Here is a 143,618-nt window from a genome sequence, read left to right on the forward strand (position 1 = left end):
AGTAGAACTGCCCTACAGGGTTTCGAAGGAGCGGCTGGTGGATTTGAACTGCTGATCTTTTGGTTAGCAGTCGCGCTATTAACCACTACGCCACCCCCCCAAAAAAAACAAAAACAAAAACCCATTGCCATTGAGTCGATTCCTACTAATAGCGACCCTATAGGACAGAGCAGAAGTGCCCCATAGAGTTTCCAAGGAGCGTCTTATGGATTCAAACTGCCGACCTTTTGGTTAGCAGCCATAGCATTTAACCACTGCGCCACCAGGATTTCCAGCCACAGCTCCTTAACAAAACAAAACAAAAAAATGGTAGTTGAGCACAAACTGTTTGTGCCACCTAGGGACCTACAGTGAACAAGAGGCACAAATCCCAGCTTCATGGACATTCTGGTATGAGAAAGTGACAATCAAGAATAAACACAACAACACAGTAGGCCTGTAGGATGGTGATCAGGGCTTCGTGTAGGGAAGTGCGATAGGGTGTGATCGGGTAGGAAAAAAGGCTGTGACTTGAAGTGGGGAGGTTTGGGAGATCTCATGAGAATCTGACACCTGAGTGATGACTTCTAGGAGATGAGGGAACTAGCCCAAGCGGAGGGAACAGCCCGTGTGTGGGACTCAGTAAGTGAGTGCAAGAGAGGAAGAGGGGAAAACAGGGAGGAGGGGATGGGTAGGTCGCTCAGGGCCTTATGGGCCGTGGGGAGGACTCGGGCTTTTACCCAAGGGAGGTGGGAGCCATGGAGGGTTGTGGGCAGGAGAGAGAGGTGCCCTAGCTCAAATGTTCACAGGTGCCCTCTGACAGCTGTGACAAGGACAGACTTTGGGGGGCGAGGGCGGGACCTGGGGGACCAGGGCGGAGGCGACTGCACTGGTCCAGGCGGGTAATGATGGGGTTGGACCAGGGTGGAGGCAGCAGAGTGCGTGAGAAGTGGGCAGATTTGGGGTGTATTTCAGAGGTGGCGCTGCTCATTTTGCCAGCGGCTTGGACGTGCAGGAGGGCAGCAGGCCTCAGTTTATTCAGCCTGCCTCCACTGGCCCCAGGTGCCCGGTTGGTGGGAAAGGAGAGACTAGACCCCATGTCCAAGGGGCAGGGCCAGGCTGGGCCGTAGGTGCTCCCCCACCCCACGCTCCTCCTCCTCCACCCCCTCCTCTGCGGCTGTTACAGGCAGAGAAGAGGAAGTGGTAGGACTAGCTGTTGCTTCCAGGGCGGGCGGGCTGGCGGGCGGGCAGGCGGGTGGCGGACGCCGCGAGGGTGTGCAGGCCGGCGGCAGCCATGGAGCTCTGGCGACAGTGCAGTCACTGGCTGATCCAGTGCAGGGTGCTGCCGCCCAGCCACCGTGTGACCTGGGACGGGGCCCAGGTGTGTGAGCTGGCGCAGGCCCTCCGGGATGGGGTCCTGCTCTGCCAACTGCTCAACAATCTGTCGCCCCATGCCATCAACCTGCGTGAGGTCAACCTGCGCCCCCAGATGTCCCAGGTGAGCTTGCTGCTGGCTGTCCTACAGAAGGGTGGGGATGGAGGGTACTCCAGACTGGTCAGTGCACTCTGTCTCGGGGTGGCAGAGTCAAGGGGAGTACTCCTGACCAGACAGAGTACCACTCAGAGATTGGAGCTGGCTCCCTCAGAATTCACAGGCCCCGTAAAGGGTAATAGGCTCTGGGTGGCATGAATGGTTCAACACTCGACTACTAGCCGAAAGGTCGGCAGTTCAAATCCACTCAGAGGTGCCTGGAAAGACAGGCCTGGCGATCTGCTTCTTAAGGGTCACAGACTTGGAAACTCTATGGGGCAGTTCTACTCTTCATATGTGGGGTGGGCTTGCTGTGAATTGGAATTGACTGAAAGGCAACTAACAACAAGCTGAGAACTGGCCAAGCAGGGGTTAACTCTCCCAAACCCTGGGCTGATTCCAGTGGGGTTCGAGTCCCCAGATGGGACCATGTGAGTGTTCTGGGGGGCTCCTAGGGACCCTCTGGGTGGCCCACAGGGGGCTTGAGCTGTTGGACTCCTATGACCCCAGATTCCGCCTTTGGGGGAGGGGCCTCCACCTCCTTCTTCCCCACATGTGTCTCCTCCCCGGGCCCTGGGCCCCTTCCTTCCCCTCGCATCTTCCTTCCCCTTAGCTTCCTGCTGAGGCAGCGTGGGGTGGTGGGGGGGCTGCAGCCCTGAGCCCTGGACTTCCTGTCTCCATGCCTCCAGGGGGGAAACTGAGGCAGAGTCTTGGCCTGGCCAGAGAGTGGGCCCTGGGGTTCTTAGGTCTAGAAATAGCTCCTTATTCTCTGCAGGGGCTTCTTCAGGGGCCCAGGGTCCAGGGGCCAGTGGAACTGACTGTGGCTACCCCTGGCTCAGGAAATATATTCAAATCCCTATTTGAATGTGGTTGGGGTGGGGGAGGTGGCAGACTGGCTCCTCTCTCTAGATCCTTTTCTGGTTGCCCATCAGCAGCCAGGGGGCTCAATGGACATGGTGGGAGTTGTTAGGTGAGGACAGAGGATGGGGCAGGGCTGGTGGTGCCAGGCCCTAGACCTGGGGGTCTGAGGGAACACTGCCCTGCCCTGGGAGTCTGAGGGAACATGGTCCTGCCCTGGGGGTCTGAGGGGACACAACCCTGCCCTGGGGGTCTGAGGGGACATGGCTCTGGCCTGGGGGCCTAAGGGGACACGGTTCTGCCCTGGGTGTCTGAGGGGACACAGCCCTGCCCTAGGAGTCTGAGGGGATATGGTTCTGTCCTGGGAGTCTCAGGGGGATACACTTCTATTCTGGGGGTCTAAGGGGGACACTCTCTGTCCTGGGAATCTGAGGGAGCACCCTCTGTCCTGGGGGTCTGAGGAGACATGGTTCTCTCCTGGGGGTGTGAGGGAGACACCACTCTGTTTTGGGGGCTTTAGGGGGATATAGGTCTGTCCTATAGGTCTGAAGGGAACACCATTCTGCCCTGGATGTCTAAGAAGACGTGGCCCTACCTCAGGGGTCTGAGGGCACACTCAGTGGCCCGCTGTCCAGCCCTCAGGCTCTCTCTCCAGGAATGATACCTTGCTTAGAGGAGGACCTGGGAGTTGGTGGGGAGCCTCAGGGGTTGGTGGGCAGGGGTGGCTGGGGCAGTGACCTCTCTGGCCCGAATGCAAGGCGCCATCTGCTCTGGGAGAAGGGGAAGTCGCTGCCGTGGGAGTGGGGCCTGCTGGGGGTCCTGGAGGGGGTTCCCAGAAAGTAAGGCTGTCTGTGGGGAAGATGGGGGACCATTTGTTCCTCCTCGTTTTCTTCACCCAGGGGCTTACTCCCTCCCCAGCCCGGGCAGGGTTTCCTGAAAGGAAGAGGGTAGCCCAGGCCTCCCCCTCCACCTATCCCCGTCCAGCCAGCTGGCCACAATCAGATTTGCCTACATTTGCTTGGCCTCCTTGTGGCTTGCAGGGCATGAGGAAGTAGCCATCGGACCTGCCAGGCCCCACACTTGGCAGGGGGCTGGGAGACAGGGATCTGAGTCTCCTGCGATGCTTTAGCAGCAGCCATTAAAGGGAAAGTGGGTAGACTTAAGGGTGAACTTCCACCCCTGTGTGTCTTGCCTAAAGCCCATTCTCTGATGGAGGACAAGGGGATGTGGAATTCACTTCTAGGAAGACACCTGCACTCCACAGATGGGTCCTGATTCCTGTGCTGGGCAGCTCTGGGGACCTTGGCCCTCAAGGGTAGACAGAACCAGACAACCCCAACCCTGTGTAGTCATGTCTGGGGCAGCAGGAAGAACTTCTGTGTTGGAGGCTCCAGTGTGAGGGCAGGGCGTTGCCTGGTGGAGTCCAGCATTAGGCAAGAAGGGGCATTAATGCTGACTATTAAAGAGTAGGAGCCAGCACAGGAACCATGCTTTTGTCAGGGAGCTTTGCGTCTTCCTGCCTCTGTCCATTTTATCTCCTTCCGAGTTCAGCTGTGTGCTCTGTACACAGTAGGTATGTGTGTGGAAAGCTCAAAGTTAGTCACAATCAGCAGAAGAATGACCTCTCTGGGTGTCTGTGTCCCCAGCATTTAAGAAGGACCTTCAATGGTCCTGCGGTGTGGAGCAGCAGAGAGAGGAAGAGGGGGTGCTCCTGATGGGGAGAAAGGCACAAATAAAAGCAGGGATTTAGAATGCTTCCCAGCGTCTCTCATGTTCTCTTCATAGACTTTCTCCTGCTTAGTTGCTTCCAAGGAAGAGTGTGGAAAGAGTATTTTCATCCATCCGTTCATCCACCCACCCACCCATCCACCCATCCACCCATCCACCCAGCCACCCACCCACCCACCCACCCACCCACCCACCCATCCATCCATCCATCCATCCATCCATCCATCCATCCATCCATCCATCCATCCATCCATCCATCCATCCATCCATCCATCCATCCATCCATCCATCCATCCATCCATCCATCCATCCATCCATCCATCCATCCATCCATCCATCCATCCATCCATCCATCCATCCATCCATCCATAATTCAGCCATTCATTCATCCAACAAGTGTAATGTATGCCAGGCCCTGTTCTTGGTGCTGGGGGCAGTGGGAATGAGACACACACAAAACCCTGTTGTTGAGGAGCCTGAATTCTAGTGGAGGAGACTGACAGTGAGCAAATAAAGAAATGCCTAAAACGTTAGGAGATGGTTTGTGCTCTGGAGAAAACAAAGCAGGAAAGGGGAGTTGGGACTGTAGGGGGCTGCACTTTTAAATTTTGGGGGCCAGAGAGCTTCACTGATAAGGTGACATTTGAACAGAGGCCTGGGAAAAGTGAGGGGATGAGTGGTGTGGGTCTGGGAAGGGGGATTGCCAGTGCAAAGGCCCTGAGGTAGGTGCCTATACGTTGAAGTGGCTGCAGGCAGTGACTGTCCTGGCTGGTGTGAATAATTCATTGTGGGAGGTCAGATTGGAGTGAGTCTTCAAGATGGACAGTCCCTCTGAGATCTGAGGCCCCGAGAGAGGATGGCGAGGCCCCTGGCAGCCACAGGGAGCACCTAGATTCTCCAACTCTCCTCTGGTTCATCCTGGGAGCCCAAATTCTGGGCTGTGGAGGAGATGGAACTTAGGGCCATGGGAGTGGAGGGGAAGGGATGAACCTGAGTTATTATGGGGAAGACCTGCGAGGACGTGGGGGCTGATTAGATGTGGGGTGGGGACATGCACTGAGGTCAAGACTATGTCATGGTTCCCAGCCCCACTGAGCAGAGTCAGGGAAGGGCAAGGGCAGGACAGACTAGAGGGGTAGGCTGGAGGGCAGTGGCTTGGAGGAGCGAGCCCCTTGCGTTGAGCTGATTCTGACTCATGGCGACCCCACGTGCTACAGAGTAGAACTGATCCCTAGGGTTTTCTTAGCTGTTATCTTTACAGATGGAGCCCTGGTGGTGCAATGGTTAAGCTCTTGGCTGCTAACTGGAAGGTTGGTGGTTCGAACCCACCAATGGCACCTCGGGAGAAAGATGTAGCAGTCCGCTTCCATAAAGTTGACAGCCTTGAAACCCTAAGGGGCTGTTCTACTTTGTCCTATAGGGTTACTATGAGTCAAAATTGACTTGACAGCAGCGAGTTTGGTTTTTTAATCTTTACGGAATAGTCAGGGCTTTCTTCCGTGGTGCTGTTGACTGGGTTCAAACTGCCAGCCTTTAAGTTAGTAACCAAGAACAAACCCTTTGGGCCACTCAGGGACTTTGAAGGACTTGGGTTCATATTCTGACACCACTATTTCCTGGCTTCATCTTTCTGAGCCTCAGTTTCCCCATCTGTGAAACATGGATGGAAAAGGCACCCTCCTTGGAAAATTGTTATCTCAGTACTGCTCAGCAGTGTCTGGCACCTGAGAAGCCCTCACCAAAAAATGTTCAGGAAAGATGGGGGGTGGTGGGATGGTGGGCATCGCAGGTTGGTGTTTAGGCTGAGACAGGGGTTTCAACCTCTCCCCCTCACTCGCTCTACTCCAGCCACACTGGCTTCCTTGCTGTTCTTAGAACCCACCAGGCACAGTCCGACCTTAGGGCCTTTGCATGTGCTGTTTCTTCTCCATGGATGGCTCTTCCTTCCCAGATGAGGAGCCCTGGTGGCGCAGTGATTAAGAGCTCGGCTGTTAACTGAAAGGTCAACAGTTTCTCTACATGGGAGAAAGATGGGCCAGTCTACTTCTGTAAAGATTACAGCTTCGGAAACCCTACAGGACAACCCTACAGTCCTATAGGGTTGCTGTGAGTTGGAATTGACTTGAGGGCAGTGGGCTTGGTTTGGTTTTTTGGTTGTCTTGCCTCCCCTGAAATGTTTGAAGACATTTGTGGTTGTCACACCTCAGGGGGCTGTGCTACTGACATCGAGCAGGTAGAGACCCGGGAAGCTGCTGAACATGCTATGATTCACAGGACGGCTCCCACCACAGAGAATGGTCCATCCCTAAATATCAACAGTGCCAAGGTTGGGAAATCCTGGGCTGGGAGTCAGAGAGCCTGGTAGAATCTTTCAGGTATTTAATCATCCGGTAAATAATATGTTTGCATGATTCAAATGTTAAAACTACAAAAGTGTTCAGGGAAAATCTTAACCCTATCCTGCCCCTTAGCTACCTAGTTTCCACCTAACCACACAGGTAACTCCTTTCTGAAAAAAAAAAAAAAAAAAAAAAAAAAAAAAAATTTCCTGTATATCCTTCCGGTTTCTTTATGCAAACATAAGCAAATAGGAATATAAGTTCTCCTTTATTCCTCCTCGTTCCTTTAACACAAAAGATAACATACACTACCCAGCTTTTCTCACTTAATAATCATATTGGGACTCTTTCCAATTCAGTACGTAGAAACCACCTCCATTCTTAAAAAAAAATAGCTTCATGATATTCCATTCATTTATCAAACACTTAAATTATGCCTTCTATGTGTCAGGCATTAGTCTAACCCATGGGCCAGAAAACTGCAGCCTGAGGGCCAAATCTGGCCCTCTGCCTGTTTTTATAAATAAAGTTTTATTGGAACACAGCCATGCCCATTCATTTACATATTGCCTATGGCAGCTTGTACCATTCAACTGCAGACCTGAGTAGTTGTGACATAGACACATCTGGCCTGTGAAACTGAAAATTATTTATCATCTGGGCCTTTGTAGAAAAATTTTGCTGGTCACCGTACATACTTTCTATACATTAACTCATTTAATTCCTATAACAACCTGTGAGATAGATGATAGTATAATTACACCCATTTTTCACAAGGGTAAACTGGGGCACAGAGAAGTTAAATAACTTGCTACAGGTAACCCAGCTCAAAAGTGGCAGAGTTGGGATTTGAACTTAGGCAGCCCGGTCTCAGGGTGTGTACTCTTAGCAATTACTCTAAACTGCCTCCATTCCATTGTATGACTGAGCCATCATTTATTTTGCTGTTGTTAGGTGCCGATTTTTGACTCACAGGGACTCCATGTGGCAAAGTAGAACCATAACATAGGGTTTCCTAGGCTACAGTCTTTACCAGAATCGAATCGTCAGATATTTCTCCCATGGAACCACTGCGTGGGTTGGAACCATCAACCTTTTGGTTAGTAGCCGAGTGCTTAACTATTGTGCCACCAGGGCTCCTTATCACTTAATTTACTATCTCCTATATTGATGGACACAGAAACCCTGGTGGTGTAGTGGTTAAGTGCTACGGCTGCTGCCCAAGAGGTCGGCAGTTCGAATCCGCCAGGCGCTCCTGGGGAACTCTATTGTGCAGTTCTACTCTGTCCTATAGGGTCGCTATGAGTCGGAATCGACTTGACGGCACTGGATTTGGTTTTTGGTATTGATGGACACTTCAAGCTATTGTTAAAATAAGTTTGCTGCAATCAATAACCTTGCTCATGAATAATTTTTTGACTCCTCTACTGTGTGATCTTGGGTATGTTACTTAACATCTCCGTGCTTCAGTTTCCTCATCAGTAAAATGGGGATACTAAATCACTCTCTCAAAGCATTGTTGTGAGGGATACATTAGTTCTTTTAAAGAACCTGGGACAATGGCTGGCTATAAACAAGTGTTATTATTGCTACTCTGATGGCACAGTGGTTAAGGGATCAGCTGCTAACCAAAAGGTTGGAGGTTCAAACCCACCCAGTGGCTCCATGGGAAAGAGATGTGGAAATCTACCCCCTTAAAGATTACAGCCTAGGAAACCCTATGGGGAAGTTCCACTGTGTCACATGGGGTTGCTATGAGTTGGAATTGACTCGATGGCACTCAACGATTTTGGCTACCATAATTATTATTATTTTACACATGAGCAAGTATATCTGTAGGATAATCCTTAGAAGTGGGATTTTTGGGTCAAAGTGTATATGTGTTTGTGTTTTTGATAAACATTGCCAAATTGTCTCCATGTGGAATTGCTGTCATATGTTTTGTTCCAATTATACTACTGCCAGCAATACATGAAGACTCTTGTTTCTTCACTGCTTTGCCAACAGACTGTTCTCTTGTCAAACTTTTGGAGTTTTGCCCACTGGATGAGTGATAAGTACAGCTCACTCTGGCTTAATTTACATTTCTCTTATTCCGATCGAGATTGAGTCTCTTCTCATATGTTTAAGAGCTTCTTTTATCTTCTGTCTGTGAAATAATCTCTGTTCATATCATTTATTTTTCCTCTAGGATCATTGGCCTTTTTCTTATTGATTTTTAGGAGCTTTTTATGTATTAGACTGATTTGAATTTCAAGTCAGGTACTCACTACCTTTGTGATCTTGGAGAGAAAAAAAATAACTAATCCATCTGAGTCCTAGGTGTCTGATCTATAAAAGAGGGATGTTAATAGCAACTTTATCTTAGGATCGTGTGAGAGCTAAAACCTGTTGCTGTTGAGTTGATTCCGACTCATAGCGACCCTATAGGACAGAGTAGAACTGCCCCATAGAGTTTCTAAGGAGCACCTGGTGGATTCGAACTGCTGACCCTTTGGTTAGCAGCCATAGCACTTAACCACTATGCCACCAGGGTTTCCTTGCCAGAGTTAAACATGTTTAAATGAGTTACATTAATCCCACAGTATTGACATATTTTTGTCGTTGGTAGCTGTCATTGAGCTGGCCCCCTACTCATGGCGACCCCATGCACAATGGGATTGGACAGCTACGATTCACAGGGTTTTCAGTGGATGATTTCTCAGAAGTGGGTCATCCAGCCTTTCTCCCTAGTCTGTCTTAGTGTGGAAGCTCCGCTGAAACACGTTCAGCATCATAGCAATGCATGAGCCTCCACCGACAGACAAGGCGGAGCACTGACTGGGCATCAAATCCAGGTCTCCTGCATGCAAGATGAGAATCCTACCATTGAACCACCAGTGCCTCCGATTGACAAAAGCAGATGCTAAACTAATAGGAGTCATTTTTCATTTTCATTTTTTACAATTTCTACGTGTCTAATTCAATGACATTGATTGCATCCTTCAAGCTGTACAACCGTTCTCCGTATCCTTGTCCAAATCATTCAACCACCATTAACATAAACTCAATGCCCCCTTAGCAAAAACTCCCTCTTGGCCCCTCCCTCCCACCCCTGGCAACCACTAACAATCTTTGGTTTCTATATATTTGCTTATTTCATATAAGTGAGATCGTACAGTATTTGTCCTTTTGTGACCGGCCGATTTCATTCAGCATGAAGTTTTCAAGGTTCCTTCAGGGTGTGGCGTGCATCGGGACTTCATTTCTCCTTCTGGCTGCATAATATTCCACTGTGTGTATAGACCAACCACGCTGTGTTTATCCATTCGTCTGTTGATGGACGTTTCAGTTGTTTCTACCTTTTCGCTGTTGTGAAAAGTGCTGTGAGGAATGTAGGTACACAAGTTTCTGTTTGTGTCCCTGCTTTCACTTCTGAGTATACACCTAGGATTGGGATTGCTGGGCCATATGGTAGTTCTATGTTCAACTTTTGAGGAAAGGAATCATTGCATCCAAGTGGCCTATTGTTGGGTGACATCGAGTCAACTTTTGACTCATAGTAACACCATGCCATGTGACAGAGTAGAACTGCCCATAGGGTTTTCTAGGCTGTAATCATTATGGGAATAGATCATCATCGGGTCTTTTTCCTGCAGAGCCATTGGGTGGGTTCGAACCACCACCCTTTTGGTTAGCAGCCAAGTGCTTAATCATTGAATCACCACAGCTCCTTAGGACATGGTATCAGTCAGTGGGTGTAATGTAAGCTGCTATAACAAAGTGAGTCATGTCAATGGCAAAAACACAATAAGATTTGACTTCTCACTCACACCACAGTCCAGGTTGGGTCAATTAGGAGGTGGAGTGTGTGGGTCTGCTTTTCAAAGCCCCCCCCAGGACCCAGTCTCCTTTGCACCTCATGGCCTTGCCCTCCTCAAGGATGTAGGATTGCCATGAGGGATTTCATGGGTTAGGCCTGGAAGTAGCACCATCAAATCCATTCCCATCCCATTGACCAGAACTCAGTCACATGACCCATCCAACTGCAAGGGAGGCTGGGAGTGTATTTTCACTGGTATCTCAGTTGGGCTCTCTAGAGGAACAAAACCAGTGAGATGTATGTATACATAAATATTTACTTCAAGGAAATGGCTCACTCACTTGTGGGGCTGGCAAGTCACCAAGCAAGCCATAGGTCAGACAGCAGGATGGAGGCATCTGCTGACTCAAGGGATTGCTACAGTTGGTGAATCCAAAATCTGCGGGTCAAGCAGCAGGCGAAAGACTTCTGCAGGCTTACGTCCGGGAACTGGAGGTCAGGGGACAAGAAGAGTGCAGGGTCGAGAGAGCGAGCTTTGCCAGAATATCCATTTACATACTAGAGGCAGGCCACCCCCTCCAAGGAAACATCCCTTTCAACTGACTGGTTGCTTACATCATGGAAAGTGATTACGTTATATTATATTACGGAACAGCGACCAGTCCAGTGTCTGCCAAACCACTGAGACTCATCACCAGCCTTGTTGACACATAACATTAACCATCACTGCTGGGATTTTGAGAGGAAAAGAAAATCAGTTGATTGGACACAGAGAAACCTCTTCCACAAACTCCCAGGGCAATGCCTATAAAACAAAAAAAGAAAAAAACAAACCAGTGGCCATTGAGTTGACTCCAACTCATGGCGACCCCATGCGTGTCAGAGTAGAACTGCGCCCCATGGGGTTTTCGATGGCTGATTTATTTGAAGTCGATAATCAGGCCTTTCTTCTGAGGCACCTCTGGGTGGACTGGAACCTCCAACCTTTTTGTTAGCAGTGAGTACATTAACTATTTGCATCACCCAGGAAGTCCAGGCCAATGCCTAGCTGGCTTCATATACGCAGGTCTGGAGGGGGCTTGCTTGGAGGAAAACCTCAGTGGCTGGGGGACCTTGGATGAAGCCATGGGGGAGGGATTGACTTGGGAACAGAGGCCGGGGTGGGAACAAATCTTGCTAAGTGGGTTGGGGTTGGCTAGAAGACCTCATGTCAATGTGCCCACTAATGTTTGTTAGGTGCCGTCGAGTCGGTTCCGACTCATAGCGACCCTATGCACAACAGAACGAAACACTGCCTGGTCCTGCGCCATCCTTACAATCATTGTTATGCCTGAGCTCATTGTTGCAGCCACTGTGTCAGTCTACCTCGTTGAGGGTCTTCCTCTTTTCCGCTGACCCTGTACTTTGCCAAGCATGATGTCTTTCTCCAGGGACTGATCCCTTCTGAGAACATGTCCAAAGTGTGTAAGACCCAGTCTTGCCATCCTTGCTTCTAAGGAACATTCTGACTGTACTTCTTTCAAGATAGATTTGTTTGTTCTTTTAGCCGTCCATGATATATTCAATATTCTTCACCAACACCACAATTCAAAGGCCTCAATCCTTCTTCGGTCTTCCTTATTCATTGTCCAGCTTTCACATGCATATGATGCGATTGAAAATACCATGGCTTGGGTCAGCCGTACCTTAGTCTACAAGGTGACATCTTTGCTTTTCAATGACCACTAATGAGCAAAGGCCAACAAGGATGGAAGCCTGGGAGGGTCAACATTTGGCATTGTGCCTTTTTTTCCATTCCATTTTGTTCTGTTCACTGACCCCCTCTCTGAGCCCAGTGCTGGGCAATGTCACTCTTCAGGGCATTCACAGAGGATTCTGAGAAGCCTTGTCTCTCCCCTGCTCAAAGCCCTCCCCTGGCTCCCACCGCAAAATCAAACACCCACACTTACCGCTCCCTCCTGCTTTATTTTTCTCCACAGCTCTTATCATTCTCTGACCTAAGATCACTACCACAACCACTGCCATCGAGTCGGTTCTGACTCATAGTGACCCTATAGGACAGAGTAGAACTTCCCACAGGCTTTCCAAGGAGCACCTGGAGGATTCAAACTGCTGACCTCTTGGTTAGCAGACATAACACTTAACCAGTATGCCACCAGGGTTTCCCTGACCTAAGATAGATGTTACTAATTTGAGTATTATCTGCCTCCCCCACTGGAACATCAAGGCAGAGAATCTTCTGTTTTATTCCCAGTGCCTAGAACGGTGTCTGGCACTGTTGCTGTTAGTTGTTGTTGAGTTGGCTCTGACTCCTGGTGACCCTGTGTACAACAGAAGGAAACGCTGCCCAGTCCTGTGTCATCCTCACAATTGCCAGCGTGTTTGCCTTAGTTATCCAGTTCTGCTATAACAAGTGGATGGCTTTAACAGAGATTTATTCTCTCACAGTCTAGGAGGCTAGAAGTCCAAATTCAGGGCACCAGCTCCATGGGAAGTCTTTCTCTCTCTGTTGGCTCTGGGGGGAGGTCCTTGTTATCAATCTTCCTCTGGTCTAGGAGCTTCTCTGGTGCAGGGTCCCCAGGTCCAAATGACACGCTCTGCTCCTGGCGCTGTTTCTTGGTGGTAGGAGGTCCCCATGTCTCGCTGCTCATTTCTTTCTTTTATATCCCAAAAGAGATTGCTTTAAAACACAATCTAATCTTGTAGATTGAGTCCTGTCTCATTAACATAACTGCCGCTAATCCCATCTCATTAACGTCATAGAGGTAGGATTTACAACACATAGGAATACAACACATCAGATGACAGAATGGAGGACGACCACACAATACTGAGAATCATGGCCCAGCCAAGCTGACACATATTTTGAGGGGACACAATTTCAATCCATGACAATGTTCAAGTCCATCATTGCGGCTATTGTCCCAATCCATCTCGCTGAGGGTCTCCCTCACCCTCGAGGGCCCTCTGCTTCACCAAATGTGATGTGCTTCTCCAGTGACTGATCCCTCTTGATGACGTGTCCAAAGCAAGTGAGTTGGACAATGTTCTGTTGTGCTCCATAGAGTTTTCACTGGCTAATTTTTGGGAGTAGCCAGATCCTTTTTCCTAGTCCATCCTAGTTTGAAAGCGCCGCTGAAATCTGCCCACTGTGGGTGACCCTGATAGTATTTGAAATACCAGCGGCATAGCTTCCAGCATCACAGCAACATACAAGCCACCACGGTACGACCAACTGATAGACAGGTGGTGGTCTGGCATACAGAAGGCGTTTAATAAATACTTATTCAATGAATAAATGAACTTATTCACTGCATTCACTCATTCCTTGAACAAGGGGTCAGAAAACTGTAACTTGTGAGCTGGCCACCTCTTTCTGTAAACAAAATTTTATTGGAACACAGCCATGCTTTTTCATTTATGTATATGATCTATGGCTGCTTTCAGGAGTCCCTGGGAGGCAGAAACTGTTAAGCTATTGGCTATTAATTGAAAGGTTGGTGTCTCAAATCCACCCAGAGGTGCCTTGAAAACCCTGTGGAGCACAGTTCTACTCTGACATACATGGGGTGGCCATGCGTCTCAATCGACTCAACGACAACTGGATATTTTTTATTTTTTATGGCTGTTTTCACGCTACAACTGCAGAGCTGATTAGTGACGACACAGATCATATGATCTGCAAAGCCAAAAGTATTTACTATCTGGCCCTTTACAGAAAAAGTCTGCTGATTCCTGATTTAACAGATATTTGTTGAGTGCTCACTCACTATTGGTTAGTGGCAGCTGGTTCGTGGTGGCAGGAGATAGATTACCTGGGTTCATTTTTTAAAATTTTATTTTAATTTTGGTGATTATATACATAGCAGAACATACACCCATTCATCAGTTTCTATACGCAGAATTCAATAACACTGGTTACAGCCTTCATGGTGTGTCACTATTCTCCATATCTCTCCCACCATTGACTTAGACTCACTGCACCCTAAACTTCTCATTTACGCTTTAGAGTCACTGTTGACAATTTGATCTCATGTAGATAATTCTGTAAAAGAGTGCAATGCTCGTGATGAATGTTCTTTACTAATTTAGCTAAAGAGTTGTTTAGTGTAAAGCTGGCTTCAGGGGATAATTTTGGTTCATGGTTTGAAGGTTTTATCAGAGTGATAGATTCAGGGGTTCCTCCAGTCTCAATAGGTTCAGTAAATCTGGATTCCGCAAGAATTTGAACTTCTCTTTCACATATTTTCCCCTTTTGTTCAGGATTTTTCTGTAGAATCTTTGATCGAAATGTTCAGTAGTGGTAGCTGGGCACCATCTAGTTTTTCTGGTCTCATGGCAAAGGAGGCAATATTTCATGGAGGCCATTAGACCTGCAGTCTAGTTCCTCCTCCAATTCCTGAGTCTCCTTCTTCCTCTGCTGCTCCAGGAGAACAGAGACCAGTTGTATCTTGGATAGCTGCTGTGTTAGTTATCTAGTTCTGCTTTAACAGAAATACCACAAGTGGATGGCTTTAACAAAAAGAAATTTATTTCTTCACAGCAAAGTAGGCTAAAAGTCCAAATTCAGCATCAGCTCCAGGGGAAGGCTTTCTCTCTCTGTTGGACTTCTCATCAATCTTCTCCCGGACTAGGAGCTTCTCTCAGGCACCCCGTGTCCAAAGGACGTGCTCTGCTCCCGGCACGGCTTTCTTGGTGGTATGAGGTCCCCTTCTTTGCTCCCTTCCCTTTCCTTTTTATCTCTTGAGAGATAAAAGGTGGTGCAGACCACACCCCAGGGAAACTCCCTTTACCTTGGATCAGGGATGTGACCTGGGTAAAGTTGTTACAATCCCACCCTAATCCTCTTTAACATAAAATTACAATCACAAAATGGAGGACAACCACATAACACTGGGAATCATGGTCTAACCAAATTGACACATATTTTTAGGGGATACAATTCAATCCATGACAGCCACTCACAAGCTTTTAAGGTGGCCCAAATTCGATTCTGCCTCTGCTAAGTCCTAGTTATGTGATTTTGGTCACGTGTCCAGCTGCTCTAAACCTCGGTTTCCTCATCTGTAAAATGGGAATAATGTGATGATGATGATACTGTCCATCCCATAGGTATTTCTATGCATCAGGCCCATGCTCTGGATAATGGAGATTACACAGTGAATGAATGACACACAGGCCCTCTTGCAGCTTGTAGAAACAGATGAGGAGCTAGGCAGTTATAACACAGTGTAACTCACTCAATGACAGGTGGTCAGAGTCCAGGGCATTGTGGGATCAGAGAGGAAGGAACCCTAGAGGCAATCAGGGGAGGCTTCCTGAAGGAGGTGAGATGGCACTTGAGTATGGGAGGTCCAGGCATATTTGAGGGATTGAGAAGAGCTCTCTTTGTCTCTTTTGCTAATGCAAATAGTGCCAGGAAGTGGGCAGGACTCATGAGTGTGTTACGTGGGCATGGCTGGTCTTAGAAAGATCTCACCACATTGTAGAGATGGACAGTCCCCCTTTGAGATCAGGATAGTGTTCTGAGCCCTAGGCTTTAAGAGGAACTCGGAAGTCGGGTCTCTTGGGGAACAGTAGAAGAAACTAAGACTGTCCAGCTGGAGAGGTTTAAGGTTTGAGGAAATTCTGAGCTCGAAATTCTGAGCTCAGTCTGCAGAAGTTTCAATCAAGAAGCTTGGATCTTGTGACTGAAAATCCAACCGAAACTACTTAGACAGAAATAATATTTATTAGCTCATATAACTGAAAAGATTAGAGAAAATGCCTTCAGGTCTGGCTAGACCCAGGGGCTCAGATGATCTCTTAGGATCCCCGCCTTGCTCCATCTCTCCCTTTTTTAAAATGTATATACAGTCCTGCGTCGCTTAATGTCCGTGATACAGTCTGTGGAATAGGATGGTATGTGATCTGGACGTTGCGTGAACACCATATGACTTAGCAAAATATATATGCTTCCTCAACGTCTGTCCCCTTCTCCAGTCCCCTCAATTCAGTGGCTTCTCCAGGGGACCTCTCCAATCCCTCTTCTCTGACCCCAGATCCCCCACTCCCTCTCCATGCCCTTTCCTAAGCCCTCTCGTAGCCCCTGCCTTCCTGGGCTCCCCAGCTGCACTAACGTGATTTGGAAGAGAGCACAGGCTCGCAGCTCACCATGAGCTGCAGATTCCACTGAGCTCAGCACAGCCCAGCCACTCACCTTGGCCTGTTGAGGTTCACGGACCTCCAGTGACTTGTTCCCGCAACTGCACTTGACTCCCTGCCCCCCCTCCCTTCCTCCTCCCTCTGCCCCTTTTTCCTGGGTCCAGACAAGTGTGTATACTTAGCCGTATAGACTTAGCAAAGCTGTATGGGACCACGGATGTGTATGCGGCCAGAGGTTGCCCGAAGCGACTTTATGTGCTGCATGACTGTATTTTTAATTTTATCGTGGTGAGAGTACATATAACAAAACGTACACCGTCTCAACGATTTCAACCTGTGCAATTCAGTGACCTTGATTATATTCTTCAGGTCGTGCAATCATTCTTGCTATTCTCTTCCGCATCATTCTGTCACCATTAACGTAGACTCGATGTCCCCCGCCTTAGTTATCTACTGCTGCTGTAACAGGAATATCACAAGTGGATGGCCTTAACAAACCGAAGTTTGTTCTCTCACAGTCTAGGAAGTGAGAAGTCCAAATTCAGGGGGCCAGCTCCAAGGCAAGGCTTTCTCTCTGTCAGCTCTGGGAGAAGGTCCTTGTCATCAATCTTCCCCTGGACTGGGAGCTTCTTAGTGCAGGGACCCTGGGTCCAAAGGACCCGCTCTTCTCCTGGTACTACTTTCTTGGTGGTAGGAGGTCCCCCTGTCTCTCTGCTTGCTTCTCTCTTTTATATCTCAAAAGAGATTGGCTTAAGGCACAACCTAATTGAGCCCATTGTTGAGTAAGGAAGACCGAAGAAAAATTGTCGCCTTTGTATTGTGGTGTTGGAGAAGAACATTGAATATACCATGGACTGCCAAAAGAACAAATAAATCTGTCTTGGAAGAAGTACAACCAGAATGCTCCTTAGAAGCAAAGATGGCAAGACTATGTCTCACATACTTTGGGCATTTTATCAAGAAGGATCAGTCCCTGGAGAAGGACACCATGCTTGGTAAAGTAGAGGATCATTGAAAAACAGGAAGACCCTCAGCGAGATGAATTAACACAGTGGTTGCAACAATGGCCTCAAGCATAGCAACGATTGTGAGGATGGAGCAGGACTGGGCAGTGTTTCGTTCTGTTGTGCATAGGGTCGCTATGAGTCAGAAGTGACTCGACGGCACCTCACAACAACAACAATCAATTATCAGAACTAGGTTGCCAGGCCTTTCTTCCTGTTCTTAGCTCCACTGAAACGGGTACACCATGAGTGACCCTTCTGGTGTTTGAAATACCGGTGGCATAGCTGCCAGCATCACAGCAACGTGCAAGCCACAACAGTACGACAGACTGACAGATGGGGGGTGGCATCAGGCACTAAATCCGGGCCATGGTCTCTCTCCCTCAGCGCTACAGACATTTGGGGGTGGGTCATTCTTTGTGGCGGTGGCCGACCTGTGCACGTAGGGCATTTACCTCATCCCTGGCCTCCACCCATTCGATACCAGTAGTATGGCACACCCCCTTTTCCTGACAACCACAAATGTTTCCAAACCAGAACCAAACCCATTGCTGTTGAGTTGATTCCAGCTCACAGTGACCCAGTAGGACGGAGTAGAACTGCCTCATAGAGTTTCCAAGAAGTGACTGGTGAATTCAGACTGATGACATTTTGGTTAGCAGCTGAGCTCTTAACCACTATGCCACCAGGGTTCCACAGATGTCTCCAGACATGGCCAAATGTCCCCCCCCCGGGGAGGGCAGTATGGCCCAGGTGAGAACCCGTGTTGTGGAGGGTATGCGCTTCCTACCTGGGGAGCCGGGAGGGGCAGAAGGATCCAAAGAGAGCTGGCTGGAGATGGTGAAGAGGAGGTGGAAGGTCTCTCTCAGTCAGAATACTCATTTATTTTATTATCAGTGACAGGTCTTGTGCTGGTGTCTGGGTTCCAGGAAAGGGCACAGCAGATGTGGTCCCTGCCCTCTGAGGTCACAGCCTTGCGGGGGACGCGGGCGGTGTGTGAATGTTGGGGGGTGGCTGTAGCAAACAAGTACTTGGTGCCTTCAAACAACAGACACGTATTGCCTCACGGTTTAGGAGGGACCAGAAATCCAAAATCAAGGTGTTGTCAGGGCTGTTGCGCCCTCCAGAGGCTCTGGGGGATATTTTCATTATTTAATTTTTGGTGAAAATATACACAACAAAACACACACCCCTTCAATAATTTCTCCAGGACCAGTGCGTTGACAGTGGTTACATTCTTCACGTAGTGTCCTCATCCTCCCTGTCTCTGCTCCCTTGTTTCATTACTGTTAGCTTAGACTCTGCCCCTTACAGTTCTCGTATGTGCTTTAGAGTTACTGTTGTCCATTTAAAGAGCCCTGGTGCTGCCGTGGAAACCCTGATGGCGTTGTGGTTAACTGCTACGGCTGCTAACCAAAAGGTCGGCAGTTTGAATCTGCCAGGCGCTCCTTGGAAACTCTATGGGGCAGTTCTACTCTGTTCTATAGGGTCGCTATGAGTTGGAATTGACTCGATGGCAGTGGGTTTGGTTTGGTTTTGGTTGGTGGTGCAGTGGTTAAAGCACTTGGCTGCTAACTGAAAGGTTGGTGGTCCAAACCCAACAGCCGCTCTGCGGGAGAAAGATGTGGAAGTCTGCTTCTGTTAAGATTTACAGACTTGAAAACTCTATGGGGCAGTTCTACTCTGTCCTACAGGGTCACTATGAGTCAGAATTGACTGGACGGCAACGGGCTGCCCATTTAACCTCATGTAGATATTTCTTCAAAAGAGTGCAATGGTCAAGGGGAACATTCTTTATTAAATGAATTACAATGTTTTACGCAAATAACGCACACGTTATACTTTTTTGCCAACCGTGCAACCCCCTCGCGTATCATTTTCCTAGGTGTGCCACTCCCGTTATATGTGTGGGCACCTTATTTATGTGGGTGCGTTATATGAGAAAATACGGTACATTGTGGTTTCTTTTAAAGGTGACTTCACGGGATGGTTTCGGTTCAAGACTTAAAAGTTGTTTTTAGGTAATAAATGTGGGGGTTCCTCCGGTCTCAATGTATCATCTAGGGGAGGTTTCATCCTTTGCTTCTTCCAGCTTCTGGTGGCTGCTGGCATACCTTGGCTTGTGGCTGCATCACTCCAATCGGCGCCTCTGTCTTCACGTGGCCTTCTCGTCTGTCTGTGTGTCTCTCCTCTGTCTGTGTGTCTCTCCTCTGTGTGTCTCTTGTAAGGACACTTGTCATCGGATGGAGTCCCTGGGTGGTGCAAACTCTTAAGCCCTCAGCTACTAATCAAAAGGTTGGTGGTTTGAACCCACCTGGAGGTGCCTTGGAAGAAAGGCCTGGTGATCTACTTCTGTAAAACCAGCCACCGAAAACCCTATAGAGCACAGTTCTGCTCTGACACACCTGGGGTCGTCATTGGATTTAGGTCCCACTTGGATAGTCCAAACTGATCCTCTTATCTCAAGATACTTCACTTAATTACATTTGCTGCTGTTGTTCTCGGGTGCTGTCGAGTCGATTTTCAACTCAGCGATCCCATGTGATGGAGTAGAACTGCCCTGCAGGGTTTTCTAAGCTGTAATCTTTACTGGAGCAGATCACCAAGTCTTTCTCCCATGGAGCTGCTGGGTGTGTTTGAACCACCAACCTTTGGGCTAGCAGCCGAGCGCTTCACCATTGTGCCATCAGGGCTCCTAATTACATCTGCAAAGATCCTTTTTCCAAATAAGGAAACACTGACAGGTTTTGGGGATCTGACGTGGACATATCTTTTGAGGGGTCACCATTCACCCCATTATAGATAGTGAACAAGTAACCAGGTGAATAAGCGAAACATGGGTGCATTGTAATAAACCCCGCAGATGAAGCAAACCAGGGGTCAAGACAGAGGAGAGCAGAAGTGGCGGACTTTCTGGAGGGGAGTCAGCTGAAGGATAAGGCGAGTGCCATGGGAAGAATGGAGTCCCTGGGTGGTGTAACGTTGAACATGCTCGGCTGCCAACCAAAAAGCTCGTGGTTGCGGTACAAGTCCACCCAGAGGCACCCCAGAAAAAAGGCCTGGTGATCTACTGAAAAGTCAGCTATTGAAAACCCTATGGAGCACAGTTCGATTCTGACACACGTGGGGTTGCCAGGAATCGGCAGCTAGCTTGTTTCTTCCGCTCTGGTATAACCTCGTACTAACTTAACTGAGAACGTTTAAATAATATTTATTAAGAGCTCGCTATGTGCTTGTAGGAGTCTCTGGTGATGTTCATGGTGAATGCACTCAGCTGCTAACTGAAAGGTTGGTGGTTCGAGTCTACCCAGAAGTGCCTCAGAACAAAGACCTGGCAATCTACTTCTGAAAAACCAGCCATTGAAAACTCTATGGATAGCAGTTCTGTTCTGAGACATGTAGGTCACTAGGAGTCAGGACTGGCTCAACAGGCAGTTGGTTTGCTTTTCTACTCTGGTATGACCTTGTAAAAATGGGGTTGGGGTGGCATTTGACCTCCTCGAACTTCACGAGGGGAAGGAGAATCAAGACCAACAGCCCAAGGAAGATTCCCATGAGGCGGAGGTCAGACAGGCCTCCTCTCCCTGCCATCTTTACCGATGCCAATATCAACCATCCCTCCCATGGCACTCTCTACTTCTCTGCTGGCTTTGATAATTCATTGCAGTGGCCACACAGAGCTCGCAGGCAATAATCACAATTACGGGGTTTATTAGGGAAGTGTTACAGTTTAGGTTCAGGAATGCCCAGGATACAATTCTTCCATTAGGACAGCCCCTTTTGAGCTGTGCTCGAAGGCACACCTCTCCTTGACCCCTCGGCGTCTGCCCTGCTTGGGCAAGTGTTACAAAGCTCTTTTAGTTCTGCTGATAAGTGCCCCCGAGGTACCCTACTCTACCAGCAAGCCTCGACCCAAAAGCACTCAGCTCTAGCTCTGTGGGTCAGCAAACCTAGTTCCACAAGTGTCCGGAGGCATCCTACTCTGCCAGAGGCCTCCTGCCCAAAGGCACTCAGCTTTCTCGCTCTGTGGGCCGGGAAGCCCACTTCACCTTCTCTCGCCGGTCTCTCCTGCCATCGTTTCTCGGCCACTGCTTCTTGCCATCTTCAGTGTTACAGCTCTCTCTGTCTCTTGGCTTCGGAGCTTCTCAGCGCAGGGATCCTGGGTACAAAGGATGTGCTTGGCCCCTGGCTGTTCTTCCTCGGTGGTGGTGTGATCCTCTTTCCTGCCTCTGGGATGGCTGGGTTCAAGTCCAGAGGGGTGGCAAAACTGACCAGTCCCCTTAGTGGGCCACAATTACCCTATTCGCATAGTCCCACCCAATCACTTGAGTGGGAGTTACAAGGCCATGGCAAGAAAGTCCCCCCAAAAACGATCCATTGTGCTGCAGACCTCGTGTTGACTTAACAGAGAACATCTTCCCAGAATTCCTATTCATTCATTCATTCAACTAATATTTATTAAGAACCCACTACAGGGTCGCTACGAATGGAAATCGACTTGATGGCAAGGGGTTTGGTTTGGATTTTATGTGTTAGTAGGAGCTCTGGTGGCGTAGTGGTTAAGTGTTCAGCTGCTAACCAAAAGGTCAGCAACTGGAATCCACCAGGCGCTCCTTGGAAACCCTATGGGACAGTTCTACTCTGTCCTATGGAGTCACTATGAGTCAGAATCGACTTGACGGCATCGGGTTTGGTTTATGGTTATGTGCTAGTAAGGAGCCCTGGTAGCACAACAGTTAAGTGTTCAGCTTCTAACTAAAAGGTTAGTGACTTGAACTTACCCAGGAGTTCCAAGGGAGAAAGACCTGGCAATCTGTTCTTGTAACGATTACAGCCTAGAAAACTTTATGGAGCAGTTCTACTCTGTCACATGGGGTCACCGTGAGTTGGAATCAACTCGACGGCACCCTGCAACAACACACGCTAGCAGGAGACCCTGTGTAATTCAAACACTTAATGAGCTCAGCTGCTAACCAAAAGGTCGGAGGCTCGAGTCCACCTGGAGGTGCTTGGAAGAAAGGCCTGGAGATCTACTTCTGAAAAATCAGCCACTGAAAACTCTATGGGGCACAGTACTACTTTGACACACATGGGGTCGCCGTGAGTTGCAATCGACTTGAGGGCAACTGGTTTTGAGGCTCAGTTTATACCCATGGAAAATGAGCCCTACCTCATTGCAGGGTTGTTTTGAGGGCCAAATGAACCAATTGAAATAAATGCCTAAGGACTGCCTTGCCCAGTGCCGGGCACACAGTGAAATCTCAGTTCATTGGAGCTGCTGTTATCACCCTTTGTCTGAGAATTGACAACACGCAACGGTTTATCCGTCTCCTGTGCAGGACTCCCCTAGCTCTGATGGCCTGGCTGGCTTTGCATTTCATCCCACCCTTAGATCAAGCCCAAATCTGCTTTCCTATGACTTTCCCTGCTGATGGCCACGAGCACACAGCTGATCGGCCTTCCTCCTGATGGCAGGTCAGAGATCTTTCGGCTATGAGTGTATTTTCAGCGACGTACACGTCACCTTTAACCAGTTGCCATGGAGTAAATTCTGACTCATGGTGACCACATGTGTATCAGAGTAGAACTGTGCTCCATAGGGTTTTTTTTTTTTTTTTTTTTGCATTTCTTTTATATTTTGTTGTTGTTGCTGAGAACATACACAGCAGAACATACACCAACTCAACTATTTCTACATGTACAATTGGGCGACGTTGATTACATTCTTCAAATTGTGCAACCATCCTCACCCTCCTTTTCTGAGTTTTCCCTCCCTCATTAACATAAACTCCCTGCCCCTTAAGGTTGCTGTTGTCAATTTGACCCCATATAGATAGTTCTTAAAAGAGTACAATGCTCAAGGCAGGCATTCTTTACTAATTAAGCTAAACTATTGTTTGGTTTAAAGAATTCAGGGAATATTTTTGGTTTAAGGTTTAAAGACTATCTCAGGGCAATAGTTTCAGCAGTTTATACAGCATCCATGGCTTCAGAAAGTCTGGATTCCATAGAATTCCAAATTCTGTTCTACATTCTTCCCCCTTTTGATCAGCATTCTTCTATAGAATCTTGGTAGCAGCTAATTCTTCTGGTCGCATGGCAAAGGGAGCAGTTGTTCACGGTAGCAATTAGCCACACATTCCATTTCCTCCTCCCATTCCTCATTCCCCTTCTTTCTCTGTTGCTCCAGGTGAATAGAGACCAATTGCTGTACTTTAGATGGTGATTGCAGGCTTTTAAGACTCTAGGCACTACACAATGATAGTAGAAGGTAGAACAGAAGCACTAAACATGGTATGAGGCCAATTCACTCCATAACGTTTTCATTGGCTGATTTTTTAGGAGGAGATCGCCAGGCTTTTCTTCTAAGGTATCTCTGGGTGGACTTGAACCTCCAAACTTTTGGTTAGCAGCCAAATGCGTTAACCATTTGCACTGCCCAAGGGTGGCTGCATATTAATTACTATCATTTAAGTACACCATATATTTTACTTATTTATTTCATTTAAAGTGTCTTGCCTGTCTCTCATACCAGGGTGTCAGCTCCACAGGGGGTCTTGGTCTGTTTTGTTCCTTGCTGACCCCAAGCATTTGAGCAGTGCCTGACACATAATAACCAAACCAAACCCGTTGCCCTTGAGTTGATTCTGACTCATAGCGACCCTATAGGACAAGGTAGAACTGCCCTGTAGAGTTTCCAAGGAGCAGCTGGTGGATTTGAACTGCCGACCTTTTGGTTAGCAGCCAGAGCTCTTAACGACTGAGCTACCAGCGCTCCTGACACACGGTAGGGACTCAATAAAAACACCTTGCAAAACTATTTACTGGTTGCCACGGAGTCAACTGCAACTCGTGGTGACCCCGTGTGTGTCAGAGTAGAACTGTGCTCCAAAGGGTCTTTACTGGCTGATTTTTCAGATCACCAGGCCTTTCTTGCAAGGTGCCTCTGAGTGGACTCAAACCTGTAACCTTTTAATTAGCAGCCCGGTGTGTTAACTGTTTGCACCATCCAGGAACTCCTGACATACAATAAACGGCACATATTTGAAGCGCACAACTTGACACATTTTGACATGTGTATGTTATTGTCATTGCTAGGTGCCCTTGAGTCACTTTGGACTCATAGCGACGCTGTGTACAACAGAACGAAACACTACCCGGTCCTGCGGCACCCTCACAATCGTTGTTACGCTTGAACCCATTATTGCAGCCATGGTGTCAATCCATCTTGTTGAGGATCTCCCTCTTTTTCACTGACCCCTCTACTTTACAAAGCGTATGTCCTTCTCCAGGGACTGGTCCTTCCTGATAATGTGTCCAAAGTATGTGAGACACCTGTGAAAATAGCCCCACAATCAAGAGAGTAAACACATTTGTCACCCCCAAAAGTTGCCTCCCACCCCTTTATCATATCTCCCTTTTACCTCCCCGCCCTCCTTCTTCCATCTCCAGGCCATGGCTGATCTACTTTTGGTCACTATAAGTACGCTGGCATTTTTGAGAGCTTTATATACATGGAATTATACAGAACGTACTCTGGTTTTGTCTGGCTTCTTTCTGTCAGTGTAATTCTTTTGAGATTCCTTTAGGTTGTGATGGGTGTCACTACTCCTTTTCTTGCTGCAGTTGAGCAGTGTTCCACAACTGGCGGGACCACATTCTCTTGAACCATTGCCTGTTGATGGATATTTGGGGTGTCCCTACTTTTCGTAGCTGCTGTGAATATGCGTGTAACAAGGCTTCATCTGAACAGTCTGCTTTCATTTCTCTTGGGTAAATGCCTGGGAGGGGATGATACGGTGTGTGTTTAATGTTTTAAGGGAGTCCATGAGTGGCGCAAATAGCTAACTGCCTGACTACTAACCCAGAGGTTGGCGGTTGGAACATATCCAGAGGCACCTCGGAAGAAAGGCCTGGCAATCTACTTCTGAAAAATCAGCCAATGGGGTGATTACACCCTGTGGGGTGTAATTCTATGCTGACACACATGGGGTCACCCTGAGTGAGAATCGATTTGACAGCAACTGTTAGTTTTATTATTATTATTGACTGAGGTCCGTGGTTTACATGAGGGTTCTCTCTCTGTGTTGTCCAGTCCTATCTATGGGTGTTGACAAAGGCATAGTGTCATGTGTCCACCATGACAGTCTCACAAGGAATGGTTTCACTGTCCTAAAAATGCCCTGCGCCTCCCTGCCCCCCATTCATGCCTCCCCTGAGCCCCTGCAAACACTGGTCTTTTCACTGCTTCTGTAGTGTCACCTTTTACAGAGCGGACTCAGACAGAAAGTAGCTCTCTCAGATGGGTTTCTTTCACTTGGAAATACCCACTTCGGGTTCCTCGATGCCTCTTTGCAGCTTGGGTCCTCATTTTTTTTGTTGTTGTCGTTTGGTGCCATCGAGTTGATTTTGATTCATAGCAACCCCATATGACAGAGTAGAACTGCCCCATGGTGCTCTCTTGGCTGTAAACTTTTCACAAGTGGATTGCCAGCCTTTTCTTCCACGGAGCCCCTGGATGGGTTCAAACTGCCAACCTTTTGGTTAGCAGCTTAGTGCTTAACTGTTGTGCCGCCAGGGCTCCATCATTTCTTTTTATTGTTGGACAATGCCCCAGTGTATGGATATACCTCATTTGGCGTTTTCTTTTAAAATTAGTTAATTAATTAATTTTATTGTACGTTAGATGATTTACAGAACGAACTAGTTTCTCATTAAAGTTAGTCCACATGTTGTTTTTCTGACATTGGTTAACAACCCCACGACATGTCAACACTCTCCCTTCTCAACGTCGAGTTCCCTATTACCAGCTTTCCTGTTACCCCCTTGCCCCTGGGCGGGTGTGCCCGTTAGCTCATTTGGCATTTACATTCCCAATGTTCAGATGAGTAAATTGAAGGTCCAGAAGGTGAAGCGAGTCTCTCAGCTGAGCAGTGGCTGGGCAGGGAGTCGGGGCCAGGTCCGTGTGACTGTTGAGACATTGAGTGTGAGTTGGGGTGGGAGGTAAGGCGGGAGAGGAGAGAGAGGCTGCTAGAGGACGGCTTCGAAGGCCGAGCTGAGGGGTTTATACTCTGCACCTCTGCTTGGAGGTTTTGAGATGGGTCCATAGCACGCCCACCCTCTCTGTGCAACATGTGGGTCCCCCCAGGGAGGCTGGGGCCCCAAGATGAAGGGGCTGAGGGCGGAGGGCCCCATTTTCTCTGTCTCCCCCGACCAAGCCCTGGCAACAGGCATTTCCTGTTTCCTGCCTGCTCCCTGGGGCTGCGGTGGGGGTTGGGGAGCTGAGGGCAGCTGCTGTCCTCTTCTCTGGGTCCTCTTCTCCTGCTCCCCGCCCCCAACCAGGAATGGGGACCTCCGTCCATCACGCTGTGCCCCCGAAGGAGGGTGGTGGATGAACTGGCCTTTGCAGTTCTCTGTCTGTCCTGTGTTGATGGGGACAGGCAGACAGAGGGGAAGAGGGAGCCTCAGAGTTAACCACAGTGCCCGGGTGCTGATTTGCATATGGGCAAGATGCTACCCCAGCCCCGTGACCCTCTCGGGGATCCTGGAGGAAGGAGGAGGGTTGCTGAGTGGGTGGCCCGAAACAGCTAGGAAAGAATCTCATATGCCACCCTCCTGTCCTTTTCTACCTTCTCCCCTGATTCAGGCCACCTGGAAGTTCTTCCGGTAGTCTAACTTCAGCCACTCTTGCTGTCTGAGGGAGGCTCTTTCTTTGGCCGTTCCCACCCCAGCCGGGAGGGGTGATGAGTCATCTGCCCCTTCCCCATCCCCCACGCTGAGGTGTCACATGACTGGGGGGGGTTCCTTCTCAAGGTTCAGCAGATCTCCCTGATGTCAGGAGGGAAATTCCTCCCTCAGGCCAGAAGAAGCCAGCTGTTCTGTTGCCCCTGGCAACCTGCAAGCCCTGCCTGGGGTCAGCAGCAAGGGCTACTGGGATTGACCTAACCGAGGCTGGGGGGCGGAGCATGTGGTGTCCATCACGTACTCAAATCCTCATTGTGCCGCTTCCTACTGCCAACAGGAAGCAGCTTGGAGTGGTTCAAAGACGCTGGGTGGTACAGTGGTTAGGGGCGTGCCCTCTGCTTTCGGAGAGTTGGTATCTGGCTCCCTAGTCCTACCTGTGTGACCTAAGGTAGGCGCCTCTCTGAGCCTCAGCTGTCCCATCCGTCAAGTGAGCATGCATTCATTCACCAATTTTTATTGAGTGGCGCAAAACGTTTGCTAACCAAAGGTTGGTATTTTGATGGCCCAGCTAGAGGAGCAGTGGAAGGAAGACCTGGCGATCTGCTCCCATAAAGATTGCTGTGGATTTGATCCCAACTCATAGCGGCCTCATGTGTGCAGAGTGGAACTGCTCTGTAGAGTTTTCCAGACCGTGACCTTTTGGAGGAGCCCTGGTGGTGTAGTGGTTAAGAGCTCAGCTGCTAATCAAAAGGTCGGCAGTTTGAACCCATCGGTTGCTCTTTGGAAACTCTGTGGGGACAGTTCTTCTCTGCCTTATAGGGTCGCTATGAGTTGGAATTGACTCGACAGCAACATGTTTAGGTTTGGTGGACTTTTTGGAAGATGGCCAGCCCTTTCTTTCAGGGTACTTCTGGGTGTGTTCAAACTGCCAACCTTTCAGCTGGTACTTCAGCGCTTAACTGTTTGAGGCACCTCGAGACTTAGGAACTTAAAAACACATTTATTAGCTCACACAGTTTCTATTTGTCACACAGGTCCAGTCTTGATTGAACATGGGAGAGTCTTACAAATGGGGTGAATACAGGGAGCCAGACACCATTGGAATGCCATCTTGGGTGTTGGCTACTAAAACTCAAAACCCCATTGCCATCGAGTTGATTCTGATGCATAGCAATGCTACGTGACACAGTAGAACTGCCCATAGGGTTTTCTAGGCTATAATCTTTACCGAAACAGATTGCCACATCTTCCTCCCTAAGAGTGGCTGGTGGGTTTGAAATGCTGACCTTTCGCTTAGCAGCCAAGCACTTAACCATTTTGGCGCCAGGGCTCCTTGCTACTAAAAACCACGTAGTCTTAATTATTGTAGCTTCAAGATAAATTTTGATATCTAGTAGGGCACGTCCCCCGCCTTATTTCTCTTCTGTAGGACTCTCATGGTGATCTGTGACCCAATGTTTTCCATATAAATTTTAGGATTGGTGTGTCAAGTTCCATGAAAAACCATTTTGAGAGTTTAATTGAAATTGCATTGAATCTGTAGATCAGGTTTGGAGAAGATTAAGATTTTTAGAACATTGAGTCTTCCTAGTCAAGAACTGGTATTTATTTCACTCTGTTTATTTAGACACTCTTTCACGTGTATTATAATTTCCTCCATAACAGATTTGTACTTCTTTTCGTTAGATTGGCTAAGTATTTCCAGATTTTTAAAAAATGTTTTTTAGGATGTGGTAAAAATGGTATCCTTTTAAAATCAGAGTACGGTTTTCAGACGGTAAAACGCTCAATTCTTTTTTATTTTCATTTTTTTATTGTGATGAAAATATGCATAACAAAAACATATGCCATCTCAGCGATTTCTGCACGTACAGCTTAGTACCATTGGCTTCCTTCTTCAAGTTGTACAACCAGTCTTGCTACCCTTTTCCAAATCATTCCACCACCATTAACATAAACTCAATGCCCCCCTAAGCAAAAGCTCCCCCGCCCCCTCCCTGCCACCGATGGGAACCACTAATGATCTTTGGTTCCTACGTATTTGTTTGTTTCCTATAAGTGAGATTCGACAATATTTGTCCTTTTGTGACTGGCTTATCTCACTCAGTATGATGTTTTCAAGGTTCATCTATGTTGTGGCATATATTCGGGCTTTCATTTCTCTTGATGGCTGAGTAGTATCCCACTGTATGGACCGCATTTTGTCTATCCATTCATCTATTGATGGATATCGGGGCTGTTTGCACCTTTTGGCTGTTGTTAAAAGTGCTGCAGTGATGAACATTGGTGTACAGTTTTCTGTTGGCATTCCTGCCTTTTCTTCGGGGTATATTCCTAGGATCTGGATTGCTGGGTCATATGGTAGTTCTATGTTTAGCATTTTGAGGCATCGCCAAACTATTTTCCACAATGGCTGTACCATTTTACACACCCACCAGCAATGGGTGAGGGTGACATATTGAACTCTTTTTTTTTTTAAATTATACTTTAGATGAAGGTTTACAGAACAAACTAGTTTGTCATTAAACACTCAGTATACATATTGTTTTATGACATTGGTTAACAACCCCACGACATGTCAACACTCCCCCTTCTCAACCTTGGGTTCCTTCTTACCAGCTTCCCTATTCCCTCCTGCCTTCTAGTCCTTGCCCCAGGGCTGGTGTGCCCCTTTGGTCTTGTTTTGTTTTATGGGCCTGTCCAATTTTTGGCTGAAGGGTAAACCTCGGGAGTGGCTTTATTACTGAGCTTAAAGGGTGTCGGGTGGTCATAATCTCAGGGTTTCTCCAGTGTCTGCCAGGCCAGCAAATCTGGTCTTTCTTTGTGAGTCAAAATTCTACCTTTTTCTCCGGCTCTGTCCTGGACCCTCTATTGTGATCCCTGTCAGAGCAGTCAGTGGTGGTAGCCGGGCACCATCTAGTTATGCTGGACTCAGTCTGGTGGAGGCTGTGGTAGATGTGGTCCATTAGTCCTTTGGACCAATCTTTTCGTTGTATCTTTAGTTTTCTTCAGTCTTCCTTGCTCCCGAAGAGGTGAGACCAGTGGAGTATCCCAGATAGCCGCTCACAGGCTTTTAGAACCCCAGACGCTACTCACCAAGGTAGAACATAGAACATTTTGTTTATAAACTATGGTATGCCAATTGAGCTAGATGTTCCCCAAGACCATGGTCCCCACAGCCCAGCAATCCGGTCCCTCAGAGAGTTTGGCTGTGTCTCTGGGGCTTCCGTGGCCTTGCCTTGTACGAGTTGTGCTGGCTCCCCCAGTACTGTGTAATATCTTCCCTGTCACCAGAGTTACCACTCACCTGTTGTCTATTTAGTGTTTTTCCAACCCCACCCCTCCCCTCCCTCGTAACCATCAAAGATTGTTTCTTTTTGTGTGTAAGCCTTTTCATGAGTTTTTCTAGTAGTGGTCTCATAAAATATTTGTCTTTTTGTGATTGATTGACTTATTTAACTCGGCATAATGCCCTCCAGATTCATCCACGTTATGTGATGCTTCACAGATTCATCGTTGTTCTTGATCATGGTGTAATATTCCGTTGTGTGTGTGCACCACAGTTTGTTTCATCTGTTGATGGGCATCTAGGTTGTTTCCATCTTTTTACTATTGTGAACAATGCTGCAGCGAACATGCGTGTGCATATGTCTATTCGTGTGATGACTCTTATTTCTCTGGGATATATTCCTAGGAGTGGGGTGATTCGATCATATGGTATGTCTATTTCTAGCTTTCTAAGGAAGCACCACGTCCTTTTCCAAAATGGTTGTATCATTTTGCATTCCCACCAACAGTGCAGAAGAGTTCCGATTTCCCCATAGCCTCTCCGACATTTGTTATTTCCTGTTATTTATTTATTTTTTTTAAAATTTGTACCAGTAATGCCAGGGGTTGAGATGGTTTTGATTTGCATTTCTCTAATGGGTAGTGATTGCGAGCACTTCCTCATGTGTCTGTTGGCCACTTGAATGTCTTCTTTGGTGAAGTGTCTGTTTACTTCCTTCACCCAGGTTTCAATTGGATTATTTGTCTTTTTGTTGTAGAGGTGTTAGATTTTCCTGTAGATTTTAGAGATTAGACCTTTGTCTGATTTGTAATAGCCAATTTTTTTTTCCAGTCCGTAGGTTTTCTTTTTCACTCTTTTGGTGAAGTCTTCTGATGAGTGTAAGTGTTTAGATTTTAGAAGATTCCAGTTATCTAGGTTATCTTCTGGAGTTTGTGTGTTGTTGGTTGTGGTTTGTATCCCATTAATGTGGTGTATTAGGGCCTCTAACGTCGATCCTATTTTTTCTTCTGTGAACTTCACAGTTTTTGGCTTTGTATTTAGGTCCTTGATCCATTTTGAATTAGTTTTTGTATATGGTGTGAGGTATGGGTCCTGGTTCACTTTTTTTGCAGATGGACTTCCAGTTTTGCCAGCACCATTTGTTAAAAAGACTGTCTTTTCCCCATTTGATGGACTTTGGGCCCTTGTTGAAGATCAGGTGACCTTGGGGGATGGATTTACGTCTGGGTTCTCAATTCCGTTCCATTGGTCAATGTATCTGCTGTTGTACCAGTACCAGGCTGTTTTGACTACCATAGCTGTATAGTAGGTTCTGAGGTCAGGTAGTGCAAGTCCTCCTACTTTATTCTTCTTCAGTAGTGCTTTACTTATCCGGAGCTTTTTCTCTTTCCGTATAAAGTTAATGATAAGTTTTCCATCTCTTTAAAGAATTTTGTTGGTATTTGGATTGGGATTGCATTGTATTTGTAAATCACTTTGGGTAGAATTGCCATTTTCGTAATTTTGAGTCTACCTAACCATTAGCATGGTATGTTTTTCCATCTATGTAGATATTTTTGGTTTCTTGCAGTAGTGTTTTCTAGTTTTCTTTGCATAGGTCTTTTACATTGCTAATTAGATTTATTCCTAAGTATTTTATTTTTTTAGAGACTATTATCAATGGTATTGTTTTCCTGATTTTCTTTTCATTGTTTCTTTATCAGTGTATAGGAATTCAACTGATTTTTGTTTATGTTCATCTTGTATCTTGCTTTCTCTGAGTTCCAGTAGTTTTCTCGTGAAGTCTTTTGGGTGTCTTATGTATAGTAACCTATCATTGCAAATAGGGACAGTTTTACTTCTTTGTTACCAATTTGGATGCCTTTTATTTCTTTTTCTTGCCTTGCTGCTCTAGCTAGGACTTTCAGCGCAGTGTTAAATAGGAGTGGTGATAAAGGGCATCCTTGTCTTGTTATGGTTTTCATGGGGAATGTTTTCAGCCTCCCTCCATTAAAAATGGTGTTGGCCATTGTTTTGGCAGAAATGTCCTTTATTATGTTGAGAAATTTCCCTTCTATACCTATTTTATTGAGAGTTTTCATCAGAAATGGGTGTTGGACTTTGTTGAATGTCTCTTCTGCGTCGATTGAGATGATCATGTGATTCTTTTCTTTCCTTCTACTTATGTAGTGGATTACGTTGATTGATTTTCTAATGTTGAACCATCCTTTTACACCTGATATGAATTCTACTTGGTTGAGGTGTGTTATTTTTTGATATGTTGCTGAATTCTATTGGCTAGAATTTTGTTGAGAATTTTTGCATCTATGTTCATGAGAGATATTGGTCTGTAATTTTCTTTTTTTGTGGTGTCTTTGCCTGATTTTGGTATCAAGGTTATGCTGGCTTCATAGAATGAATTCAGAAGTATTGCTTCCTTTTCTATGTTCTGAAATAGTTTGAGTAGAACTGGTGTAAGCTCTTCTCTGCATGTTTGCGAGAATTCTCCGGTGATGCCATCTGGGCCAGGGGTTTTTTTTTTGAGTTTTTTTTTTTTTAATTACCTTTTCAATCTCTTCTCTTGTTATGCGTCTGTTCAGATTTTCAACACCATTTTGTGTTAGTTTGGGTAGGCAGTGTGTTTCAAGAAGTTTGTCCATTTCCTCTAGGTGTTGAAGTATAGTTTTTCATAATACTCTGTTATTATTCTTTTGATTTCAGTTGGGTCTGTTGTAATGTCCCTCATTTCATTTCTTATTTGGGTCATTTGCGTCCTCTTCTGTTTTTCTTTTGTGACATTGGCCAGTGGTTTGTCAATTTTGTTGATCCTTTCAAAGAACCAACTTTTGGTTTTGTTGATTCTTTCTATTGTTTTCCTGTTCTCCATTTCATTTATATCTGCTCTAATCTTTATTATATCCTTTCTTCTGGTGGCTGTGGGCTTCTTTTGCCGTTCTCTTTCTATTTGTTCAAGTTGCATAGCTAATGTTTTGATTTTTTCCATTTCTTATTTTTTGATGTGCACATCTATTGCTATAAATTGACCTCTGAGGACTGCCTTTGATGTGTTCCCAATGCATGATGTGTTTTCATTCTTGTTTGATTCTAGAAATTTTTTGATTCCACCTCTGATTTCTTTTATTACCCAGTGGTTTAAAAAAAAAAAAGAAAAGTTTAAGCAGGGTGTTATTCAGTTTCCATGTAATTGATTTTTTTTTTCCTTGCTCTTCCTGTTGTTATTTTCTACCTTGATGGCATTGTGGTCAGAGAAGATACTTTGTATTATTTCAGTGTTTTGGATTTTGTTGAGGGTTGCTCTGTGGCCTAAGATGTGGTCTATTCTGGAGAATATTCCATGTGTGTTGGAAGAGAATGTGGACTTTGGAGCTGTTGAGTGGAGTGTTCTATATATGTCTATGAGGTCAAGTTGGCTGATTGTGCCTTTTAGCTCTTCTGTATTTTGTTGAGTTTCTTTCCAGGTGTTCTGTCCTTTACTGGGAGTGGTGTGTTGAAGTCTCCCACTATTATTGCGGAACTGTCGATTTCTCTTTTCAGTGCTGTCAGAGATTGTTTTATGTATTTTGGAGCCCTGTCATTGAGTGCGTAGGTGTTTATTATGGTTAAGTCTTCATAATGGATCATCCCTTTAATCGTTATATAGTGCCCTTCCTTGTGTTTTATGGTGGATTTTGTATCAAAGCCTATATTGTCTGAGATTAGTATTGCCACTCCTGCTCTTTTTTGGTAGTTATTTGCTTGGTATATATTTTTCCATCCTTTGATTCTTAATAAATTTATGTCTTTGTTTCTAAGGTGTGTCTCTTGTAGACAATATATTGATGGCTCCTGTTTTTAAAATCCATTCTGTTACTGTCTGTCTCTTTATGGGTGCATTTATGCCGTTTACATTCAGTATAATTATTGATAGGTGTGAGTTTATTGCTGTCATTTTGTAGTGCTTTTTTTGTGGGGCTGACATTTTCTTTGTTCCTCATACTCTCTTGTGCTGAATTCTTTTTGTTTGTGGATTTCTTTTGTTTTTATTGAGACTTTATGTTTTTCTTCTTTATTTTGATGAGTAGGTTTGTTAACTTTCTTTGTGGTTACCTTGAAATTTACCCTTATCTTCCTAGGTTTGAGCCAGTTTATTATTACTTGGTATCGCCTTGCCTTCCTCTCCATTAGAAAGTTCTATACCTACATTGTTTATTCCCTCTTTTATTGTTCTGACATTGTTGTCATTTACAGATTAACCTCTCTGGCTGCCTGTTGTAATTCTTTTGGCTTTGGATAGTCCTTAAGAGTTCATTTCCTAGGTTGCTATCTAGCTGGTACAGTCTTGCATCCTAGATTCAGGCTGTGGTCTGATGTTGTTTGTTCTCTGAGTGAAGGGCTCCCTTTAATAATTCTTGTAAGTTTGGTTTGGTTTTTACCCATTCCCATAATTTCTGCTTATCTGGAAATGTCCTAATTTCACCATCATATTTGACTGGGAGTTTTGCAGGATATATTATTCTTGGTTGACAATTTTTTTCTTTCAAGGTTTTATATATGTCATCCCATTGCCTTCTTGCCTGCATGATTTCTGCTGAATAATCAGAGTTTAGTCTTATTGTTTCTCTTCTCTGTGTGACTTTTTGTTTTTCTCAAGCTGCTTTCAGGTTTTTTCTTTGTCTTTGGTTTTAGCAAGTGTGATTATGATATGCCTTGGTGATTTTCTTTTGGAGTCTATCAGTGGGGTTCATTGAGCTTCTTGGATGATCAGCTTTTCATCTTTCATGATATTAGGGAAGTTTTCTGTCAGCAATTCTTCAACGATCCTCTCTGTGTTTTCCTTTTTCTTCCCCTGTTCTGGAACTCCAATCACTCACAAATTTTTGCATTTGATTGTATCCCACATAATTATCAGGGTTTCTTCATTTTTTTTTCTGATTTTTCCTCAAACGGAGTTGTAGCCAAGTGTTTGTTTTCAATTTCACTGATTGTGTCTTCCATCATTTCAAACCTGCTCCTCAGCCCTTCTATGACATTGTCCATTTCTGAAATCTTGTTGTTTGTCTTTTGGATTTCTAACTGTTGTTTTTGTATGATTTCTAGTTGGGAATTTATTTTGGCATTTTGTTCCTGTATTATTTTCCTGAACTCTTCCATTTTTTTGTCTGTATTTTCCATGAATTTGTCTACCTTTTCCGTGAATTTGTCTAGTTTTTCCTCTTTTTTGTGTGCTTTTTGCTTGAACTCTTGGATAGCTCTGAACATTAGAGATTTGAATTCCCTGCCAGGTAGTTCTAGTTCCTTTTCTTCTACTGGAAAGTCATCTGGTGTGTCAATTTGGAAGCCTACGAACCACTCTGTCCTTTTTTTTTTTCTTAATATTTTGGTATTGTCTGCTGTTTTTAGGACATCCAGTATTTATTTCTTCATTTATTGATTGTAGATCTGTTTGTTTCATCCTGCTTTTGTTGTTTTATCTGGTTATGTCTGAGAAGGAGGGCTGTGCATTCTTTGTTGTTTGCTCATCTGTGGTCACAATGCTTTTCACCACCTTGTCCAATGGGCAGGGCCAGTTGCTCAGCTATGGTGCAACAGGGCAAGTCCAGCTGAAGGGGAGTGGCTGGGATGGGTTGTTTGTGGCACATACTAGGGCTGACAGGGCAGGCTGGGAATCAGTGCTGGGCAGGTTCCGGTAGGCCGAGCTTGTGCACAAGCTGTTTGGAGATGTGATGTTCAGTGCATGGTGCAGGTATACAGGAAGGAGGGGGGAGGTTGTGATGTGTGGAGCTAATACGGGTATGGGAAAGAGGAGAGAGAGGGAGAGAAATAGGAACCAAAACAAAAAAAAGAGTGCTAAGGGAGCTTGCCATTGGAATGGAGAGATGAGAAACTGAGAAATGGAGAAAAACAAAAAGGAAAAAAAAGAAGAGAAAAGAAACTAGATAAAAATTTGGGGAAAAAAAGAAAGACAAGAAAAGCCCCCAGCAGTCCCACTGGTGCAGCTGCAAAGACCATAGAAGTGGCTCCCAGGCTGCACAGTATAGCCTGGCTAGAGGGCGTATAGATGTCACACCGTGACAGGTATTCAGGAGACAGGAAAACGAGGTAAGTATAGAGAGATGAGAGCTAAGAGATGAAGAAAGACAGAAAGGAAAAAAGAAAAAGAAAGAAAAAAGAAATGCCCCCAGGGATCCCACTAACGTGGTTGTGCAGGCTGGGTAAGTGGCTCCGAAGCTGTACAGTGCAGCCCAGCTCTAAGGGGCTCCCAAGCCACAAAAAGAAAAAGAAAACAAACAAAACAAAACAGAAAAAAACGAAACAAAATAAAACAAAAAAAGCCTTGGGTATGCTACCAGCATGGTGGGAGTGGGCTGAGGGAGTGATTCCCCAGTCGAGTAGTGCTTCACAGCAAAGATGGCACACAGAGCAAGGTGTTCGAGAGAAAGGAGGGGGAGGTGGTGGGAGGGACGGAAAACCCAAAAGAAGTGGAAAAAAACAACATCACCAACAGATAAATGGTACTCAGGGAACCGGCCAGGGTGGGTGGGACAAATCTAAGTGGACTGGGCCCAAAGCAGTTGCCTCCTAGCCAAGAGACTGTGGCTGGTGGGAAGCAGAAGAGGACAAGTGGGGGCATGAAGGAGGGTGGGTGTTAGGAAAGCATATATCTCTGGTTACTAGGTGCTCTGTCTGCTGTTAGGAACTTTGTAAAGCTGCTTTCCCGTACTCCCTGTCCACCAATCTCTGATATAGGTGGGGAAAGTCCAGGTGGCATGGACGCTGCAATTCCGGGCCAGCTGACATTGGTGCCAGCCAGGAAGCATGGAGGTAGAGAAGCGGGGAGAGAGTGGGGAATGGGAAAGCGTGTATCACTGGTTACCAGGTGCTCTGTCTCCTGCTGGGAGCTCCGTGAAGCTGCTTTCCTGTATTCCCTGTCCTCTGATCTCTGACAGGAGTCCAAGACGGTGAATCTGTGCTGCGTTAGCTGATAGGGGACCTTTGCACACATCTCCCTTCACTCTGTTCTCTGTCAGTTTCTTATTCCATTCGGTGTTTGGCTGAGTGGTCTATCTCTTCATTTGACACTTTGGGTTCCAGGATTGACAGTTGTCTCTGTTTTACTTAGTTTTTTGGGTCTTTGCTGTGGAGGGACGGTGTGGTGTTTCCGTCTATGGCACCCTGCTGGACAGAAGTCAAAATGTCCAACTCTTAAGTTTGTTGTTCAATCGGTTCTGACGAAGGCATGCATTTAGGAAACCTACCCCTTATCAAGACACAGAATATTGCTATCACTGTCACCTTTCTGAGTCAATCTTTACCTCCCCACCCCAGAAGTAACCACTGATCTGATTTTTATCACCATAGGTTAGTTTTGCTTATTCTCTGATTTCACCAATGTTATCTTTTTTTTTTTAAAGTAACATTTTTCTGATTGATTTTTTTTTCTTATATACTAATATGCAGTGGGCTTTGTATATTAGTTTTGTATTCAGCAACATTGCTGTCTTGGTTCTCTAGTCCTGCTATAACTAGAATACCACAAGTGGATGGCTTCAACAAACAGAAGTTTATTCTCTCACAGTTTAGGAGGCAAGAAGTCCAAATTCAGTGTGCCAGCTCTAGAGGAAGGCTTTCTCTCCCTGTTGGCTCTGGAGAAATGTCCTTGTTATCAATCTTCCCCTGGACTAGGAGCTTCTTAGTGCAGGCACCCTGGGTCCAAAGGGTGTGCTCTACTCCTTGCACTACTTTCTTGATGGTGTGAGGTCCCCATGTCTCTCTGCTCACTTCTCTATTTTATATTTCAAAAGAGATTAAATTCGTTTAAGACACAACATAATCTTGTAGATTGAGTCTGCTGCATCCACATAACTGCCTCTAATCCTGCCTCATTAACATCATAGAGGCAGGATCCACAAAACAGGAAACTCACATCAGATGACAAGATGGTGGACAATCACTCAATACTGGGAATCCTGGTCCAGCCAAGTTGACACATACTTTGGGGGGACACAATTCAATCCATGACAATTGTTAAATTATTTTCTCTAGTACTTTTTCTGTGTATTCTTTTTTTTTAATTTTCTATGTCTTCTGCAAAAAAGGAACATTGTATTTCTTTCTTTGCTTTCTTCCAGTTTTCTTTTTTTTTTTTGTCTCATCTTGATACGCAGGCTGAGACCTTCAATACGATGTTGCGTTGTTGTTATTAGCTGCTGTGGAGTCAGTCCCTGAATCGTGATAACCCTGTGCTTAAAGAATAAAACACTGCCTGGTCCTGTGCTGTCCCCTTGATCAGTTGCAAACTGGACAATTGTGATCCACAGGGTTTTTACTGGCTGATTTTTGAACACAGATCACCAGGCCTTTCTTCCTAGTCTGTCTTAGTCTGGTAGCTCTGCTGAAACCTGTTAGCATCCTAGCAACGCACAAGCCTCCGCTGACAGATGGTGGTGGTTGCTCATGATATGCATCGGCTGAGAATTGAACCCAGGTCTCCCGCATGGAAGGTGAGAATTCTACCACTGAGCCACCACTGCACCCATTTTATGAGTGTACCAACCAACGGGAAGAGATCTATATTTATGCCTACTCCCAGGAAAGGTGATCCAACTGAATATGGAAATTATCGAACAATGTCATTAATATCACATGCAAGTAAAATTTTGCTGAAGATCATTCAAGAGCGGCTGCAGCAGTGTATCGACAGGGAACTGCCAGAAATTCAAGCCAGATTCGGAAGAGGACATGGAACCAGGGATATCATTGTTGATGTCAGGTGGATCCTGGCTGAAAGCAGAAAATACCAAAAAGATGTTTACCTGTGTTTTATTGACTATGCAAAGGCATTCGATTTTGTGAATCATAACAAATTATGGATAACATCGTGAAGAATGGGAATTCCAGAACACTTAATTGTGCTTATGAGGAACCTGTACATAGATCAAGAGATAGTCATTCGAACAGAACAAGGGGATACTGTGTGGCTTAAAGTCAGGAAAGGTGTGCATCAGGGTTGTATCCTTTCACCGTACCTATTCAATCTGTATGCTGAGCAAATAATCGGAGAAGCTGGACTATATGAAGAAGAACAGGGCATCAGGATTGGAGGAAGACTCATTAACAACTCGCGTTATGCTGATGAAAACAACCTTGCTTGCTGAAAGTGAAGAGGACTTGAAACACTTACTGATGAAGATCAAAGACCACAGCTTTCAGTGTGGATTACACCTCAACATAAAGAAAAAAAGTCCTCACGACTGGACCAATGAGCAACATCATGATAAAACAGAGACAAGATTGAAGTTGTCAAGGATTTAATTTTACTTGGATCCACAATCAACACCCATGGCAGCAGCAGTCAAGAAATCAAATAACCCATTGCATTGGGCAAATCTGCTGCAAAAGATCTCTTTAAAGTTTTAAAAAGCAAAGATGTCACTTTGAGGACTAAGGTGTGCCTGCCCCAAGCCGTGGTGTTTTCAATGTTTCCAAATGCTTGCAAAGGCTGGACAATGACTAAGGAAGACCGAAGAAGAATTGACGCCTTTGAGTTGTGGTGTTGGTGAAGAATATTGAATATGCCACGGAGTGCCAAAAGAACGAACAGATCTGCCTTGGAAGAAGTACAGCTAGAGTGCTCCTTATAAATAAGGATGACGAGACTCCGTCTCACACACTTTGCACATGTTATCAGGAGGGACCAGTCCCTGGAGAAGGACATCATGCTTGGTAAAGTAGAGGGTCATCAAAAAAGAGGAAGAACTTCAATGAGATGGATTGACACAGTGGCTGCAACAATGGGCTCAAGCATAACAATGATTGTGAGGATGGTGCAGGACTGGGCAATGTTTCATTCTGTTGTACACATGGTCGCTATGAGTCGAAACCGACTGGACGGCACCTAACAACAACAACAACAACAGTTTGTTTTTCTATTCACCCTTTGAAGAACGCTTGAGTAGAGTAATATTCCATTGTATGGATTTGCCTATTCTGGACATTTTCTATGAATGGGATCATATAGTAGATGGCTCTGGAAGATGCATTTTAACCAAGGAAGACCCTCAACGGGAAGGACTGACACCGTGGGTGCAACAGTGGGCTCAAACATAGCCAACGATTGTTGAGGACGGTGCTGGACCGGACAGTGTTTCATTCTGTTACACATGAGGCCGCTGTGAGTCCGAGCTGGCTCGATGGCACCTAACGAGAACAATCTGATGAGTCCACATCCAGAATCTGGGTCCCTGCTGACTTCATCAAAAGCATTAGGGCCACTGGAGAGGCTGATTGTTGTCGTGGGGGAGGCCGTTGGACGAGAGGTGGTTAGAATTCTTTAGGTCAACCTTAGTGAGGGCTGAGCCCATTGGGATATGGTTATGTTTATTATTGTTGTAAACCTTGGCTGAGGGGTGAAATATGTGAGCTTTTGTGTCTGACTTCCTTCACTGAACATGATTTTTTTAGATGAAAATCATTTTATTCAAAACACACTAATATAGTAAATCAGAGATTAGAATAAACTAAATATTTTAATAACATAATATTGAAATATTTTCATTTTTGTGATAAATATATATATGCGATACACTAAGTATTTTAATAGGTTAATATTTAAATATTTTCTTTTTTGGAAAAAAAATATATATATAGTGACCCTATAGGACAGAGTGGAGCCCTGTCAGCACAATGGTTAAGCATTTCGCTCTTAACCAAAAGGTTGGCAGTTCGAATTCACCAGCTGCTCCTTGGAAACCCTATGGGGCTGTTCTACTTTGTCCTATGTTGTTGTTACGTGCTGTTAAGTTGGTTCCGAAGCACAGTGACCTCATGTATAACAGAAAGAAACGTTGACTGGTCCGGTGCCATCCTCACAATCGTTACTGCCCCATAGGGTTTCCCAGGAGCACAGGTGGATTTGAAGTGCAGACCTTTTGGTTGGCAGCCATAGCTCTTAACCACTGTGCCACCAGGGCTCCAATATATGTGTAAATATACACACACACACACACACACACACACACACACACACACATATATATAAAACAAAACATTTTGCTGTTTCAACATTTTTCACATGTACAATTCAGTGACATTAATTACTGTCATCATCTTGTGCACCCATCACCGCTATCCGTCCCAAATGTTTCTATCACCCTTAAACAGAAGCTCCATGTCCCCCATGCAATGACTTCCCCTTTCCCCCCCTCACCTGGCCCTGGTAACCACTAATAAACATTGGTCTTTATACATTTGCCAATTCTAGATTATTTCATATAATCACACAATATTTGGGCTCCTACAGTACTTGTCCTTTTGTGACTAATTTCACTCAGCACAATGCTTTCAAGGTTCAGCTATGTTGTAGGATGTATCAGAGACCCTTTTCTTCTGCAAAGTATGCTTTACAATAATACTGCATTGTGTAGGGGGACCGCATTTTGAGGGACAAAGGCAAGTCCATAGACACACAAAGCAGATCAGTTGTTGCTGGGGGTGGGGGGTGGGGAGAATGGGGAGCGCCTGCTAACAAGTCTGGGCTTTTTTTTAAGGTGGTGAAAATATCTTAAAACTAGACAGAAGCGATGGCTGCACAACATTGTGAAAGTACTAAATACCACCAAATTGTACACTTTAATATGGTTAACATCCCTAAACCTAACCAGTTGCTGTCAAGCCTGTCCTGACCCATAGTGACCCAATGTGTGTCGGAATAGAACTCAGCTCCATAGGGTTTTCAATGGCTGATTTTTCAGAAGTAGATCACCAAGCCTTTCTTCTGAGGTGCTCTGGGTGGACTCTAACCTTTCAGTTAGCAGCTGAGCACTTTCATCATTTGTACCACCTAGGGACTCCTAACTAGTTGCCATCGAGTCCATTCTGACTCACAGTGACCCTCTAGGACAGAGTAGAACTGCCCCACAGGGTTTCCTAGGCTGTAACCTTTACAGGAGCAGATCACTAGGTCTTTTTCCTTTGGAGCCGCTGGGTGGGTTCGAACCTCTGACGTTTCAGATAATAGCTGAGTGCTTAACTGTTTGCGCCATCCAGGGATCCTTTTAAAATGGTCAGCAGTTAAGTTTATGGTATGTGAATTTTATCTCAATAATTAAAAAAAAAATTCAGGGTAGAGACAGATTCAGGTACAGCTTGATCTTTACCAGAAGAGGGTGTGGTTTCCTGGGAGGAGGGTTGAGGCTTCTGTTTCCCCTTCTAAGCCAGGCTTAGAGTCTGTTCTCCCATGCCCCTTCACTCCCCACTCCCAGCCTCCTGTCTCTCTCTTCATAGTTCCTGTGTCTCAAGAATATCCGGACCTTCTTGTCTACCTGCTGCGAGAAGTTTGGCCTCAAGCGGAGCGAGCTCTTCGAGGCCTTTGACCTCTTTGATGTGCAGGATTTTGGGAAGGTGGGCCCCCCATGAGCTAGGCGCAGAAAGCCCAAACCACTGGATTTCAATTCATTTCCATTAACATCTGCACTGGGTAGCTAAGGGCTCTGTGTGTGTGTGTGTGTGTGTGTGTGTGTGTGTGTGTGTGTGTGTGTTGGGGGGGCAGGGAGGAGAGAGGAGCCAGATCAGGATTGAGTCTCTGCTCCTGCACTGGCTGTGTGACCTCGGCCATGTGGTTGTGCCTCTCTGAGCCCTAAGTCCCTCAGCCTCCCTCTCCCCGCCCCCTCCAGTTGCTGTGAGGAGTCAATGGAACAGTGGGAGCAAGTGATGGGGCTTAGTTAAAGGAGGGCTGACATGGGGGATGAGAAAGAGGAGAAAATCCCCAATCAGGCTCTGGGAGGCCTGAGATCTACCTCAGGGGCTGTGTTCTGTCACCATCATAGGTCATCTACACCCTGTCCGCTCTGTCATGGACCCCGATTGCCCAGAACAAGGGCATCATGTGAGTAGCCATCTAAGCCAATCCTGCCCCCCACCCCCACCCTGTGAAGTCCCGGTCCCACCCGGCCCCCTGGCTGCTGGCTAACCCCATGCTGGCCCCCCAGGCCCTTCCCCACCGATGAGGAGAGTGTGGGTGATGAAGATATCTACAGTGGCCTGTCCGACCAGATCGAGTGAGTGGTGGAGCTGGCGGGAACAGTGCCTGAGAAGCACCTGTCCTGTGGGTCTGAGGGGGGAGACAGCCCCTGCCCTGTGGGTCTGAGGGGGACTTGACCCTGCTCCAGGGGTCTGAGGGGTAATGGCCTGTCCTGGGGGCCTGAGGGGACATCACCCTGCCCTGGGAGTCTGAGGGGGGAGACAGGGTCCTGCCCAGGATGCCTGAGGGAGACTTGACCCTGCTCCGGGGTTCTGAGGGCACATGACCCTGCCCTGGGAGTCTGAGGGCACATGACCCTGCCCTGGGGGTCTGGGATGACCCTGCCCTGGGGGCCTGAGGGGACATGACCCTGCCTTGGGGGTTGAGGGGACATGACCCTGCCCTGGGGGTCTGAGGGGACACAACCTTGATCTTGGGGGCTCTGAGGGGGCCCTGGCTGGGGGTCCGCGGTCCCGCCTGACTCGGCTTCCCGCAGCGACACGGTGGAGGAGGATGAGGACCTGTACGACTGTGTGGAGAACGAGGAGGCCGAGGGTGACGAGATCTACGAGGACCTCATGCGCACAGAGCCGGTGGCCATGCCGGTGCGGGGTCGGCGGCCCTGGTGGGCGGGTGTGGGGCAGGGGGCGGCCCAGGACCCCCATCACAGGCTTCTCCTCCTGCCCTCAGCCCAGGATGACAGAGTACGACAAGCGCTGCTGCTGCCTGCGCGAGATCCAGCAGACAGAGGAGAAGTACACGGACACGCTGGTCTCCATCCAGAAGGTGGGGGACCCACCGGCCTCATCGCGCATGCGTGGGAGCAGTCTCGCTGCCTGTCTGCGTTGGTCACACTGAGGGGTCCCGCCTGTCCCAAGGCGGCCGGGGGCTCTGTCTGTCTCCATTGCTTTGTGTCTCTGGGTCTCTCTGTCTTTTGCCCTGTGACTTTTTTTCTCTCTCCTTGTCTGTCTTTTTACCTCTGTCTGCCTTCCCTTGGGTCTCTCCCTGTTTCTTCCTCTTTCTCTCCCTCTGTATCTCTTTATCCCTGTGTCTCTCTTTTCCTGTATGCTCACCTCTGTCCTTCTGTCTGTCTCTCTATTATTGTCTCCTCTGTCTTTACTCTCTCCCTGTATTTAACAGCTTTGTTGTTGTGGTTGTTAGGTGCCATCGAGTTGATTCTGACTCAGAGCGACCCCATGTGACCTAGTAGAACTGACCCATAGGGTTTTCTAGGCTGTAATCTTTATGAGAAGGAGCCGTGGTAGTGCCCAGGTTAAGTGCTTGGTTGCTAACTGAAAGGTCGACAGTTCGAATCCACTAGCCGCTCTGTGGGAGAAAAGACCTGATGATCTGCTCCCCTAAAAATTTCAGCCTAGGAAACCCTGTGGGGCAGTTCTACTGGGGTGCTATGAGTTGGAATTGACTCTATGGCACACAACAACAGCAATCTTTTGTTTTAAGTAATTAATTTATTGTGCTGTAGATGAAAATTTAAAAATCAAGTCAGTCTCTCATACAAAAAGTTATACACACCCTGTATTTCCCATGTCCATTCGGTCAGCTCCTGTCCCCCTCTTCCTTCTCATCTCACCACCAGACAGGAGCTGCCCACATAGTCTTAAGTATCTACTTGAGCCGAGAAGCTCACTCCTCACCAGTATCGTTGTCTATCTTATAGTCCAGTCCAATCCCTGTCTGTAGAGTTGGCATCAGGAATGGTTCCAATCTTGGGCTAACAGAGGGTCCGGGGACCATGACCGTCAGGGTCCCTCTAGTCTCAGTCAGACCATCCAGTCTGGTCTTTTGAGAATTTGAGGTCTGCATCCCACCGTTCTTGTGCTCCATCAGGGATTCTCTGTTGTGTTCCCTGTCAGGGCAGTGAGCGGTGGTAGCTGGGCACCCTCTAGCTCTTCTGGTCTCAGGCTGAGGAATGTCTGGTTTATGTGGCCCTTTCTGTCTCTTGCACTCACCTTTACCATGTGTCTTTGGTATCCTTCATTCTCCTTTGCTCCAGGTAGGTTGAGACCAATCGATGCATCTTAGATGGCTGCTTGCCTAGTGTTTAAGGCCCCAGATACCTCTCACCAAAGTGGGATGCAGAACATTTTCTTAATATATTTTGTTATGCCAACTGACCTAGATGTACCTTGAAACCATGGGCCCCAGACCCCTGTCCCTGCTACTCTGGCCTTCAAGGGTTTGGTTGTGTTCAGGAAACTTCCTTGCTTTTGGTTTAGTCCAGTTGTACTGAGTTCCTTTGTGTTGTGTGTTGCCCTTCCCTTCACCTAAAATAATATTTGTTTTACTATCTAGTTAGTGAATATTCCTCTCCTTCCCTCCCTACCCTTTAATCCTCAAAGAATATTTTTTTTAACAACAACAATCTTTACAGGAACAGATCGTCAGGTCTTTCCCCCTAGAGCTGCTGGGTGGGTTTGAATGTCCAACCTTTCGGTTAGCAGTGGAGCGCTTAACCACTTGCATTACTAGGGCAGCTTTTCAACAGCTTTATTGAAATATAATTCACGTATCATACAACTCACCTACTTAAAAAAAAAAAAAAAAAGAGAAACCAAACCTGTTGCTGTTGAGTTGATTCCGACTCATAGCAACCCTATAGGACAGAGTAGAACTGCCCCATAGGGTTTCCAAGGAGCACCTGGTGGATTCAAACTGCTGACCTTTTCGTTAGCAGCCATAGCTCTTAACCACTACGCCACCAGTGTTTCTACCTACTTAAAGGGTATGATTCAATTTTTTTTTTTTGTATATCCACAAGGTCATTCACAATGTCATGGGGGAACCATCACCGCTATCTAATTCCAGAATATTATCATCATCCCTAAAAGAAACCCTGTACCCATTAGCAGCAACTCTCTTTCCCCTTCCTCCCAACCCCTAGGCAACCACTAATCTACTTCCTGTCTCTATGGATTTGCCTGTTCTGGACATTTCCTATAAATGGAATCATACAATATTTATGCCTTTTTGTCTGATTTCTTTCACTTAGTGTAATGTTTTCACAGTTCATCCATGTCATAGCATGTATCAGGGCTTCATTCCCCCCTTTTTGTTATGGATAAGTAATATTCTGTTGTTTGTATGTACCACATTTTGTTTATCCATTCATCTGCTGGTGGACCGTTAAGTTGTTTACCCTTTCTGGTTATTGTGAATAGTGCTGCAAAGAACATTCGTGTATACGTTTTTGCATGGACATTCTCTATCTTTCTTTATTTCTATGTCTTTTTCTCTGTCTTTGTTTCCTTATCTCTGTCTTTTGCTTTCTCTCTCCACACTGTCTCTCTCTATCTCATTTCTGTTTCCTTGTCCCTGTCCCCTGGGCTGGAGGGAGTGGGTCTCCCCTTCCCTCATCCTTTTCCCACTCCCTGCAGCACTTCATGAAGCCCCTGCAGAGGTTTCTCAAAAGTCAAGACATCGAGATCATCTTCATCAACATCGAGGTGAGCTAGCCACTCCCCAACCCTCTTGGGTCTCGGCCACTATCTATGTCCAGAGGGCACCTTCTGCCAGCCCTGCCTGGCCCAGGGGTGTGTGGGTTGGGAGTTGAGCAACATAAGGTGGTGTCTCAGTTTCTTACCGCTGCTGTAACAGAAGTACTGGAGTCCCTGGGTGGTACAAACCATTAAGCCCTTGACTACTAGCTGAAAGGTTGGTGGTTCGAGCCCACCCAGAGGTGCCTCAGAAGACAGGCCTGGCAACCTGCTTCTGAAAGGTCACAGCCTTGAAAACCCACGGAGCACAGTTCTAGTCTACACACATGGGGTCACCATGAGTTGGAATTGACTTGATGGCTACCAGCAACAACAGAAATAACACAAATGGGTGGTTTTAAAGAACAGAAATTTATTTTCTCACAGTTTAGAAGGCTAGAAGTCCAAATTCAGGGTGCTGGCTCATGGGGAAAGCTCCTTTCTCAGCTTGTGTAACCAGGTGTTCCCCGGTTCCTTGGTGATCCTCGCAGGTGCTGTCTTCCCCAGCCCGCTGGTGTCTGTGCCTCATCTGCTTTTTTTATATCTCAAAAGTGATTAGGTTTAAGACGCACCCTACACTGATATGGCCTCACTGACATAGTAAAGAAAACCCTTTTCCCAAATGGGATTACATCCACAGGCATACTGGTACCAGTACCAATTGCCGTTGAGTTGATTCCAACTCATGGTGACCCAATGTGTGTCAGAGTAGAACTTCATTCTGTAGGGTTTCTGGAAGCAGGTTGCCAGGACTTTCTTCCAAGGGGCCTCTGGTTGAGTTCAAACCTCCAGCCTTGTGGTTAATAGTCGAGTAGTTAACCATTTGTGCTGCCCAGGATTCCCTTCACAGGTACAGGGGTTAGGTTTCTAACATGTATTTTGGGGCTGGGGACATATGTCAGTCCACAACGGTAGGCAATGACCCCTACCCCATCAAGCCTGCTGGGTCCCAGCCCTTCCCCGCCCCAGCTCCAGCCCTCACCCTTTCCTCCAAATAGGATCTGCTTGTTGTGCACACCCTCTTTCTGAAGGAGATGAAGGAAACCCTGGCTACCCCCAGCGCTCCCAACCTCTACCAGGTCTTTATCAAGTACAAGGAGAGGTGAGACCCCTACCCCTGCCTGGGCTGGGTGTTCCAGAGACCCTGCCCTCCGGGACCATCAGCCAGGGAGGGTGACTGTGTGCTGTGTGCTCATGGGCTTGTGGGGAAGGAGCTGCCCATCTCTGGCTCAGTTCCCAGCTCCACCACTTGTGAGCTGTGTGTCACTGGAATGTTACTTAACCTCTCTGAGCTTCTGCTTCCTCATCTGCAAAATCAACGTGGTACACACCTCCTGGGACTAGCTTTCTCATTTTGGTCATGGTCTTGAGGGACAATCCAGTCAACTGGCATAATACTGTTTTTTTTTTTTTTTCCTTCATTTTTCACAATTTCATTTTGCTTTATTGGAAGGTCAAGTTAAGCACTCAGCTTTGGCCACACGGTATCACTTGACACTTTATTCTTCACTATTTATAGAAGCAGTATGGAGCTCTGGTGGTGAAGTGGTTAAGAGCTGTGGCTGCTAACCAAAAGGTTGGCAGTTCAAATCCACCAGCCACTCCTTGGAAATATGGGGGAGTTCTTCTCTGTCCTATAGAGTCGCTATGAGCTAAAGTTGACTTGATGGCACACAACAACAACATAGAAAAAGTACAGAAAAGATAATTGAGAAATTGGAAAAACAATCATTATTATTATTTTATTTTTGAGGCACCAAAGCTTGGTTAATTTATTTCCTATATATATATATATGTATTTATATTTTATTTTTGTTGTTGAGGATATACACAGTGGCATATTCACCAGTTTCTAAATGTACAGTAAAAGCCACGAAAGCCAGAACTATGTAAGGCAGAAACCTGTCAGAGAAGGAAAACTCAAATATTTTCCACTAAAACAAGGGATAGAAAAATGGTAAGACTGCATCCTTTGAAAGGCAGAAAACTTTCAAGACCTGGAAAAAACGAGGCAGTCCCAGCGAGTGCTGGCTCTCACAGCTTTCACTGTATAATTCAGTGACCGTAATTACACTCTTTGAGTTGTGCAATTTGTTCTCACCCTCCTTTTCCAAATCGTTCCTCCCCCGTTTACATAAGCTCATTTCCCCCTAAGTTTCCTATCTAATCTTCCAAGTTGCTGTTGTCAATTTAATCTCATATAGACCAAACCCAAAACTGAACCCACTGCCCTCGAGTCGATTCCGACTCATAGCGACCCTACAGGACAGAGTAGAACTGCCCCACAGAGTTTCCAAGGAGTGCCTGGCGGATTCGAAACTGCTGACCTCTTGGTTAGCAGCCTTAGCACTTAACCACTACGCCACCAGGGTTTCCTCCCATATAGACAGATCTTAAAAAAGCACAATGCTCAAGGCAGATATTCTTTACCAGTTAAGCTATACTATTGTTTGATTTAAAGAAGACTTCAGGGGATATTTCTAGTTTCAGGTTTAGAGATTATCTCAGGGCTATAGTTTCAGGGGTTCATCCAACCTCCATAGCTCCAGAAAGTCTGGATTTCATGAGCATTTGAAATTTTGTTCTGCATTTTCCCCCTTTTGATCAGGATTCTGCTATAGTATCTTTGCTCAAAACGTTCAGTAATGATAGCCGGGCACTATCAAGTTCTTCTGGGCTCCTGGCAAATGAGGCAGTTGTTCGTGGAGGCAATTAGCAATACATTCCACGTAATGATGTGAGTTCAGTGAGTAGGGTCTGGGGTCTTAAAAGCTTGCCCGCAGCCATCCAAAATACAGCAATTGACCTCTATTCGTCTGGGGCACTGGAGGAAGAAGGAAGCCCAAGAATCAGAGAAGCAACCAGATTAGAGGACCAAGGGTCTCCATGAATCTCTGCTTCTTCTAACATGAGACCGAAAGAACTGGATGGTGCCTGGCTACCATTATTGAATGATTTGATCTGGGACACAACAGATGGACCCTGATAGAAAGGGAAAAAATGTGGGACAGAATTTCATGTTCCAAAGCATCCATACTTACTGGACCCCTTGAGGCTGGAGGAACCCCTGAGACTGTTGCCCTGGAATACTCTTCAAATGTTGAGATGCTGAAGTCATCTTTAAACAAAAAAACAGTTTAGCTCAAAAACTAAAGAATGTCATCTTTAAGGACTGCACTTAACCAACCAAACAAACAGAAACTATCTATCTGAGACCAGAGAGACAACAGTAACTCTAAAGGATAGATGAGAAGTCTAGGGGGCTGTGAGTCTAAAGTAATGGGGGAAAAACAATGAGAGCAGAAATAATGAGAATGCTGACACAAGGTGAAGAATGTCGCCAATGTCACTGAACAATATATGTAGATATTCTTAAATGGCAGCATGCTTTGATATGTGTATTTTTCACCAAAAATTAAATTAAAAATCAATGTGGTACAGGAATGTACCCTGGAGGGTTGTGGCGAGCATTAAATAAATTGATGCTTAAAGTGTTTAGCACAGGGCCTGGCACACAGTAGGTGTTCAATGATTGTTTGTGATAGAAATGAACATTGAGCAGAAATCATCCTCCAGGGGCCATGGCATCATCTCATTTAACGCTATAGTACCCCTGTGTGGGAGGGGCTGTTGGTATTCCCATTTTGTTGTTATTGTTGACGTTAGGTCCTGTTGAGTCGATTCTGACTCACAGCAACCCCAGATGACAGAGCAGAACTGCCCCATAGAGTTTTCTAGGCTGTGATCTTTATGGGAGCACATCACCAGGTCTGTTCCCCCTGAGAGCCACTGTTGGGTTACACCCACCAACCATTTGGTTAGCAGCTGAGTGCTTAACCATTGTCCCACCAGGGCTCCTTACACCCATTTTACAGATGAGGAAATTGAGGCTCAGAGCAACCCAGCTGGGAAGAGAGGAGGCCAGGGCTGACAGCCAGGTCAGCCTGACCTTGGTACTGGCAACCATCACCAGGCGGCCTGTTCTTTTCCTGCAGGTTCCTCATTTACGGCCGCTATTGCAGTCAGGTGGAGTCCGCCAGCAAGCACCTGGATCGTGTGGCCTCAGCCCGTGAGGACGTGCAGATGAAGCTGGAGGTGGGGTCCGTGTCACAGCTGGGGGCTCGCCCATTGCTTCCAAGTCCCAAGGGCAGCAGCAAGGAGCTGGAGCCTGGAATGCCCTGCTTTCTGCTGCAGCCCAGCTAGGGTCCCTGGAAAGTTTGGGGAGGAAGGTACCAAGCAGCCAACTGGTGGAAATGGGCCAGAGCACAGAGCCCCAGCCCGGCTGAGCCCCTGCGCGGAGCTGACTCCAGGCTCAAAGCCAATCCTGAACTGAATCCCCAACCCAGGGCTGAGGCCTGACATCAGGCAGAGATCCTGACTCCAAACTGAGCCCTGATCCCAAGTGGACGCCAGCCCTAGGGTGAACCCCAACTGTGCACTGAGCCCCAATCCTAGCTGAGTCCCAATCCTGGGCTGAGACTCAACCCCTGCTGAGCCCTGATCCTGGGCTGAGCTCCAGTTCCAGCTAAGCTGCAACCCCAGCTGAACCCCAACCCCAGCTTAGCCTCAAACTCAGCTGAGCCCAAACTCTGGGCTGAGCCTCAACCCTAGCGAAGCCCAAACTCTGGGTTATGCCCAACCCTGGCCAAGCCCCAACTCTCGGTTGAGCTCCAGTCCTGGCTGAGCCTCAGCTTTGGCCTGAACCCCAATCCCAGCTGAGCCCCAACTTCGGGCTCAGCCCCAATTCTGGGTTGAACCCCAACTCTGGGCTCAGTCCCAATCCTGGCTGAGCGCCAGCTTCAGTCTGACCTTGACCCCAGCCAACCCTGGCCCTGAGTTAAGGTGGACCTGGACTGAACCCTGGCCAGTAAGTCCAGTGGAAACTCGACTGAAAGCCACAGAGCAGGGACAAAGAGACGCTCCCTGTGTGCCCCCCAACTCCTCCTTCTCTAGTCGGTGCAGTGGGGGGTCTCCAGACCTCTCCCTCTCCCCGTCTCCAGCCCCACTCAGCTGCAAGTCCTCTACCCTAGGCAGTGCCCACAGATCTTCCAGCCAGGTCTTAAGCCACCCCCACCCCACAGCCTCTGTCTTCATTTCCTAGTGCTGCTGTAACAGAAACACCACAGATGGGGGGCTTTTATGAACAGAATTTATTTTTTCACAGTTCAGGAGGCCGCAAGTCTGCATTCAGGGCGCTAGTTCTGGGGGAAGGCTCTGTCTGCTCTGGGGAAAAGTTGTTGTCTCAGGTTCTTGGTTTTCTTTGGAGATCTCCAGGAGGCATCAGTCTTTCTCCATTCCTACTTCCTTGCTTCTCCACCTAATCTGCCCCTTTTAAATCTCAAAAGTGATTGGTTTAAGACACGCCCTACACTGATATGGCCTCCTGAATGTAACAAAGAAAACCCTATTCCCACATGGGATTACATCCACAGGTATAAAAATAACCCATTGTCCTGGAGTCTATTCTGTCTCATAGCGTCCCTAGAGGACAGAGTAGAACTGCAACTGCCCCATAGGGTTTCCAAGGCTGTAATCTTTATGGAAGCCAACTGCCACATCTTTCTCCGCGGGGCGGCTGGTGTGTTAAAACTGCCGAGCGCCTAACCTCTATGCCACCAAGGGATTTGTAACACATATTTTGGGGGGACACGATTCAATCCATAACGCATCTTTCCTTCCTTATTTCCCTGGGGGAGATATAGTGCTTTGAGCTCTAGGAAGAAACAGCACAGCTTTGGGGTCTGTCTGTGTCCCTCTCCACTACTGGCTCAGCCAGAGCACCTGCCTCCAGCCTCACCTCATTCTCTGTCCCCTCCTCGCCACCCCCAGGAGTGTTCTCAGCGAGCAAACAATGGGAGGTTCACCTTGCGGGACCTGCTGATGGTGCCCATGCAGCGAGTGCTCAAGTACCACCTCCTTCTCCAGGTGTGGTGCACGGCTTTGGGTGGGGGTGGAGCTGGTGCTCTAGGACACTCTGGGATGGGTTGTTTGGGTCATCCCTGCCTCCAGGAAGAGGGGGCAGAGGGAGGATGAGCTGGTGGGCCAGGAGGGGCCGCCCGGGTGATGTCTGACTCCCTGGGTCCTGCAGGAGCTGGTGAAACATACACAGGACTCGATGGAGAAGGAGAACCTGCGTCTGGCCCTGGACGCCATGAGGGTGAGTGGGACGGAGGGATAGACAGGTGATGCTTGGAATCTTCTGGAAGGAGTGGGGTGACCATCACACCCAGGTACATATACAGAGACGCCAGGAGACTGCCGAGTTTCAGGGGCCCACACACACCTTCAAGGAGCCCTGGTGGTGCAAGTGTTAAGCACTTCACTGCTAAACAAACGGTTGGTGGTTGAAACCCACCCAGAGGCTCCTGGTGGGAATGAAGTGGCCATCTGCTCCGGTAAAGATTACAGCTTAGAAAACCCTTTGGGGCAGTTCTACTCTGTCACGTGGGGCCACTGAGTTGGAAGGGATTCGAGGGCACCCAAAGGCAATATCAACACACACCTTCGTGGGGACTGTGTGGCTCTGTGGTAGAATTCTCACCTCCCATGCGGGAGACCTGGTTTTATTCCTGGCCAATGCACCTCGTTCGCAGCCACCACCTGTCAGCGGAGGCTTGCATGTTGCTTGGATCCTGAACACGTTTCTGCAGAGCTTCCATTCTGAGATGGACTAGGCAGAAAAGCCTGTGACTGGAAACGCTATGGATCATAACGGTCCAATCCGCAACCAATCATGGTGCGGGACTGGTCAGATGTTCCATTGTGCATGGGGTTGTCATGAGTCGTGGACTGACTAGACGGTAGCTAACAACACACCCTCACACACCCTCAAGGCAGTGACATCACACCCACAGTCAACTCCTGCCCGCACCACACATGGACAAGCCCATAGGACCAGTGGTTTGCAGCAGCGCCCCTGAGGAAACGCACAGAGTACAGTGACATGCTGCGGACACCCTGTCACTAAGCCTCCTGCTGGCCCCTGGTGGGCGCTGGCCCCCTATCCCGGGCCAGGTTGGGAATTGGGCCGTGCACGGTCCACGCTCACCCCTACTCCGCCCCCAGGACCTGGCGCAGTGCGTGAACGAGGTGAAGCGAGACAACGAGACGCTGCGGCAGATCACCAACTTCCAGCTGTCCATCGAGAACCTGGTGAGGGGGGCGACAGGGGTCAGGGGTGTGGTCACCTTGGGGAGACGTCTGGGCCTCTTCTTGGTGGCCCGTTGACGGACCGTCTGCTGCTCAGGACCAGTCACTGGCCCACTACGGCCGGCCCAAGATCGACGGGGAGCTCAAGATTACATCGGTGGAGCGGCGCTCCAAGATGGACAGGTGGGCGGGGCCTGGGAGAGGGGCCCAGGCTCCTAGATGGACAGGTGGGTGGGGCTAGAGGGCTCGACGGGGCAGGGCCAGGATGAACCGGTGGTGGGTCTGAGATGGACAGGTAGGTGGAGCCTGGAGGGGGCGGGGCCAGGTGCCTAGATGGACAGATGAGTGGGCTACTTAACGAGAATGGAGCCTAGATGGACAGGCAGGGCAGGGCCAGGGTGGACGTGTGGGTGGACAAGATGCATAGTTGGGTGGAGCCCGGGCAGAGGCAGGACCAGGCTCTTAGATGGACAGGTGGGTGGGACCAAGAGGGATTGACAGGGAAGTGCCACGATAGACGTGCGGGTGGGGCCAAGATGAACAGGTGGGCAATGCCAACACAGATCTGGGGCGGAGCCTGAGCGGGCCGCCTTAACCAGGGGGTGGAGCTTAGAGGAACAGGCATGGCAGGGCCAGAATGGACATACAGGCGGGACCAACACAAATTGCGTGGGTGGGGCAAAGATGGACAGGCGGGCACGGGCAAGCTGGCAAAAGAGGAGACATGGAGGTGTTGTCAGGGTGTCATCAAGATGGAGCCAGGAAGGTGGAAGGGACCCGGCAGAGAGCTGGTGGGGACAGGTGGGAGGCGCCGGTCGGGACACCTGACCTGCTCGCTCCCAGGTACGCTTTCCTGCTCGACAAAGCCCTGCTTATCTGTAAGCGCCGCGGGGACTCCTACGACCTCAAGGACTTTGTGAACCTGCACAACTTCCAGGTTCGCGACGACTCCTCCGGAGAACGGGACAACAAGAAGGTGGGGCTCCGAGACCAGAGCCGGGCTCCTGTCCAGGGCAGACTGGGGCTCTCGACCAGTCCTTTGGAATGTCTCTGTGTGTGTACATGTCTAAGAGCGCTTAACTGTTGCACTACTAGCGCTCCTCCCCTAAAGATGACAGCCAAGAATACCCTATGGGGCAGTTCTGCTCTGTAATCCGTGGGGTCGCCATGAGTCGCTGGCAACGGTTTTTTTTTTTGTTGTTGTTTACATTCAGGACACTCTTCTAGGCACTAAAAAAAAAAAAAAAAAAAAAACTAGGAGTGTTAAATGAAAACAAAACAGACATGTCCCTCCCCTCTTCCTATGGAGCTTCCATTCATGTGGGAAACAAGAAAAGACAGCACCGTGTTCTACAAAGAAAGTAGACAGGGTGATGTCACCAGGAGGGGTGAGGGTGGAAGGGGGCTATTTTAGCTCTATTGGTCAGGGACCTTCTCTGTGGAGGTGACAACCCTCGCACCTCTGTCTCCTCACTTCCTTCCTCACTTTCTGGTAACTGCCTCTCTTTCTGGTAACTGGCAACTTTTCTCCTCCTCTGGGTAACTGCCCCCCACCTCCACTACTGCTCCTGTTTCTCAGCTCCCTGTCTCTCACTTGTCATGATGCTGAAGGCTCTCTTGTAATGACCTGTTTATGGGCCTGGCCCTGGGGACAATGTCCTGTCCACTGCTCTGTCCCCAGTAGGCACCCAACAAGTGCTTGCTGGGGAAACGAACGAGTGGAGGCTGTGTGTGTGTGCGTGTGCGTGTTGGGCTTGTGAGTGTGTATTAGATATCCTGGGCAACCCTTTACCAGGGTCCCCATGCATGACTCCCTAGGGGCAGGGGCCTGGGGGTCCCACCCTCTGGGAGGAGGCTGCTATTGGTCAGACTTATTTTTCTGGTCCCGTTTAGTTTTTTACAGGGGTAGGGCAGGTCTCTAGGTGGCGCAAACACTTTGCACTCCACTAATAACCTAAAGGTTGGTGGTTTGAACCCACCCAGTGGTGTTTTGGAAGAAAGGCCTGGTGATCTGCTTTTAGATTCCAGCCAAGAATACCCTATGGAGCAGTTCTACTGTATAATACATGGGGTCGCTATGAGTCAGAATTGACTCGATGGCAACTGGGTTGGTTTTTCACAGGGTTTGCGTTGGTGGGTGTGTGGTCCCACCCTCTGTGGGTGCCATTGGCCTGACCCTTTTTATTCTATGGGATAGGGGTGAGTGGATGTGTGGTCCTCCCTTCTATGGGGTGGGTGCCATTGGCCTGACCCTTTTTCTTCTACAGCGGTAGGGTCGGTGGATGTGTGGTCTCACCCTTTGTAGGGGGGTTCCTTCAGTCTGGCCTCTGCTTCCTTACAGTGGTCCCACATGTTTCTTCTGATTGAGGACCAAGGCGCCCAGGGCTACGAGCTGTTCTTCAAGACACGGGAGCTGAAGAAGAAGTGGATGGAACAGTTCGAGATGGCCATGTGAGCCCTCCCTCCCCTCCATCTTTCCAACCTCAGGGGAGGCTGACGCTTGGATGCAGGGGCTGGGAGGCAGTTCTGTGCCCAAGTCCCAGCTCTGCCCTGACATTCCATGAGACCTCAGATCAGTCTCTCTTCCACTCTGAGCCTCAGTTTCCCCATCTGGGAAATGGGAGGGACAGACTCAAGGCACCAAGGTTCTGTGCAGGCTGTAGCCGCCTCTTCTTCACTTTCTTCTCCTTCTTTTATTGAGGTGAAATTCACCTGACAAAAAAGGAACCATTTTAAAGTGTACGTTCAGTGGCATTCAGTACATTTACTGTGTTGTGCAACCTCCTCCTCTCTCTAGTTCCAGAACATTTTCATCAGTCCCAGAGGAGACTCCGTACCCACTAGCAGTCACTCCCCATTCCCCGTCCTCCCTACTTCTTGTTGTTGTTGTTAACTGCCATTGACTTGGCCCCCGACTCACGTCAACCCCATGTGCTACAGGTAGAACTGCTCCATAGGATTTTCCAGGCTGTAATCTTTACAGAAGCAGTTCTCCAGGTCATTGTTCCATGGAGTCCTTGGGTGGGTTCCAACCTCAAACCTTTCAGTTAGCAGCTGATTGCAAACCGCTTGCACCACCCGGGCTCCTTCCTCCCCACCCCTGGCAACCACTCATTTGTTTTCAGTCTCTATGGATGCCCACAGCAGCACTCTTCACAATCGCCAAAAGATAGAAATAACCCAAATGTCCATCATGAATAAATGGATAAGCAAGACGCGCTCTATCCATACAATGGGATATTATTGAGCCATCCACCAGGAGCCCTGGTGGCACAATGGTTAAGCACTTGGCTGCTAACCAAAAGGCTGGTGGTTCGAACTCTCCCAGTGGCTCTGCGGGAGAAAGACTTGGTGATCTGCTCCCGTAAAGATCATAGCCAAAAAAACCCCTATGGGGCTGTTCTGCTCTGTCACATGGGGTCACTATGAGTTGGGTATGACCCCATGACACCCAATAACAACAACAAACAGTAATGAAGCCCTGGTTCTCTTTCCATTTATTTTCCCACTCCAGCTCCAATATCTACCCCGAGAACGCCACTGCCAACGGACATGACTTCCAGATGTACTCCTTCGAGGAGACCACTTCCTGTGCAGCCTGCCAGATGTTGCTGAGGTGGGAGGCTGGGGGGTGGCTGTGGGTCTTGGGCATGTTCGGTCCTTTCCCTCTGCACAGGCTGCCCCAGCAGACAGCCCACTGAGCTGGGAGGTGCGAGACCTTATTTTGGCCCTCAGCTTCTCCATCTCCCTCCTGCTCTGAAAAGAGCCCAAGGGGCCCCCTCATGCTGGGGATGGTTGGCGGTGTGGTTGGCCATGTCAGTTAAGATCACTTCCTCACCTTCATCCTTCCCTCACCCCAGAGGCACCTTCTATCAGGGCTACCGCTGTCATCGATGCCGTGCACCTGCACACAAGGAGTGTCTGGGGAGGGTCCCAATGTGTGGTCGACATGGGCAAGGTACCATTGGGAGAGGAAGTGGGAGGTGGGCTTGGATCTCCTTGAGATTCCTATTGGGAGAGAAGGTGGGAGGTGGGCTTGGATCTCCTTGGGATTCCTACTGGGAGAGAAGGTGGGAGGTGGGCTTGGATCTCCTTGGGATTCCTACTGGGAGAGAAGGTGGAAGGTGGGCTTGGCTCTCCCTGGGGTTCCCAATGGGAGAGAAGGTGGGATGTGGGCTTGGCTGTCCACGGGGTTCCTGTTGGGAGAGAAGGTGGGAGATGGGCTTGGAACTCCATGGAATTCCCATTGGGAGAGAAGGTGGAAGGTGGGCTTGGCTCTCCATGGGGTTCCCACTGGGAGAGAAGGTGAGAGGTGAGTGGTGGCCTTGTCACTCTGTGGGCTTCTTATTCCAATGACTTCCTATTCCTTCCCATAGATTTTTCAGGGACCATGAAGAAGGTAAGACCTCCTCATACCCATGTTCCTTTCTGTGCATGGAAAAACATGGGAGGCAAAGAGGGAAGGACCCAGGAGACCTCAGTGGTGGGCGTGGTCCCTTTTTGGATGTGCAGATAGGGGCTGAGGAGCCATCAGTCTGGGTACAAGTCACCATGCCTGCTTTCTTGGTATCTCTCTCCCTCCAGGATAAGCCACACAGGAGGGCTCAGGACAAAAAGAGAAATGATCTGGGTAAGTCAGCAGGGACTGCTGTATGGGGCAGGAGGGAAACTGGTCTCTGGCCCAAGGATGCTGACCCAGAGACCAAACTAATTGCCATCGAGTTGACGCTGACTCATGGCAGCCTCATGTGTTTCAGAGTAGAACTGTGCTCCATAGGGTTTTAAAAAAATCTTATTTTATTTTCATTGTTGAGAATATACACAGCAGAACATAGACCCATTCAACAGTTTCTGCATGTACAACTCAGTGACACCGATTACATTCTTCAAGTTGTGCAACCATTCTCATCTTCCATTTCCAAGTTGTTCATCCCCTGTTAACATAAACTCACTGCCCCCTAAGCTTCCTATCTGACCTTTCTAGTTTTTGTTGTCAATTTGATCTCATATAGATAGCTCTTAAAAGGGCACAATGCTTAAGACAGACATTTTTTACTAGTTATGCTAAACTATTGTTGCTTTTAAGAATACTTCAGGGGATATTTTTGGTTTAAGTTTTAAAGATTATCTCAGGGCAGTAGTTTCAGGGGTTCATTCAGCCTCTATGGCTCCAGAAATTATGGATTCCATGAGAATTTGAAATTTGTTCTGCATTTTCCCCCTTTTGATCAGGATTCTGCTATAGTATCTTTGCTCAAAACGTTCAGTAATGGTAGCTGGGCACTATCAGGTTCTTCTGGTCTCCTGGCAAAGGAGGCAGCTGTGCATGGAGGCAATTAGCCAGACTTGACAGGGTTCTCAGTGGCTGGTTTTCCAGAAGCAGATTGCTAGGGCTTTTTCTGAGGTGCCTCTGGATAGACTCGAGGCACCAACCTTTTGGTTAGCAGCTAATCGAATTAACCATTTGCACAGCCAAGAGGCTTGACCCAAGGACAGATCTCCATAATCATATTAACACCCACATAACATCCCACATATAAAGCTGTGATCCATGTCTTCAAGTCCCAAAAACCTAAGAGGAATTAAAAAATTGCTAACTCAAATTCTTTATCTGCTTTGCTCAAATGCTATGAAGGGAAGCATAAAAATACTTGTTAGAATCTTCTTTCTCTTCCATCCACTTGTCTGATTCACTGCCTCTTTTTTCTCTCTGACAAACTCCTTTTGTAGTCTCAGCCAGCTAGGCACACCTTCATAGTTCTCTTCATCTCCCTTTGTATTGATTTTGCATCACAAAATCCTGTAAGATGCTGTTTCAGTAAGCTTTTCTCTGTATGGAAATGTGCGTGGGATAAAAACAAAAACCAAACCCAGTGCCTTTGAGTCGATTCTGACTCATAGCGACCCTACAGGACAGAGTAGAACTGCCCCATTGAGTTTCCAAGGAGTGCCTGGCGGATTCGGACTGCCCACCCTTTGGTTAGCACTGCGCCACCAGGGCTCCAGGTATATATCTATATCTGGAGCCCTGGTGGTACAATGGTTAAGAACTTAGCTGCTAACCAAAAGGTCATCAGTTTGAATCTACCAGCCACTCCTTGGAAACCCTATGGGGCAGTTCTCCTCTGTCCTATAGGCTTTCTATGAGTCAGAACCATCTCAACAGCACACAACAACATATCTATATCTGTATCTGTATGTACACACACACGCATATACACAAATATATAATATTCATATATGTATATGAATAATGAAGACCGAAGAAGAATCGATGCCTTTGAATTATGGTGTTGGCAAAGAATATTGAATATACCATGAACTTTCAAAAGAACAAGCAAATCTGTCTTGGAAGAAATACAACCAGAATGCTCCTTGGAAGCAAGGATGGTGAGACTTTGTCTTGTGTACTTTGGACATGTTATCAGGAGGGATCAGTCCCTGGAAAAGGACACCATGCTTGGTAAAGTAGAGGATCAGTGAAAAAGAGGAAGACCCTCAATGAGATGGACTGACACAGTGGCTACAACAGTGGGCTCAAACATAGCAACAATTGTGAGGATGGCGCAGGACTGGGTAGTGTTTCATTTTGTTGTACATAGGGTCACTATGAGCTGGAATTGACTCAACGGCACCTAACAACAACAACAAGTATATATATGTGTATATGTATATATGTATGTCTTAGGCTGGGTTGTCAAGAGGAGCAGAAACAGTGAAGCGTATATATATATATATATATATTTGCATATAAATTTATCTCAATGAATTAGCTCACGCGGTTGTAGAGGCTAACAAGTCCCAAGTCAGTGGATCAAGCGTCAGGGTGGAGGCTTCTCCTGACTCACATAGCTGCAGGGGCTGATGAACCCAAGATCAGCAGGTCAGACGGGAGGCCACTGGCTTACAGGCTGTGGAGGCTGATGAATTCAAGATTGGAGGGTAGGACAGCAGGCTGCTGGGTCACAGGTTGCAGAGACTGATGAGTCCCAAGATTAGGAGGCAATTAAGCAGGTTGCTGGGTCAACTCCTAAGAACTGGAGATCAGATGATGATGAGCTGGTTGCAAGATCCAGGGCAAGCAAGTGAGTTTTGCCAGGACGTCCATATATATTGGATGCGGGCTACACTTATGAGGAAACTCCCCTTACAACTGATTGGCTGATTACATCAGATCACATCATGGAGGATGACTACATCGTTACATAACTGCCAAACCACTGAGAATCATGGCCCAGTCAAGTTGGCACACAACCTTAACCATCAGAGTCCACCCCTTGTCAACTTGGCACCTGTACACGTCTCCTTAAACCATGCACAATCTCCAAATAAAGACATAAAAAAATAAAGACATAGTCAATTACAAAGTCATACTTGCACCTAACATGATACAACTAATGTGTCCATGTATGTATATATGTTTATATATGTGTATGTGTGTGTATGTGTGTCTTAGTCATCTAGTGCTACTATAACAGAAATACCATAAGCAGATGGCTTTAACAAAGAGAAATTAATTTTCTCACAGTCTAGTAGGCTAGAAGTCCAAATTCAGGGCGGCAGCTCCAGGGGAAGGCTTTTTCTCTCTGTTGGCTCTGGAGGAAGGTCCTTGTCATCAATCTTCCCCTAGACTAGGAACTTCTCTGCACAGGAACCTTGGATCCAAAGGACGAGCTCTGCCCCCAGCACTTGGTGGTATGAGGTCCCCCCTCTCTGCTTGCTTCCCTTTCTTTTTATCTCTTGTAAAATAAAAGATGGTGCAGGCAATACTCCAGGGAAACTCCTTTACACCGCATCAGGGATGTGACCTTAGAAAGGGTGTTACAATCCTACCTTAATCCTCTTCTTCATGAAATTATAATCACAAAATGCAACTCTGGAAGTGCTTACCTGTCTATGCCAAGAAATTTGGAAGACAGCTACCTGATCAACTGCCTGGAACAGATCTATATTTATGCCTATTCCAAAGAAAGGTGATCCAACAGAATGTGGAAATTATCAAACGATATCACTAATATCACATGCAAGTAAAATTTTGCTGAAGATCATTCAGAATCGGCTGCAGCAGTATATCAACAGGGAACTGCCAGCAATTCAAGCTGGATTCAGAAGAGGACGTGGAACCATGGATATCATTGCTGATGTCAGATGGATCCTGGCTGAAATAGAGAATACCAGGAAGATGTTTACCTGTGTTTTATTGACTATGCAAAGGCATTCAGCTGCATGGATCATAACGAATTATGGATAACATTGCGAAGAATGGGAATTCCAGAACACTTAATTGTGCTCATGAGGAACCTGTACATAGATCAAGAGGCAGTCATTCAAACAGAACAAAGGGATACTGCGTGGTTTAAAGTCAGGAAAGGTATGCATCAGGGTTGTATCCTTTCTCCATACTTATTCAATCTGTGTGCTGAGCAAGTAATCTGAGAACCTGGACTATATGAAAAACGGGCATCAGGATTGGAGGAAGACTCAGTAACAGCCTGCGTTTTGTAGATGACACAACCTTGCTTCCTGAAAGGGTAGAGGACTTGAAGCACTTACTGATGACTACAGCTTTCAGTACGAATTGTACCTCAACATAAAGAAAGCAAAAATCCTCACAACTGGACCAATAATCAACATCCTGATAAACAGAGAAGATTGAAGTTGTCAAGGATTTCGTTTTACTTGGATCCACAATCAACACCCATGGAAGCAGGAGTCAAGAAATCAAGACGCATAGCATTGGGCAAATCTGCTGCAAAAGACCTCTTTAAAATGTTAAAAAGCAAAGATGTGACCTTGAGGACTAAGGTGCACCTGACCCAAGCCATGGTGTTTTCAGTCACCTTATATGCATGTGAAAGCTGGGCAATGAATAAGGAAGACCAAAGAAAAATCGAATTATGGTTTTGGTGAAGAATATTCAATATACCATGGACTGCCAGAAAAATGAACAAATCTGTCTTGGAAGAAGTACAGCCAGGATGGTCCTTAGAAGCAAGGATGGCGAGACTACGTCTCACATACTTTGGACATGTTATCAGGAGGGATCAGATCCTGGAGAAGGACATCAAGCTTAGTAAAGTAGAGGGTCAGCGAAAAAGAGGAAGACCCTCAATAAGATGGATCGACACAGTGGTTGCAACAATGGGCTCAAGCATAACGACGAGGATGAGAATGGTGCAGGACCGGGTGGTGTTTTGTTCTATCATACATAGAGTCTCTATGAGCCAGAACTGACTCGACAGCACCTAACAACAGTACCAACATACTGTAGTCTGTTAAGTGTACAATAGTATTATGTCTAAGAAAACAGTGTACATACCTTAATTAAAAAATACTTTATTACTAAAAGATGCTAACCATCATCTGAGACTTCAATGAGTCAAAGTCTTTACGCTGATGGAGGGTCTTGCCTTGATGTTGATGGCTGCTGACCAGTAAGTGTGGTGATTGCTGAAGGATGGGGTGGCTGTGGCAATTTCTTAAAAATAAGACAATGGAGTTTTCCACATTGGTTGACTCTTTCTTTTCATGAAAGATTTCTCTGGAGCATGGAATGCTGTTTGATAGCATTTTACCCACAGTAGAACTTCTTTCAGAATTGGAGTCAATCCTCTCAAACCCTGCCACTGCTTAATCAACTGAATTTATGTAATATTCTCAATCCTTTGTTGTCATTTCAACAATGTTCACAGCAATGTTCACTTCACCAGGAGTAGATTCCATTTTAAGAAACCACTTTCTTTGCTCATCCATAAGAAGCAACTCCTCATCCATTTAAGTTTTATCAAGAGACCGCAGTAATTCAGCCACATCTTCAGGATCTGCTTCTAATTGTAGTTCTCTTGGCTATTTCTACCACGTCTGCTATTACTTCCTCCACTGAAGTCTTAACCCCCTCAAAGTCATCCATGAGGGTTGGAATCAACTTCTTCCAAACTCCTGTTAATGCTGATATTGTGACCTCCTCCCATGAATCACTAATGTTGTTGATGGCATGTAGAACGGTGAATCTTTTCCAGAAGGTTTTCTATTTGTTTTGCCCAGATCCATCAGAGGAATCCCTGCTATGGCAGTGTGTTTCTTAAATAAGACTTGAAAGTCAAAATTACTCCTTGACCTATGGGCTGCAGAGTGGATGTCGTGTTAGCAGGCATGAAAACAACATTAATCTCCTTGTATATCTCCATGAGAGCTCTTGGGTGACCAGGTGTGTTGTCAATGAGCAGTAATATTTTGAAAGGAATCTGTTTTTCTGAGCAGTAGGTCTCAACAGCGGGCTTAAAACATTCAGTAAACCATGTTGTAAACAGATGTGCTGTCATCCAGGCTTTGTTTTTCCATTTATAGAGCACAGGCAGAGTAGATTTAGCATAATTCTTAAGGGCCTTAGGATTTTCAGAATGGTAAATGAGTATTGGCTTCAACTTAAAGTCACCAGCTGCATTAAAAAATTTAGCCCCTAAAAAAAGAGTCAATCTGTCCTTTGAAACTTTGAAGCCAGACATTGACTTCTTCTCTCTAGCCATGAAAGTCCTAGATGGCACCTTCTTCCAATATATCGATGTTTTATCTACATTGAAAATCCATTGTTTAATGTAGCCACCTTCATCAATTGTCTTAGCTAGATCATCTGGGTAACTTGCTGCAGCGTCTACATCATAACTTACTGCTTTCACCTTGCACTTTTATGTTATGGAGATGGTTCCTTTCCTTAAACCTCATGAGCCGACCTCCACTAGCTTCTAACTTTTCTTCTTCAGCTTCCGTACCTCTCTTAACCTTTGTAGAACTGAATAGAGTTAGGGCTTAAGGGAACGTTGTGGCTGGTTTGACCTTCTATCCAGACCCCTAAAACTCTCTCCATATGAGCAATAAGGGCTGTCTCACATTTTTATCATTCGCGTGTTCGTTGGAGGAGCACTTTTAATTTCGTGCAAGAACTTTTCCTTTGCATTCACAACTTGGCTAACTCTTTGGCACAAGAGGCCTAACTTTTGACCTGTCTCAGCTTTCAACGTGCCTTCCTCACTAAGCTTAATCATTTCTTTGATTTAAAGTGAGATATTTGCAATTCTTCTTTTCGCTTGAACACTTAGAGGCCATCGTAGGGTTATTAATTGGCCTAGTTTTAATATCGTTGTGTCTCAGGAAGTAGAGAGGCCCAAGGAGAAAGAGAGAGATGGGAGGACTGCCAATTGGTGGAACAGTCAGAACACACACAACATTTATTTATTAAGTTTGCGTCTCATATGGGCGTGGTTCATGGCCCCCCAAAACGATTACAATAGTAACTTCAAAGATCACTGATCACAGATCACCATAACAGATATAACAATAATGAAAAAGTTTCAAATATTGTGAGAATTACCAAAAGGTGACACAGAGACACAAAGTGAGCACATGCTGTTGGAAAAATGGCGCTGAAAGAATTGCTTGATGCAGGGTTGCCACAAACCTTTAATTTGTCAAAAATGCAATATCTGTGAAGCACAGTAAAGCGATGCTCAATAAAACAAGGTATGTCTGTATATGTATGTAGTATATGTATGTTGTTGTTGTTAGGTGCCATTGAGTCAGTTACAACTCATAGTGACCCTGCTTACAACAGTTCTGTGCCATCCTCACAATTGTTGTAATGCTTAAGTACATTGTTGCAGCCACTGTATCAATCCATCTCCTTGAGGGTCTTCCTCTTTTTCACTGACCCTCTACTTTACCAGATGTCATGGATTGAATTGTGTCCCCTCAAATTATGTGTCAACTTGGTTAGGCCATGATTCCCAGTATTTTGTGGTTGTCCTCTGTTCTGTGATTTTTCTGAGTGTTATAAATCATAATGTCTGCCTGTGGTTAAAGAGGATTAGGGTGGGATGTAACACCCTTGTTCAGGTCACATCTCTGATCCAATGTAAAGGGAGTTTCGCTGGGGTGTGGCCTGCACCACCTTTTATCTTACAAGAGATAAAAGGAAAGGGAAGCAAGTGGAGAGTTGGGGACCTCATACCACCGAAAAAGCAGTGCTGGGAGCAGAGTGTGTCCTTTGGACCCAGGGCTCCTGCATGGAGAAGCTCCTAGTCCAGGGGAAGACTGATGACAAGGACCTGCCTCCAGAGCTGACAGAGAGAGAAAACCCTCCCCTGGAGCTGACGCCCTGAATTTGGACTTGTAGCCTACTAGACTGTGAGAGAATAAATTTCTTTGTTGAAGCTATCCACTTGTGGTATTTCCGTTAAAGCAGCACTAGATGACTAAGACACCAAGGATGAGTCCTTCTCCAGGGACTGATCCCTCCTGATAACATGTTCAAAGTATGTGAGACGAAGTCTTGCCATCCTCGCTTCTAAGGAGCATTCTGGCTGTACATCTTCTAAGACAGATTTGTTCTTTGTTTTGGCAGTCCATGGTGTATTCAGTATTCTTTGCCAACACCTTAATTGAAAGGTGTCAGTTTTTCTTTGGTCTTCCTTATTCTTTGTCCAGTTTTGCATGCATATGAGGTGATTGAAAACACCATGGCTTGGGTCAGGTGCACCTTAGTCTTCAAGGTGACGTCTTTGCTTTTCAACACTTTAAAGAGGTCTTTTGCAGCAGATTTGCCCAACGCAATGCGTCTTTTGATTTCTCAACCGATGGCTTCCATGGGTGTTGATTGTGGATCCAAGTAAAATGAAATCCTTGACAACTTCAATCTTTTCTCCATTTATCATGATGTTGATTATTCATCCAGTTGTGGAGATTTTTGTTTTCTTTATGTTGAGGTGCAATCCATACTGAAGGCTGTGGTCTTTGATCTTCATCAGTAAGTGCTTCAAGTCCTCTTCCCTTTCAGCAAGCAAGGTTGTGTCGTCTGTAAAACACAGGTTGTTAATGAGTCTTCCTCTAATCCTGGTGCCCCGTTCTTCTTCATAGAGTTCAGCTTCTCAGGTTATTTGCTCAGCATATACAAGTGCATATGTGTGCATGTGTACACTCTTTATTGAGATGGAAAATACAATAAAATGTGAAAGTGAATGAATCTTAAGTGTATAGTTCAGTGGATTTTTATCCACGGAGGCAATACTCAGATCAGGATACAGAACGTTTCCAACAACCTAGAGCTGCACAGTTAAATATAAATTAAAACCCAAATGAATTAAAATTAAATAATATCAAAAAGACTTTCCCTCGATCCACTAGCTACATTTCAAGTGCTCAGTAGCCTCCTGTGGTTAGTGGCTACCATACTGGGCCAAGCAGACTATGGAACATTTCCATCATTGCAGAAAGTTTGCTCCCTGTTAGTAAGTACCCATGGAGCCCTGGTGGCACAATGGTTAAGTGCTCGGCTGCTAACCTAAAGGTCAGTGGTTCAAAGCCGCTCAACCCCACGACGGAAGACAGACCTGGCGCGCCATCTGCTTCTGTAAAGATTACAGCCAAGAAAATCCTGTGGAGCGGTCCTATTCTGTCACCTAGGGTCATTATGGGTGGAAACTGACTCAATGTCACTCAACAACAATAGTCAGTACCCGCCTACCTCCCAGACGGAACTGCTACCTGATCTCTATCATCTTGGATTCGTTTTGCCTGTCTTTCAACTTCATATAAATGGAATCATGCAGCGTGTACTCTTTTTGAATCTGGCTTCTTTTATTCAACATAGTGCTGGTGTGACTCGTTGATGTGGTTGATTGTAGCAGTAGCTTGTCTTTTGTACTGGTGCATATTATTCCTTTGTTTATCCATTCTCCTGTTGAGGGCATTTGTTTTGTTTCCAGTGTTTGGCTATTTCAAATAAAGCTGCTGTGAACATTCTTGTCCATGACTTTTGGTGGACATATGTTTTCATTTCTCTAGGTAAATGTTGTTGTTGGGTGTTGTTGAGTCGATTCTGACTCATGGCGACCCCATGTGACAGAGTAGAGCTGCCCTGTAGGATTTTCTAGACTGTAGTCCTTAAAGAAGCAGATCACCAGGTCTTTCTCCCATGGAGCGACTGGGTGGGTTTGAACTGCCAACCTTTCGGTAGCAGCTGAGTGCTTAACTGCTGTGCCAGCAGGGCTTCTTCTTGGGTACTGTCTTAGTTATAACAGAAACACCACAAGTGGATGGCTGTAACAAAAAGAAAATTAATTTTCTTGCAGTTTAGGAGGTTATAAGTCCAAATTCAAGGCACCAGCTCTAGGGGAAGGCTTTCTTTGTCAGCTCTGGGGAAGGGCCTTATTCCTTGGCTCCTTGGTGACCTTCATGTGGCGTGGCGTCTATCTTCTCTCATCTCTGCTTGCTCTTCTGTCCTAATCTGCTCTTTTTACATTGAAAGATGATTGGGTTAAAACGCACTCTACACTAACATGGCCTCCTTAACATAACAAAGAAAACCCACTCCCAAATGGGATTGTAACCACAGGTATAGCGACTAGACTAGGATTTACAACACATATTTTGGGGGGACACAATTCAGTTTCTAACAGGTATATACCTAACCTACTGCTGTCGAGTTGATTCCGACTCATAGCGACCCTATAGGACAGAGTAGAACTGCCCCATAGAGTTTCCAAGGAGCGCCTGGTGGATTCAAACTCCTGACCTCTTGGTTAGCAGCTGCAGCACTTAACCACTACACCACCTGGAGTGAAATTTCTGGATCACAGCGTAGACCTGTGTTTAGCTTTAGTGGATACTGCCAACAGTTTTCCAAGGTGGGCCCCCACCAGCAATGTAGGAGAGTTCCAGGTGGTCCATATCTTTGTCACCACTTGATATTGTCAGTCTTTTTAATTTAATCTATTTAGATGGGTGGCGAGATTCAGCTTTGGGAGTCCTTGACTACTACACTGTACTACCACTCTTTTTGCCTCCCAGGCCTGCCCAAGATGGAGGTGTGTCAGGAGTACTATGGAATTCCTCCACCCCCTGGGGCCTTTGGGCCTTTTCTACGGCTCAACTCCGGAGACATCGTGGAGCTCACCAAAGCCGAGGCTGAACAGAACTGGTGGGAGGTACAGGCGGGGGGATGTGGGATGGTGGGGCAGGACCCAGGTATGGGGCTGTGGGAAGAGGGGACTCAGGTGTGGGGCTGTGGGAACAAGTGACCTTAGGGAGGGGGGCTCACAGCCCAGCTGGGCTCTAGCAAAGAAGGACTCTCTGGAAATGGCATCTGGGGAGGGGTGATGTAGACTGGGATTTCTGGGCTTGGCCTGACCCTTTGAACTGGCTGTCTTCCCAGGAAGGTGAAACTGGCTGTCACCTCTCTGGGCCATTCAGGCTGTAGAGGGATAAGTGGACATACACATATGCATACACATGTACACACACATACATACATGCACATCCACAGACGCACACACACAGGAACTTGCACACACAAAACACACTTGTACTTCCACAATACACACATGCCAAAGACCTCTTTAAAAAGCAAAGATGTCACTTTGAGGACTAAGGTGCACCTGACCCAAGCCATGGTGTTTTCAATCGCCCCATGCACGTGCGAAAGCTGGACAACGAATGAGGAAGACCAAGGAAGACTTGATGCCTTTGAATTACGGTGTTGGCAAAGAATATTGAATATACCATGGCCTGCCAGAAGAATGCACAAATTTGTCTTGGAAGAAGTACAATCAGAATGCTCTTGAGAAGCAAGAATGGCGAGACTTTGTTTCACATACTGTGGACATGTTGTCAGGAGGGACCAGTCCCTGGAGAAGGACACCATGCTTGGTAAAGTGAGGGTCAGCGAAAAAGAGGAAGACCCTCAATGAGATGGGTTGACACAGTGGCTGCAACAATGGGCTCAAACATAGCAACGATTGAGAAGATGGTGTAGGACCAGGCATTGTTTTGTTCTGTTGTACATGGGGTCGCTATGAGTTGGAACCAATTCGATGGCACCTAACAACAACACACACACTCACATACACACGTATGTATCCACAGATGTACACACACATACACGATCCAGTTCACACATGCACATGTGTATTCACACAGACGTACACACATGTACACACACATGGATGCCTGTGACCTCTCTGTTCCTGTTTTTCTCACCTGGGTTTTTAGGGCAGGAATACTGCGACCAATGAAGTTGGCTGGTTTCCCTGTAACAGGGTCAAGCCCTACGTCCATGTGAGTACCCCAAACCTGGAGGGAGAGAGGACAGGGGGTCCAGACAGGGTCCTGGGGGGCAGCCTGCCTTGGGAAGACACCTCTGGACATGGGGAGGGGCTTCTCATCATGGCTGGTCATTGCCACTCTTCCTCCCAACGGCCTAGAGTAGGGTCATCCTGGGTCCCATGGTCAACCATTTCCTCCTTGCTTGTTCCTGGCACTCTGTCCCTTCCCCCACAGACCTCTCCCGCTTGACCCCTCATCCTACTGGTCCTTCCTGTCCACCTTGCAGCCTGTCTCAGCCCACGTTCTTTCTCCCATGGCCTTACGAAGGGCTGGGTCCTCTCTCCTTCATCATTTAGTTTATAGGCTTTAACTCAAGTTGCCTTCCTCCCCCCTGGAAGCCTCCCTTGATCTCCTGGTGATAGGTTTTCATGTCATGCTTCACTTATCCATTCAGCAACTATTGATTGAGCACCTACTCCACATTGAAAAGAGTCTCTGGATGGTACAAATAGTTAAGCACTTGGCTACTAACTGAAACGTTGGTGGTTCGAACCCACCCAGAGGTACCTTGGAAGACAGGCCTGATGATCTTCTTCTGAAAGGTCACAGCCTTGAAAACCCTATGGAGCACAGTTGTATTCTGTGCACGTGGGGCCGCCATGAGTCGAAGTCGACTTGATGGCAGTGGGTTTGTTTTTTTTGGCAATGCACTAGGCCAGTCTCTCCCACTAGATTGTGGAACTGTGTCCCCAGTAAATAATACAGTGCCTGGCACATTTTAGGCACTCAATAAATACCAGTGGAGTGGATGAATGAATAAGTAAATGATTGTTGAGCCAACACATGGCACATGGCAAAACCCCAAAAAACAAAACCTGTTGCCGTCGAGTTGATTCTGACTCAGAGTGACCTTATAGGACAGAGTAGAACTGCCCCATGAGGTTTCCAAGGAGCAGCTGGTGGATTCAAACTGCCAACGTTTTGGTTAGCAGCCAAGCTCTTAACCACTGCGCCACCAGGGCTCCATGTGGTAGCCACTCAATAAACGCTATTGGAGTGGATGAATAAATGAATGAATGAATGAATGATTGTCGATCCAACGCGTGGCACGTGGCAGGCACTCAGTAAATGCTCGTGGAATGATGAATGAGTGAGTGAATGCCCTGCAGTCTGTGGCCAAGGTGGCGTCTTTACCCTGAGTCTGGATCTCTGTGTCCCACAGGGCCCCCCTCAGGACCTGTCTGTTCATCTCTGGTGAGTAGAGTGAAGGCCTTCCTTTTATTCAGTTTGGGGGCTCTCTGGGTGGGGACCCAGGCTGGGCATGGGAGGAGCTTCCAGGCCAATCAGTCATTCATTCTTTGAACCCTGAGCATTGTCTGCTGGGTCTAGCCCTGGGCTGGGTGGTGCTGGGGAGCAGATAGGGGAGGGTTCCTGACTTGGGTTATTATGGTATTGGGTAAAAACTGTTGCAATGATGGTGATGATGATGATGATGAAGGTGGCAATGGTAAGGGCAGCCCTCATTTTTTGAATGCCTACTGCATGTAGAGGGTGGAGGTTTAGAGTGCAGCTTCTGGAGGCTAATAACTAGGGTTCAAATCCTGATTCCAACATTTCCCAGCTGTGTGACCTTAGGCCAGTAGCTTAACCTCTCTGTGCTTCAGTTTTCCTTGCTGGAAAATAGGCTAATAGCAGTATCTATTCATAGGTTTGTCATGAGGCTTACATGATGTACTTACTACCTGTTAAGTGCTTAGCTCAGGGCCTGGTATACAGTAAGCACTTCATATAACATTGGCTGTTCTTATGACCACATTTCATTAATTCTAAGATGCCTGTTTTTTCTTCTTCACATTTTAACTTCTCTGATATTCGGGGTGGTCCTACAATCAATGAAGTCTCTGCCTTCTGCCCAATTTTACTGGCAGAAATTTTCTTTGTTGTTCTTGTTGTTGTGTGCTGTTGAGCTGATTCTAACTCATAGTGATTCTCTGTGACAGAGTAGAACTGCTCTGTAGGGTTTCCTAGGCTGTAATCTTTATGGGAGCAGATCGCCAGGTCTTTTCTCACATGGAGCTGCTGGGTGAGTTTGAACATCTGACCTTTCAGTTACCAACCCAGCGTTTAATCATTGTACCATCAGGGCTCCTTTTTTCTTTCTTAGTGGTGCATAAAAGAACAGTGCATTTTATAATCATTGGCATCTTGGACTGAAGGCAACATGGTGTTATTTTTATGGCTGTGTAGGTCCTTGGGTGGCATAAATGGTTTGCACTTGACTACTAACCTAAAGATTGGCGGTTCGGGCCCCCCCAGTGGTACTGAGGAAGAAAGTCTTGGCAATCTGTTTCCATAAAGATTACAGCCAAGAAAACCCTATGGAATGCAGTTCTATTCTGTAACACATGTGATCACCGTGAGTTGGAATCGACTCAATGGCAATCTTTTTTTTTTTTTTGTCAGTGCTTTAATGAACACATTTAATCCTGACAACAATCTAAGTAGATGCTATTCTTTAGTTTATTTTTGCAGAGTAGGAAACAGAGTCTCAGAGAGGGGAAATGACTTAGCCAATGTGACACAGTGAGGAAGTGGCGGAGATGAGATTTGAACTCAAGTCTCTTTGAATTCAAAGTCTGTACTTTACAATTACTGCCAAGTACTACCCAAACGGGTCGGCCAAGTACTACAGGCATGGTAATTCTCCCATGTTGTGAGTACCAATCATGTACTAGGTGCTTTCACAGCATTCTTGCCAGTTGTCAAAAATGTCTTTCTGTGGTAGGTTTTTTATCTTCCTCTTTTCAGAGGAAGAAATTGGGGCTTGGAGTGACAAAATCAGTTCCCCAAATCATAGAGCAAACAAGTGGCAGAGCCAGGATTCAAACCATGGTTTCTTTTTCCTTTCGATTTCTTTTTTCAAACTGTGGTAAAAAAAAATACATAACAAAACATTTCCTCATTCAACAATTTTTACATGTATAAATTCAGTGACATTGATTACATTCTTAACATGCAAAATTATTCCTATTCTTTTCCAAAATTTTCCATAAACCGTGGGATAAAGCTGTGCTTGCCAAGATATGGTCACCAGGGTCTTGGCTGGGGTGAGGAGAGTGAGGCATCCACTTTCAGAACAAAATTTAAGGTGACATCATCAAGATAAATAGTATTTTAATGCAATATTAAAAAAAACTCAAAAGTGAGGCCAAAAAAATCCATGATGAACAAAATATTGACATCGTAAAGAAAGAAAGAGCCCCCAGGGTTGGAACTAGGGTGAGACAAGTAAGGTGAGTTTGGAAAATGTGGAGACAGATTCTTTCTTTGTGATTTTGACATTTTGTCCATCAAGGACATTTTTGCATTCATTTTTTTACAATGAGGTCAAATTCACATAACACAAAATCAACGATTTTAAAGTGTACAATTTAGTGGTATTTACTACCTTCACAATATTGTGCAACCATAACTACTACCTAGTTGTAGAATATTCTCATTTCTCCAAAAGGAGATGCAGTTTCATTAAGCAGTCACTCCCCATTCCCTCCTCCCACCAACTACTAATCTTCTTTCCATCTTGTCTTAGTCACCTAGTGCTGCTATAACAAATACTACAAGTGGATGGCTTTAACAAAGAGATATTTATTCTCTCACAGTCCAGTAGGCTAGAAGTCTGAATTCAGGGCATCGGCTCCAGAGGAAGACTTTCTCTCTCTGTCTGCTCTGGAGGAATGTCCTTATGATGCATCAGTCTTCCCTTGGTCTGGGAACATCTCAGCGCAGGAACCTCAGGCCCAACTTCCCTTGGTCTGGGAACATCTCAGCGCAAGAATCTCAGACCCAAAGGAAGTGCTCTGCTCCCTGCAGTTCCCAACTCTCTGCTTGCTTCCCCTTCCTTTTATCTCTTGAGAGATAAAAGGTGGTGCAGGCCACACTCCATGGAAACTCCCTTTACATTGGATCAGGGATGTGACCTGGTGAGGGTGTTACAACCCCACCCTAATCCTTTTAAGATAAAATTACAATCACAAAATGGAGGGCCACCGAGAATACTGGGAATCATGGCCTAACCAAGTTGATACACACATTTTTGGGGGAACATAATCCAATCCATGACACCTGTATACCAGTGTTCATTGCAGCACTTTTCACAAGAGCCAAAAGGTGGTAAAAACTGAAATGCCCGTCAACAGACGAATGGATAAACAAAGTGTGGCACACACATACAATAGGATATTTCAGCCATAGAGAGAAATGAAGTCGTTATGCATGCCATAACATGGACAGACCTTGAAAACATCATGCTGAACAAAATAAGTTAGTCACAAAAGGACAAATATTATATGATCTTACTTAAATGAGGAAACGCTGGTGGCATAGTGGTTAAGTGCTACGGCTGCTAACCAAAAGGTCGGCAGTTCAAATCCGCCAGACGCTCCTTGGAAACTCTATGGGGCAGTTCTACTCTGTCCTATAGGGTCACTATGAGTCGGAATCGACTTGACGGCAGTGGGTTTTTTTTTGGTACTTAAATGAAATAAGCAAATACATAGAAACCAAAGATTATTAGTGGTTACCAGGGATGGGAGAGAGGGGGTTTTTGCTTAGGGGGCATTGAGTTTATGTTAATGGTGGTGGGATAATTTTGAAAAGGTTAGCGAGAATAGTTGGACAACTTGAAGAATGTAATCAACGTCACTGAATTGTACATGTAGAAGTTGTTGAATTGGCGTACTTTTTTTCTGTATATTTTTACAACGATAACAAAATAGATTAAAAAAATACTATTAATCTTGGTTGCTGAGGCTTTTTTTGGGCACCTTCTTAAATTTTCTGCCCAAGGCAAGTGCCCCATTTGCCTTGCCCTAGTCCTGTCCTGGAGCCTTGGTGGACCAGTGGTTAAGAGCTCAGCTGCTAACCAAAAGGTCGGCAGTTTGAATTCTCCAGCTGCTTCTTGGAAGCCCTACAGGGCAGTTCTACTCTGTCCTATAGGGTTGCTATGCTATGATTCAGAATCGACCCAATGGCAACAGTTTGGAGTCCTGTTCTGGCGACCACAGAGATGGGCGTACAGTGGGCACTCAGTAAATGCTCATTGAAGAAATGGCCAAATCCCAGAGACCCAGCCAGAGCTGAAGAACTTAGCACTCCCCTGCAATCTGTGTGTCAAATCTTTGATGTGATTTATAGAAGTCTGAAGGCCACTGTGTCTTAGTCTGGGCTCCCTAGAAGAGCAAAACCAGTGAGATGTATATAAATATATATGGAGAGATTTACTTCAATGAAATGTCTCAGGCGATTGTGAGGCTGTCAAGTCCCAAATCGGTGGGTCATGAGGATGGCTCAGGACCAAGCAGTGTTTCCTTCTGTTGTACATAGACGGGGTTGCTGTAAGTTGGAACGGACTTAATGGCACCTAACAACAAGTAAAGAACATCTGCCTTGAGCACTGTGCTCTTTCAAGATCTGTCTCTATGGGTTCAGACTGACAACAGTAACTTGAAAAGTTAGATAGGAACCTTAGGGGGCAGTGAGTTTATATTAATGGGGGAGGAACAATTCAGAAAAGGAGGGCAAGAATGGTTGCGCAACTGAAGAATGTGATCAGTGTCACGGAATTGTACGCGTAGAAATTGTTGAATTGGTATATGTTTTGCCGTGTATATTCTCAACAACAACAAAAATAAAACAATTAAAAAAAAAATGCCCCAGGATGGCGATATGGGGGCCCAGGGGTTGGGGCCCAGGGACAGATTACCTAATAAGCAAAGTATTCATGGGCTTAATTTTACTTACTTACTAATCTGTAGTGCACAGTTTCACCTGTTTTTCACTGACTCTTTGATGATGTGAAATCCACGTGAAATTGTTCACTACAGATTAGTAAGTAAGCACAATTAAGCCTGTGTGAACCTTGCTTACTATGAGCCAATGTGTCCCACGCTTACCGGTTAATTTGCCCCTGGCTATGCCAACCTCTCTCCTTGGTGTATCTTGGCAGGTATGCTGGCCCCATGGAGCGTGCCGGAGCTGAGAACATCCTCACGAACCGCTCCGATGGAACCTTCTTGGTGCGGCAGAGGGTGAAGGACGCGGCAGAATTTGCCATCAGTATTAAGTAACTTCTCCTTCCCTGATCCACCTCCCCTTATGACCTGGGCCCTGCAGGTACCTGGGAAGAAGGGAAGGTGGAGCATCCAGTTTCTACTTTATAAGTGTTTACAGTTATAACAGTCACCGTTTATTGAGCTCTTGCCGCGTCCTGAGTGCTTTTACCTTCCTTATTTCTTTTAATAGGCCCAAGAAACCCAAGAGAAAGAGATAAAGCTCCTATGGAGGCTCAAGAAGGCTTGTAGCATACCTTAGGAAAAGGCAGAAACAATTTGAACCCAAGTCTCGCAGACTCTGGCTCTCATGCCCTTTCCGTTTATTGTGTGCTGGTTCTCGCTCATGGTGAATCGTTTCCTTGTGGGTTTTTCAATTTTTGTGTTGTGATTTCAAGTGAGAATCCTTACCTTTGGGTATCTTATGCTGCCTGTGTCTACAGAGTGGTTTCGCATTTGATGCCGTTGAGATCACTGAGTCTACCTACTTTTTAGATCGTTTTCTTAGCTTCCCAGGCTATGGAAACCCTGGTGGTGTAGTGGTTAAGTGCTACGGCTGCTAACCAAAGGGTTGGCAGTTTAAATCCACCAGGCGCTCCTTGGAAACTCTATGGGGCAGCTATACTCTGTCCTATAGGGTCGCTATGAGTCGGAATCGACTCGATGGCACTGGGTTTGGTTTGGTTTTCGTTTCCCAGGCTATGCAGGTAGTTTACATTCAAACCCAAAATCAGTATGAGTGCAGGTCCAAGGTTATGGTTTCTCAAAGGTGGCTGTTTTGGTTTTGAGACAGACAAGCTTTTTTATTATCCTCTCTATGCTGGCGGGTAGAATTTTTCTAGCTCGTCCCTTTTCCTGAGGGTGTAGCTTTTTCACAATCCAGCCCAATAGGGTATGGGCAAGTCTCAGTGCCAACTCTTTACCATGTATAGGCCCGGTAACTCATCTTATGTTTCCATGTGACCATCAGGATGTAAGCTTCTTGGTTACCAAGACCAACAACCAACTAAATATTGCCTGAGCATCCTAAACTTACTGCTGAATTCTTTAAACTTCATCTTCATTTTTGGCCTCTGGGGATTTCTCTTACTTTTTTGAGAGCTCAGCATTTCTAGGGCTTTTGTAGTAGAAGGATTTTTTTTTCTGTTTTTAGTCTGCCATATTGGCGGGCGTGGCTGTCTCCTCCTATGGCCTTTCTATTCTGTGGTCCGCAATATTGGTGGACATGGAGATCTCTTCCTATGTGTTCTAGAATATTACCTTCTTCACAAGGTTATGTAGACTTCTTAACAACCCTGTGAGTCAGGAAAGATGATCCCTATATACAGAGGATGAAATGAAGGTGTTGAGTAGCAAAGTCCTCAGGGAGGGATTCCTGTTGGGGTAGCAGATTTCGTGTTCCCCGTAGAAGCCAAGATTGGTTCTTCCATGGCTGGGGCTGTGGCCTAGAACCAAGACTTGGCAGGGGATGGGCCCAGGCCCCCAGACTCAAAACTCAGTGACCACCTGGCCCTCTCTCTCTGGTTTCAGGTATAACGTCGAGGTCAAGCACATTAAAATCATGACATCAGAAGGCCTGTATCGAATCACAGAGAAGAAGGCTTTCCGGGGGCTTACGGTAAGGGCCAGCCTGCCCACACCTAGCTCCCGTGGCCCACGTAAGGCCCTCCTGGAGCTCCATCTTAGGAACCTCTTTCCCACGTTCATAGCGGTCCCACTAAGAGCACTATGGAGCAATTGTCCTTACATTCTTTCCTTGAATGACCAACAACAACAGTAATAATAATGAATAACAGCAGTGAGCATTTACAGAGTATTTACTGAGGGTCACACATGTTATAGATAAGACTCACCTTACCTCCGAGTTCCATTTCACAGATGGGTAAAACTCACCTTACCTCCGAGTTCCATTTCACAGATAGGTTTAGCCCTATCCAGTGTCACAGAATAGCAGAGCCTGTATTCTGTTGGACTTCAAGACTTAGCTTGGCCTGATTTGTCTAATGACCATTTCACTGAGAATTGGAATGACTTTTGAGTGTTTTTGCTTCTGTTTGGTGCCCTGTAATTTTTGGCCATATTTTAGGCATTTTAAGCTTAAGATCTAGGTCTAAGGAAGGGAGTCTCTGGGTAGCGCAATGGTTAAGTGCTGGGCTACTGACTGAAACATTGGCAGTTTGAACCTATCCAGAGGTGCCTCAGAAGAATGGCCTGGCAATCTGCTTCTGAAAGGTCACAGCCATGGAAACTGTATGGAGCACAGTTCTACCCTGAAGTATTTGGGGTCAGAATCAACTCCAGGAAAACTGGTTTGGTTTGGCCTAAAGCAGGGCTTCTTACCTGTGTATGCTCAAGGGGCTGAGTCCTCCAAAAGCAAAGCTCGAATTTTCCACATATCTATATTTTTTGGGTGGGGGAAAGTGTGTGTCTTAGATTTCACTTGATCTTCAAAGGGATCCTTGACCCCCCAAAAGATTAGGGACTGTTAATTCATTCCACAAATGCTTTTCTCTCCCCAAATTTTTATTTCTGAAGTATTTCCGAAAAGTTGCTAGAATTGTGTAAGAAACCTCTGTGAGCCTTTTACCTAGATTTACTAAGTGTAAATATTCTGCCTCTTTCGCTTTATTTCTTTCTGTCTCTCTCCCCCCGCCCCACACTCATACATTAATTTTAAACTATTTAAGAGTAAGATGGAGATATCATGATCTTACATCCTTAAATACTTCCTTGTGAATATCCTAATAGCAAAGACATCCTCTTACCTCACCACAGTATAATTATGACATTCAGGAAGCTTAAAAATAATTTATCTTACTTATTTTGTTGTTGAAAATATATACAGCAGAACATACACCAATTCAACAATTGCTACATGTACAATTCAGTGATATTGAGTACATTTTTCAAGTTGTGCTACCACGTTCTCACCCTCCTTTTCTGAACTGTTCCTCCCCCGTTAACATAAACTCACCGCCCCCTAAGCTTCCTGTCTGACCTTTCGAGTTGCTGTTGTCAATTCTATCCCATATATAGTTCTTCAAAAGAGTACGATGTTCAAGGCAGACATCCTTTACTATTAATGAAACTATTGCTTGGTTTAAAGAAGACTTCAGGAGATATTTTTTGGTTTAAGGTTTAAAGTTCATCTCAAGGTAATTGTTTTGGGGGTTCATTTAGCTTCCAGTGGCTCCAGAAAGTCTGGATTCCATGAGGATTTGGAATTTGGTTCCTCATTTTCTTCCCTTTTGATCAGGACTCTTCTGTAGAATCTTTGATCAAAATGTTCACTCTCAGGAAGTTTAACATTGATGCAAAAATGTTATCTCATATACAGTCCCTGTCCCAAATTCCTCGATTGTCCCAATTATATTTTTTATAGTTGTTCCCCCCCCCAAACCTAAGCAGGGATCACACATTGCATTTAGTTTTTATTTTCTTAGTCTCCTTTAGTTTGCAATAATTCCCTAGTCTTTTACTTATTTATTTTTTTGGTCTTTCATGATATTGGCATTTTTGGAGTCTAGAATTCCAAAACAGAAGACATTTTGTTTTGCGGAATGTTTGGTGCTGTTGAGCCAGTTCTGATTCATAGCGATCCTATGTACGACAGAAGGAAACACTACCTGGTCCTGCGCCATCCTCACAATCATTGTTATGCTTGAGCCCATTGTTGCAGCCAATGTGTCAGTCCATCTCCTTGAGAGTCTTCCTGTTTTTTGATGACTCTCTACTTTACCAAGCATGATGTCCTTCTCTAGGGACTGATGCCTCCTGATAACATGTCCAATGTATGTGAGACGTAGTCTCGCCATCCTTGCTTCTAAGGAGCATTCTGGCTGTACTTCTTCTAAGACAGATTTGTTCATTCTTTTGGCAGTCCATGGTATATTTAATGTTCTTTCCCAAGACTGTAATTCAAAGGCGTGACTTCTTTGGTCTTCCTTATTCATTGTCCAGCTTTCAGATGCATACTCAGTGTTAGAATAAGCTTAGACATTTGTAGAAGAAATATATTCATAAGGGCAACAAATCTGGGATTTGAACTCAGAAAGTCTTACTACAAAGACCAGCTCTTAGCTTCTATGCTGTTCTGCCTCCCCTGGGGTTGAATCCAAGAACTGCCTCTTTTCAGCTGTGGGACCCTGGACAAGGGGCTTGACTTCTCTGTGCTTCAGTTTCTCCGTTTGGAAAATAGAAGAATCATGAATGTATTCACCTGTTAGGATTACTGGGAGATTTTGATGATGCCTGGTGTGCACACTGGCCAGAACTTTGCTGTAGTTGTTAACTGCTGTTGAGTTGGCCCCTGACTTGTGGTGACCCCATGCACAATGAAAGGAAATACTGCCCAGTCCTGCTCCAGCCCCATGATCAGACCCTTGTGATCCATGGGGTTCTCACTGTTTGTTTTTCAGAAGTAGATCACCGCACCTTTCTTCCTAGTCCGTCTTGGTCTGGAAGCTCCACTGAAACCTTTTCAGCATCCTAGCAATATGCAAGCATCTACTTATTATGGCTGTGCAGTAGATGCACAATAGAAAGCATTTGGGATTATTATGAATTTTCAAAATAAGGCACTTGATGCCCACAGGGGAGTAGAGTTTGGTGAACTGATCATTCAGCAAGTTGATTATTCAGTAAATTTATCTTGAATTGAATTGGCAATTAGGAGAACTGGTTTCAGGCATGTGGTCTGATCCCCATAAAATGGTCTTGGCTGCTCAGAAAGGGAATGAGCTCCCCATCACGGGGAGCATTCAAAGAGTCACTCATCAGGGAGGCCAGAGAAGGGCTTACTCCATGTGAGGAGTTAAATATATGGAGCCTCTTCCCAGCTCTGGACCCCTCCCCCGTGGACTGGCCCACTGGGATGGACTGGCCCAGGTTGGTAGGAAAACATCTGCATCTGATATACTGTCCCTCTTCCAGGAGCTGGTGGAGTTTTACCAGCAGAATTCCCTGAAGGATTGCTTCAAGTCTCTGGACACCACCTTGCAGTTCCCCTTTAAGGAGCCCGAGAGGAGAGCCATCAGCAAACCCCCAGGTAGGAGGTTCTACTGTGGAGGGAAGTTTGGGACGCCAGGGGCAGCTCTTAGGCTGGGCAGGCAGTCAGAAGCCAAACCTGTGCCACGGCGGGAACTCCCCGCACTGTTGCCTGGCCTTTTGCTCCGGATGGATTTGCATATTGATTTCCTTGTTGGAAGGTGGGACAAGAGTTGTCTCTCTAGTTGGGCAGACGAGAACACTAGGAACCCAAAGGGGGCTCCACCTGAATATTTTAAGCACACACACAGACACACAGACACACACAGACACACACACATACGGAGCCCTGGTGGTGCAGTGGTTAAAGCACTCAGCTGCGAACCAAAAGGTTGGTGGTTTGAACCCACCAGCTGCTCTGAGGAAGAAAGATGTGGCAGTCTGCTTCTGTAGGGATTTACAACCTCAGAAACCCTATAGGGTCTCTATGAGTTGGAATCAACTTGGTGGCAGTAGGTTTGGTTTTTATATATAGAGAATATATATATAATATATTAAAAAAACAAAAAACCAAACCTGTTGCCGTTGAGTTGATTCTGACTTACAGCAACCCTTTAAGATGGAGTGGAACTGTCCCGTAGGGTTTCTGTGCAGCACCTGGTGGATTCCAACTGTCGACCTTTTGGTTAGCAGCCCGGGCTCTTAACTACTGCACCACCAGGGCTCCTACGTAATACAGAAATAGGTGTAGGTATAGGTGTACGGTCATACAAACCCGTTGCCGTCGAGTCGATTCTGACTTGTAGTGACCCAATAGGACAGAGTAGAACTGCCCCATAGAGTTTCCAAGGAACGCCTGGTGGATTCGAACTGCCGACGTTTTGGTTAGCAGCTGTAGCACTTAACCACTACGCCACCAGGGTTTCCATAACCCACTATAGGGCTTCTATATATAATATATATAATTTATATATATTATATATAGAATCCCTGGGTGGCCCAAAGGGTTAACACTCGACTCATAGCCAAAAGTTTGGTGGTTCGAACCTACCCAGAGGTGCCTTGGAAGAAAGATCTGGCAATCTACTTCCAAAAGGTCACAGCCTTGAAAAACCTGAGGAGCAGTTCTGCTCAGCACTCATGGGGTCGCTGTGAGTCAGAATCAACTTCAATATTGAGGATTAATTGGCATGTGTAACCTTCTCCCACAATAAGGCAAGACTTTTAGTGTACTTTTACCTTCTCTTTGCTTTGCACATCTCACCCACTAGGTTTGTTGAAATATCTGAAATGTTGGATATAGTTTGCTGTTGACTAAAACAGTTATGACATACACTTTAAGAATCATTCCTAACAATTTTAACATTGGAAGTACAATCTCCACAATTATTTAGACTCCAACTAAATTCCTTGTTTTCTATGTTTTTCTCTATTTTTAATTCCTTATTCTGATTCATTTTTCATTTTGCTAGAGTGTATTCTGGAGTAAGTTTTTCGGAAAAGCCACATGGGTAGTATAAAACTTCTGAATTCTTATATGTCCAAAATTTTTTTAAAGAGAGATTTAAAAATCAATTATTGATGAATATTATATTATTGAAAAAACAATATCAAAATCACATCAGGACTCCAACAGAAAAATTGTTTCTATTCTCATCACACAATCAAAGAAATGTTTTCATCTCTTTCTGCGTGTTATTTGTCCTTGGGTATATATGGACATTCAGTTTTAGCATATTTATAGAAATACCACAGATTGGTTTTACATTCTACAGTTTTACTAAATACTGTACTACAAAGTATTTTTGATGTCTTTTTTCCCCCTTATTTCCCCCACTTTCCCTCTCTTTTTCATTGTTTCCAGGGTAGTGTGATTGGTTTGTGCTAGACTGCTAATTTAAAGGTTGATGATTCGAATGCACCCATTTGTGTTGTGGAAGAAAGGCCTGGCGACCTGCTTCTGTAAAGATTATAGCCATGAAAACCCTATAGAGCACAGTTCTACTCTGTAACACACGGGGTTCCCCATAAGTCAGAATCAACTCACAGCAGTGGGTTTGGTTTTTTGGGTTTGTCCTCTCCAAGGTAATATTAACCAATTAGAATGAATTTTTCCACATTTTCTTCTTGTTTCTTTTTATATAAATATGTAAAGCCATTTAAAAAATTTATAAATGGCTTTATTTTCTAAATTTGAATGCTGGCTTGGCACAGTTTTGTGCCTTTGGAACAGAGGGCCCTCAACACTTTGCACAAAGAAGCAGTGAGGGATTCTTTATCCTGGAGTTACCCTTCTGAGAACACTGCCCCCAGAGGGTGAGTGTCTGCCCTAGCCCTTTTCCCCACTTCTGTTCTCTCTTCCACAGCTGGAAGCATCAAGTATTTTGGCACAGCCAAAGCCCGCTATGACTTCTGTGCCCGGGACCGATCAGAGCTGTCCCTCAAGGAGGGTGACATCATCAAGATCCTTAACAAGAAGGGACAGCAAGGCTGGTGGCGAGGGGAGATCTATGGCCGGGTGAGGCAGGGCAGGGCTGGGAAGCCCAGGCAAGGGTGTGGGGGGGACCTGGAATTGCGGAATGGAGAAGTAGGAACTGACCTGCGTGGAGTTTTCCCTCCCTCCCTTCCTTCCTTCCTTCCATCCATCCATCCGTCCATCCATCCATCCACCTATCTGTTCTTGCATCCACCCATCCATCCGTCCACCCATCCACCCACCCACCCACCCATCCACCCATCCACCCACCCATCCACCCATCCACCCACCCACCCACTAAATTATGCATCCATCCAATACGTATTTATTAAGTATCTACCGTGTGCTTGGGTGGCACAGTGGTTAAGCAGGTGGCTGCTAACTGAAAGGTGGATGGTTTGAACCCACCAGCCACTGCACGGGAGAAAGATGTGTCAGTCTGCTTCTGTAAAGATTACAGCCTTGACAACCCTATGGGACAGTTCTACTCTGTCCTGTAGGGTCGCTGTGAGTTGAAATCAACTTGACAGCAGTGGGTTTGGTTTTTTTAAAGTGTGCCAGGCACTGCTCTAGGCTCTTGGGATTCAGGAGTGAGTAAGACAGGCAAAATTCCCTGCCCTTGTGGAAGTCATGTTGTAGTGTGGGAGACAGACAACAAACATAATAATAGATAAATATGTAGTCAGTCAGATGGTGATAAATGCTGTGGAAGAAGTTAAAGGAGGAAAAGGGAATAGGAGTGTTGGGTTGCGTGGGGCTTGGAATTTTAAACAGGGTGGTTGGGAAGGCCTTACTAATAAGATGCTATATGAATAGAAGAGACATGTAGGAGGCGAGGGAGTCAGACGTGTGTGTAATGTAGAGGAGGAACATTCCTGGCAGAAGGAACGGCAGGTGAAAAGGCCCTGAGGTGGGAGCCTGCCTGGTGTGTCGAGGAACAGCAGGAGATGTGTGCAGATGCTGCCCTGACCATTTCTTCATCTTTTCCCAGATTGGCTGGTTCCCTTCCAACTACGTGGAGGAAGATTACTCTGAATACTGCTGAGCCCTGGCGCACTGGCAGAGAGATGAGAGACTTCGGGTTCTGAGCCCAGGATGGGCAGGCAGTGGGGCCAGGGGCTATGACAGGTCTCGGTGGGCCTGGGATGGACTGTGGAAGGCCAGAGTTCAGCTGGCCGGGCTCCCAGAGCCTCGGTTAATTTATAACACACTGGTGTCTCTTGGGTCCCGTCAACAAGATGGGGCTCAAGGAAACCACTCTTTAATAAAGTGATGAATGGATGGAATGGTGTCGTTCAGAAGGACCCAGAAGGGGAAACAAGAGGAGGGGTACTGGAGCACACAAACAGAAGCCCACTCACCAACTCCTACCTTTCGTCTTTTTTTATTCCTCGAAAGGGTTTAATAAAGAACAATTTGGGCAGAACACGAACTATCATAGTTCAGAACAAGGAAACAAGGTTGATACTGAAGACAGATGCCAGTAAACCTCAGGGCTGTTTCTTGGTGAGGACTTCTCAAGGGCCACAGCAGTCGGCTTCTTCAGCACTCCATTCTATTGTCATCTAGCTTTCAGGACGTCCTTCTTGGCTCCTGGCTTTCTCTGCTTCCCTGACCAGCCTGTCTGCCCTCAAGGGCACAGCCAGTCTCTTTCTTGCTTTCTTCACTTTCCAAGTCTGTATCCTAATATCTGCATAAGTTACCTGTGGTCCATGGAGGGGAGGGGGGAGACAAAGACCCACCCCTGGGATGATCTCTGCCATATTTGAAGACTGGACAGGGGTGGGCTCAGGGCAGGTGTGTGGACCCTCAGCCCCAGCACAGTCCAGGGACTCCACTGGACCACCCGGTGCAATTGTTTTTAATACATTTTCAAAATCCAAAGTATTTAAGATCTCCCCTACACTGTTGCATGCCTGGAGCCCCTGCAGCCTCCTGTATGCACGCACTTGCTGGGGCTCCTCCAGCTTCTCCTCCCAAGGTCTGCGCCTGACCTCATTGCCTGGGTGGGATGTGACTCTAGTAACAGGCCTCGGGAATATACAGCTGGTCATCCTCTGAGGGAGGTCAGAGCCTAATCCAGGTTTGGGCTTGGCCTTTGATATGCGCTCTCGTCGTTTCTTCTGTGAAGGCTGGGCCATCATATTTCTTTTGAGTCTCGCCAGAAAAGGCCGGCTCAGAAAACAGGTTGATGGAGGTTCACTCATGGTCTCAGAGCTGTCCTGCTGACTGAACTCCTGGGATTCTGAGAGCCCGTCTCTTGCTGGAAAATCCCTACCTCTCATCTTTGTCACCTTTCCCTCCCATTGACAATAACACCCAAAGGTGGAAATGGAATCTCATGTAGCAGGGAAGAATTTCATGCTCGCCGATTCAGGATTGCAAAAATGTTAACTCTCTTAGTTTGTTTTTTCTACAACAGAACTTAATTACTGTTTTGATACCTTCCCCAATCCTTGTCTCTGGGTGAATGACCTACCTAGCGGCACCCTGGAAGAAAGGCCTGGCGATCTGCTTCCATAAAGATTGTTCTTAGTTGCCATCGAGTCGATTCCAGCTCATGGTGACCCAAAGTGTGTGGAGTAGAATTGCTCCATAGGGTTTTCAAGGCCGCGACCTTTTGGAAGCAGATTGCCAGGCCTTACTTCCCTGGCGCCTGTGGATGGATTTGGACTGGCGACCTTTTGGTTAACAGTCCAGTGCTTAACCATTTCTGCCACCCAGGGACCTGTAAAGATTGCACCCCAAAAAACCCTGTGGAGCAGTTCTACCAGCCTGTAACACATGGAGTTGCCATGAGTTGAAATGGACTCGACAGCAGTGGGCTTTTAATCTTGCTAAGTGGTAGAAATTTTATCTCAGTTGAATTTGGTCTCTTCATTCAACTCTACCCAAGATCATGTTTAAGCTCCAGAGGCCTTGGCACTGGGTGTTGGAGAGACAGCTGGTCCTTGGCTGTTATAATCTGTCACACTTTTCACCTGCTAAAACGGGATTGCTTCTGCTTGGCCGTTGGTCTCTCCACACTGTTTACGTCCCTCTTGGCTCATGCAAGACATCTGACTGTTTTTCCTTAAATCCTGAGTCACGTGAGTGGGAAAACTAGACAACCCGGTCTATCTGGGGTGGTCCTGGTGGCTGTAGTTATTAATAGTGATTCTTATCATGCTCCAAAGTGTCCTTATTTGGGTCACAAATTATATGACCACTGTCTTAGATTGGTGTCTTAGTTTCTATAACAAGATAACACAAGTGGGTGGTTTTAAAGAACAGTTCATTTTCTCACAGGACTCCCTGGGTGGTACAAATGATTAATGCGCTCCACTGCTAACTAAAAGGTTGGCAGTTCCAGTCCACCCAGAGGCACCTCAGGAGAAAAGCCTGGTGATCTACTTCCAAAAGGTCATAACTTTGAAAATCCCATGGAGCACAGTTCTACTTTGACAAACGTGAGGGTGCCTTGTGTTGGACTCGACTCAACTGTTTTTTTTTTTTTTTCTCAGGATTCTGGAGGTTAGAAGTCCAAATCAGGGTTGATTCCTTCCATTTCTCCTGTTATAAGGATTGAATTGTGTCCCCAAAAGGATATGTTGAGGTCCTACCCCCTGTACTTTTGAACAGTGACCCTGTCTGGGGATATAGGGCTTTTCTTTGCAGGTGTCATCAGTTCAGTTGACTACATCATACCAGAGTAGGACGGCTCCTAATCCTATTTGACTGGTGTCTTATAAAAAGAGAGGACAGACGTGGAAACGGTCACACACCGGGGAAGACACTACTTGAAAATCTGTCTACAAGCAAAGGAACGCCAAGGATCACCTCAGCATTTCCTGTCCAACTCTTCTCCTCCACTTTGCAGAACCCTGCTATTTTTTGTTGCAGGAACAGCTGGCTCAGACTGATAAAAGTTCTTCCATCTCATTATTTGTGGATTCTATATTTGCAAATTTGCCTACTTGCTAACATTTTTTCATAACCCCCCAATCAACACTTGTGGTGTTTTAGCAGTCATTTACAGATATGTGCATGCTAGGAGGAGTGAAGAGAGAGAATTTCTGACTCGCAGCAACCCTATAGGATAATTAGAACTGCCCCATTGGGTTTCCAAGGCTGTAAATCTTTTTATTTCCAGCTTTTCTTTTTTTTTAATTGTGCTTTAGGTGAAAGTTTACAGCTCAAGTTAATTTCTCATACAAAAATTTATACACATATTTTATTATTACATGACATTAGTTGCAATCCCCACAGTGTGATGACACACTCCCCCTTTCCACCCTGGGTTTCCTGTGTCCATCCAACCAGCTCCTGTCCCTGCCTTCTCATCCTGCCTCCAGACAGGAGTCCCCGTTTGGTCTTGTGCATCTTCTTGAACTAAGAAGCACGCTTCTCACGAGTACTATTTTTTGTTTTATAGTCCAGTCTAATCTTTGTCTGAAGAGTGGGCTTTGGGAATGATTTTAATTCTGGGTTAACACAGTGTCTGGGGGCCATGGCTTCAGGAATTCTTCCAGTCTCACTCAGACCATTAAGTCTGTTCTTATTACTTGAATTTGAGTTCTGCTCCACACTTTTCTCCCGCTGTGTCCAGGACTCTCTGTCGTGTTCCCTGTCAGGGCAGTCATTGGTGGTAGCCAGGCACCATCTAGTTCTTCTGGTCTCAGACTGGTGGAGTCTCTGGTTTATGTGGTCCTCTAGTCTCTTGGGGTAATATTTTCTTTGTGTCTTTGGTTTTCTTCATTCTCCTTTGAGGATGAGATATATCTTCAGCAGTTTTTCACACTCCATGAACATGTAGAAAGGAACAGAATATTTTCCATTCAGAATCTGCTCCTGCAGCTACTTGAAGTTCTGCCCATCAAAAGGCGGGCATCCGCTGACCAATGTGTACAGAATCACTCCCATGTGCCACACATCCACTGTGGTTTCATTGTACTTTTGGCCCTGGAAGAGTCCTGGGGGCAGAATAGTGGGGACTGCTACAAAACATATCTAACTTTTTTTTTTTTTTTGCCAAAGGCCAATTCCTTGGTGACAATAACATCTGCAATTTTAATGTCATAACAGCATCTAAGAGCAGGCTTTCTGCTTTTATCTCTATACACGTTGAACTTTTTTTGACAGTACTGCACAGCAGACACTGGCAGAATTTGGCTTGGGCCACTTTTTCTTTCATGTTTGCATGAGCCACTAGGTAACCAAGCACTCTCCTCCCTTAGTGTACTCCATGAAAAGGTAGAGTTTTCTCAGTCTTGCTGTTTTCAAACAAATACATTAGGATGAGTCATGGATTGAATTGTGTCCCCCCAAAATATCTGTCAACTTGGCTAGGTCATAATTCCCAGTATTGTATGATTGCCTACCATTTTGTCATCTTGTGTGATTTCCCCATGTGTTGTAAATCCTACCACTATGATGTAACGAGATGGATTACTGGCAGTTATACTGATAAGATCTACAAGATTAGGTAGAGTCTTAAGCCAATCTCTTTGGAGATATAAAAGAGAGAAGCGAGCAGAGAGGTATGAGGACCTCATACCACCAAGAAAGCAGTGCTGGGAGCAGAGCGCTGAGATGCTCCCAGGACACGGGAAGACTGATGACAAGGACCTCCCTCTGGAGGTGCCAGAAATCCTTTCTCTGGAGCTGGCGCCCTGAATTTGGACTTGTAGCCTACCAGACTATGAGAGAATAAATTTCTGTTTGTTGAAGCCATCCACTTGTGCTATTTCTTTTATAGCAGCACTAGATAACCAAGACAGAATTGTTCAAGGTCTTCATTATTCTTACTTCATGGGAGAGTTTCAAAAGGCTGGAGAAGTTCTGTTTAGTCTTGCCAATGATCTTGACACTGATGCTCAGCCAAGCTTGGAACAGGTTGGTTTCAGCTACGATCTCTAACCTCAGGGGCCCCTGTTGTTTTTAGGTGCCGTCGAGTCAGTTCCGACTCATAGCGACCTTACTTACTACCAAACGAAACACTGCCTGTCATGCTCCATCCTCACAATCATTATTATGCTTGAGCCCATTGTTGCGGCCACTGTGTCAGCCCTTCTCATTGAGGGCCTTCCTCTTTTTGGCTAACCCTCTACTTTACCCATCATGATGTCCTTCTCCAGGGATTGATCCCTCCTGATAACATGTCCAAAGTATGTGAGACATAGTCTCAGCATCTTTGCTCCTAAGGAGCATTCTGGTTGTACTTCTTCCAAGACAGATTGGTTTGTTCTTTTGGCAGTCCATGATATATTCAATATTCTTCGCCAACATCACAATTCAAAGGCATCAGTTCTTCTTCGGGTTTTCTTATTCATTGTCCAGCTTTCACATGCATATGAGGCAATTAAAAACACCATGGCTTGAGTCAGGGGCACCTTAGTCTTCAAGGTGACATCTTCGCTTTCCAACATGTTAAAGAGGTCTTTTGCAACGGATTTGCCCAATGCAATGTGTCTTTTGATCTCCTGAGTGCTGCTTCCATGGGTGTTGATTGTGAATCTAAGTAAAATGAAATCCTTGACAACCCCGATCTTTTCTCTATTATGATATTGGTTATTGGTCCAGTTGTGAAGATTTATGTTTCCTTTATGTTGAGGTTTAATCCATACTGAATGCTGTGGTCTTTGACCTTTTTCAGTAAGTGCTTCAAGTCCTCTTCAATTTCAGCAAGCAAGGTTGTGACATCTGTATAATGCAGGTTGTTGATGCATCTTCCTCCAATCCTGATGCCCCGTTCTTCTTCATAGAGTCCAGCTTCTCAGATTTTCTGCTCAGCATAGAAATTGAATAGGTAGTGTGAAAGGATACAACCCTGACGCACACCTTTCCTGACTTTAAAACATGCAGTATGCCCTGGTTCTGTTTGAACGACTGTCTCTTGGTCTATATATGGGTTCCTCATGAGCACAGTTAAGTATACCAGACTTCCCATTCTTCCCAATGTTATCCATAATTTGTTATGATCACACGGTCGAATGCCTTTGTGTAGTCAATAAAACACAGGTAAGCATCTTTCTGATATTCTCTGCTTTCAGCCAGGATCCATCTCACATCAGCAATAATATCCCTGGTTCAACAGCCTCTTCTGAATCTGGCCTGAATTCTTGCCGTTCCCTGTTGATATGCTCCTGCAACCGCTTTTGAATGGGCTTCAGCAAAATTTTTCTTGCGTGTGATATTAATGATATTGTTCAATAAATTCTGCATTCAGTTGGATCGCCTTTCTTGGGAATAGGCATAAATATGAATCTTGTTTAGTCAGTTGGCCAGGTAGCTATCTTCCAAATTTCTTGGCATAGACTAGTGAGCGCTTCCAGTGTTGCATCTGCTTGTTGAAACATCTCAATTGATATTCTGTCAATTCCTGGAGCCTTGTTTTTCGCCAGTGCTTTCAGCGCAGCTTGGACTTCTTCCTTCAGTACCATCAGTTCGTGATCATATGCTACCTCCTGAAATGGGTGAATGTCAGCCAGATCTTTTTGGTGTAATGACTCTGTGTATTCCTTCCTTCTTCCTTTTTTTTTTGTAATAATTATTATTGTGCTTTAAGTGTACAAATCAAGTCAGTCTCTCACACAAAAACCCATATACACCTTGCTACACACTCCCAACTACCCTCCCCCTAATGAGACAGCCCACTCTCTCCCTCCACTCTCTCTTTTCGTGTCCTTTTCGCCACCTTCTAACCCCCTCTACCCTCTCATCTCCCCTCCAGGTGGACACTTGAGACTTTGATGCCAACAAAGTCTCAAGTGTCCACCTGATCCAAGAAGCTCACTCCTCACCAGCATCCCTCTCCAACCCATTGTCCAGTCCGATCCATGTCTGAAGAGTTGGCTTCGGGAATGGTTCCTGTCCTGGGCCAACAGAAGGTCTGGGGACCATGATCACCAGGGTCCTTCTATTCTCAGTCAGACCATTAAGTCTCGTCTTATGAGAATTTGGGGTCTGCATCCCACTGCTCTCCTGCTCCCTCGGGGGTTCTCTGTTGTGTTCCCTGTCAGGGCAGTCATCGGTGGTAGCTGGGCACCATCTAGTTCTTCCGGTCTCAGGATGATGTAGTCTCTGGTTCACGTGGCCCTTTCTGTCTCTTGGGCTCGTAAACACCTTGTGTCCTTGGTGTTCTTCATTCTCCTTTGATCCAGGTGGGTTGAGACCAATTGATGTATCTTAGATGGCTGCTTGCTAGCGTTTAAGACCCCAGATGCCACTCTTCAAAGTGGGATGCAGAATGTTTTCTTAATAGATTTTATTATGCCAATTGACTTAGATGTACTCTGACACCATGGTCCCCAGACCCCTGCCCCTGCTACGCTGGGCTTCGAAACATTCAGTTTATTCAGGACACTTCTCTGTTTTTGGTTTAGTCCAATTGTGCTGACCTCCCCTGTATTGTGTGCTGTCTTTCCCTTCACCTAAAGCAGTTCTTACCTAATTTCTAATTAGTGAATGCTCCTCTCTCACCCTCCCTCCCTCCCCCCTCTCCTAACCACGAAAGAATGTTTTCTTCTCAGTTTAAACTATTTCTCAAGTTCTTATAATAGTGGTCTTATTCAATATTTGTCCTTTTGCAACTGACTAATTTCACTCAGCATAATGCCTTTCAGGTTCCTCCATGTTATGAAATGTTTCACAGATCCATTACTGTTCTTTATTGATGTGTAGTATTCCATTGTGTGAATATACCATAGTTTATTTATCCTTTCATCTGTTGATGGACACCTTGGTTGCTTCCATCTTTTTGCTAGTGTAAACAGTGCTGCAACAAACATGGGTGAGCATACATCTGTTTGTGTAAAAGCTCTTATTTCTCTAGCATATATTCCAAGGAGTGGGATTGCTGGATCGTAAGGTAGTTCTATTTCTAGGTTTTTAAGGAAGTGCCAAATTGATTTCCAAAGTGGTTGTACCATTTGACATTCCCACCAGCAGTGTTTAATTGTTCCGATCTTTCCACAGCCTCTCCAACATTTATTATTTTGTGTTTTTTGGATTAATGCTAGCCTTGTTGGAGTGAGATGAAATCTCATTGTAGTTTTGATCTGCATTTCTCTAATGGCTAATGATCGTGAACATTTCCTCATATATCTGTTAGCTACCTGAATGTCTTCTTTAGTGAAGTGTCTATTCATATCTTTTGCCCATTTTTTAACTGGGCTATTTGTCTTTTTGTAGTTGAGTTTTTGCAATATCATGTAGATTTTAGAGATGGGGTACTGATCAGAAATTTCATAGCTAAAAACTTTTTCCCAGTCTATAGGTAGTCTTTTTACTCTTTTGGTGAAGTCTTTGGATGAGCATAGGTGTTTGATTTTTAGGGGCTCCCAGTTATTTAGTTTTTCTTCTACATTCTTTATAATGTTTTGTATACTGTTTATGCCATGTGTTAGGGCTCCTAAAGTTGTCCCTATTTTTTCTTCAACGATCTTTATCGTTTTAGATTTTATATTTAGGTCTTTGATCCATTTTGAGTTAGTTTTTGTGCATGGAGTGAGGTATGGTCTTATTTCATTTTTTTGCAGATGGATATCCAGTTATGCCAGCACCATTTGTTAAAAAGACTGTCTTTTCCCCATTTAACTGTTTTGGGGCCTTTGCCAAATATCAACTGCTCATATGTGGATGGCTTTATGTCTGAATTCTCAATTCTGTTCCATTGGTCTAGGTATCTGTTGTTGTACCAGTACCAGGCTGTTTTGACTACTGTGGTGGTATAATAGGTTCTAAAATCAGGTAAAGTAAGGCCTCCCACTTTGTTCTTCTTTTTCAGTAATGCCTTCTTTATCCGGGGCCTCTTTCCCTTCCATGTGAAGTTGGTGATTTGTTTCTCCATCTCATTAAAGAATGTCCTTGGGATTTGGATCAGAATTGCATTAAATGTATAGATCGCTTTTGGTAGAATAGACATTTTTATGTTAAGTCTTCCTATCCATGAGCAAGGTATGTTCTTCCACTTATGTAAGTCTCTTTTAGTTTCTTGCAAAAGTGTACTGTAGTTTTCTTTGTATAAGTCTTTTACATCCCTGGTAAGATTTATTCCTAAGTATTTTATCTTTTTGGGGGCTACTCTAAATGGCATTGATTTGGTGATTTCCTCTTCGATGTTCTTTTTGTTGGTGTAGAGGAATCGAACTGATTTTTGTATGTTTATCTTGTATCCCAATACTCTGCTGAACTCTTCTATTAGTTTCAGTAGTTTTCTGGAGGATTCCTTAGGGTTTTCTGTGTATAAGATCATGTCATCTGCAAATAGAGATACTTTTACTTCTTCCTTGCCAATCTGGATGCCCTTTATTTCTTTATCTAGCCTAATTGCTCTGGCTAGGACTTTCAGTACAATGTTGAATAAGAGTGGTGATAAAGGGTATCCTTGTCTGGTTCCTGATCACAATGGGAATGTTTTCAGGCTCTCTCCATTTAGGGTGATGTTGGCTGTTGGCTTTGTATAAATGCCCTTTATTATGTTGAGAAATTTTCCTTCTATTCCTATTTTGCTGAGAGTTTTTATCATGAATGAGTGTTGGACTTTGTCAAATGGCTTTTCTGCATCAATTGATAAAATCATGTGATTCTTGTCTTTTGTTTTATTTATGTGGTGGATTACATTAATTGTTTTTCTAATGTTGAACCATCCCTGCATACCTGGTATGAATCCCACTTGGTCATGGTGAATTATTTTTTTGATATGTTGTTGAATTCTATTGGCTAGAATTTTGTTGAGGGTTTTTGCATCTACATTCATGAGGGACATATGTCTATAATTTTCTTTTCTTGTGGTGTCTTTAACTGGTTTCCTTCCATCTTCTTTTGATGCTTCCTGCATTGTTTAATATTTTCTCTGCAGAATCCTTCACTATTGCAACTCTAGGCTTGAATTTTTTCTTCAGTTCTTTCAGCTTGAGAAATGCAGAGCATGTTCTTCGCTTTTGGTATTCTAACTTCAGCTCTGCACATGTCATCATAATACTTTGCTTTGTCGTCTCGAGCTGCCCTTTGAAATCTTCTGTTGAGTTCTTTTACTTCATCATTTCTTTCTTTTGCTTTAGCTACTCGACATTTGAGAGCAAGTTTCAGAGTCTCTTCTGACATCCACTTAGGTCTTTTCTTTCTTTTCAATTACCTCTTGCTTTCTTCACGTATGATGTCCTTGACGTCATTCCATAACTTGTCTAATCTTTGGTTATTGGTGTTCAACATGTCAAATCTATTCTTGAGATGGTCTGTAAATTGAGGTAAGTTATATTCAAGGTTGTACTTCGGCTCGTGTGGACTCGGTCTAATTTTCTTCAGCTTCGACTTGAACTTGCATGTGAACAGTTGATGGTCTGTTCCGCAGTCGGTCCCTGGTGTTGTTCTGACTGATGATATCAAGCTTTTCCATCATCTCTTCCCACAGGTGTAGTCGATTTGATTCCTGTATTTTATATCTGGCAAGGTCCACATGTGTAGTAGCTGTTTATGCTGGTGAAAAAAGGTATTTGCAATAAAGATGTTGTTGGTCTTGCAAAATTCTATCATGCAATCTCCAGCATCATTTCTATCACCAAGGTCATGTTTTTCAATTATTGATCCTTCTTCTTGCTTCCTAACTTCCACATTCCAATCACCAGTAATTATCAAGGCATCATGACCCCACGTTCGATCAATTTCATACTGCGAAATTTGATGAGGGGCCCCTACCAATGCGTAAAATTTCATGAAACTGAAAGAATGTTTTGAGATAAACCCTGATACTGGGCAAAGCCTGAATTACGACTGATCCTACCCTGTATGCTGCAGTGCCCTCACAAAGGAAGGTCCTGGAGCAAATCCTGACCCTGAGCTAAGCTTAGATTTTGTCATTAGCCTCAGAGCTATTTCCAAATCTGGAAATGACAGATAATTTAGGAGGTTGGAATGATTAGTAAGAGAATGGGCAAAACAAAGGGGAATGAAAAAGGGAAGAGAAAGGAATTCATCCCAGCAGGGTGGAGACCTGCTATGGATTGAATCGTGCCCCCCAAAATGTGTGTCAACTAGGCTAGACCATGATTCCCAATATTGTGTAGTTGTCCTCCATTTTGTGATTATCCTCTGTGTTGTAAATCCTGCCTCTATGATGTTAATGAGGCAGGACTCAATCTACAGGATTAGGCTGTATTTTGAGTCACTCTTTTTTGAGACATAAAAGAATCAAGCAGAGAGGAGAGGGACCTCCTAACACCAAGAAAGAAGTGCCGGGAGCAGAGTGCATTCTTTGGACCCGGGGTCCCTGTGCTGAGAAGCTCCTAGACCAGGGGTAGATTGATGACAAGGACCTTCCCCTGGAGCTGGCACCCTGAATTTGGACTTGTAGCTTCCTAGACTTTGAGAGAATACATTTCTGTTTGTTAAAACCATCCACTTGTAGTTATAGCAGCAGTAGATATAGCAGCACTAGATAACTGAGACAAGATCTTTAACCAGTTGTTAAGAAATGGGAGGAATAGAATGAGTATCAATGGGGTCAAAACAAAAGTCTTTCTTAGTGCAGCATTCTTACAAGTTGGGTGATTGTTCCTCAAAATTGAGAGATCCTAAACAAATGTGCTTTATTCACCCCAGTTCGGAGGGATTTGGAAACGTCCAGGATTAATATGACGATGAGAGACCTGACCTCCTTTTGACTGGAGCAATAATCCCAAATCTTATTTTGTCAATTAGTATCACCAGGTTCTTGAGGAACCTTAATAAAATAGGTTGGGAGAGTGGCTACCTTAGAATCAGTCTCATTGGCTTTGAATACAGGTAGTCCCCAACTTAAAATGTATTCCAGTGACAATGAACCACACTTATGACCTTTCTTTTTTTTTTTAAATAGTATATTTAGTAATATGTATTACATACAATGTTACAGCACACGATTTGCTGATATTATTCTCAGTTGTGGAACATAACAAATTATGGGTAAGATTGTGAAGAATAGGAATTCCAGAAGAGTTAATTGTGCTCATGAGGAAACTGTACATAGACCAAGAGGTAGACGTTCAAACACAAAACAAGGGGATACTGCATGATTTAAAATCAGGAAAGGTGTGGGTCAGGGTTGTATCCTTTCACCATACTTATTCAATCTGTATGCTGAGCAAATAATCTGAGAAGCTGGACTATATGAAGAAGAATGTGGCATCAGGATTGGAGGAAGACTCATTCATTAGCCTGTGTTATGCAGATGATACAACCTTGCTTGACTGAAAGTGAAGAAGACTCAAACCACTTACTGATGAAGATCAAAGACTGCAGCCTTCCCTATGGATTATACTTCAACATAAGAAGAACAGAAATCATCACAACTAGATCAATAAGCAACATCATGACAAATGGAGAAAAGTTTGAAGTTGTCAAGGATTTCATTTTACTTGGATTCATAATCAACACCCATGGAAGCAACAGTCAAGAAATCAAATGACATATTGCCTTGGGCGAATCTGTTGCAAAGGACCTCTTTAAAATGTTAAGAAACAAAGATGTTACTTTGAGCACTAAGGTACATCTGACCCAAGCCATGATGTTTTCAGTCACCTCATATGCATGTGAAAACTGGACAATGAATGAGGAAGACCGAAGATTTGATGCCTTTGAATTATGGCATTGGCGAAGAATATTGAATATACCGTGGACTGCCAGAAGAATGAAAAAAATCCGTCTTGGACGAAGTACAGCCAGAGTACCCCTCGGAAGCCAGGGTGGTGGGACTTTGTCTCACGTAGTTTGAAGATGTTATCAGGAGGGACTAGTCTCTGCAGAAGGGCATCATGCTTGGTAAAGTAGAGGAAGACCCTCAATGAGATGGACTGACACAGTGGCTGCAGCAATGGGCTCAAAGATAGATGATTGTGAAGATGGCTCAGAACTGGACAGTGTTTCCTTCTGCTGTACGCAGAGTTGCTATGAGTCAGAACCAACCTAAAAGCAACAACAACATCATTCTCAGGTGTTCAGTGGTACACGCTCAGTGTTATGATTTACTGATCAAAGCACTGCGGTATAACCCGGTCTACAATGAAGTCTGTGTCGGTGTTGGTGTAGGGAGTCATAACCGAATAGAAAGTTGGGCAATGTTCACCTCTAAAGACATAGGACAATCGAACTGTACTAGCACTGAACAGCCATTAGGACTCCAACTTCGCCTTTACAACGCTGATGCTGACAGATAAAGATCGGAATGATAAAGATACCGATAATAAAAGGCAATAATAAGGAAAACAAACAAAAAGATGTATTTGACTTATGTCAGAATTGATACACGTTATAAGTAGTGGACTACCTGCACCATAAAATGGAAGAGCATGTTTTGGTTTACACAGGACTCACAGCTCTGGGTTGTATGACTGTACCAAACCAAACCCAAACGCGCTGTCCAGTTGATTCAGGCTCATAGCGACCCTATAGGACAGAGTAGAACTGCCCCATGGAGTTTCCAAGGAGCAGCTGGTGGATTCGAACTGCCAAGCTTTTGGTTAGCAGCCGAACTCTTAACCAATGTGCCACCAGGGTGCCTATAATACATAGAGTTTATGTGCTATGGGGTCGCTATGAGTTGTAATCGACTGGAGTACACAAAAATGAAACCTCTCAGCTTGCAATATACATAACCCACACAACTCTGCTCTCAAATTGTTTGAAACGTTAAAGGAAGCAGTTCTGGTTCTCAGGACCCCAAAGACTGAAATGGTTCAAAAGGAGGAGAATCAAGTTCTGTCGGAAGGTCAGAAACCGAAAGCCCAGGTGTTTGTGTGTGGGGGTGGGGGGAAGCTCAGGCCCAGCTTGCCTCACTCCTCGCTCCACCCCTCGCCGTCCGAGGCCCCGCCCCGCCCCCTGCAAAGCCCTGCCCCGGCCTCCGCAGTCTGAGTCCCACCCCAACCCTGCACGGCACCGCCCCGCCCCGGCACAGCTCCGTCCCGCCCCCGCCCACCCCACAGCCCCGCCCACCCATAAGAGGCCCCCTCGCCCTGCCTTTCGAGGCCTCGCCCCACCCCAGCACAGCCCTGCCTCGCCCCTGCACGCTTCCGCTTCGTCCCCGCCACCCGAGGCCCCGCCCCACCCCTGTGCAGCCCCGCCTCGCCCCTGCACAGTTCCGCCTCCCCCCCGCCCCTTCCGAGGTTCCGCCCCACCCCTGCACAGCCTGCCCCGCCCCTGCACAGTTCCGCCCCGCCCCCGCAGCCCGAGGCCCCGCCCCTGCACAGTTCCGCCCCGCCCCAGCCGCCCGAGGCCCCGCCCCTGCACAGTTCCGCCCCGCCCCAGCCGCCCGAGGCCCCGCCCCACCCCTGCACAGCCTGACCCGCCGCGCCATTTCTGGCAGACACGGAAGAGGGTCAGTTGCAGCGACAGTCCCACAAGGGTGAGTCAGACTTGTCTTTCTAGTTCAGTCCCGCGCTTCGCGTCCCCTCCAGTCCCGTGTCCTCCCCGTCCGGGGTCTCGGGGTCCCCGGCCCGGTGTCGTCGCAGATCCGCGTCCGTTTCCGGTTAAGCAGCTCCGAGCCGGTGCGCCCGACCTTCCTGCCTCCGGCCAGGTGACCCGCTGCGCCCTTTCCTGCCGGCCCTTCCCTGACCCGTCCCCACGTCCGCCCGGAGCGGCCCGCGGGGCTTCCTCGCCTGCGCCCCCAGCCGCGTCCCCTGCACTCTCAGGGCGGCGCCGGCTGTCTCCGTGGCCCACGGCGCGAGTCAGAAAGTTGCCTTCGTGTTGTCATTTTCGGTCAAATCATGTTTCTTTCATTCTTGAAGCTTATCATTTCTTTAAAGTTTTATTAAAATTTACTTAATATTCGCTCCCCCTGGTGGCACAGTGGTTAGAGCTCGGCTGCTAACCAAGAGGTCGGCAGTTCGAATCCACCAGCCGCTGCTTGGAAACCAGTTCTGCTCTGTCCTGTAGGGTTGCTATGAGTCGAAATCGACTCCACGGCAACCGGTTTGTTTTGTTTTCTCTCTCTTGGTTTACAGATTTGAACAGGCTGTTTGCTTTTTTCAAAAACACTGCACCCCCCCCCCCACCCCTTGTTTCTTGAAGGCCCCTGGGTGGACCAGACAGTTTGCGCTGGTGTGCTAACCTGAAACAAGGTTGGCGTTCGAATCCTCCGAGTGGAACTGCGAGAGAGAGGCCTGTGCTTTTTGTAAACATTATAGACAAGAGAACCCTATGGAGCAGTTCTAGGCTGTAACACCTGTCCATTCCAGGGCAATGATTTTTTTTTTCTTTTCTCCGTTTTTTAATATTACGTTTTAAAAGATATATGTATTTCAGGATCCGTTAATCACATTTCCAGGTTCTGAGTACTTTGATTTTTCACGGTGATAAACCAAAACCAAAAACTGTTACTGTGAAGTCGATTCCGACTCATAGTGACTCTGTAGGAGAGTAGAACTGCCCTGTAGCGTTTCCAAGAAGCAGCTGGTGGATTCGAACTGCTGACCTTTTGGTTAGCAGCTGTAGCTCTTTCCCCAGTCCCAGTCCCATTCCCAGTGCCCAGTGACTCTAAATTGGTTATCAGCTGTCACATAGGGTTTAAAAACTTTTCCTGTAATCAGATTCTAAGTACATAAACCAGCTTTTGCTTTTTGATTTGTTTAGTTTTGCTTCCACTCTCTGATATTTGTTCACCTTCATTTTTGATTTAACTGTGCAAGAACTGTGGCCTATCTAATATCCTTTTTTTTTTTTTCCTTGAGATCGTTTCACAGCTTTATTTCTAATTGAAGACAACACAATATCCAGTAACAGGAGAATTGTTAAATACGGTAAGATATCATCTTCTTTGAAATTAGCTGACATTTTCATTCTTTTTTTGTGTATCTTTTTTTTTTTGTGCTTTAGGTGAAAGTTTACAGCTCTAGTTAATTTCTCCTACAAAAATTTTCACACCTATTGTTATGTGACATTAGTTACAGTCCCTATAATGGGATGGCACACTTCCCCTTTCTACCCCAGGTTTCCTGTGTCCATTCAACCAGTTCCTGTCCCTTCCTGCTTTCTCGTTCTGCCTCTGGCCAGAAGCTGCCTGTTTGGTCTTGCGTATCTGCTTCAACTAAGAAGCACACTCTCCACAAGTATTATTTTGTGTTTTATGGTTCAGTCTAATCTTTGAGTGGGCTTCAGGAATGCTTTTAGTTTTGGGTTAACAGAACATCTGGGGTGATATTTTCTTTATGACTCACTACATGGTCATATTTGATGAATGCTCAGTCAGTGTATCTAGCTGTCTGTGATAAAGGTTCAGTTTGTATTCACTAATTTATTGTTGTTAGGTGCCCTTGAATCAGTTCTGACTCATAGTGACACCATGTGACAGAGTAGAACTTCCCCATTGGGTTTTCTAGGCTGTTACCCTTATGGGAGCAGGTTGTCAGGTCTTGGGTTCGAACTGACAACCGTTCGTTCAATAGCCAAGCGCTCAGTCACTGTGCCAACAGGGCTCCTTATTCACTAGTTTAGCCACATCCTCAATATGCTTATATTTTATTGCATTATAGACACTGATTTCAGTGGGAATTGTTCTTAATTTTTCCCTTCAAGCTTAATGATTAACCAATTTTTCTTTAAATTTATGTTTCTCTTTAGTCATGGTTCCAACATACATTTTTATGTGCATACATAGACATGAGGAGCCTTGGTGGCACAGTGGTTAAAAGCTCAGCTGCTAACCAAAAGGTTGGCAATTCAAATCCATGAGCTGCTTCTTGGAAACCGTGTAGGGCAGTTGTGCCCGGTCCTACAGAGTCGCTGTGAGTCAGAATCGACTCAACGGCAATATAATGTGCTTCACTTTGTATATTTTGTTGTTGTTAGCTGTTTTTGAGTTGACCCTGACTTGTGATTACCCCATGTGCTATGAAATGAATCTGACCATTGTGATTCACAGGACGTTTATGGGCTGGTTTTTAGGGGTAGATCACCTAGCCTTCCTTCCTAGCCTGTCTTAGTCTGAAAGCTCTGCTGAAACCTGTTCAGCATCATAGCATCATTCAAGCCTCCACGGACAGACACGTGGTGGCTACATAGGAACTACATTGGCTAGGAGTCAAAGCCGGGTCTCCCACATGGAAGGTAAGAATGCTACCACTGAACCAGCAGTGCCACCTAACTTTTTGAGGAATCTCCAAAATGTTTCCTATGGTGGCAGTACCATTTTAAATTGTTAGATTAATAATAGACATCGTAGTAGGTGTGAAGTGGTATCTCATTTTTGCTTTAATTTGGATTTCTTTAAATCTCCAATGATTAAGGAAGATCTCAAAGGGTGGCAGGAGAAGACATAGTAAAGCTTTATGATAAAATGTGCAAAGACGTGGAGTTAGAAAAATAAAAGGGAAGAACACGCTCAGCTATTTCACCAGCTAAAAAAATTGAAGAAAAAGTTTAAGCCTTGAGTTGCAGTATTGAAAGATTCTATGGGCAAATTATTCAACAACGCAGGAAGCATCAAAAGAAGTTGGGAAGAATACACACAGTCTCTGTACCGTGAAGACTTGGTTGACATTCAGCCACTTCAGGAGGTAGCTTATGACTAAGAACCGATGGTACTGAAGGAAGAAGGCCCAGTTGCACTGAAGACATCGGTGAGAAACAAGGCTCCAGGAGTTGACAGAATACCAGCAGAGATGTTTCAGCAAATGGATGCAGCGCTGGAGATGCTCACTTACCAGCCAAGAAATTTGGAAGACAGCTGCCTGGCCAGCCAACTGGAAGAGATCCGTATTTGTGCCATTCCAAAGAAAGGTGATGCAGCGGAATTTGGAAATTATAGGACAATATCATTAATATCACATGCAAGTAAAATTAGGCAAAGATAATCCAAAAATGGTTGCAGCAGCACATCGACACTGAGCTGGCAGAAATTCAAGCAGGATTTAGAAGAGGACGTGGAACCAGGGATATCATTTCTGATGTCAGATGGATCCTGGCTGAAAGCGGAGAATACCAGAAGGATGTTTACCTGTGTTTTATTGACTATGCTAAGGAATTCAACCGTGTGGATCATAACAAATCATGAATAACATTGCGAAGAATGGAAATTCCAGAACACTTAATTGTGCTTATGAGGAGCCTGTACTTAGACCAAGAGGCAGTTGTTCGAACAGAACGAGGGGATGCTTTGTGGTTTAAAGTTAAGAAAGGTGTGCGTCAGGGTTGTATCCTTTCACCATACTTATTCAGTCTGTATGCTGAGCAGATAATTTGAGAAGCTGGACTATATGAAGAAGAACGGGGTATCAGGATTGAAGGGAAGGCTAGTTAACAACCTGCATTATCCAGATGACACACCCCTGCTTGCTGAAAGTGAATAGGACGTGAAGCACTTACTGATGAAGATCAAAGACCACAGCCTTCAGTATGGATTGCACCTCAACATAAAACAAAAATCCTCACAACTGGACCAACGAGCAACAGCATGATAAAGGAGCAAAGATTGAAGTTGTCAAGAATTTCATTTTACTTGGACCCACAATCAACTCTTACAGAAGCAGCAGTCAAGAAATCAGCGGCGCATTGCATTGAGCAAATCTGCTGCAGAAGATCCCTTTAAAGTGTTAAAAAGTAAAGTTGTTACCTTGAGGACTAAGATGCACCTGGCCCAAGCCATGGTCTTTCCAGTGGCCTCATGTGCATGTGACAGCTGGACAATGACTAAGGAAGATAGGAGAAGAATTGATGCCTTTGAATTATGGTGTTGGCAAAGAATATTGAATGTACCATGGACTGCCATAAGAACGAAGAAATCTGTCTTAGAAGTACAACTAGAATGCTCCTTAGAAGCGAAGGTAGTGAGACTTCATTTCACATACTTTGGACATGTTCTCAGGAGGGACTGGCCCCTGGAGGAAGACATCGTACTTGATGAAATAGAGGGTCAGCAAAATGGAGGAAGACCCTCAATGAGTTGGACTGACACAGTGGCTGCAGCAATGACTCAAACATAGCAAGACTGGGCAGTGTTTTGTTCTTTTGTACATAGGGTCGCTGTTAGTTGGAATTGACTTGGTGGCAGTTGACAATAACACATCACTAATGACTTTGAACATCGTCTCATGTGCTTATTGGCCATTTGTTTATCTTCTTTGGAGAGATGTCTGTTCAGGTCCTTTGCCCAATTTTTTCTGTGTTTTTTATCTTTTTGTTGTTGAATTATAGGAATTATGTATTCTGGATATTAAACTCTTATCCAATATATGATTCTTAAATATTTCATCCAATCTGTAGGTTGTATCATCATTTTCTTGATAAAGACTTTGATGGACAAAAGTTTTTAATTTTGTTGAAGTCCAATTTATATATTTTGTCTCATGATTTTGATGTCACATCTAAGAATCTGTTGTTAAAAACTAGGTCCTGAAGCACTACCCATACTTTGAAAACTATAAAACTTTAACCCTAATAGTTGCCAGCCCCATTTGTTGAAGAGACTTTTTTTTTTTTTCATCCCACATTGAATGGATTTTTTACCTTTGTGGGAAATGAATTGACCATAAATGTCTGGGTTTATTCTGGACTCTCAGTTCTCTTCCACTGGTCTATATGTCTTCTCTTATACCAGAGCCAGACTGTTTGGATCACTGTAGCTTTGTAGTACATTTTTAAATAGGCATGTATGAGTTGTCCTACTTTGTTCCCTTTTTTTAAGATTGCTTTGTATCATCTTCCAATTCCATATGAATTTCAGGATTTGATTTTCTGCTTCTTAAAAAATGACTGTTAGAATTTTGACTGGGATTGCAATGAATTGATATACTGACACCTTAACGATATTAAGTCTGCCAATCTATGAACGCAGGATTTCTTCCTATTTACTTAAATGAACAACAAAACAAAACAAAACCCAGTTGCGTTTGAGTTGGTTTTGACTCATGGTGACCTCATGTGTTTCAGAGTAGAACTGTACTCTGTAGGGCTTTCAATAGCTGGGACCTTGTGGAAGTAATCTCTAGGCCATTTTTCTGAGGTGACTTCCATCTATTTAGGTCATTTTAAATTAAAATTTAATTTAATTTAAATTGAAGAGACCTAAATAGATGGAAGTCACCTCAGAAAAAAAAGAACAAACAAATCTGTCTTGGAAGAAGTGCGGCCAGGATGCTCCTTAGAAGCAAGGATGGCGAGACTGCGTCTTACATACTCTGGACATGTCAGGAGGGATCAGTCCCTGGATGCTTGACAGAGTACAGGGTCAGCGGAAAAGAGGAAGACCCTCAACGAGGTGGATTGACACAGTGGCTGCAACAATGAGCTCAAGCATAACAACAATTGTAAGGATGGCTCAGGACCAGGCATTGTTTCGTTCTGTTGTGCATAGGGTGACTATGAGTCGGAACCGACTTGACGGCACCTAACAACAACAACAACAATTTCTTTCCTTAATGTTTTGTAGTTTTCCGTGTACAGGTCTTTTACCTCCCCAGTTAAATTTATTCCTAGGTATTTTTTTCTTTTAGATACTATAGTAAATGGAAGAGTTTTTTTTTTAAATTATTGTGCTTTAGGTGAAAGTGTACAAATCAAGTCAGTCTCTCATACAAAAAGCCATATACACCCTGCCTTGCACGCCCAGCTGCTCTCCCCGTAATGAGACAGCACATTCCTCCTCTCCACCTGTATCCGTTCAGCCAGCTCCTGTCCCCCTCTTCCTTCTCATCTCGCCCCAGATGGGAGTTGCCCGCATAGTCTCATGTGTCTACTTGAGCCACGAAGTTCACCCCTCACCAGCGTCATTGTCTGTCTTATAGTCCAGGCCAATCCCTGTCTGTAGAGTTGTTTTCGGGAATGGTTCCAATCTTGGGCTATCAAAGGGTCCGGGGACCATGACTGTCAGGCTCCCTCTGGGCTAAGTCAGACCATTAAGCCAGGTCTTTTTACAAGAATTTAAGATGTGCATCCCGCTGTTGCCCTGCTCCATCAGGGATTCTCTGTTGTGTTCCCTGTCAGGGCAATGATTGGTGGTAGCCGGGCACCGCCTACTTCTTTGGGTCTCAGGCTGATGGAGTCTCTGGTTTATGTGGCCCTTTCTGTCTCTTGGGCTCATATTTCCCTTGTGTCTTTGGTGTTCTTCATTCTTCTTTGCTCCAGGTAGGTTGAGACAAATTTATGCATCTTACATGGCTGATTGCTAGCGTTTAAGACCCCAGACGCCTCTCACTGAAGTGGAATGCAGACCATTTTCTTAATACATTTTGCTATGCCAATTGACCTAAATGTCCCCAGAAACCATGGTCCCCAGACCCCTGCCCCTGCTACTCTGGTCTTCGAAGGATTTGGTCGTATTCAGGAAACTTCGTTGCTTTTGGTTTAGTCCAGTTGTATTGACTTTCCTTGTTCTCTTGATTTCATTTTTAAGCTGTTCATTGCTGGTTTATAGAACTGCAACCCTGATTTTTGTGTGTTGAACAGTATCCTACAACTTTGCTGAATTCATTTATTAGGTCTAGCACTTGTGGATTCCTTTGGAATCTTCTATATATAGGATCATATCATCTATGAATAGAGATAGTTTTACCTCTTCCTTTCCCATTTGGATACCTTTTATTTATTTTTCTTAGCAAATTGCTCTGGCAGTGGTGTAAGTGGACACACTGGTCTGTCCTGTTCTTAGGGAGAATGATTTCAGTCTTTCCCCATTGAGTATTGCGTTAGCATGTTGAGGAATTTACCTTTTCTGTCTCGTTTGTTGAGTGTTTCTGTGATGAAAGGGCCCTGGGTTTTGTCAGATGCCTTTTTTGTGTTGATTGAGGTAATAATGTAATTCTTTTTCTCTGTTTCATTAACGTGGTGTATTACATTGTTTAATAAATCCACTGCTTCATGGTGTAGAATTCTTTTAATGTGTCTTAGTCATCTAGTGCTGCTGTAATAGAAAGACCACAAGTGTATGGATTTAACAAACAGAAGTTTATTCTCTCACAGTTTAGGAGGCTAGAAGTCCGAATTCAGGGTGCCAGGTCCAGGTGAAGGCTTTCTCTGTCAGCTCTGGGGGAAGGTCCTTGTCATCAGTCCTCTCCCACGTCTAGGAGCTTCTCAGCTCAGGGACTCCAGGTCCAAAGCTCACTCTTTTCTCCTGATTCTTCCTTCCTGGCGGTATGAGGCCCCTCTTCTCTCTGCTGGATTCTCTTTTTTATATTTCAAAAGAGATTGACTCAAAATACAACCTAATCCTGTAGATTGAGTCCTGCCTCATACTGCCTCTAATCCTGACTCATTAGCATCATAGAGGTAGGATTTACAACACATAGGAAAGTCACATCAGATGACAAAATGGCAGACAGCCACATAATACTGGGAATCATGACCTATCCAAGTTGACACACATTTTTGGGGAGTACATTGTAATCCATAACAGTATGCCTCTGGACTCAGCTTGCTAGTTATTTTATTGAGGATTTTTACATCTGGATTTATAAAGGATATTGGCATGTAGTCTTCTTTTCTTGTGGTTATCTTTATCTGGCTTTGGTATCAGAGTATTGCCGGCCTTATAGAAATCGTAAGTGTTCCCTCACAATCATTGTCATGTTTGAGCCCATTGACTTGAACTTAAAACAACAACAGCAATAAAAATGTGTTTATTTCTACCACCTGGCTTCTCTGGCCTCCAGCTGCCAGTATCTTCAGTTTTAAGCAGTCCTTGGTAGTGCAGTGGTTAAAAGCTATGGCTACTAACCAGAAGGTTGGCAGTTCAAATCCAGCAACCACTCCTTGGAAACCCTGTGGGGCAGTTCTACTCTGTTTATAGGGTCACTATGAGTCAGAATTGACTCAGTGGCAATGGGTTTGGTTTGATTTTGTAGTTTGGCTGGAAGTCCCCCATGGAATCTAACTTTAATTCCATTGGTTTTAGGCCTCCTGAGCAGCATGGAATGCATCCCATTCCTGACCTGCCTGGGACCCACCCAGCTCTCAATCCCACCTCTCTCAGGCTGGGTCATGGAGACTGGAGGGCTGTCCCCCTCAGACTAGAGTCCTGCCCTATCTGCCACCACCCCCCCCCCCCCAGATAGAGGGTCTCTCACCCCACCCCCCAGCACTGAGCCACTGCCCTCAGGCTAGGGTGCGACCGTAGGAGAGGATCTGCCACGAGGGATGCTGGGCAGGCCTTGCAGAATTCCCTCCACCTCCCCTCCGAGAGAGCCGTAGAAATTCCTGAGGAGTTGGGATCCTTGGGTGCTGCTGAAGTCACCTTGTTTGCTCCAAGTTTGCAAACAACAGAAAGTTGTTGTTCCAGCAGATGTCACGTAAGGGGTTTGCCGTTTGATACCCATGGGGGTCATTTCTGTAAATACCGTTGACACACCCGCCTTTTCTACTCGTCGTGGGTAGCCAGACATGGTTTCCATGGCTGCTGCCAGCTTTTTGTTGCTCTGAAATTTTCCTTAAGACAACACTTTTCTGGAAGGAGTTAAAAATGCATCAAGCTTCAGAGAAAGAGGGCCGGCCAAGGCGGGGCCTGGAGGTCCTTCCAGCTCCCTCTGCTCCCCGCTGGCCTCAGAGCCCTGGGACTGAAGGCCGGCCTTGGGGCTGGGGGAGCGGTGAGCTTCACAAGGCGAACGGGAATGACAGTATGATGGTGGTGTGGAGAGAAGGTCTGTAACAGGTTGTACACTTCTCTAGTTCTTAGCCTCTGCAGATAGTTTGTGAGGGGCCCTCACCTGTGCTCCATCCTGTCACGGCCCCCTCAGGCCTCCCAGTTTATCCGCAGCTTCCTGAGGCTGGGAGAGGATCTCCAGCCAGCCTTCCGTGCCCCGTGACCCCGTCCTCTGGCACAGCCTTTCCCCACCGCACCGCTTTTGTCCTTTCCCCACCACACCTCTTTTGTCTGCCCCCTCCTTCCAGGCTCCCGGCGGGGCATGATCCACAGTCTCCAGCGTGGGCATGAGAGCTGGGTGCTGGTCTCCTCCCCTCCACCTAGGAGAGCAAGGCCGTGGCAGGGACACCCCAAAGCCCAGGTCAGTCATTCCCCCTCCCCCGGCATGTGCCGTCTGCCACCTGTCAGCCTCTTCATGGGCTTCAGTCCCAGGCTCCAGCCAAGGTGGGGGAGTGGCTGATTTGGGCCCTCTTTCCTGGATCCTTCCCGGTCACCTTGCGGCCTCTGCCGTCGCCTTGGCTGTTGACACCCCCTCTCAACCTAGCCCTGGCCACCTTAGGCTGCAGAGGGCAGCTCCCCGTCGTTCCAGGAAGGCCAAGATACTGGACACCCTCAGACCCACGAGCTGGGGAGGTTGGAAGCAGGCAGCACTCAAGGCGTGTGTCCTAATTATGGAGTGGCTCTGTCCTGGCCCAGGGCCCTCTCCATCTCCCTGTGTCTAGGTGTCCACCTTGGGACAAGATTCGCTGGTCACTGGCAGTCTACTTTGGAGATGGCTGTGGGTGCATGCGTGGACTCTCCCCCGTTCAGGCCTTTCTCAGCACACACTGGCCAGCGTGCTGTAGCTGTGGTTGTGTGGGAGGTTCTGGAGTGGCATCTACCTACAGTGATAAGCCCAGCATGGGCTGGAGGCTGGGAGAGGCGAGCGGGTCTGGCTGGACCACTGAAGTCAGCCGAGGAGTGGGTGACGTGGACCAGGCTGGTGGGCGGGCTGGGGCATCGGTGCTGGAATGTTCCTTCCTTCAGATACAGGGCCTAGAGCAGTGAGTGCTTGGCTGCGGGTAGTCCAGGGGACTTGTGAAAATTCAGATTTTTATCTTGGATGGGGCAAGAGAGCCTATCTCATAAGCTCCCAGTTTATGTGGAAAATGACTGTTACAGAAACAAGATATAAATTAAAACTAGAGTATGCTATTAGAGAAATTAACAAAAGAAAGGATAGCGCTTAAAGAGGAGCTGCTGGTATACACATCATACGAAAGAGAGAGAAAACATTTACCCTGGGACCAAGAAATTAAAGAGTAGGAGTCACCCAGGTCGGGGAGTGGGGAGGAGAGAAACGGGAACAGACGTGGGAGACTGCTTCTGAGAGAAAGCTTAGTGATTTTCTGATCTACTGGTTGATCGATTATTATGAGGTTGAAAGAGAATGTGTTCAGGAATTCTCCCAGATTTCTGGAAAGACCGGCGGCATCATGGCCAAAATAAAATTAAAAAACGCCAAGGGGAGGAAAGAAAGGAAAAATTTTTCAATGGGAAAAATACCGATTACAGGTCGCCATGGTGCCAGTGAAGTGAAAGCTTTGAACAAAGTGCAGCAGAAGGGTTCCAGGTGCACATAATTAAAAATCAGTGACACATGACGAACTCATTGGTTTCAACTTGAAAAATGTATTCTCCCTGAAAATTCACCCATGCTGATACCAAACGAAAGTGTGTAGGTTGTTCTACAAAGGTGAACCCATAACCTTATAGGTGAACTCTCAGCCTAGGCCTCGAAGCCCTGAGGCCCTGGAGGAAGCCAGGGTCACGGTTTCCAGCCTAGGCAAGCCTGGATGCCTCTCATGCTCTGCGATGAGGAAGCCCCTCCCTCTGTGACCTTGTTGCCTGTAGAAGAGGCCTGGGGAGCTGCGTGAAGAATGCAGGTGTGTGCTCTGGAGGCTGGGGAGAGTCTGCCTTAAATGCAGATGCCCTCAGAGTGGAGCATGGCCTTGAGCCTGGGGTGAAGCCTTGCTCAGGAAAGAGCCTGAAGGCCAAGAATCTGTCACTCCCTCCTTAATCAACACTGTCTCCTCCTTCCATTTCAGGTCCCAGGTGTGGCTCAGGGAGAGCTAGTCCAGTCTAGGCAGCTAGGGACCGAAGGCGACCCTCTTGCTCATCCTTGCAGTCACAAGTAAGGATTTTAACTGCTCTGACGGGCTGTGTAGACCCAACGTCATTCAGACTGCCCAGTGACTCTGCTTCCGCTCCCATCCCTCTTACTGAAGTGGCTTCTTGAGCTCAGAGAGGATATTCACTTAGACCTCCAGAAGCTGGAGCCAGGAAATGGTGAGTACTCAGAGAACTGGGGTATTGTTATCACAGGGGGGTGAGGCTAGGTATGAATTGTTGGGGGACTGTGTGTTCTGGGCCCTGAGGTTCCTCAGTGAGGTAAAGAGGTGGCAGAGGAGGCCAAGAAACTGGCCCTAAGAAGCCTCCTGAGGCCCTGCTCCGTCACTGGGCCCTTCCTCTACACCCATGTGGGTTTATAAGCTTCGGATGCCTGGGGTCACCTTCCTTATGTGACTCTCAGGGCTGGCACCATGGGGTGTTAACATCCCCGTCCTGGACCTCAGTGCTCTGGGTTGAATGACAGAATCTCCTGACCAGAGTCTGAAGACGGAGCAGCTCTGGCTGAGGAGACCGAGCCCCAGGCCCTCTAGAGCCATCCTTGCCCCATCCCTGCACCCAATGTTCTTGGCTTCCATGGGCACTGGAGCCTTTCTGTGCCTTTCTAAAACTATAGCTCCGCCTCTCACACCGTGTGACGTGGTAGAAAACGGGGGAAAGAGTTAGCAGCGGATGATGTGAGTCGATGTGGTCCTGGGTAGGGCCTGGTCTTCTCATGAATTCACCATTCTCATGAAGTAGAGGACAGTGAATCCAGCAGGATTGTGTGTGGGGTCTCCAGATCCATCCTTCTTGGAGGGATGCTTTTTCCTTGAGGCTTTCAGATGTGTGGGAAGCATGTTTCCCCAGTCTAAGTCTTTGTCCTCCCACCCATCTCTGCCTAGAGCTGGTATTCAAAAAAATCCATTGCCATGGAGGCAATTCCGACTCGTAGCAACCCTATAGGACAGAGTTGAGCTGCCCCATAGGGTTTCCAAGGAGCGGCTGGCAGATTTGAACTGCTGACCTTTTGGTTAGCAGCCAGACTTTTAACCACTGTGCCACCAGGGCTCCAGAGCTGGTATTAAGTCCCTCTAATTTTCACCTGCTCTCCACAGGTGAAATGGAGTCTAAAATAAAAGTGTTCTTTTTTGCTAGACAAGCTCAACGTATGAGCTGGTATATTTAACTTTTTGTGTTTACAGATTCCATTGGAAGAAAATTCCTAGATCAGTTTGTGTTTCTACTGAGAATTTTTCAATGTAATGGATATAAACTTCTCAGACACAGAGAAATGCCTATTTTAACTGATGTAAGAACCAAAATTCAAAAGTGAAAAAGGTTATTTCTCCTACTTTGTTACACAAAATGTAGCTTGGAATTTACACTTGCTTTTTAATTAACAAAGTTCCCTGAAGTTTTTGTAACAATGGATAGAGAGCTTTAATCTAAATTCTTATTAAACTCCATATTACTGTATACAGTTAATCTTTGTTCTTTTGGCCGTATTGCCACGAATGGACACTTGGGCTGTGTCTAATATTTTGCTCCTATAAAGCTTGCTGTAGTGAATAGAAATGGAAATTTCTAAGATCCAGGTGTTAAAAGTCCCCTGAACTAAGACAAGTTAAATCAAAATGAAGGGGTTTGCACATGACTTTGTAAAATTGTTATATGAAAATTACATTTCTTTCATGTTTTAACCATTGCTTCCAGCTTTTATTGTCCACTATCCCATAAACAAGGAGTGCATGAACTGTTCATGTGTTTTCAATGACAGGCAGGCATCTAAATCCCTGGTAATAACTAGACCTTGTCAGTTCTTAGGACCTCCCAGGATATCCCACCCTGATCTCATCTACTTCCTGGCTGGAGGGTATGGCTATCTGCCTTTGAGAAGGTTATTACTATTTACAGTTATTATAGCTTTGACACCCAAGCCTTTTTTTTTTTTTTTAAATAACGTGTTTTTGTTTTTTCAGTGAACGTTGTTTTTTTCAGTGAACGTTGACATAGCAGTTTAGGTTCCCATTCAACCATTTCTACACAAGTTGTTCAGTGACATTTCATTACATTCTTCATAATTCATGAATATTCTCAGTATTTCTGTTCTGGTTGTCCCCTTTCCTTCAATCTAGTTTCCTTCTCCCCTTGTATTCTCATCTTCATTTTAAAATAATTGTTGACCAAAGTTTGGTCTCTTATAGATGATTTTTTAATGGAGCACAGTACTCATAGGAGATATTCTTTATTTTGTGAACCAATCTGTTACTTAGATAAAAGGTGACCTCACGGGCTAATTTCAGTTCAGGGTTCAAAGAGTATCTCAGGGCAACAGTCCTGGGAATTACCCAGTCTCAACCAGTTCATTAAGTCTGTTGTTTTTTTTTTAGGAATTTGAGATTCCATTCCACATTTTTCTCCCGTTCTACCAGGGTGTATCTGTTGTGGCCCTGATCAGAATGGTGGGTAGTGGTAGCCAGGCACCATCTCATCTAGTTCTTCTGGTCTCAGGGTAGATGAGGCCGTGGTTCATGTCTTTAGTCCTGGGTCTTTTGTTTCCTTCTTTCTCTTTTGCTGCAGACGAGTAAAGACCAACAGTTGTATCTTAGATGGCCACTCACAAGCTTTTAAGACCCCAGGCACTACGCACTAAACTACGATGTAGAACATAAACTTTGTGAACTGTGTTATGCCAATTGACTGAGATGTCCCACAACACTGTGGTCCTTAATCCTTCAAACCTAGGAAACCAATCCCTTGGGGTGTTTGGTTACATCTAAGAAGTATCCGTATGTCTTAATTATCTAGTGCTGCTATAACCGAAATATCACAAGTGGATGGCTTTAACAAAGAGAAGTTTATTCTCTCACATTCTAGTAGGCTAGCAATCTGAATTCAGGGCATCAGCGCCAGGGGAAGGCCTTCTTTCTCTGTCGGCTCTGGAGGAAGGTCCTTGTCATCCATCGTCCCCTGGTCCAGGAGCTTCTTGGCGCAGGAACCTCGGGTCCAGAGGACACGCTCTGCTCTCAGTGCTGCTTTCTTGGTGGGGTAAGGTTCCCATATCTCCCTGTTTGCATCTCTCCTTTATATCTTGAGATTGAGTCTTATCTCATCAACATAACTGCTGCTAATCCCATCTCATTAACATGATAGAGATGGGATTTATAACACAGGAAAATCACATCAGATGACAAAATGGTGGACAGCCACACAATACTGGGGATCATGGCCTAGCCAAGTTGACACATATTTTTTGGGGGACACAGTTCAGTCCATAACACTGTAAATGTGACACCCAGGTCTTAATCCATTATCTCTGTATTGTCCGATGGGTTGCTGTCTTGCTGTATACGTGTGCTCCCACTGTATGAGTGGGCCAGAATTTACTTACACACAGTAGAGCTGGCAGGATTTGGGTGGTTCAGATGTAACGTTTGCTCTTGTGACTATTGCTGCTTTTACTCTCTTCATCCTCTTTCCAAACTCCCAAGCGCTCTTGCGCGGTCACTCTAGTGAGGGGAAATCGCTGAGTTGGCACACCATACCCAAGTTCAGATTTACTAAACGACCTGATGCGTTTTACAGACCTTCCTTCCCACAGAGTATGCATGTATATTTTATTGTTTCCATCTGCTTATCTAATGGAGTAATTTTTGTTCATGTAATCAGTGTATAAAACAGTATCTTACTTTGATTTTATTGTTCAGGTCCCTTAATCTCTCCACTACTGTTAATTTCTATCTCTGTGACCTTTAGGGTTTCTTTATAAACTTTGGAAAATGTCCCCCAATGTTACTTATCTCCTCACTTATGTTCCCTGCCCTTTGATGAGTTGTGAATTTTAATATGGTTGAATGTGTCAGTCTTTCTCTTCACATCTTAATCTTATTTTTCTTCTGTTTGTTCTGATGTCATAGATCATTTGGTTATAACTTCTAAAAGTATTAAAAATTTAATATTTTCATAATTAAAGCTGACCTACCTGGAATTGATTTTTGCATATGGATGGAGCACATCCCGTTGCCATCGGGTCGATTCTGACTCATAGCGACCCTATAGGACAGAGTAGAACCACCTCATAGGTTTTCCAGGGAGCGCCTGGTGGATTTGAACTGCCAGCCTTTTGGTTAGCAGCTGTAGCACTTAACCATTATGCCTCCAGGGTTTCCTGTGGAGCACATAGGAATAGACTATTCGAATTAGATAATTACTTGATAAAAACAAACCTTTTGTCTTATACCGATTCTGACTTCTGGTGACCCCGAGTGTTTCCGAGTAGAACTGCACTCCCTAGAATTTTCAATGGCTGATTTTTCAGAAGTAGGTTGCCAGATCTTTCTTCCAAGGTGCCTGTACCTTGCCTTCAACCTCCAACTTTTTGCATAGTAGCTGAACACTTCATCATTTATGTAACTGAGGGACTCCAGTTAGTCGACTCTCCCCCACATATTAAAGTGTGAGTGCTTTCTGTCACTGCCCTGCAGTGCTAGCTGGGTCATGAATCAACGTTCCATAGAGACTGATGGGCCTTATGGGCCTTTTCGTTTTTTTCCGTTGGTTTTTTACGTATGCCAGTAATGATACTGTTCTGTGTAATGTATTATGGCCCCATTTATAAGATAAGTACATACGAATACAATTTTATATATGGTGTATGTGGACAAGCCCAGGTCTCGTTCCTTAGAATACCTGGGCTACTTGTGAACACTTGTGATAACATATACATTTTTGAAGGAATTTTTGTGATGTTTAAAAAAACTAAATTGGTTGGAATTTTATGAAAGTGCATTGGAAATAACGATCAATTTGTGGAGAACAGTTGTCTGTGAGCATGCCCTATCTTTTCATTTACTCAGTCTATTTGGATGTCGCTTAATAATGTGTAATAATTTCCTTATTAGGACCTCCTAGTAATTACACTCCCGTTTTTTTCCTTATCAGCTTTATCGAGGAATAATTATGTAAAATAAAGTTCATACATTTAAAGTATGCAGTTTAGTCTTGACAATTGTGTATTTACTGCAAAACTACCACTACAGTCAAGACAGAAAATTTCGATTTTTCACTGCCCTGTTATGGGCCAGGCTCCCTCCGCACCGGCTGGGGCTCCAGGCAATCACCGATCTGCCTTTTGTCATTCCGGATCAGCTTGGATTTACATAAATGGAATCATACAGGGTGTGGTCTTTGGCATCTTCCGCTCAGCAGACTTAGCCGTGTTGAGGCCTGTGTGTGCCGTTCCTTCCTTATTGCTGAGTGGTATTCCACGTTATGGGCGTCCCATGACCTGTTTATCCATTCACCTGTCTATGGACTTTGGGTTCCTTTCAGTTTGGGACTGTTGAATTACACTCTTTTTTTAATACTCGTATCGACCCTATAGGACAGAGTAAAACTGCACTGTAGGATTTTCAAGGGGCACCTGGTGGATTTGAACTGCTGTCCTTTTGGTTAGCAGCCATAGAACTTAACCATTCTGCCACCAGAGTTTCCTTTTATCCTTACTAAAAATGTGTGTTAATCTTTTTAAAATTAATTTCTCAACTGCTTGGCACTAGTATATATAAATGGAATATTTAAAAGAAACCTTACCTTGATATTTATTTTGTAATCTGAAATATTCTCAGTCCGATAATCATCTGTACCACCTTTGGGGGTTCTGTATACCATACAATTATTTAACCTAAAAATACAGATTTGATTTTTTTTTTCTTTTATCTTTAACATTCTTACTTCTTTACGTTTTTTTCCTCCTTTTTCTCTTTTGCTATGTGTTGGCGTCAACCTCTAGGATAACGTTGAACAGGAATGGAATAATGGGTATCCTTGTTTTTTACTAGAAAAGTGTCGACATTTTCAGCACATACTTTTTTTTTTAATTAATTTTTATTAAGCTTCAAGTGAACATTTACAAATCCAATCAGTCTGTCACACGTAAGTTTACATACATCTTACTCCCGTCTCCCACTTGCTCTCCCCCTATTGAGTGAGCCCTTTCAGTCTCTCATTTCCTGACAATTTTGCCGGCTTCCCTCTCTCTCTATCCTCCCATCCCCCCTCCAGACAAGAGTTGCCAACACAATCTCAAGTATCCACCTGATATAATTAGCTCACTCTTCATCAGCGTCTCTCTCTCACCCACTGTCCAGTCCCTTTCATGTCTGATGAGTTGTCTTCGGGGATGGTTCCTGTCCTGTGTCAACAGAAGGTCTGGGGAGCATTGCCGCTGGGATTCCTCCAGTCGCAGTCAGACCCTTAAGTATGGTCTTTTTATGAGAATTTGGGGTCTGTATCCCACTGATCTCCTGCTCCCTCAGGGGTCCTCTGTTGTGCTCCCTGTCAGGGCAGTCATCGATTGTGGCCGGGCACCAACTAGTTCTTCTGGTCTCAGGATGATGTAGGTTTCTGGTTCATGTGGCCCTTTCTGTCTCTTGGGCTCTTAGTTGTCGTGTGGCCTTGGTGTTCTTCATTTTCCTTTGCTCCAGGTGGGTTGAGACCAATTGATGCATCTTAGATGGCCGCTTGTTAGCATTTAAGACCCCAGACGCCACATTTCAAAGTGGGATGCAGAATGTTTTCGTAATAGAATTATTTTGCCAACTGACTTAGAAGTCCCCTCAAACCATGTTCCCCAGACCCCCGCCCCTGCTCCGCTGACCTTTGAAGTATTGATTTTATCCCGGAAACTTCTTTGCTTTTAGTCCAGTCCAATTCAGCTGACCTTCCAAGCACATACATTTTTTGATGCAGTTTTTGTATATGCCCGTTTTCATCATTTGTTATCTGATTATGGCCGTAACCTTCTAACACACCTCCCAGCTTTTACACCTGCCCCCACACACAACTTCTTTAAATTCTGTAAGGGCTGCCATATCATTTTCCATCTCTGACCCAAAGTGTGAAATTGCTCTGCATTTCACTCACATGAGAAGCTGGAGCGTTCAGAAGCCAGCACATTCCCCAGAACGTGGTATGCGTACTGGTATGCGCACCGGCTCCAATCCCGTCTCTAGACTTCTCTGCAGTCACTCTCCAGCATCTCACTCTGCTCGGGTCGTGCTGGGGTCTGGGCCTCCCTGAAACAACCAGGAGCACTCCTACCTGCTGGCCTGTGCTCTGGTGTTTCCTCCTCCTGGAACAGTCTCTTCTCAGCTATCCCTTGGGTCATTCCTTCGTACCTTTCAAGTCTTAGCTCTGATCGTTGTTTTTAGTTAATCAGGCTACTGAGGTCATGGGCCATACGATTGCCCCCCAAACCGGAGGGACATGTAGGCATTCTGCTCCTGGCCTTCTGCTCTGGAATGAGTCTCTGTATCTGCCTGTGTGCCCCCTGGGCAGCGACTCACCAGTGCTTCTCTGCTTCCTCCTTCCCCACTGTGGTGAGACAGGAAGCCAGATGGGGCTGAGGCTGGGTGTTTCCCTACTCCAGGTCTGTGGTTGTTGTTCGGTGCCGTAGAGTTGGTTCTGACTCATAGTGACGCTGTAGATGTGGGTAACATAGTTTCCCTTGAAAGCAGGCCTTGTGAGGGACAGAATGCTCTGGGTGAGTTTCCAAATGGCTACTTTGCCTCCAACCCCTACTGGCCGCAGAAGGGAATTTTTCTCTGATCTTCACACTGAGGACCTGGCAGGGATCATGGAGGTAAAACTCACAAAACTGTGTGGGTCCCCCTAAGATGGCTCCTGGCATATTTCATCCTGAAGCTTGTCCACACCAAGCCTCCAGCAGTTCCTTGGTGACACCTTACGGCTTCCCTCTCTGGTCCTGATCCTAGCGGTGGGTTCTGCTCCTGGACTTCTGCCCTGGAACGATTCTCTGGATCTGCCTACGTATCCCTCCGGGTTCGGGGGCAGTCCTTTGCCCTGTGACCTTAATACTCTGAGTTCAGTATGTTCAGCTTTTTTCTTGAGGATGAGCGTGATGCTCTTTACATTTCGGATCCAAACTGGAAAGTCTTGGTTTGTGTTTTGTGTCGTTACTATTGACTGTTTTCTTTTACTTTCTTGGTAGTATTTATCCATGCTGCTTTTATTCTTCCAGTGCCCCAGTTCACATGCTTACCCTTTGCTAAAGGCCTTTTCACCCGGGAAATAACGAGTGAGTCTTTCCCTTCCCGGCCGTGAAGGTCAGTGGTGTTCGTTGACTCCTGCACCTCTACGTTGGGAGTCGCTGAAGGCTGAAGTCCATGAGCATCTGAAATCTGTATGAGTGTTTGCAGAATCATGACAGAGCGCTTCCAAGGTTTTAGAATTGAAAGTGCAGTTTTTTTTTTCCCCTTACCGAGCCCAGTTTCACTAGCTGGTGTTTCCTAAGGTGGTGACTTTGCTTCTCCCTGCACCGACTCACTAAAGGTAAATATGCCCTGTTACCTCTTATCCCCGACCGTGTTCCGTTCTTCACAGAACTTAGGCGAGATTGTGTTGTTGTTGTTGCTGTGAAGTCAACTCCGACTCATGGCGACCCCACATGTGCAGAGTGGAGCTGCTCCGTAGGGTTTTGAAGGCCGTGACCCCTCAGAGTAGATTGCCAGGCCCGTTTCTGGGGAACCTCTGGGTGGCTGTGAACTGTCACCCTTTTGGCTAGCAGTCAAGCACTTAACTAGTTGGGTCACCCAGGAAACTTGGCATTATATTTCTTTTATTTACTGCCCACACCCAGAGAAGTTATGATCCCTGTGTGTCCAGGTAGTTCTGTTTTGCTCAGTGCTGTATCCCCTTTGCCCGTGTGAAGTAGGCTCTGTGTCGGTATTACCTAAATCAATTTTAATAAATGAAAGAGCCAGATGTAAGGGCCCGGAGGGAAGCAGTCTTGCCTGAGACACGGGGCTCTGCCAGGAGAAGAGCTCCAGGTTGTCTGAATTGAATAGGGTGTTTCCTTTGTCTCCTCCCTCCGGTACCCAGCAGGCCCCAGATCACCCATGTAGTTGAGGACCAGCAGCCGGAATAACAGGCACACACACTGTCGGTGAATGAACAGAAGTGTAGTTGTCAGGAATTTAGTCCCTTAAGCACACTGACCTGCCTTCTGACCCTGGCTCAGCAACATACCTACCGTCTGGGCAATGTGGGGCCCGTGATTCACTGAGTGTAACTTTCTCCAGCCATGACCTGTCTGAAGCAATGTTGGCTTAGGAGAGGCCTGGGGAATAAATGAGCTGGTGTGGCGAAAGCTGTTTTGCAAATCCCTTCAAATATTGTAGTTGCTCAATATATGCAACATTTTGTCATGAATATATTGTAGAAATAGAAGTGAAGGTTTTTTTGGTGACCTTGAAGTATGGAACCTGGCCCACCGCAGAGGAGATTTTTGCATGTGGCCCTGGATCAAAGTTTGCTGTGACCCTGTCATACCAGGATTGATTAGGGACGACCTTGACAGGTCGCTTCACCTTAGAGCCTGTCTATTCCACAGCTTCTCGGCTGTCCGGCAAAATTGTAGCATTAGGAGTGCAGTATGGCAGCCTTTTGTCTCCTCGCTACATGCCCAGAGGATGCCAGGGGTCAGGGTTCAGGTAGTCATGCTTGTGTGCCTTCAGGGCAGCAGATGTGAGAGCATTTTGGAGTGGAGCACTTAGAGGGTTGCTATGTAAGGCTCTGTTTCCTAGGATGCCTGAGGAGTTAACAGCTAACTCCCCTCCACTTCAGGGAACTTACTAGAAAACGTGAAACTTAACCTCTTGTACACAGTCAGCAAATCCAAGGGCACGCTGTTCTGGCTCTTCAGAGGTTGGGCTCTTTGTCGTCTTATGACAGGGTGTGTTCGTGTGGGGGTCTTGGTTGAGGGGAGCAGTCACTGCTACTTGCTGTATAGCAGGTAGCTTTGGGTCTCAAAGTTTGAAAATTGTGATGGCACCTGGATTCTCTTGTTTCGTGTCTCTCACCTGAGCTCCGTTTACCTCATCAGTACCTTCGTCTGTCTCCGTGAAGGGACCGAGTGTGTGACAGCGCAACCATAGTGTTATTGAAAAGTCGGTGAGAGACACGGAAAAATTCATAATTCCCCAAAATGACAATCTCTTTTCAGCAGGTCAGCAGATGGTCCTGTCAGCTCCTGATCACCTGGAGTTCTTTAAGAAAATACGAGGAGCTCGGGGCCTTGGGTTGCCATTTTGTTTGTGCAGGCCCCCGGGCTTCCCATGGCTGGTGAGGGGCCAAAGGAAAAATGGCCAGTCCTGCAGTGTTTCCCAGTTGTTTAACATCTCATCCAACTTTCACACTGTGCTTCACGTCTTGTTAAATATTCTGCTGGGTTCTGTGCAAGGAGGTGAAGTTTTTTTTTTCCCCCCCACAAGGAAGAAATGATCTGAATGTGGAAATACGGCTTTCATCGTAGAGCATTTCTTTGATTTATGCTGTGTGTTCTGACTGTTCTAGACCATAAAGCTAGAGAGGAATGAGACTGGAGCTGGTCACAGCCAGACTGTGGAGAGAGGAGAGAGAAGCTCATTGTGGTGGAACTGTTGTTAAATCTGTGAGACAAGATGCAGTCTTTGAGGAAGTGAATGTAGACAGTGAAGGGATGAGGCTGATGGCCAAACCCTAGAGTAGACCTTAGTGGAACACAGAACCCTGTGTCAAATCCCCTTGAAATCTCAGTTCCCAGGACCGTCAGCCTCATCCTTCCTTTCACACACGTTGGAGTACGAGGTCCCTTGCTGAACCAGAATATGTGGGATGTTTTAGGACGCAGTGGCTGTGGAGGATGTGGCTGTGAACTTTACCCAGGAAGAGTGGGCGTTGCTGGATCTTTCTCAGAGGAAACTCTACAGAGATGTGATGATGGAGACCTTCAGAAACCTGGCCTCAATAGGTATGGATGGCCTCATTTTCCTTTAAATTTATTCTTTAGTGACCAAATATGTCATACTCATCGATGTCACTCTAGTATGTGGGCCGAGGAGTAGAAATACACTGTTAAATGAGACAAGTCTGGTCATTTGCTCGCTGGAGCACGCGTGTCCCGGCTTCCCCGTGAATACAAAGCTCGGCACGTTAAACTGACTTCTCATTTCAATTGTGTTTAAGAGCCACAAGGCTCTTTGAATGTCGAAAGTGTGAGTGTTGACTTCAGGAGTTTCTCTGGTGCACAGAGAGCATATTTGTGGTCTCCGGGACCTTGTCAGGAAATTTGATGGGATTGTTTTGCTACAATTACATTCACACCTGCCCATCTCCAGAGCCTCGGAATACCAGAGTGTTGGCTCAGGGTCAGGGAAGTGTTCACTGCTCCTCCCTGTCTTCCCAGTCTTCCCACATGATACGCCTTTCTCCATGAGCACCATGGCAGCTGCACCCATGTGTTCTCCGAGAGTGGCTAGAGGAAGACCTAAGTGCTCATTGCTCTTCCCTGTCTTCCCACATGATATGCCTTTCTCCACGAGCACCATGGCAACTGCACCCATGTGTTCTCCCTGAGTAGCAAGAGGAAGACCTGAGGAGAGTGCAGAGAGCACTTGTCCAGGGCCACTGTGTCCTGGGCACCAGGAGGCAAGAATCCTTTGAAGGACCAGGACTGCATGGAGGGAATGAGATTTGAATAAATCCGTTAGAAAGAGTCTCTTTGGGATTAGGGAACATGTACTGCACAGATACCTGAGCTTGATTTTCTGACTTTCCTCAATCCTAACACACCTGTGTTCATGGGGAAGGACCATCCCCTTTTCCTCTTTTAATGTTCCCTGTGCAGTATGTCCAATAACTTTCTACTCTGCTCTTCTAATTGTACCCTATCAGTGTCACCATCACTCATAGTCTTCGTGGAAGGATTTCCTGGTAAATTGCTTTCTGACCATTGCCAAAGTACTGAAATAGCAAAATGTGTCAAAGTCTTCTTTTCTCACAGCTGTCTGTTCCCTCTGAGTAACTCCTTTCCTTTTTGTTTCATATTGTGAACCTCACCTTAAATCATTGGGTCAGTTTCTCGAAACCTTAATGACGGAGAAAAGCTATCCAGTGAAAATATAATAGTACGATTCATGAAAAATGACACCTGGTTCTCCATGGTAGGAGAAATCTACGAATCACATGGCAGTGAAGATCAGGACACCAACCGGAACACACATGTGAGGTGAGTGTCATTCACTTGAGAGGCAGCAGTGCGTCAGAAGAGAGTATTAAGAAGGTATCATGGCGTTAAAATATTTACGTATATATATGTAAGGAACCCAGATGGCACAAATGATTAAGCACTCTACAGCTAATGAAAAGATTGGTAGAGTGAACCTGCCCGGTGGGTTTTGTGGGAGAAATACCTGGCAGTCTGCTTCCCTAATAATTATAGCCAAGAAAACCCTATGGGGCAGTTCTGCTCTGTCACATGGAATTACGGTGAGCTGGAAACTACTCGACAGCACCTAAGAACAAATACATGTGTGTGCATGTGTGCTTGTGTGTGTGTTTATACACATGCGTACATATAACGTTCTAGTTATTTGTTGTTAGGTGTTGCTGAGTCAGTTCAGACTCATAGCGACCCGGTGTGCAACAGAACGAAACACTGCCTGGTCCTGCGCCATCCTCACAATTGTTATGTTTGAGCCCATTGTTGCAGCCACTGTGTCAGTCCATCTCCTTGAGGGTCTTCCTCTTTTTTGCTGACCCTCTACTTTACCAAGCATGATATCCTTCTCCAGGGAATCGTCCTTCCATGTCCAAAGTACGTGAGACGAAGTCTTGCCATCCTCACTTCTAAGGAATGTTCTGGCTCTACTTCTAAGGCAGATTTGTTCGTTCTTCTGGCAGTCGATGGTATATTCAGTATTCTCCACCGGAACCATAATTCAGAGACATCAGTTCTTCGGTCTTCCTTATTCATTGTCCAGCTTTTGCATGCATATGAGGCGATTGAAAATACCACGGCTTGGGTCAGGTGCACCTTAGTCTGCAAAGTGACATCTTTGCTTTTTAACACTTCAAAGAGGTCTTTTGCAGCAGATTTGCACAATTCAGTACATCATTTGATTTTTTGACTGCTGGTTCCGTGGACATTGATTGTGGATCCAAGTAAAGTGAAATCCTTGACAACTTCAGTATTTTCTTAGTTTATCATGATGTTGCTTATTGGTCCAGTTGTGAGGATTTTTGTTTTCTTTACGGTGAGGTGTAATACCTACTGAAGGCTGTGGTCTTTGATCTTCATCCATAAGTGCTTCAGTCCTATTCTTTCAGCAAGCAAGGTTGTGTCATCTGCGTATTGCAGGTTATCAGTGTCTTCCTCCAGTCCTGATACTGTGCTCTTCATATAGTCCAGCTTCTCTGATTATTTGCTCGGCATACAGATTGAATAAGTATGGTGAGAAGATACAATGCTGATACACGCCTTCCCTGATTTTCAGCCACTCAGTGTCCCTTCGTTCTGTTCGAATCACTGCCTCTTGTTCTATGTACAGGTTCCTCATGAGCACAATTAAGTGTTCTGGAATTCTCATTCTTTGCAGTGTTATCCACAATTTGTTATGATCCACACACAATCAGTGCCATTGTATAGTCAATAAAACACAGGTAAATACCTTTCTGGTATTGTCTGTTTTCAGCCAAGATCCATCTGACATCAGCAGTGATATCCCTGGTTCCACATCCTCTTCTGAAGCCAGCTTGAATTTCTGGCAGTTCCCTGTCGATGTACTGTTGTAACTGTTTTTGAATTATCTGAGCGAAATTTTACTTGTGTGTGATATTAATGGTATTGTTTGATAATTTCTGCGTTCTGTTGGATCACCTTTCTTTGGAATGGGCACAAATATGCATCTCTTCTAGTCAGTCTTCCAAATTTCTTGGCAGAGATGAGTGAGCGCTTCCAGTGCTGCATCCATTCGTTGAAACATGTCAATTGGTATTCCGTCAATCCCTGAAGCCTTGTTTTTCACCAATGCCTTCAGTGTAGCTTGGACTTCTTCCTTCAGTACCATCAGTTCTCGATCATATGCTACCTCCTGAAATGGTTGAACACTGACCAGTTCTTTTTGGTACAGTGACTCTGTGTATTCCTTTCATTTTCTTTTGATGCTTTCTGCGTTGTTCAATATTTTGCCCATAGCATTCTTCAGTATTGCAACTTGAGGCTTGAATTTTTTCTTCACTCCTTTCAGCTTGAGAAATGCAGAGCATGTCCTTCTCTTTTGGTTTTCTAACTCCAGATCTTTGCACATTTCATTATAATACTTTATTTTGTGTTCTCAATTCTCCCTCTTTGAAATCTTCTGTTCAGCTCTTTTACTTAATCATTTATTCCATTTGCCTTAGCTACTCAATATTAAAGAGCAAGTTTCAAAGCCTCTTCTGACATTCATTTTTGCCTTCTTTTTAATGACCTTGTGCTTTCGTCATGTATGATGTCCTTCCACAACTTGTCTGGTGTATCAAATCTGTTTTTGAAATGGTCTCTAAGTTCAGGTAAGGTATACTTCAGGTTGTTATTTTGGCTCTCGTGGACTTGCTCTAATTTTCTTCAGCTTCAACTTGAACTTGTGTATGTGTAATTGACGATCTGTTCCACAGTTGGCCCCTGGCCTTGTTCTGATTGATGATATTGAGCTTCCCCATCATCTCTTTCCACAGATGTAGTCAGTTTGATTCCTGTGTATTCCATCTGGCAAGGTCCACGTGTATAGTCACTGTTTGTATTGTTGAAAAAAGGTATTTGTAATGAAGAAGTTGTTGGTCTTGCAGAATTCTATCATGCAATCTCCAGCCTCGGTTCTATCACCAAGGCCGTATTTTCCAACTACCAATCCTTTTTTTTTTTGGTTTGTTTCCAGCTTTTGCATTCCAATCACCAGGAATTAGCAATGCATTTTTATTGCATGTCTGATCAATTTCAAACTGAAGAATTTTGTAAAAATTTTCAATTTCTTCATCTTTGGCATTAATGGTTCTTACGTTAATTTGGATAATAATTGTATTAACAGGTCTTCCTTATGTGCATATGAGTATTATCACTGACAGCGTGGTACTGCGATATAGATCTTGAAATGTTCTTTTTGACAATGAATGCCACACCATTCTTCTTCAATTTGTCATTCTTGCCATAGGATACCATGTAATTGTCAGGTTCAAAATGGCCAGTATTAGTTCATCTCAGGTCACTAATGCCTAGGATATCAATCTTTATGTGTTCCATTTCATTTTGACCACTTAAAGTTTTCTTAGATTCACATGTCATATGTTCCAAGTTTTGATTATTAATGTTTGCAGGTGTTTCTTCTCATTTTGAGTTTTGTCACATTAGCAAATGAAGGTCCCAAAAGCTTGACTCTATCCACATCATTAAGGTCGACTCTACTTTGAGGAGGCAGCTCTTCCCCCATCGTGTTTTGAGTGCCTTCCAGCTTGAGGGGCTCATCTTCCAGCAGCAGTGTTCTGCTGCTATTCATAAGGTTTTTACTGGCTAATTCTTTTCAGAAGTAGACTGCCAGGTCCTTTTTCCTAGTCTGTTTTAGTCTGGAAGCTCAGCTGAAACCCATCTGCCATGAGTGACCTTGCTGGTATTTGAATACTGGTGGCATAGCTTCCAGCATCACAGCAGCATGCAAGCCACCACAGTATGACAAACTGACAGCTGAGGTGTGAGATGTGTGTGTATGCACGTAATACATATACATATATCTATCTATATAAATATATATGTTATGTAAATCCATTGCTGATGATTCAATTCTGACTCATAGCAACTCTATAGGACAGAGTAGAACTTCCCCATAGTGTTTCACAGGCTGTAATCTTTATGGTTGCAGACTGCCACATCTTTCTCCCATGGAGCCACTGATGGGTTCGAATCACTAACCTTTCAGTTAGCAGCCAACCACTTAACTGCTGCACCACCAGGTTCCTATTTATATGTGTTGATCTCAAACCCTTTGCCGTCGAGTCTATTCTGACTCATGGCAGTGCTGCTAGGTGGGTTCAAACCACCAACCTTGAAGGTCTCGCCGAGCACAAACCGTTTGTGCCATTTAGGTATCTTATCTATGTATGTAAAACCAGCCCTAAATATTGTGTGTTTACAGAACTTTCACAGTACAATATTTTCATAAATGTAAATTAGATCAAATATTTGAAATGTGTTTCACATGTATACAATTAGCAGCGGGACCCATATTTTAGAAGCATAATCAAAATAATGGTAAAATCTGTGCCAGGTGATTTAATCTATGAAACATGAGACAATTTAGGCAACAAAACAAAACAAAACATGTTTACTCTGTATGGTAATGGTGAAATGGTAACAAATTTATATCTAACTGCATGCTGCCTATTTTTAACAGAAGGTGTATGGTAGAGAACCTCTGTGAAAGTAATGAAGACCATCATTGTGGAGAGACCTTCAGCCAAATTTCAAATCCGTCTGTGCTCAGAAGAACTTCTATGGAAGCATATCCTTCTGAATGCCTTGAGTGTGGAAAATCCTGGGTGGATCATTCATCACTTAAGCATCAGATCAGATCTCACTCTGGCTGCAATGTGTATCAGTGTAAGGAACGTGGAGGAGCCTGCAGTTGTCCTTCTTACCTCAACACTCCTGGGAAAACTCTTACAGGAGAGAAACCCTATGAATGTAAGGAATGTGGGAAAGCCTTTAGTTGGCCATCACACCTCACTTCACATGTAAGAACTCACAGTGGAGAGAGGCCTTATATATGTAAGGAATGTGGCAAAGCCTTTCGTCATTCTTCAAGCCTCACTAAACATCTAAGAACTCACAGTGGAGAGAGGCCTTGTGAATGTAAGGAATGTGGCAAAGCTTTTAACCGGTCATCCTACCTCACTACACATATACGAACTCACAGTGGAGAGAGGCCTTATAAATGTAAGGAATGTGGCAAAGCCTTTCGTCATTCTTCAAGCCTCACTAAACATATAAGAACTCACAGTGGAGAGAAGCCTTATGAATGTGAGGAATGTGGCAAAACTTTTAATCTGTCATCACACCTCACTTCACACGTAAGAACTCACAGTGGAGAGAGACCTTATATATGTAAGGAATGTGGCAAAGCCTTTCGTCATTCTTCAAGCCTTACTAGACATATAAGAACTCACAGTGGATTGAGGCCTTACGAATGTAAGGAATGTGGGAAAGCCTTTAGTCAGTCCTCACACCTCACTATACATACAAGAACTCACAGTGGAGAGAGGCCTTATATATGTGAGGAATGTGGGAAAGCCTTTCGTCATTCTTTAAGCCTCACTATTCATATAAGAACTCACAGTGGTGAGAGGCCTTATCAATGCAAGGAATGTGGGAAAGCCTTTCATCAGTCCTCAAACCTCATTGAACATATAAGAACTCACAGTGGAGAGAGGCCTTATGAATGTAAGGAATGTGGGAAAGCCTTTAGTCATGCCACATCCCTCACTGAACATGTAAGAACACACAGTGGAGAGAGGCCTTATGAATGCAAGGAATGTGGGAAAGTCTTTAGTCAGGCCTCACATCTCACTATACATATAAGAACTCACAGTGGAGAGAGGCCTTATATATGTAAGGAATGTGGAAAAGCCTTTCACCATTCTTCAAGTCTCACTAGACATATAAGAACTCACAGTGGAGAGAGGCGTTATGAATGTAAGGAAAGTGACAAAACCTTTAGTTGTTCCTCAGACCTCATTGCACATATAAGAACTCACAATGGAGAGAGGCCTTAAGTAGGAAATGTGGGAAAGTCTTTAGTCAGTCTCCAGTGCTTACTGAACATAAATAATTTCACAGTGGGAGAGCCTATATGAACGTAAGGAATGTGGGAAAGCCATTAGTTATTCCTTATCCCTCACTAAATACATAAGAAATCACCCTGGAGAGAAACATTTTTAATATACATATTTTGGATTAGGAAACCCTGGTGGCGTGGTGGTTTAAGAGTTCGGCTGCTAACCAAAAGGTTGGCAGTTCAGATCTACCAGGTGTTCCTTGGAAACTCTATGGGGCAGTTCTACGCTGTCCTATTGGGGCACTGTGAGTCGGAATCGACTTGACAGCAATGGGTTTGGTTGTGGATTGAATTGAGTCCCCCCAAAATATGTTTTGTAAATCCTAACCTTTATGCCTGTGCTTATAATCCCATTTGGGAATGAGTTTTCTGTTACGTTAATGAGGCAGGATTGTATAGGGTATGTCTTGAGTTAATCTCTTATGAGAGATAAAAAGATTAGGCAAGCAGAGATGGGGGAAGACACATGCTAAGCCACATGAAGATCACCAAAGAGCCAAGGAATAAGGACCTTCCCCAACAGCCAGCAGAGAGAGAAAGCCTCCCCCTAAAGCCGGCATCCTGAATTTTGGCTTCTAGCTTCCTAAACTGTGAGAAAATAAATTTCTGTTTGTTAAAGCCACCCCCTTGTGGTCTTTCTGTTATAGCAGCACTTGATAACTAAGATAACATGGAATGTGGGAAATTATTTTGTGAACCCTCAAACCTCACTAATCATATAATAATTCCAAATGGAGAGAGCCTTTATAAATGTAAGGAATGTGGTAACGTTTTCAGATGCCCCTTATCCTTTGGAACACATCTGAGAAGGACACTGGAGAGAAACAATATATGTTTAAGTAACGGGGGGTGGCTTTAATCTCTTATTTTATTATTATTTTTTTTTTGTCTACCTGAAAGAAGATACATGGCAGAGAAACCATGTAAGTGTAAGGAATGTGGGGAAGTTTTTGTTTTCCTCTGCATATTTTCAAAGACATTCTAATTTACCCATATGGGAAAGCTTTCACTACACATATGAAATTTGAGTAGTGACACTGGAGAGATGTTATGTAAATGTAAGGTTCCTGGGAGCATCTACAGGTCTTTTTCAATTCTTAGACAACTTGTCAGATATTGCACTGTGGGTAGATCCTGTGAATGTAAAAGATGATGGAAGCCTTCAGTGTCCCTTTTCCCTCAGGACGCCAGTGAGGCCTCACAAGCTCCTGTGACTATAAGCATTGTGCAAAGGTTTCGTTCACATTGTTTCCATTTTTGTGCACAAGGAAATTCATACCAGGGAAGAAGAAATCTTATCAAAATTAGAAATAGGGAATTTTCCACTGTCTTATCCCTATGTGAATTCCCATTTTCAATTTTCTAATTTTTTATCCCTGTGTGAATTCCCATTTTCAATTTTCTAATGTAACATTAAGGTGAAAAATATCAGCCTAAGTCTGCTTTTCATCCTAGGGTGTGAATTTTGATAAGTAGTGTTTGCGTTTTTCTTCATTTATGTAAAAATTCTCTTTGTTAGGAAGTCTCATGAACATGTGTGTTTTGAAACATGTTTTTGTGAACTATGTTAAGTTTCAATATATTTTTTCAGAGTATAAAGCAGTATGTTTTCATTGTAGAAAATTTGACTTTAACTAGAAAGTGTATGGAAAAAACAAAAATCACTTAAAAATCTTACTGCTGTTGGTGTGGTAAAATAAGTTCTTTTATGTGGTCTTTTGACTTGGTTCTTTGGGAAAACAGCTTGCCAGATTTTTTTTTCCCCTAAGCCCTTGGGATGTTACCTTTGCCCTAGTTTTCTTCTCCAGAGAGTTTGTTGCTTTTGTCTGGGTTGATTGACGTTTTCTGGGTAAGCTGTAAACAACTTGATGGTTTATTATTTTTTGTCTAGCCCTGGGCTGCAGTCTGCCCTATAATTGGTCTGTTTTACACACTTTGCAGGGATTGGTTGGTTTATTATGCAAATTGAGTGATTTTCGGTCCACTGAAGGCATCGGTGACATTGTGGTCCTGCTGGGAGGGCCATACCTTGAGGTTGACAAGGAGCTTGCTTATATAAGCAGCCAACCCACAGGGGCTTTTAGAGAAGCAAGAAGTGAGAAGAAGCAGAGAGAAAGGAGGCAAGGAGCCTCCTAAAAGAGCTGTAACACAGGTCAAGGGCTGTAACACTGAAGCTGGCAGTGAGCCCTGAAGGGGACCTGTGGCAGCGTCGGCGGTGACAGGCCTGGGAGGGGCCCTGCAGTAGAGTTGGCAGCAACTGAAGGAAGCTGCTTCTTAGAAAGCAGCTAAGAGAGCTGAGCAAGCTGCTATGCTGGTTATGAGCTGGGCCAGTTAGCAGTGGAGAGGCCAACAAAGGTAGGCCTGCATGGCCTGGAGGGGGCATGCAAGGCAGAGAGGGGGTGTGCATGGCCAATAGGGGGCCTGCATGACGGAGAGGAGGCCTGTCCTGAGGGATGGAGAGTGGGCAGGTGTATGCACGACTAAGAGAAGGGCCTCCCTGCGTTCACAGCCCAGAGGACCTGAGAGAACTGTCCTGTACTGAAGAAGGGAGGGAGGGAAGTGCTCATCCCTTTGGGGAATCCTTCCAGACCTTGTCTGTGTGCTTCCTGATCCTGACCTCAAGTTGTAGCCTGTAACTTCCCTAATAAACTGCATAACTGTGAGTATAGACTCTAAGTTCTGCCTGGCCATTGCAACAAATTATCAGACCCAACAAAGAAGTATAGAGTGTCACGGGGGAAGACAGCTAGTGTCAGAAATGGGGAAGAAGTTGGAGGGTGGAGGTATGTCTGACCTCCACCTCATAGAAGCAAGCTTTGTGCTGATCCTGATTTTTATTATCCCTCAGGAATTTAGATGATTCCTTGGGCTAGAATAGAATACACTTGCTATTTTCTTTTACCCCCCCTTTTTATTTTAGCCTTTTTTTAATACAAATAAACGTTTTTAATACAGTCAAGATTGCACTGTGTGTTTAATGTAGTGGTAGATATTTTTGCATTGCATATTCTCCCTGACTGCTGTAGTGGTCCCTGGTTTAATGGTGAAGAAACTGCACGAAGAGTTTTAATCCAGAATCAACCCACAGGTAATTCTGTGACAAGCAGGGTTTGCACAGAAGGATGGCTCCGTCTGGGAGCCATGGCGATGCTGGGCCCACACAGAGCCCCAGCCTGACCTAGCTGCAGTGGTGCTGCTGTCCTTCAGTGTCAGAGTCTGTGCTCAGTGACACAGCCTTTGTTTTGGTAATTCTGGCGGTACAAGAGTGTGCACTGGGCTAGGAATTGGCGTTGTAATTGCTGGGCTTGGCTGGAATACTGGCTGCTGTCCCACCTACAGGGCCTGGAGAATATGGGAGCCCAGCTAAGGTTCCTGGATTAGTGGGGACAGACAAGGGGTTATTGGGCCCGGAGGTTTATTCAGTGCCACTCTTCCCCACACTTGGCCGGGAGCCGCCTCACTGACTTCTCATGTAAGGGACCTGTGAAGTAGTTGCCACAGGTGGCAGAAGCCTTCCTATTAGATGTTCCCTAGACCCAGCAATTCCCTTGTAGAACAGCTGCGTTGAGATCTCTAAGCTTTGTGATGGTGCCTATTGATTGCAGTGATAGATAGTGGAAACCATGAAATCAGTGTCCACCAGGAAAAGAGTTGCCTGTCTACTCATCAGAAGCGAGGATGGCGAGACTTTGCCTCACTTACTTTGCACGTGTTATAAGGAGGAATCAGTCCCTGGAGAAGGACATCATACTTGGTAAAGTAGACAGTCAGGGAAAAAGAGGAAGACCCTCAACGAGATGGATGGACACAGTGGCTGCAACAGTGGACTCAAGCATAGCAACGATTGTGAGGATGGCGCAGGACTGGGTAGTGTTTCATTCTGTTGTACACAGGGTCGCCATGAATCGGAACCAACTTGACAGCACCTAACAACAAGTACAACAGATGTCTGAATGTTAAATTGTCACCGGTGGAGTTCCCCGTCTCCCCAAAATTTCAAAACTGTAATTCACTTTTGGGATGTGGTTGACAAAAATCAGTAGCACAATGAAAGTACAGAATAGTACCTCTCTTCCCTCCAGAAACTTCCCTCGGGCTGACCCTTTTAAGTCAAACCTTCCCCTGACTGTGAATCCCTGGCAGCTCTCCCTGCACATAACGTGCGCTGTGTAGCTTTTGTGTTCTGGCTCCTTGCACTTAGCATCATGCGTTTGAGAGTCTTCCAAGTTGATGAACGTATGGATGGTTTGTTCCTTTTCCTGCTGTACAGTGTCCCACTGTATAGACATACCACCAGGAGGGGGACACTGGGATTTCCAGTTGTTCGGCTAAAACTGATGTAAACGTTCCTGCGTGGGTTTTATGTGAAGATAAGGTTTGAGGACTAAGGTGCGCCTGACCGAAGCCATGATGTTTTCAGTCGCCTCATATGCATGCGAAAGCTGGACAATGAATAGGGAAGACTGAAGAAGAATTGATGCTTTTGAATTGTGGTGTTGGCGAAGAATATTGAATATACCATGGGCTGCTAAAAGAACGAACAAATCTGTCTTAGAAGTGCAACCAGAGTTGGACATGTTGTCAAGAGGAATCAGTCCCTGGAGAAGGACATCATGCTTGGTAACGTACAGGGTCAGCAGAAAAGAGGAAGATCTTCAAGGAGAAATTGACACAGTGGATGCAACAATGAGGTCAAGCATAACAACGATCACGGGGATGGCACAGGATTGGGCAGTGTTTTGTTGTGCATAGGGTCGCTATGAGTCGGAATCGACTCAACGGCGCCTAACAACAAAAACATCCCTGGTGGCGGGGGGGCTTCGCGGTCATGTTGCAGGCATATGTTTGTAGGAAACTGCCCACCTACCTTTTAAGGGGGTGTGTGCCATTTTGCATTCCCACCAGCAACGTATCATTGCAGTTGTGCTGGAATCTGCAGAGGCTGCTTTCTGGAGGAAGCCAGCACACTTCTGTTCTGCAGTGTTGTCGGGGGGAGGTATATGGGGGGGTGGCTCATCGAACAGGCAGCCCCACATTGGCTGAGGAGAGGGTGTGCCCGTAGCAATCTTGATCAGCCATAGGCCTGTGTGTATGAGACCTTGGGCTGTGCCAACACTGCCACTGCCAGGCTGGTCTGAACCCAGGGCCCATCAGTCTTTTCTGGAAGGAACAAGTGTTTCCCCTTAGGCCCCAGCTATAGGAAGTGGCTGCTGCTCCTCGTCACCATTACTGTGTTCCTGGTGGAAACCAGACGTGGATGTGTACATCAGAGCTAGTGGGTCAGCCCGTAGGCCGCCATCTTACTGTTCCCTCCCCCATCGCCACATCTGAAGTGAGTTTTCTCCTCTTGGTGGCAGGCTGAGTCCAGATGTGGCCCTTTGGTAACGTGGGGCCCCGAAAGTGGTGATGTGGAGTCAAAGGGTGCTGGTCCCTCAGGGAACGCTCAGGAGCCGTGACCCCCTCCCAAGAGCCCGGCTCTTTTTGCCCACACTCATCTAGGTCTCGGCTTATACCAAAGTGCTGGTTTGGGGGCTTGAGTCCCTGAGGTGGGTCAGGAAACACAGGGAGCACCTTTTCCTCTGCTGGGCTGTACCCTCTCAACCCCTTCAAAGCAACATTTGTGTCCTTTCTCCAGAAGAAAAAAGCATCTCTGCCTTTCCTGTTGTAAGCCTGGTGTGAAGGCAGAATCTGACCTCCTCTCTAACTTGACCAAGGGGAAGGAGAATCAAGATCAACAGCCCAAGGCTGATTCCCTTGAGGCGGCGGTCAGACAGGCCTCCTCTCTCTGCCACCTTTACCAACTCGCATATCACCGTCCCTCCCACAGCACTCTCTACTTCTCTGCTGGGTTTGAGAATTCATTACAGTGGTCTCACAGAACTCAGACCATATTAACAATTACGGGGTTTATTAGGGAATAATAGGCTACAATTCAGGCTCCAAATCGCTCAGGATACAGTTCTCCCATGAGGACAGCCTCTTTTCAGGTGTGCTCACAGGCACGCGTCTCCCTGGGCCTCAGCCTCTGCCCTGCTGTTACAAAGGTCTTTTAATTCTGCTGATAAGTGTCTGCAGGCACCCCACTCCGCCAGTAAGCTTCCTGCCCAAAGGCTCAGCTGTCTCTCTCTCTCTGGGTCAGGAAGCCCAGTACACTGTCCCCTGCCACTGTTTCTCTGCCACTGCTGCTTGCCATCTCGTGTTACGGCTCTCTCTCTACCCCTTCTCGGCCTTCTGGCTTCAGGAGCTTCTCAGCACAGGGATCCCGGGCCCAAAGGATGTGATCGGCTCTTGGCTGTTCTTTGGTGGTGGTGGAATCCTCTCTCTCCCACCTCTGGGATGGTTCATTTCAAGCCCAATGGGATGGCAAAACTGACCAATCCCATTGGTGGGCCACAGTTACCCTATCTACACGGTCCCACCCCAATCACTTGGGTGGCAGTTACAAGACCATGGAGAGAAAAGCCGCACAAAAGCGATCCTTCGCACTGTACGTGTCAAGGAGACTGCCTCAGCCATGTCGTATCCTCCGGAACTTGGTGATTCTGGAGTATTCTGGTGAACACTGGGTGTAACTTCTCTGGCTTTAGGTGTGATTATTGAAGTTTAATAAATTATATTCAAGTGAAAAAAAAATTCAGGTTATTGGGGAGCCCATGTGTCCAATGTAAACAAATGCGTGAGTGAATGTAAGAATATAAATACACATTTACCACCAAGAAAAACCGTCCTCAGCTTAGTGCTCAAATCATTCCCACCTCACCTCACTTCCAGAGCCCTGAAAATTCGCCCAGAGTTTTAAAATATAGCTGTCTTCTAAGAGGAAATACAACGTAAGCTTATTTATGTTACTAGCAAGCGTTGGAATTTACCGTGAACAAGGTGAGTTTTGACCGGTGGATTTTCTCTCCGGTATTTATTTTGAATTTATTTAAGAAAAAAAATGTAGTTCTAATGAAATGAGCACCATAAACTTTGACCCTAATTCACCAATTGTTAAGATTTTGTCTCATTTGTCCATATATATAAATTATTAAGATGAAACAATCGCGGTTAACTGCAGGCATTCACTTCACCCTTTAAGCGTGTCCCTCCTACAAATAAGGCCGTTTTTCCTGGGAAAACTCCCAGATCTTCATTGTCCTGCACACAAGTGACAATTTCTCCACTCATCCGTTAAGTATCTATTATAGTTGTTGGGTGTTTCGAAGCTAGGATCCAAACAAGATATCCACGTGGCCTTTTTATTTTTAGATCGGTTTAATCTGTCTTACAGAAAACATTCTCCTGCTTGTCTTGTAAAATGTTGAAATGTTCACCATTCTGATACAGTCAAACCTGTGAAAGCCGGAACCTGTGAAAGTCGGAAACCTGTCAGAGAAGGAAAACTCACTGGGTATTGATGAGGTAGGGTTTAATAGAGATGGAGAGAAAACTGGTATAGGTAGCATCCTGTCAAAGGTGGAAAACATGCAAGACCCAGAAAAACAAGGCAGCCCTGTCGAGTTCTGGCTCGCACGGGTTTCACTGTTTTACCATGATTTTGTTTAACTGGTTCATCTTCTGTATTTTTTGTAAGTTAAATGTTGGGTTTAGCACAGCTCTGTCATGTACAAATGTAGTGCAAGTCAAAGATGTATCAAAATATTTTAGTATCAATATTTGAAAATTAAAAATGCCAGTGAAATTTTTAATGTAATATTTACCCCGTATACCCAGTCATTGTCGATGTAAAAATTATAAATGAAGTTAACAACTAAAGTAGTGAATACAGATTCATTTATGGGACATTTTACATTTTCTTCCTTTTGTACTCAGCCTTCCAGAATCCAAAAGCAGCGTTATGTCATAAATTTTACTGTTGAAAAAGGAGATTCACAATCTCAGGTTACTCCACGCATATATTTTCCAATAATTGAATCAAGCCTATTTTTATATTTAAATTAATTTTAAATTAAAGTTAATTCAGTTTCTTAGTTGCAGTAACCACGGAGGTTGTTGACACAATTCTATTAGTGTTCGAATGCAAAAGAAGTCCCTGGATCACTTTGTACTTGCCTTTTCCAGTTGTGGAATCAACCATTTCTCCCCAAACCTTCGGATCCTTTTAAAAGCCAAGTCTGTGCCATACGTGTTGTTGTCGTTAGGTGGAACCTAGTCAGTTCCGACTCGCAGCGGCCCTGTGTACCACAGTACGGAACCCTGCCCGGTCCTGTGTCACCCTCACAGCCGTGTTGTGCTTGAGCCCCTTGTTGCAGCCGGTGTGTCAGTCCATTTCGTTGAGGGTCTTCCTCTTTTTCGCTGACCCTCCACTTTACAGAGCATAATGTCCTTCTCCAGGAGCTGGTCCCTCCCGATAACATACCCAAAGTATGTGAGGCAAAATCTCGCCATCCTCACTTCCAAGGAGCGCTCTGGCTATACTTCTACGACAGCTTTGTTCGTTCTTCTGGCAGTCCATGGTAGATTCAATATTCTTCGCCAACACCGTCATTCAAAGTCACCAATTCTTTGATCTTCCTTATCCACTGTCCCGCTTTTGCGTGCATGTGAGGCAGTTGGAAACACCACAGCTTGGCTCGGGGGCACCTTACTCTTTGCTTTTCCACAGTGGACACATGTGCCCAGTGCTGAACCCAAATCTGTTGCCAGTGAGTCAGATTGTCTCGGCCTTTCAGGGAACATCTAAAATACATATTTTCTTCCATCATAAATTCATACTCATATTCCCAATACAAATTTAACATTTAAGTTTTTTTTTTAATGTAAAAGAAATGATGCCAGACAATGTTAAATAGGCAAACTAGACTTTATTCAGGCTGTTGCGATGGGAGAGAGACTCAGCATAAGTGAGTTCAACTCCAAAGAGTAGGATGAAGCAAGGTTTTTTTTGTTTTTTTTAATGAGTTTTGGGTGACGTGGCACACTGGAAACTTACTAAGAGGAAGTTGGCAGGCAAGAATGGGCAGAAGGATGGGTTTTAGGCAAGAATTCTAATGGTTTTCAGAAATGTTTGCTCAAGGCTGACTTACACTGAAGCAAGAAACATTCATGGGGCGAATGGTGTAAATGGACCAATCTCACTTTCTGTTATTTTATATTTGTGTCTCTTTTCTGTTAATAAAAACCTTGGTTTCTAGTAACATTCAAATAGTTTCAAAATTGTATCACTAATAGTACTACCAGCTGAAGAGCCATTCAGTAAAGTACTGAGGTTTTTTTCTTGTTTTCCTTAATTTTTGTACTTACTGGTTGTGTATTTACATTAAGGCTTTAACGTAAGATTATTGTGCTCAAACATTTGCATGAGCACAAACTCTTCTGCATGGTTATGTGATCAGTTTGATGTTGTTTGTTGCCATCCAGTTGGCTCCAACTTGTGGTGACTTGTGTATGTTGTTGTTAGGTGCGATCGAGTTGAATCTAACTCATAGCGACCCCTCTTGACAGAGTAGAACTGCCCCATAGGGTTTCCTAGGCAGCAGTCTTCACGGAAGCTCATCTCCAGGTCTTTGATCTGCTGAGTGGGTTTGACACTGGGTGGTTTTGAACTGTCAGCCTTTCATTTAGTAGCCAAGTGCTTAACCATTGCACCACCCAGGCTCCTTGACCTTATCGATAGCAGAACAAAATGTCGCTCAGTCCTGTACCATCTTCACGATTCTTGGTGTGTTTGGGTAGCACCTTCCAACCTAGGGGGCTCATCTTCTAGCACGGTATCAGACAGTGTTCTCTTGTGATCCGTAAGGCTTTCATTGATGGATTTTCTAAAGTAGATCACTAGGCTTTCCTTCCTAGTCTGTCTTAGTCTGGAAGCTCCACTGAAACCTGCCGGATTTGAAATACTGGTGGCCTAGCTCCTTGCGTCAGCAACATGCCAGCCACCACAGTATGACAAATTGACAGACGGGCGGTGGCGGTTTGATATGCTAATACTTGTTTCTGTTTACATTTAAGGTTTGCTTTCATTTTGAATGAACATTTCTTTAACAGATAAAACTTTCACATGGTTCAAAACTAAAGAATTGTATAAAAAGGAGTATTCAGAAATCTGACTTCCTCCTGTACCACCTGTGCTCTGTTAATATCACCAGCAGTTATTAACCATTTCCGTTTTAATATAACCATTTCCATTTTAATTGTTCCTGGTGTCACCTTTCAGTGTTTCTCAGAAATATCCCTCCCCGCGGAACGAATACATGCGCACAGAAATGTATGCTAGTTGTTTATCATGGTATCTTCACATGAATGTACTTTGCCCACACTTAACAAAATATACTGGAAATCTGTCTATCTCAGTTCCTAGTTTTCTTCCTTACCCTTTCTTTCTGGCTGGAGAGCCTTCGTTAGTGCCTGTATGATAGCATATTCAACCGGTCTATGGATTCAACGAGCCTGTCCTGTAATATGGACAGAATTTGTGTTGCTTCTGCTTTTTCTATCCTAAGCAGCTGAAGAAAAACACCAGGAAGAAACCTGTAGTGTCACAAAATCAAGTTTTTAAAAAAAAAATTTTTTTTTTTAACCTTATTGCAATGATGGAAACTGCAAAAACAGAACAGTGGGTGTCTCACCCAAAGCAAAAGGGAGAGTTGCTGGATTCTGAGGCAGGTGGAGCTTGGATGAAGCTTGAATGCAGCAGTGTTTGGATTGTCTCAAAGCAAAGTGGGACTTTGTGAGGGGATGGACGTCAGATCTGGACTGCCAGTGGCGCAGGGTCCTCTTTCTTTGGAAATGATGAAATTTAGGTAGATGTGGAACGTTGTAAATGGAGCCTATGTCAAAAGTGGGATGTTTCACTCATAGTGTAATTTCAAGCAGCCAATTTCTGAAAGCTTCTGATTAGAGAACAAAGTTTCTCAGTGAGTAAGAAAGCAACAGAAACTCAAAGAAGGGATCATTAGAGCTACTTTGTGCCTTTGGGAGAAATAACAGTTTCCTCTTTTTTTTTTGGTGTCTTAGTTATCTAGTACTGCTATAACAGAAATACCACAAGTGGATGGCTTTAACAAACACTGAATTCAGGGTGCCAGCTCTGGGGGAAGGCTTTCTCTCTTGTCGGCTCTGGGGGAAGGTTCTCGTCTGTTTTCAACATCTGTGGGCCCGGTGTTCCTTGGAGATCTCCATGTGGCTTGGCATCAGTTTTCCCTTGCATCTAGAAAGTTCTCGGTGCAGGGATCCTGGGTCCAAGGGACACGCTACTCTCCTGGCTCTTCTTTCTTGGTACTAGTCAGGTCCCTTGATCTCTGCTCACTTGTCTTATATCTCAAAAGAGACTGACTCAAGATACAACCTAATGTAGGTTGTATATAGCCTCATTAACATAATTACCTCTAATCCCTACTGGCATAGTGGTTAAGAGCTATGGCTGCTAATCAAAAAGTCAGCAGTTTGAATCCACCAGCTGCTCCTTGGAAATCCTGTGGGGTAGTTCTCTGTCCTACAGGGTAACTATGAGTCGGAATCGATTAGATGCCAATGGGTAATCCTGCCTCATTAACATTGTAGAGGTTAGGATTTACAGCACATAGGATAATTACATCAAAGCACACAATGGAGGATAATTACATCAGATCACACAAAGAAGGATAGTTACATAATGCTGAGAATCTTGGCCTGGCCAAGTTGACATATATTTTTGGGAAACAATTCCATTCATGATACATGGTTACTGTGCCTCAGTCTTCATTAGTGTTCATTTCTCCAGTTTCATGAACAGCTGGGCAGATGTTTACTTTCTTAGTCCATGCTAAATTTTACCTCTTTACAATCTTTGGGTTGCAAATAAGGCTGCAGTCATAGCCTTGACTGTAAGTGGTTTCCTGTTTTTTAATGTTTTTATTGATGTTAATTTGCATGCAGTAAAATGCACTGATCTTATATTTGGAATAAACCTTTTTGTTTTGTTTTGTTTTCATGTTTAAAGTGTTTTCTTCTAGACTTCTCCACTGCAAGGTTTTTTACTCTTTGTAATTAATAAGTTTCTCATAGGGAGCTACTGTGCAAATATTCTGTTTTTCATCTTACTTGTGTTTACTAATTTTAGATCCATTGATAATTACTACCTGCTGTCATGGATTGGACTGTGTCCCCCCAAAATATGTGTCAACTTGGTTAGGCCGTGATACCCAGTATTGTATGGTTATCCTCCATTTTGTGATTGATCCAATTTTCCTGTGTGTTGTAAATCCTAATCTCTGCCTGTGATTAATAAGGCAAGATTAGATTATGTTAAAGAGGATTAGGGTGGGATGTAACACCCTCATTCAGGTCACATCCCTGATCCAATGTAAAGGAAGTTTCCCCTGAGGTGTGGCCTGCACCACCTTTTATCTTACAAGAGATGAAAGGGAAGTGAGCAGAGAGTAGGGGGGCCTCATACCACCAAGAAAGCAGCACCAGGAACAGAGCATGTCCTTTGGGGTCTGTGCGCAGAAAAGCTCCTAGTCCGGGGGAAGATTGATGCGAAGGCCGACAAGAGAGAAAGCCTTCCCCTGGAGCTAACGCCCTGAAGTTGGGCTTTTAGCCTACTTTACTGTGAAGAAATAAATTTATCTTTGTTAAAGTCATTCACTTGTGGTATTTCTGTTATAGCAGTACTAGATGAATATATTAAATTGTTTGTATCAGTATAACCAAACTAAAACGAAACCCACAGCCGTGGAGTGAATTCTGACTCATTGCGATTCTATAGTACAGAGTATGACTGCCCCGTAGGGTTTCCAAGTCTGTAAATATTTACGGAAGCTGACTGCAGTGTCCTCCTCCCATGGAGTGGCTGGTGGGTTCAAACTGCCGACCTTTTGGTTATCAGCCAAGCGCTTTAACCACTGCACCTCCAGGGCTCCTTTATATCAGTGTAGGCTAAGGGATGTTAGTATTCATATTTTTATTTTCTTGCTCAAATTGTCACATATTTGTTTATTAGAAACTGTCTTAAGTAGGTTCCTGTACGCCTTTTTTTTTTTCGCATTACTTTCTGCCAGTGTCTCAGGCTCACCTTGGACTCCTCCTGCATCAGCCCTGAAATCAGCCTCATAAAAATAAAATTATTGCACCCCGAACATGGATGCATCCATGGCATACCGGAGCAGCCCTTGGTGGCTCCGTGTGCGGTACAGCCTTGAGGCAGGGCCACGGTGGTTGTCACCAGCCAGGAGCAGAGCAGGTGGTGATGAGAAGAGACATTTATTGTCTGAATTTCTGAGCCTTGTGACTCTGGCCCTCTGGAGCAAACACCCTACCAAAGTAAAATTAAATAGGATCCATTTCATCAGAGAACACTGTTTTCTAGGCTGTACTGCAGTGAGCAAGCAGCCCGCCCTCGGCATCCACACATGTGCTGTCTCCTCATTTCCTAGCGGCTCTGGTGTTCTAGCACCTGTACGAACAGGAGGCCAAGGTGGAGGCTTTGGCAATGGCTGTGCATTTGTGCGGTGGAGCTCAGGAGGGCTGGTGAGCATTTTCCTTCTGGCTCAAAATGTCACGAGTCCTTGGCCAGTCATCATGTGTAAATCTGACACTTCACCTACTAGTACCTTGTTAGGTGCTGTCGAGTTGGTTCTGACTGATAGTGGAATGAATGAATGAATGAAATACTACCCAGTCCTGCGCCATCCTCACAATCGTTGTTATATTTGAGCCCACTGTTGCAGCCACAGTGTCAGTTCATCTCGTTGAGGGTCTTCTTTTTCACTGACCCTCCACTTTACCAAGCATGATGTCCTTCTCCAGGGACTGGTCCTTCCTGATAACATGTCCAGTAATACCTTGTTAGGCTGTGCTTATCAAGTTGTGAAGAACCAAACCTCTTAAATCTATTTTTTCTTTTTGCATGTAGATTGAAAATTTTCAGTTTTAAACACATGGCTCTAATCTTTAATTTTAATATCAGTGATACAGTTCCTAGCACTTCAAGGCCCTTCCATTTATGTGCAAGTGTTTCATGGAGCCTAGTCTCTATGCGAGGAGCCCTAGTGGCGCAGTTGTAAGGCGCTCGGCTGCTAACTGGCAGGTTGGTGGTTCGAACCCACCAGCTGCTCTGCAGGAGAAAGATGTAGCAGTCTGCTTCTGTAAAGATTTACAGCCTTGGAAATGCTATGGGGCAGTTCTCTGTCCTGTAGAGTGGCTATGAGTTGGAATTGACTCAGCGGCAACGGGTTTGGCTTTTTGTTTTTAGTCTCTGTGAGTAATCACCTGTTGTCACTTTGTTATACTGTGGTGGCTTGCATGTTGCTATGATGCTGAAAGCTATGCCATCAGTATTTCAAACACCAGCAGGGTCACCCAGGTGAACAGGTTTCAGTGGGCCTTCCAGACTAAGATAGACTAGGAAGAAAGGCCTGGTGATCTATTTCTGAAAATTAGCCAACGAAATCCCCCCGGGTCACAATAGAGTATTGTCCATCAAGACTCAAAAATGCCAAGGATTGTGGAGATGGTGCAGGACCAGGCAACTTTTCATTCTGTTATACACAGGGTCGTCATGAGGTGAAGCCACCTGGGCAGTTAACAAGTCTCTGAAAGGCGCAGGCAGACAGAAGGAGTTGAGGATTCTCCTAGCCACAGGTCTGCAGTTCTGAGCAGCTCCATTAAATGATGCGGATGGTCCTCTTATTCTTAAATCCTCCTGTTTCTATGGAGGTGTTTTATTCATGGGGGTATCTGGACAGGGCACAAGGAGGGGCTAGTGCGATAATTTAAATTCCTATTTTTGGATGTCTAAATGTAGTAATAATAACAACCCCAGAGTCCTTCAAGATGGGTCTTTTCTCTGCTACCAGAGTGCGACTTTCAGTTTCAAATCCAGGGTTCTGATTGTGCAGATGTATGGATCAGGCCCCACCTGGCCCTGACAGGATCCCATTTCTTGGTGGGAGATTTAAAACGCTGTCAGAGATGCTCTGCTTTTTGAATACTTGAATTTGATTGTTTAAATTAGAGTCAAGACAAAAGGATCACTGACCTCTGGGGTCCTCCGGTCTTTGCTCACAAAGAGGGGAGGGGACAAGGACCCCACGGGAGGGTACCTAGTCTATAGGAAGTGATTCTTGGACCCCCTTTTGCCTTGTGGTTCCCTTTTTGCTTGGGGACCCCTCCTTTTTCCTCTGGAGGAGACCTTCTGGAGTCAAGTTCCTGCCCACCCCTTTGCTTAGCTGTGAGACCAAGAGCAAGTTACTGGACTTGTGCTTCTATTTTCTTGTTCTTAGAAATGAATAAAGAACGTCTTTCCCGCACGTGGTTTGTCCCAGCGCTAAGACAGGCTACCTGGCCCGCCTCTCAGCCCACCCCCGGACGCCCTAGCCCGTTGCTCCCCCGCAGATCTCACCACATTTCTGCTCTCAACTTGCATACCCGTTGCCATTGAGTCGGTTCTGACTCATAGCGACCCTATCATTTTTGGACTCTCAGGCCGCTGGATGTTTGCTTGCACTGGGTCCAGTGGATCAGCCTGAGGGTGGAGGGGTGGTGATTGCCAGGGGAAGATGGGGGCTCACACTGTGCTCCACGTTAGAGGGGCCCCCCTCCT

General features: G+C 45.5%; 3 protein-coding genes across 3 annotated transcripts; 2 read left to right on the forward strand and 1 right to left on the reverse strand.

Annotated features, from left to right (window-relative positions):
• The first annotated feature begins 1,219 nt into the window (after positions 1–1,219).
• On the forward strand, positions 1,220–85,078 carry VAV1 (vav guanine nucleotide exchange factor 1). The gene is made up of 27 exons (XM_049876585.1): positions 1,220–1,477; positions 42,620–42,736; positions 43,162–43,220; positions 43,324–43,392; positions 43,852–43,960; positions 44,046–44,141; positions 46,751–46,819; positions 47,848–47,951; positions 50,845–50,944; positions 52,679–52,774; positions 52,938–53,006; positions 53,915–54,001; positions 54,096–54,181; positions 54,842–54,974; positions 56,340–56,449; positions 57,513–57,614; positions 57,859–57,956; positions 58,375–58,397; positions 58,583–58,628; positions 68,840–68,976; positions 70,040–70,105; positions 71,316–71,347; positions 76,098–76,214; positions 77,731–77,818; positions 81,133–81,247; positions 83,553–83,704; positions 84,654–85,078. The coding sequence occupies exons 1-27, from the start codon at positions 1,274–1,276 to the stop codon at positions 84,705–84,707; spliced, it is 2,538 nt and encodes an 845-aa protein (XP_049732542.1). The 5' UTR covers positions 1,220–1,273; the 3' UTR covers positions 84,708–85,078.
• LOC126072017 (methyl-CpG-binding domain protein 3-like 2B) lies at positions 85,078–85,884 on the reverse strand. The gene has a single exon (XM_049876613.1). It carries the CDS (start codon positions 85,867–85,869, stop codon positions 85,228–85,230), a length of 642 nt encoding a protein of 213 aa, XP_049732570.1. The 5' UTR covers positions 85,870–85,884; the 3' UTR covers positions 85,078–85,227.
• A 13,088-nt stretch (positions 85,885–98,972) lies between these two features.
• Positions 98,973–128,715, forward strand: LOC126072016 (zinc finger protein 699-like). The gene is made up of 6 exons (XM_049876612.1): positions 98,973–99,017; positions 100,342–100,410; positions 110,327–110,567; positions 121,074–121,200; positions 122,307–122,457; positions 126,653–128,715. The coding sequence occupies exons 3-6, from the start codon at positions 110,565–110,567 to the stop codon at positions 128,028–128,030; spliced, it is 1,659 nt and encodes a 552-aa protein (XP_049732569.1). The 5' UTR covers positions 98,973–99,017; positions 100,342–100,410; positions 110,327–110,564; the 3' UTR covers positions 128,031–128,715.
• The last annotated feature ends 14,903 nt before the right edge of the window (positions 128,716–143,618 follow it).

The sequence above is a fragment of the Elephas maximus genome, chromosome 3 (genome assembly GCF_024166365.1).
Source record: "Elephas maximus indicus isolate mEleMax1 chromosome 3, mEleMax1 primary haplotype, whole genome shotgun sequence".
Classification (NCBI taxonomy): domain Eukaryota; kingdom Metazoa; phylum Chordata; class Mammalia; order Proboscidea; family Elephantidae; genus Elephas; species Elephas maximus.

What these genes read in the sequence shown, in the direction of transcription:
- LOC126072017 (XM_049876613.1), bottom strand. Translation starts at nt 85,869, where the DNA reads ATGAGTGAACCTCCATCAACCTGTTTTCTGAGCCGGCCTTTTCTGGCG.
- LOC126072016 (XM_049876612.1), top strand. An exon ending in CAGAAACCTGGCCTCAATAG is followed by an intron (nt 121,201 to 122,306) that starts GTATGGATGGCC and finishes TCATTGGGTCAG; the next exon opens with TTTCTCGAAACCTTAATGAC. An exon ending in AACCGGAACACACATGTGAG is followed by an intron (nt 122,458 to 126,652) that starts GTGAGTGTCATT and finishes TATTTTTAACAG; the next exon opens with AAGGTGTATGGTAGAGAACC.
- VAV1 (XM_049876585.1), top strand. Translation starts at nt 1,274, where the DNA reads ATGGAGCTCTGGCGACAGTGCAGTCACTGGCTGATCCAGTGCAGGGTG. An exon ending in CGCTGGTCTCCATCCAGAAG is followed by an intron (nt 44,142 to 46,750) that starts GTGGGGGACCCA and finishes CACTCCCTGCAG; the next exon opens with CACTTCATGAAGCCCCTGCA. An exon ending in GAGGGGAGATCTATGGCCGG is followed by an intron (nt 83,705 to 84,653) that starts GTGAGGCAGGGC and finishes ATCTTTTCCCAG; the next exon opens with ATTGGCTGGTTCCCTTCCAA.